Source organism: Euleptes europaea, chromosome 2 (genome assembly GCF_029931775.1).
Source record: "Euleptes europaea isolate rEulEur1 chromosome 2, rEulEur1.hap1, whole genome shotgun sequence".
In the NCBI taxonomy this organism is placed as follows: domain Eukaryota; kingdom Metazoa; phylum Chordata; class Lepidosauria; order Squamata; family Sphaerodactylidae; genus Euleptes; species Euleptes europaea.
Window position 1 is genome coordinate 7641 of NC_079313.1, and position 109750 is coordinate 117390.

Here is a 109750-nt window from a genome sequence, read left to right on the forward strand (position 1 = left end):
TCCCAACCCTCACCCTAACCCCCAGACCCCCAAAACTTTGAGGGAGAGGCGATCAGGGAAGTCTTGAGCATCTTTACCAGAAAAAAATGAAAGTGGTGAAGTGCACGAGGGGGTTTCTTACCTATGGCAGTAGATGATGCAGCGAAGAGAGACCGCGCTGCATATCAGGACTCCAAGCACTGTGCCGATGAGCACCACTTACCATTCCCACTCCTGTCAGCAGGCACACAGCTCTTGCCCTCCATAATGCCACAGTCGCTCACACCCGCACGCAAGGCCTCAAGATATGGAGAGGTTGGCACACATGGGCCCCCCCTACTAACCTGGGATTTAGCAGGCTACGATGCTTCTAACGTCGAGACGGTCTATGGAATTTAGAAGTCTTGCAGATATGCAAGCTTTCTCCCACCATAAATTATTGTCAAAGGCTTTCACGGTCAGAGTGTGTAGGAAGAGAAATATGTCGTCAGAAAGGGGTTGGGTTTGAGCAGAATCATTGTCCTGCAAAAAGATTCAGCTCAACCCAACCCCTTTCTGACTCTATGTTACTCTTCCTACACACTTGACACTGAGAGACACCGTCCTTCAGTGTTACTCCTCTGAAGATGCCTGCCACAGCTGCTGGCGAAACATCAGGCAAGAAAATACCAAGACCACGGTCACACAGCCCGGATAACCTACAAGAACCGATGATTTCCCCCAACACAGTTAATTACCTTTGATTTGGCCAGTCAGACTCAACTTCCCTTTTCTCTCCCCAATACTCAGCCCAAACTTTTTTGACAGTGGAAGGAAGCGCTTCCCTGACCCACCACCACCAGTGTGCCTCAGCTCCAAGCTCCCCACCTCCACAAATTGGGGGTGGATATGGTAGTCAAGCACTGTCGCCCCTTGTCAGTAACAGTGTGATGAAGAAAGAAGGTGGGTGAACAGGGTGACCAGTTCCTGAGGAGCCACGACAGGCCATCCAAAGAGATGTGCAGTCTCAGGAAATTCTGGCGCCATGGGAAAAGAAACTGAATTTTTGGGCATTCTTTTCTGTAAAAACAAAAACAAAAAAAACAGAAACTTGTTGAAGTTAACATGAAAGCAACATCGCTTTTTAATTTTTCTTTTTTAACCAAGCAACTGAATTACAGGAAGGGCATCATTTAGGTGCTAAGTATGACAGAAAATTGGGGGGGGGGCATAAATCCTAACAGGCAGATTGGGGAATGAGCCTGAACCGCTTGGGGGGGGGGACTGTGGCTGGAGCATGGCTAAGGCAGTTTTTCAGAGAGAAAACTAGGAGGGGAGGCATGAAGCCCAATAAACAGACTGCCTGGAGGAAAATGCCACAGGGGAGATTGCCAAAGAATGGCAGGCCCCCATGCAAAGAGTATGGGGAGACAGGCAGAAAGAACAAGGAGCGAGAAGGAGGGAGAGGCTCTCAGGGCAGCCCTGACCATCTTTACCAGAAGGAAGTCAAAGTGGTGGCATGGAAGAGGGGTTTTTCTAACCTCTGGCAGTAGATGAGGCAGCAAAGAGAGACCAGGCTGCAGGATCCGTACTCCAAGCATTGCCCAGCAGAGGCCTATCTGCCATTTTCTCTCTCGTCAGCAGGCACGGGGCTCCAGCCCCCCATAATGCCACACGCTGCTCTCCCTTCCAGTCCTTCTCCACCTGGGATTGGGCTGGCTGCTGCAGCAAAAGAAAGAGACTCAGAATCATGCAGCACCTCGAACACTAAGAGAGGGGTCGTCGAATTCAGAAGCTTTCAAGACAGACAATCCATTCCCCACCACATTGAATTACCTAAATTTTGGGCAGTCAGCCTCATGATCTCAGTTCTCTCCCCAATACTCAGCCCTAACTCCTCCAACAGAAGATAGAAGCCCCCCCACAGAAACACACACACAGACCCCCCACTGTTCCTCAGCTCCAAGCTCCCCACCTCCACAAATCGGGGGTGGATTTGGAAGTCAACCACTGTCTCCACTTGTCACCAACAGTACCATGAGGCAAGAAGAGGGGGTGAAGAGGGCGACAGGCTCCTCAGGTGGGCCAGAAGACACTGTGTTTTTTGGCCTTCTTTCCTGGGAAAAGAACAGAAACTTGTAAAAAATTGCCGGTAAGTAGAAGCATGTTGTATTTTTTACAAAGCAAGTGAAATATGGGCAGAGCATCACTAAGGGGCTTGTTGGGGGGGGGAATTGGGGGGCTATAAACCCCAATAGGCACAAAAAAGAAGGGGCTTTGCTCAGGTAGATATTCTGAGAGAAAACAGGGGGGCTATAAACTCCAATAGGCACAAAAGGGAAGAGGCTTCGCTGAGGTAGATATTCTGAGAGAAAATGGAGGGCTATAAAACTCACTAGAAACAAAAGGGAGAGGTAAATATTCTGAGAGAAAACAGGAAAAGGGGGACAGAGACCCCACACAGGGCCAATTGGGAAGGGGCTTCACTCACATAGGTCTTCTGAGAGAAAATGGGGAAGGGGCTTCACGCAGATAGGTATTCTGAGAAAAAATGGGGGAAAGGGGGCAGAGACCCTCCCACACACAAGCCCAAAGGGGAAGGGGCTTTACTCAGATTTTCTGAGAGAAAATGGAGGGCTATAAACCTCAATGGACACAAAAGGGAGAGGTTAATATTCTGAGAGAAAACAGGAAAAGGGGGACAGAGACCCCACACAGGGCCAATGGGGAAGGGGCTTCACTCACATCGGTCTTCTGAGAGAAAATGGGGAAGGGGCTTCACGCAGATTGGTATTCTGAGAGAAAATGGGGGAAAGGGGGCAGAGACACCCACCCACAAGCTCAAAGGGGAAGGGGCTTTACTCAGAAAGTATTCTGAGAGGAAAGGGGGGGCAGAGATACCCCCCAACAATCCTAAAGGGGAAGGGGCTTCACTCAGGTAGATATTCTGTGAGAAAAGAGGGAAAGGGGGTCTGAGCTCATGGACCAATCGGATCTGTGGCTGGTGGCCTCAGTTACTGAAGGAAACCTGTTGCTGACCAGGTGACCACAGTGGTGGAAGAAGGACAAACAAGGAGGGCGGGGCTGCAGTCCAAGACCTCCCATTTCTCACAGGTGGCCCCCTCCCTCAGCATTTACAGCTCATTGAATGCAAGGTGGTTAATTGCCTGGCGCCGCGATTCTGGCCTTGGGATGGGGGCGAGATTGGAATTCCCCCTGAAATCTCAACCCCAAAAGGTCCCACAGCTTTGCTGAATCTCAAGCACAGCAGCCGTTTCCCATCTCAACTTATTCTGCAGGCCCTTTGCAGACCCCAGGCTGGGCCAAAGCCTGAAGGCAAGAATACTCAAGCAAAACCAGCAGAGGAATTTCATCACACAGATTTCCCCCCCACACACACACACAGCACATGAAGAGTGTGGGGGAGAGGCGAGGGCAGCCTGCTTTTGCCCAGCCTCTTCATAAACTGCGGCCTGGATTTGTACCAGGTTTGTAATGCTGAGTTCCGGAAATTAAAACCCAATTGTGTCTCCAGAATGCCTGCAGTGTCAGCCACTGTACTAAATTTAGGAATTCTTTGTTTTCATTTTTGAGCGTGAAAACCTTTTCCTCAAGAAGCACAACACTCATTCTAAATGCACTGCATGAAAAACAGGATTTTCTCAACTGCAAACATTGCGAAATCTGGAAAGCGCTAAAACAAAAAAGACCCTCTTGCGCTGTTAGGTGCCTTTACAGCAGTTTCAAGATTGTTTTTGGTTAATGCAAATAGTTTAATGTGCTTGATAAGAGATTATTAAACTACTTAGTATTTTCAGTGTGATACAGTTGAGCTCAATATGCCAAACGGGTAGCACCTGTGGGTCAATAGGGAGCTTCTGTACAAATGCACTTTTTTCCTTTACTACAGAATTTATTTTCTACCTTCGCTTTTCCTATTTCCCACCTCTCCAAAGGCAAACTTTAAAGGAAACCTGCCACAGTGTATCTATATAGAGGATGCAATGGTTTGCAACTCTTTACTCCAGCCATTTCTCTTACAGAAAATTAAGACACAACAGGCACGTCCGAAAACCAGTTACAATACGTTACATGTTAACTAAATTTGATTTGGTTGCATCGCTAAAAGCAATTTAGGTCTTAAAGGAAAACAAATACTGCATATCTTTCAAATTTCCCCCAAACGTCCATATTTCCCCGCGCCCCCCCAAAAAAAACCAGCTCGCAAGCCCGTAACTTTTTTTTTTAACTTCCCCCCACCCCAAGTTCGAGCCTTGCAAGACCACCTCGGGCCTCGTGCTGCGTCATAAAACCCGCTATACGCCCCCTCCCCCCTGGACATTTCGCGCCAGACCCAAAGACTCCCCCCCCCCCTCCGGTGCACCGGGCGCCTTACCGGGCGGGCCGCGGAGTCCGCTTCGCCGCTGCACGTGCCGCCGCCTCCCGCGCGCCCGTGCCGTCCCGCGCCTGCGCACACACCCCAACCCACGGCGGGGCTGAGTGCACTACTTGGAGCATGCGCAGAGAGCCCCCGTGGGGTAGCGGCGGGCAGACTGGCAGCCGGGCATCGGGTGACGTCAGAGTAGCTCTGCATCTCTCCCCGGTGGACTGCCTCTGTAGCTGGAGGTTCCACACTGCTGCCGCGACGCTTCTATTAAGAACGAGCCCGGGGCGGCCCTCGTGCAGGGGCTGAGTTCCCACCAGGCAGGGCAAAAGGCGGCCTCTCGGCGGCAGCTTATTCCCTTGACCACCGGATGGCGGCATCTCCTCTCCCTGTCTTAGCCCCTGTGGAAGCCACTGGGAGGCGGGGCGTCGAGGTCGCACCCCCCCACCCCCCCACCGTGCCTTCTTTGGCCCAGGAAACCGCGCACGCACACCGGGGGAAGGGGGCTGGACCGGGCGGCCGAGCCAGGCCTGGGGGGGGGGGGTCACTTGGCCTCTCGGCTGCAGTGCACCGGTTTGGCCACGGGAGGGCAGCACGCTCCTCCCCCACGGCTCGGGCGCTCCCCCCCCATTTTATTACATTTTAGTTTATTCGATTTTATTTTATTAAGTTTTATCTGACCTGTTCTTAAAAACCTCCAGGGAAGATTTTATCTTACCGCCTCCTGAGGAAGCCTGTTCCATGGAGCGGTTCCTGGGTGGGCAGGCTTCCTCGGGGGGGGGGGTGAGCTCTCCTTCCCTGGAGGTTTTTAAGCAGAGGCTAGATGGCCACCTGTCAGCCATGCTGATTCTATGACCTTAGGCAGATGATGAGAGGGAGGGCATCTTGGTCATCTTCTGGCCATGGAGTAGGGGTCACTGGGGGTGGGAGGGGGAGGTAGTTGTGAATTTCCTGCATTGTGCAGGGGGTTGGACTAGATGACCCTGGAGGTCCCTTCCCACTCTATGATTTATGACCGTCCCTTTGGAGATGCCACTGGGGATTGAACCTGGGACCTTCTGCGTGCCACTGATAGATCGGAAACATAGAAAATCATTTTCATGTCCTCCCCAGAAGGGGGAAACCTTAAAGCAGAAGCTGGACGGCCATCTGTCAGCAATGCTGGTTCTGTGACCTTGGGCAGATGATGAGAGGGAGGGCACCTTGGCCATCTTCCGGGCATGGAGCAGGGGGTCACTGGGATGTGTGGGGGGGAGGGAGTTGTGAATTTCCTGCATTGTGCAGGGGGTTGGACTAGATGACCCTGGAGGTCCCTTCCCACTCTATGGTTGAAGTGGCAGTATGTCCAGGGTCTGACGTGCCGTGAGGCTGCTTTTTATTTGCTGCCGCAGCATAAGACTTGCGCTGAGGTTTCAGGGGGAACAGAACCGAAGTGTAAGGACAATTGCTGCCCCCGTTTTGTAATAATAAATAAAAAAATAAAAATAAAGTCTGATTAAAATCAAATAACATAAAGTGTTATAAAATAATGAAAAAAGAGGGCTAAGCTGGTATTGCGCACGTATCATTACAGCTTTTCGGGAAGAAGAAAGGCCTCCGAAACGCTTGGGGGGGGGGAAACAACCTAGTAACACTTCCGGTATTTGTGACGCGGGGAATTTGAGTGGCTGTAACGCTTCCGGGCCCCGGAAGCGGCGGGGACTACAAAACGGGGGCAGCGGTACTAGTGACACTTCCGGTTCTTGTGGGCAAGTTCCGGGCACCTAATGCGGTTGCGCACTGCAGAACAGGGGGCGGGGATTCCATGTGCGCTTCCGGGGGGCTGGTTTGGCTGTGACGCTTTTGAGCACGGTTGCCATGGAAACAGGCTGGCGACGCGGCCGTCGGGCGCGCCCGTGACCCCGCTGCGCAAGCGCCGCAGCCGTGCGGAGGGAGGGGCGCTGCTGCCACCCCGCGGCCAAACCCACGCACTGCAGCCCAGGGACCCCGCGGGGCACGCCTGGCCCGGCCGCGGAGCCTCCGCCGCCCGCCCGCCCGGGGCTCCCGGGGGGCATCCCGGGCCTCCGCCGCAGAGTGGGTGTGTTGGGGGGGGGTGGGGGGGAGACCGCACACCCCATGGCCATGGAAACTCGTTGTATGCGCAGAGGCACAGCCCTGGCCTGATCAGAGACCCGGGGCAGGGGATGATGCCGCCGCCGCCTTGTGGCGCAATGGAGGAACTGCCCCCACCCCACCCCACTTAACCCATTTAATGTGCAGCCCCTCCCTCATTCCCAGCACGAGAGGAGGAAGCAGCTGGTGTTGACAGGCCGACCTTCTCCACCATTTCAGGAGGAGTCCGAGCGGCTCCCAGTCCCCTTTCCCCCTCCCCACAGCAGGCACCCCTGGGCACGGTCACTGGGTGTCACTGGGGGTGTGGGGAGGGGGAGGCGGTTGTGAATTCCCTGCATTGTGCAGGGGGGGTTGGACTAGCTGACCCTGGCGGTCCCCCTTCCAACTCAGTGATTCTAGGTAGGTGGGGCAGAGAGAGCGCTAAGAGAGCTGTGACTAGCCCAAGGTCGCCCAGCTGGCTTTGTGTGGAGGAGCGGGGAAACCGACCCGGTTCCCCAGATTAGCCTCCGTCGCTCCTGTAGAGGAGCAGTGGGGGATCAGACCCGGTTCTCCAGAGTCCGCCGCTCCAGACCAAACCCCTCCAAACAGGCGCTCTTGCAGGTCTCCGCTCTGGGCTCTGAGCTGCTCTGCTAGGGCCGCTGTGTCCTGGGGAAAGAGCGCCTTTTCGCCTTGGCTTCTGCCAGTCTGAGCGCCCAGATCAGAGTCCACTGCTCCAAACCACCAGTCTTAACCACTGCACAGAAGAGGCCACTCCGCAGGCACTGCGCTGGGGAAGATCCCGCTCAAAGGCTTCTAGATCTGCAGGAAGGCGTCCAGGGCCTGGCCCCACCTTCCCAATAGGCTCACCCACTTCCCTGAATGAATGGTAAACATAAGAGGCGGGGGATACCCCTCCAGGGGTCCTGGCAGCCCCCGGTAACGCTCCTTGGGAAGACTTTGCTAGCCCCCACCCCACCCCCGACGTCCCACTTTATTTAAATAATGGAGGCCACACACTCAGCTTTTTTCTTTTAAATAGAAGCAAAGTTCTTTACAGCACCACGAAAAGCCATCAAATATTGTTTTTTTCATAATAACAACAATACAGGTAGGTGGGGATGTTGGAGGGAAGAGGAGGCTGGGATCAGGATGCATAGCTCTGACAGAATGGACAGACGATACAAGTTCCATAACTTAATAAAAAAATGTGTTTCATATATATATTACACATATATATCCAGCATAAGAATCTTCGAATTCTTTTAAGATACAGCTTGTTTTTCTTTTTTTGTAATCTCTCTTTACAACAGATATATTCACGTGGTCGTTTCATTTTTTGTTCTTTTAAAGTATTTTTTAATTTAATAAAGAAATTTCATAGTTGTGCCAGACGTTTTTTGGAGATCAGTACTTGGAGAAAAGAGGGGTCACCAGATGACACCCGCAACCCCACCCCACCCGTGGCCACCCAGTTCTCATTTAAAAAAAAAAAAACACAGACCTGAAGAATAAACCAGAATTGCATTCCCAATGTAAAAGCCATTTGTTGCCCTGACAGATCCTTGTGTGTACATCAGTATACAGCTGCACGTGTGTCAAAATTACATCCACACACACACGCACAAACAAATTAAAAAAAACAAAAACAGAAAATACACTGGTAGGAGATGAGATTGTATAGTACCAAATAATCCATAAAAGAAGGCACATCCTTTACTTTTGGCTAAAATGGTGTAAAAAGAACATGGCAAAGAAAATCAAAGCCCGTGTAACAGAAACTTAATTTCACACGCCCTGAAAACAAAAGTAATGGTATCTTTTACACCTTGTGCTACTCCTTAAGATGATCTCGCCACAAGTCAGAGGTTAGGGCAGAGGTTAGGATCCCAGCTGCACTCTAGTTCTTTCAATTAAATCTCTTTAAAACAGTTTAATTTACAACTGATAATATTAACTCTTCATATATATATATATATATATATATATATATATGTATATATATATATGTATGTATATATATGTATATATATATATATTACTTTCCTTTATTCTATCGGGGGGGGGTTGAATCAATATAATCATCTCAAATAATTTAATACGTTATAGCTTATTTCCCTCAACCCTTTACACCCTCCAAAGAGAAAGTGTGGATTTTGTTTTCCATATCTGCTACCTAGAGGAAGGGCCTTTGCCCACTTAGCATTATTAATAACCCCGGGTGTCTGCCACCGAGTGCCTGAAGGAGCCAGACGTAGACAGTAGCCCAGGGGAAGAAGGGAACTTGAAGCAAAGGGGGGTTTCCTGAGCTTTTGATCTTCAGCTGGTACTTTCGAGCTGTCCAAACTAAGGCAGGGTCTGTTATCAGCACTTCTAACTTTCTGGCTTCTAGACTTTGTTTTTCTCGTGGGAGAAGATGGATGGTGAAAGGAAGAGGGAGAAAGACCCCAGAGGCTTAAAAGAGGCCCCAAGTTGCAAGTTGGAAGGGGGAGTGACAACAGTCCCACATCTGCAAAGTGAGACAACGGCTCTAAAGGGAGACGCACCTATGGAAGCTCAGGATAGAATCCGGCCTCTTGGCCTAAAAGCAGCAAATGCCCGAGTAAACGCTGGTTTGTGAAGGCCGCCTCACCCACTGGTCAAGGGTGCGAGACGCTCATACGGGTGGAACTTTGAGGCATACGAGGCCTGAACTCTGGAAGTTCAGCCTTCCCATCCTGAAATGTGGGAGCTCTTCTCGTTCCTTGACCTCCGAACGATCTCGGGTGCTTGTACTGTTCTGGATCTAGAGGAAGATGGGACACGAGGAAGAGAGCAAAGAACCATGAGCGGTGGCTTCCGTTATTACTGAAACATCTGACGGGCTAAAGCCAACAAGGAACCCCAAGGGTTAAGGTGGCTCTCGGAAAAGTGATGCTTGTGGGGGAAATGCCACCTCAGATAGGCGCATGTAGGAGGTCAGAACTCTTCCGTTTGGCATCGTTAGCCGAGAAGACGGCATTCTGAGGCCCATCTGTCCCTTCGGATGGCAAATAATAGCTAGGAAACGGGAAGATGATCTGCAAAACATCTAAGTGGTGATGGCAGGCCTGTTAGGACACAGTGATGTGATGTGACCTCTGACCTCATGGAGGTTTAAAACCACCGTAACAAAACATGTGAGATCTATCAGAGGAAGGACGCTAAGGCTTACCCCTAACGTAGCCTCTCTGGAAGCAAATCCTGATTGTGAAAATAGCACAAGCCTCTGCAAATCTGTTAAAATATTTCTCCGAGGACTCCCAAGGGCAGCTGGCCCACAAACTACAAACCTCGGGGGACCCTGCCGCGGGTCCACGGCCAAGGTGGCTGCAGGCCTGAGGGGGCAGAATAGAAGCGATTACAAAAATTCAGAATGCACTTCAAGGATCGATGCATAAGGAGGCGAATCAAGTTCTGTGCTGTGAATGACTCCTTGATCTGAATGCTGGCTCCAGGAAGGCTATGAGCTCTCCTGTGGCAAAAAGATGCTGATTCTCACCAAGATGGGAATAATTTTGTTTAACACTGACAGGGAAAAGGAGGGGCCTCTCATTGCCAAGAAATTCCAGCAGGAAGAGAGTGGCCGATCAATGCTTTGACAACTCGGAGTTGCCGCATCGCCGTAGGGATGGGTAATGCGTTATTGGGATTCCTGGATTGTGCTTGTCTAAGATAAGATGTGCCCATTGAGAAGTGACCACAAGGCCTCAAGGGTTAAGAGGGAATCCCCGTGGATCCACCCAAAGAGGTTGTGTCTCCCATCATCCTTTGGCTATTCAGATGCTCAATCGCTTACTTGTCACTGCAACTGAGAGACAAGGTGATTTGCTGGGTCCATCAGCATGACAGTGGGGACCATCATGACACACTCAAGACTTCTGCAGAAATGTCGGTTCCTGGGCCAACGTCTTTCAATAGCAGCCTCTCTCCTTGAACTCCATAGCAATGGAGAATCTCAACCTTACAAGCACCACCTTACCAAGAAAACGTCCAGTCCTGGCTGGCCAGCTCGGCCCCACTACCATTCCCCCTCTCCAGCAACCGACCATGGCTGGTTCCCTTTGAGACACAAGGGCGCACGTTCCGAAGCAATCGCTCCTCGGGCACACAGAGCCCAGCACTGCAGGGCTTCCACGAGGTTGGGTCTTTCTTACCTCACACCACCCCACGTCAACGTTGTAGGCCGAGTACCCATGCTGGACGACAGCAATACCAGCCAAGGAGGTCTCTGGAGTCTGAGTTATGTCATAGGTGAAGAGGTTCCGGTGTGCTCGTCTTGGCAGATGACGGACTGTATTTGGAGTATGCGGACACAGAGAGGTCTCCAAGCCCCAAATCCCTAGAGGAAGAGTCTCTACTGCCAAACACCTCTGGCCCCTCCCCGGCGGTGCCGCTTTGTGACCAAACATACCGCAAATCTGGACAGGATAAATAGCCCATGCCAGCCCACTGTCTACTTCGCTCTCCTCCCCACATCTGCGTGCACCCTCCCAGAAAGAAGTCTGGTACGGAAGGCTTCATTGTCTAATCAGGTGACAAGCTCTTTGGGAACAAAGAGAAAGTGCAATCAAAGTCCCTCATGCTCAGAACCACAACCATTGTTTACCCAGAGATATATTTTAACCTTTCTCCCCACCCTCCCCCCCAAAAGACCCCAGGAATAAATATTTTTCTGTGGCAGCTGCAACGGCGGCCAGGGGGGTATTTACAGGTGGGCTTCTGCAAGAATTTCTTCTTTTTTCCTTTTTTTTCTCTTTTCAAGTTTCAACACCGTATCAATCATGCAAACATACCAAAGCTTTTTCACGGCACCTGCCAGGAACGAGGCAAACAAACAAACAAACAGAAAAGGAGCTTATTTGTCAAATGGGACTCGTTAACAGAACAAAACTCCCCACAGTTACAAGCTTCATCGTCACCAGGAGAAGACTAACACCTTCGGGACAAAGAAACGAAGCATGCAGCCCACCAAAAGCCCCACCCCCTCGCCCTGGGCTGACGGCTTCCCTTGGGCATCTCCCCACCCCCGCCTCTTCCAGCGCTCCCCCACCCCACCCCACCCAACAATGGCAGACAGGGGCAGGAACCGAGACAGCAGGGCACAGCGAGAAGGGCGGCGCTCAGTCTTGGGACGAGACCGACACAAAAGGCAAGAGGGTCACCGGGATAGAACGGCCAACCCAAGTGGAAAACGAGAACAGAAAGCAGCAAAGACTGAAGACTTATTTGTGCCACATTCTGATCGCTTGTAGGGACTGTCATACAAGGTGGGGGGGGAAGGACTTCAATCTTGGAGAGAGGTCAGGGACGCCTTCCCGGTTCATCAAGAAAGAGACGCATGGCAGGCTGAGCCGGAGCAGATCGCGCGGCTGCCGTCGGGCCCGGAGAAAGTCGCCAGATGACGTTCAGCCCGCAGACCAGGATCCTCCTGGCCAGAACGAGGCACGGCGGCCTTCCGCCTCGTTTGGGGGAGAATTCCAGCTGTCCTTTATTCCCCAGGGTCAGCAGGTGGTTAAGCTAGAAAAACAGGGGCAACACAGCGGAGGGAATTCCCTTTCATTTGTTGTGTTTTGCTTTGGCAAAACTGGTCCCAAGGAAAGCCTTTCCCAAGCACCTCCCATTTGTTTCAGCACAATCCTGAGGTAATCTTATCTTCTTTGTGCAAACCCTAAAAAGACGGCGGGTGAGGGGGGAGTTTGGGGGGATGGGACGATACTCGTGGAGGCGACCTGTGCCCTTGGTGCCCTTGGCAGATCCTGAGGTTGGCCCGGGGGGTTCTCCGGCTCTCATTCCAACATGGCATCCAGCTGGTCCGCGAGGTCGTCGAACATGCTGCCAATGTCGTCCAGGATGCTGACTGTGCTCTTGGATTCCACGGCGGAGCTGAAGGGGGACAGAGGCCGGAGGGGGAGTGATGAGACGGATGCCGACTCTGCCCTCCCTCTCCCCCCACCCCACTATTCCTCTGAGACCACGTTGGCATATGCCTTCCCCTAACCCTAACCCTAACCCCTAACCCTACCCCAACCCGACCCTAACCCTAACCCAAAACCAAAACCTAACCCTAAACCTTACACTAACACTAACCCCAACGCAACCATAACCCTAACCCTGACCCTAACCCTAATCCTACCCAAATTCCTAACCCTAACCCAAATCCTAATCCTAATCCTAACTCTAATCCTAATTCTAATTCTAATCCTAACCCTAACCCTAATCCTTACCCTAATCCTTACCCTAATCCCAACCCTAATCCTAACCCTAACCCTACCCCAACCCCAACCCTACAACCCCAACCCTACCCCTACCCCAACCCCAACCTCTAACCCCTAACCCTAAACCAACCCTAATCCTAAACCTAACCCTAACCTTAACCCGAAGCCAAACCCTAACCCACCCTAACCCTAACCCTAACCCAACCCTAACCGTAACCCAACCCTAAACCAACCCAACCCTAACCCGAATCGTAACCCTAATCCTACTCCTAACCCCAACCCCAATCTGAACCCCCACCGTAACCCTAACCCCCACCCTAACCCTACCCCTACCACTAACCCTAACCCCCCTAACCCTAATCCTAACCCTAATCCAAACCCTAATCCTAACCCTAACCCTAACGATAATCCTAATCCTAACCCTAACCCCCACCCTAACCCTACCCCAACCACTAACCCTAACCCCCCAAACCCTAAAACTAACCCTAATTATAATCCTAACACAACCCTAACCCTAACCTTAACCCAACCCTAACCCTAACCCTAACCCTAACCCCAACCCTAACCCAACCCTAACTCAACCCTAACCCTAACCCCCTAACCCTAACCCTCAACCCAACCCCCTAACCCTAACCCCCCTAACCCAACCCTAACCATAACCCCAACCCCAAACCTAACACTAACCCTAACCCCAACCCCTAACCCTAACCCCCCTAACCCTAACCCTAACCCTAACCGCCCCAAACCCTAACCCTAATACTTACCCTAATTCTAACCCTAACCCCTAGCCCTACCCCTACCACCAACCCCAACCCCTAACACTAACCCAACCCTAACCCAACCCTAACCCTAACCCAACCCTAACCCTAACCCCCCCAACCCCAACCTCAACCTAACCCTACCCCTAACCCCAACACCAACCCCTAACTCTAACCCAACCCAACCCCAACCCCAACCCTAACCCAACCGTAACCCTAACGCCTAACCCAAACCCTTAGCCTAACCCTTACCCCCTAACCCTAACCCCCTAACCCTAACCCCTACCCCTAAACCTAACCCTACCCCTAACCCCGAAACCCTAACCCCTCACCCTAACCGTAACCCCTAACCCTGACCCTGACACTGCCCCTAACCCTAACCGTAATCCTATCCCTAATCCTAATCCTAACCCAACCCAACCCTAACCCCTAACCCCTAACCTAACCCTAACCCACCCTAACCCTAACCCAACCCTAACCCTAACAACCCTAACCCTAACAACCCTAACCCTAACCCTAAAAACCCTAACCCTAACCCTAACCCCTAACCCCAACCCCTAACGCTAACTCCTAACCCTAACCCTAACAACCCTAACCCTAACCCTAACAACCCTAACCCTAACAACCCTAACCCTAACCCCTAACCCTAACCCCCTAACCCTAACCCCCTAACCATAACCCCTAACCCCTAACTCCTAACCCTAACCCCCTAACCCTAACCCCCTAACCCTAACCCCCTAACCCCAACCCTAACCCTAACCCCCTAACCCCCTAACCCCCTAACCCTAACACCTAACCCTAACCCCTAACCCAACCCCTCACCCCTCACCCTCACCCTACCCCCTAACCCTCACCCTACCCCCTAACCCTAACCCTAAAAACCCTAACCCTAACCCTAACAACCCTAACCCTAACCCTAACAACCCTAACCCTAACAACCCTAACCCTAACAACCCTAACCCTAACCCTAACAACCCTAACAACCCTAACCCTAACGTGCCCCCTAACCCTAACCCTAAACCCTAAACCCTCACCCCTAACCCTACCCCTACCCCTAAACCCTTAACCCTTAACCCTAACCACCCTAACCCTAACCCCAACCCCTACCCCAACCCCTAACCTTACCCAAACCCTAACCCTAACAACCCTAACAACCCTAACCCTAACAACCTCAACCCCAACCCTAACCCTAACCCCCACCCTAACCCCAACCCCAACCCCTAACCCTAACCCCCTAACCCCCACCCTAACCCCCACCCTAACCCCCACCCTAACCCCTAACCCTCTAACCCTAACCCTAACCAGACCCCAACCCCAACCCTAACCCTAACCCCAACCCCAACCCCTAACCCCAACCCCTAACCCTAACACCCTAACCCTAACCCCTCACCCTCACCCTAAACCCTAAACCCTAAACCCTAACCCAACCCTAACACTAACCCTAACCCCTAACCCTAACCCCCTAACCCTAATCCCCTAACCCTAACCCCCTAACCCTCACCCTCACCCTCACCCTACCCCTAACCCAACCCTAACCATAACCCCCTAACCCCCTAACCCTAACCCCCTAACCCTAACCCCTAACCCCTAACCCTAACCTCTAACCCCTAACTCCTAACCCTAACCCCCTAACCCTAACCCTAACCCCCTAACCCTAACACCTAACCCAAACCCTAACCCTAAACCCAATCCTAAACCCTTAACCCTAAACCCTAAACCCTAACCCTAACCCCTACCCCCAACCCTAACCCCAACCCCTACCCCAACCCCTAACCCTAACCCAAACCCTAACCCTAACAACCCTAACAACCCTAACCCTAACAACCCGAACAACCCTAACAACCCCAACCCTAACCCTAACCCCACCCTAACCCCCACCCTAACCCTAACCCCAACCCCAACCCTAACCCTAACCCTACCCCTACCACTAACCCTAACCCCCCTAACCCTAACCCTAATCCTAACCCTAATCCAAACCCTAATCCTAACCCTAACGATAATCCTAATCCTAACCCTAACCCTACCCCAACCACTAACCCTAACCCCCCAAACCCTAAAACTAACCCTAATTATAATCCTAACACAACCCTAACCCTAACCTTAACCCAACCCTAACCCTAACCCTAACCCCAACCCTAACCCAACCCTAACTCAACCCTAACCCTAACCCCCTAACCCTAACCCTCAACCCAACCCCCTAACCCTAACCCCCCTAACCCAACCCTAACCATAACCCCAACCCCAAACCTAACACTAACCCTAACCCCAACCCCTAACCCTAACCCCCCTAACCCTAACCCTAACCCTAACCGCCCCAAACCCTAACCCTAATACTTACCCTAATTCTAACCCTAACCCCTAGCCCTACCCCTACCACCAACCCCAACCCCTAACACTAACCCAACCCTAACCCAACCCCAACCCTAACCCTAACCCAACCCTAACCCCCCCAACCCCAACCTCAACCTAACCCTACCCCTAACCCCAACACCAACCCCTAACTCTAACCCAACCCAACCCCAACCCCTAACCCTAACCCCAACCCTAACCCAACCGTAACCCTAACGCCTAACCCAAACCCTTAGCCTAACCCTTACCCCCTAACCCTAACCCCCTAACCCTAACCCCTACCCCTAAACCTAAACCTAACCCTACCCCTAACCCCGAAACCCTAACCCCTCACCCTAACCGTAACCCTAACCCCTAACCCTGACACTGCCCCTAACCCTAACCGTAATCCTATCCCTAATCCTAATCCTAACCCAACCCAACCCTAACCCCTAACCCCTAACCTAACCCTAACCCCTAACCTAACCCTAACCCACCCTAACCCTAACCCAACCCTAACCCTAACAACCCTAACCCTAACCCTAAAAACCCTAACCCTAACCCCTAACCCCAACCCCTAACGCTAACCCCTAACCCTAACCCTAACAACCCTAACCCTAACCCTAACAACCCTAACCCTAACAACCCTAACCCTAACCCCTAACCCTAACCCCCTAACCCTAACCCCCTAACCCTAACCCCCTAACCCTAACCCCTAACCCCTAACTCCTAACCCTAACCCCCTAACCCTAACCCCCTAACCCTAACCCCCTAACCCCCTAACCCCAACCCTAACCCCCTAACCCTAACACCTAACCCTAACCCCTAACCCAACCCCTCACCCTCACCCTACCCCCTAACCCTCACCCTACCCCCTAACCCTAACCCTAACAACCCTAACCCTAACCCTAACCCTAACAACCCTAACCCTAACAACCCTAACCCTAACCCTAACAACCCTAACAACCCTAACCCTAACGTGCCCCCTAACCCTAACCCCTAACAGTAAACCCTAAACCCTCACCCCTAACCCTACCCCTACCCCTAAACCCTTAACCCTTAACCCTAACCACCCTAACCCTAACCCCAACCCCTACCCCAACCCCTACCCCAACCCCTAACCTTACCCAAACCCTAACCCTAACAACCCTAACAACCCTAACCCTAACAACCCCAACCCTAACCCTAACCCCCACCCTAACCCCAACCCCAACCCCTAACCCTAACCCCCTAACCCCCACCCTAACCCCCACCCTAACCCCCACCCTAACCCCTAACCCTCTAACCCTAACCCTAACCAGACCCCAACCCCAACCCTAACCCTAACCCCAACCCCTAACCCTAACACCCTAACCCTAACCCTAACCCCTCACCCTCACCCTAAACCCTAAACCCTAACCCAACCCTAACACTAACCCTAACCCCTAACCCTAACCCCCTAACCCTAATCCCCTAACCCTAACCCCCTAACCCTCACCCTCACCCTCACCCTACCCCTAACCCAACCCTAACCATAACCCCCTAACCCCCTAACCCTAACCCCCTAACCCCCTAACCCTAACCCCTAACCCTAACCTCTAACCCCTAACTCCTAACCCTAACCCCCTAACCCTAACCCCCTAACCCTAACCCTAACCCCCTAACCCTAACACCTAACCCAAACCCTAACCCTAACCCCAACCCTAAACCCTTAACCCTAAACCCTAACCCTAACCCCTACCCCCAACCCTAACCCCAACCCCTACCCCAACCCCTAACCCTAACCCAAACCCTAACCCTAACCACCCTAACAACCCTAACCCGAACAACCCTAACAACCCCAACCCTAACCCTAACCCCCACCCTAACCCCCACCCTAACCCTAACCCCAACCCCAACCCCAACCCTAACCCCCTAACCCCCACCCTAACCCTAACCCCAACCCCAACCCCTAACCCTAACCCCTAACCCTCTAACCCCAACCCTAACCCAACCCCAACCCCAACCCTAACCCAACCCTAACCCCAACCCCTAACCCCTAACCCCAACCCCTAACACCAACCCTAACCCCTAACCCTAACCCCTCACCCTCACCCCTAACCCTCACCCTAAACCCTAACCCAACCCTAACCCTAACCCCCTAACCCTAACACCCTAACCCTAACCCTAACCCCTAACCCAACCCCAACCCCTAACCCCAACCCTAACCCCCTAACCCTAACCCCCTAACCCAACCCTAACCCTAACCCAACCCTAACCCCAACCCCTAACCCCAACCCCTAACCCTAACCCTACCCCTAACCCCAACCCTAACTCTTACCCCTAACACTAATCCCTAACCCTCAAACCCTAACCCCTAACCCTAACCCCAACACCTAAACCCTAACCCCTAACCCTAATCCCAAACCCCTACCCCCAACCCTAACCCCTAACCCTAACCCCAACCCCTAACCCTAACCATAACCTTAAACCTAACCCTACCCCTAACCCCAACCCTAACTCTTACCCCTAACACTAACCCCTAACCACAAACCCTAACCCCTAACCCTAACCCCAACACCTAAACCCTAACCCCTAACCCCAAACCCCTAACCCTAATCCCAAACCCCTACCCTAACCCTAACCCAAGCCCTAGCCCTAACCCTAACCCCTACCCCCTAACCCTTACGTCCCTAACCCTAACGTCCCTAACCCTAACGTCCCTAAGCCCTAAATCTAACCCCTAACCCTAACGTCCCTAACCCTAACGTTCCTAACCCTAACGTCCCTAAACCTCTAACCCTAACCCCTACCCCTAACCCAACCCTAACCCCTAACCCTAACGTCCCTAGCCCTAACCCTAACGTCCCTAACCCTAACCCCTAACCCTAACGTCCCTAACCCTAACCCTAACGTCCCTAACCCCCTAACCCTAACGTCCCTAACCCCCTAACCCTAACAATAACCCTAACCCCTAACCCAACCCCTCACCCTCACCCTACCCCCTAACCCTCACCCTACCCCCTAACCCTAACCCTAAAAACCCTAACCCTAACCCTAACAACCCTAACCCTAACCCTAACAACCCTAACCCTAACAACCCTAACCCTAACAACCCTAACAACCCTAACAACCCTAACAACCCTAACCCTAACGTGCCCCCTAACCCTAACCCTAACCCCTAACAGTAAACCCTAAACCCTCACCCCTAACCCTACCCCTACCCCTAAACCCTTAACCCTTAACCCTAACCACCCTAACCCTAACCCCAACCCCTACCCCAACCCCTACCCCAACCCCTAACCTTACCCAAACCCTAACCCTAACAACCCTAACAACCCTAACCCTAACAACCCCAACCCTAACCCTAACCCCCACCCTAACCCCAACCCCAACCCCTAACCCTAACCCCCTAACCCCCACCCTAACCCCCACCCTAACCCCCACCCTAACCCCTAACCCTCTAACCCTAACCCTAACCAGACCCCAACCCCAACCCTAACCCTAACCCCAACCCCTAACCCCAACCCCTAACCCTAACACCCTAACCCTAACCCTAACCCCTCACCCTCACCCTAAACCCTAACCCAACCCTAACACTAACCCTAACCCCTAACCCTAACCCCCTAACCCTAATCCCCTAACCCTAACCCCCTAACCCTCACCCTCACCCTACCCCTAACCCAACCCTAACCATAACCCCCTAACCCCCTAACCCTAACCCCCTAACCCTAACCCCCTAACCCTAACCCCTAACCCTAACCTCTAACCCCTAACTCCTAACCCTAACCCCCTAACCCTAACCCCCTAACCCTAACCCTAACCCCCTAACCCTAACCCTAACACCTAACCCAAACCCTAACCCTAACCCCAACCCTAAACCCTTAACCCTAAACCCTAACCCTAACCCCTAACCCCTACCCCCAACCCCAACCCCTACCCCAACCCCTAACCCTAACCCAAACCCTAACAACCCTAACAACCCTAACCCGAACAACCCTAACAACCCCAACCCTAACCCTAACCCCCACCCTAACCCCCACCCTAACCCTAACCCCAACCCCAACCCTAACCCTAACCCCCTAACCCCCACCCTAACCCTAACCCCAACCCCAACCCCTAACCCTAACCCCTAACCCTCTAACCCCAACCCTAACCCAACCCCAACCCCAACCCTAACCCAACCCTAACCCCAACCCCTAACCCCTAACCCCAACCCCTAACACCAACCCTAACCCCTAACCCTAACCCCTCACCCTCACCCCTAACCCTCACCCTAAACCCTAACCCAACCCTAACCCTAACCCCCTAACCCTAACACCCTAACCCTAACCCTAACCCCTAACCCAACCCCAACCCCTAACCCCAACCCTAACCCCCTAACCCTAACCCCCTAACCCAACCCTAACCCTAACCCAACCCTAACCCCAACCCCTAACCCCAACCCCTAACCCTAACCCTACCCCTAACCCCAACCCTAACTCTTACCCCTAACACTAATCCCTAACCCTCAAACCCTAACCCCTAACCCTAACCCCAACACCTAAACCCTAACCCCTAACCCTAATCCCAAACCCCTACCCCCAACCCTAACCCCTAACCCTAACCCCAACCCCTAACCCTAACCATAACCTTAAACCTAACCCTACCCCTAACCCCAACCCTAACTCTTACCCCTAACACTAACCCCTAACCACAAACCCTAACCCCTAACCCTAACCCCAACACCTAAACCCTAACCCCTAACCCCAAACCCCTAACCCTAATCCCAAACCCCTACCCTAACCCTAACCCAAGCCCTAGCCCTAACCCTAACCCCTACCCCCTAACCCTAACGTCCCTAACCCTAACGTCCCTAACCCTAACGTCCCTAACCCTAAGCCCTAAATCTAACCCCTAACCCTAACGTCCCTAACCCTAACGTTCCTAACCCTAACGTCCCTAAACCTCTAACCCTAACCCCTACCCCTAACCCAACCCTAACCCCTAACCCTAACGTCCCTAGCCCTAACCCTAACGTCCCTAACCCTAACCCCTAACCCTAACGTCCCTAACCCTAACCCTAACGTCCCTAACCCCCTAACCCTAACGTCCCTAACCCCCTAACCCTAACAATAACCCTAACCCCTAACCCAACCCTAACCCTAACCTTTACCCTAACCCCAAACCCCTACCCCTAACCCCAACCCATAACCCTAATGTCCCTAACCCTAACCCTAACGTCCCTAACCCTAACGTCCCTAACCCCTAACCCTAACGTCCCTAACCCTAACGTCCCTAACCCTAACCCTACCCCCTAACCCCAACCCCTAACCCCAACCCCTAACCCCCAAACCCTAACCCCTAACCCCTACCCCTAACTCTAACCCCCTAAACCCCAAACCCTAACCCCTACCCCAACCCCTAACCCTAACGTCCCTAACCGTAACCCCTAACCCCTAACCCTAATGTCCCTAACCCTAACGTCCCTAACCCTAACCCTCTACCCTAACCCCCTAACCCTAACCCCTAATCCTAATCTACCGCTACCCCCTACCCCTAACCCAACCCTAACCCCTAACCAGAACGTCCCTAACCCTAACCCTAACCCCAAACCCTAATCCCTACCCCTAACCCAACCCTAACCTTAACCCTAACCCCAAACCCCTACCCCTAACCCCAACTCATAACCCTAACCCTAACCCCTAACCCTAACGTCCCTAACCCTAACCCTAACCCTAACGTCCCTAACCCCTAACCCTAACGTCCCTAACCCTAACGTCCCTAACCCTAACCCTACCCCCTAACCCCAGCCCTACCCCTAACTCCAACCCCTAACCCCAACCCCTAACCCTAACCCCCTAAACCCCAAACCCTAACCCCTACCCCAACTCCTAACCCCTAACCCTAACGTCCCTAACCCTAACGTCCCTAACCCTAAGCCTAAGCCCTAAGCCTAACCCCTAACCCTAACGTCCCTAACCCTAACCCTAACCCCTAAGCCTAACCCTTAACCCTAACGTCCCTAACCCTAACGTCCCTAACCCTAACGTCCCTAACCCTAACCCTAACCCCCTAACCCTAACCCCCTAACCCCTAATCCTAACCTACCCCTACCCCCTAACCCAACCCTAACCCCTAACCCTAACATCCCTAACCCTAACCCCAACGTCCCTAACCCCTAACCCCAACGTCCCTAACCCTAACGTCCCTAACCTTAACCCTAACGTCCCTAACCCTACCCCCTAACCCCAACCCTACCCCTAACCCCTATTCCCTAACCCCTAACCCCCAAACCCTAACCCCTAACCCTAACCCCTAACCCCTAAACCCCAACCCCTAACCCCCTACACCTACCCCCAACCCCCAACCCCTAACCCTAACGTCCCTAATCCTAACCCTAACGTCCCTAACCCTACCCCCTAACCCCAGCCCCTAACCCCAACCCCTAACCCCAACCCCTAACCCCTAACCCCCTAAACCCTAACCCCTACACCAACCCCTAACGTCCCTAACCCTAACCCTAACCTCCCTAACCCTAACCCCTAACCCCCACGTCCCTTTCCCTAACGTCCCTAACCCTAACCCAACCCCCTAACGCTAACCCCTAACCCCTAATCCTAACCTACCCCTACACCTAACCCCTAACCCAACCCTAACCCTAACGTCCCTAACCCTAACGTCCCTAACCCTAACGTCCCTAACCCCAAACCCTAACCCTAACGTCCCTAACCCTAACCCTAACGTCCCTAACCCTAACCCCTAACCCTAACATCCCTAACCTTAACCCTAACGTCCCTAACCCTACCCCCTAACCCCAACCCTACCCCTAACCCCTATTCCCTAACCCCCAAACCCTAACCCCTAACCCTAACCCCTAACCCCAACCCCTAAACCGCAAACCCTAACCCCCTACACCTACCCCCAACCCTAACGTCCCTAACCCTAACCCTAACGTCCCTAACCCTAACCCTAACGTCCCTAACCCTAACCCCTAAACCCCTACCCCCAACCCTAACCCCTACCCCCAACCCTAACCCTAAGCCTAACGTCCCTAACCCTAACCCTAACGTCCCTAACCCTAACGTCCCTAACCCCTAAACCAGTGGTTCTCAACCTTCCTAATGCCGCGACCCTTTAATACAGTTCCTCATATTTTCGTTGCTACTTCATACCTGTAATTTTACAGGTACACTGTTTATTAACTTACTAAACTTAATAATACACACGCTGACTTGGATCATTCATCCCCCCCCTTTCCTCAACTCCTTTTAACAACCATTCATGCACGGGAGGTTTTGCCTTGGATTTGCCGCTCTCTAGATGCACATTTTCCCCATCTGCATTCTCAAAACTCTGCAGGGGGGCTTATTGTTAAGTTTTGAGATCTGGGTGGGGAAAATGTGCATCTGAGCGGCAAATCCAAGGCAAAACCTCCCATTCATAAATGGCCAATAACCATCCCCATGCAGGATGGGGAAAATGTGCATCTGAGCGGCAAATCCAAGGCAAAACCTCCCATTCATAAATGGCCAATAACCATCCCCATGCAGGATGGGGAAAATGTGCATCTGAGTGGCAAATCCAAGGCAAAACCTCCCATTCATAAATGGCCAATAACCCCCCCATGCAGAGTTTGGAGAATTGGCTGGGGAAAATGTGCATCTGGGTGGCAAATCCAAGGCAAAACCTCCCATTCATAAATGGCCAATAACCCCCCCATGCAGAGTTTGGAGAATTTGGTTGGGGAAAATGTGCATCTGAGTGGCAAATCCAAGGCAAAACCTCCCATTCATAAATGGCCAATAACCCCCTGTCCCGGGTCACCCTCCCGCCTGGGCTCCCGGGCCCAGGACCAACCCCGACCCCAGCGCCCCAGGCAGGGGAAGAGGAAACAGCCCTCGAGCCTCCACTCACCGGGAGAGCAGTCGGGAGAGGCGGCGAACGGCAGCCGGCTAGATCCTCCTCCCAGCATCCGGGGGGGCGGGCCAGAAGCCCCCACAACCAACAGGCGAGCGGGAGAACCGGCCAGGGCGGACCACGCCCGGCCGACAGGGCACCGCAGCAGCCGCGACGTTCCCCGGCCCCCAGGCTGGCCAGGCAGCCGGGTCCCCGGGGAGAGGCAAAACAGCCCGCCCATCAGCTGGCCGGTGGAGGGGGGAGCACGCTGGGAGAGGGAAGCGCCAGAGCGGCGGGCAGTTCAGTGCAGCTCCAGCTCTGGCGCTCCCCAAAGCAGGCCCGCCAGCATCAGCAGCACGCGGTTGCTCCTTCGACACGCTAGCGCCTCCTGCGCAGACTCTCTCCCGCCCCCTTTCGGAAACCTTTTGGTACTGCCTTGCTGGTATTCGTCTCGTCCCCATGTCTCGACCGGCATTCGTCTCGAGTCGACCGACACCCCCGCGCGTGCCTGCACTCAAGGGGCCAAAGAGCGGTTTGCCGACCCCTGGTCTTAGGCGACCCCTGTGAAATGGTCATTCGACCCCCAAAGGGGTCGCGACCCACAGGTTGAGAACCGCTGGCCTAGAGGGATGACCCTGCCAGCAAGCGTGCCCCAGTCAGCAAGTGTGCCCGTGTCACAGGGCATCAACATGCAGGCAGAGGAGGGTCCCTGCAAGACTGAACTCCACACATGTAAACTTTGCCATGCTTGTATTACATTCAGATTTCATTTCAAACTATGTCACTCCAAAGGCATATTTGATATCACAAAAGAAGCTAGATGTCAGGCTGTTATCTCGGTTTCTCTGTTGCCTCTGTTCCTTTGCTGAACCGTCCAGACTTCAAGGACAGCTTCACATACCAAAGCCTGGGAACGCTACCCCTGGGAAAGTGTGCTCTGTTTATGCTTTGTGTGTTCTGTAATCTCCCGCCTTTTTCAAGCTTTATATTGCCAACTAACGAGCAAGACCCTCATAGCTGTCATCTTATCCTATATGCACTGTATTGCCTATTTGACCAGTAAAAGCCATCTGCTTGGATTCTAACTGTCTCTGTGGTGATTTCTGGTTCTTTGGGTCAAGAGCTGACATTATGACAGCTATCACTACAACTCTTCTTCAACGATCCCCTAGTCAGGCTAGAGCCCTGGAGGGTTCGCCTGCCACTCGGATAGGAGCTAGGAGGTCGCTCTCCGAGTGAACCGGGACTACTACTTCCTGGAACCCTGGAGTCCTCATGTGGAGATCCTACCCTTCTACAGGACATAGTCGCTGAACTTTTTAGGACTACTCTAGAGGCTTGCCGCTTGGAGGGACTAGTACAGACACAGTGGCAATCTCTAGTGAAAGTTCTCTGGATGTTAACCTCGGATGATACTAATACTCGTTTAGATCTCCAGGATTTTGATCGGTTGCTGGATGATGCCCGGCTGGCAACTGAGGACTTACAGGTACTAACCGGATTATTGGATGAACTTATTGCCCGTGAGTCTCTCCCATTCACGGCCCCTACTACCCTGGGAAAAGGTACCATGGCAGGAGCCTCAGGTCTTTCCCTGATACCCGATGCAGCTAGTTGTCAAGCTGAAGCCAAGCGGGTCGCTGTCCATACGGCCCTCCTCTTTGCGGATTGTACAAAGGATACTACGGTAGCCACCTTGGCCCAACGTTTGGCCTTGACGTTTGGGGCCGACGCACCCGCTATCGCGGTTCGGATACAACCATTGCTGGGCGGGGAACCCGACCCCATACTCTCACTCCTGGAAACAGAACTTTTACCGCACGTTACCGCAACTGAAGCTCTGAAACTCGAAGCCCGAAAGGTTCTCGAGGATAAAGAAGCTGCTGAAGCGGCTAAGGCGGCGGCCGAAGCCCAAGCCGCAAGGGATAAGGAGTTACAATTGGCTGCGGATCGTGCGCGGACCGGCGGTCGCCCTAAGGACACTGTAAAGAGCGGCCCTCCGTTAGGTCTGTCTTTTTCCCCGGTGTTTGTCCCGTCGCGCACGACCCAACGCGCATGCCGCCTTGCAGACAGACGCCAAGACTCCGGAGAGTCTGCTGACGAGGAACTATATGGGGACAGTTCTCAATGGGCCACGAGTTACCGGACAAGTAAACCTCATCGTACCGGCGGCCCAGGAGAGGATGTTCACCTGTTACGAGCCCAAAATCGAGAGTTATCCGACCGTGTCGATCAACTCCAAGAGCTAATGGAACAAATGCTGCAGGACAACAGGCAGTTGCAGCAAGCCCTGATAGCCCAAGCACAGCCCGTCCCAATACCGGGTCAGGGGGGACCAGTCCAACCTCCTGCACCACCTCCACCTCCCGGAGCTCCCGTTCTACCTGCACCCGGAGCACCTGTGCCACCGGGTCAGCCTGTGCAACCGGGTCAACCCATACCCGGTCCTTGGAAACAGCTCAAGTTGAAAACTACGTATGATGGATCTCTTGAAGCCCTACCCTGTTTCTTGCATCAGGTGGACAGTTATATGCGAGAACAGGGACAATTGTTCCCTACCGAGGACAGCCGGGTGCGCTACGTAGCTTCCCTCCTGACAGGCAAAGCGGCCGACTGGATGGTCCTCCAATTCGACACCCGATCCCGCTCTATCCGTTCCCTCAACAATTTCATTACTGCTTTACGTAGGAGGTTTGAGGACCCCTTTCTGGGGGAATGGGCCAAAGCGGAGCTGCTACAACTAAGACAGGGCTCTACTCCAGTCCGAGAGTTTGCCGATGAATTCCAAAGACTGGCGAGCAAAATTGTGGGCTGGCCCGAGGCCACCCTAATTCACCATTTCAGGGAAGCCTTACACCCTGACGTCCTGAACTGGTCGTACATGCGGGGCGATCCCGACACTCTCGAGGATTGGATTCTATTAGCCGAAGAAGTAGAAAGCCGCCGGCGCTTTATTTCCCTTGTCCGCCAAAAACACAAGGAGAAAAGCGCCCAAAAGCCCCAGCCCAAGGCACCACCCCCCGCTATACGGAAGCCGACGCGTCCACCCCAGGATCGCGAAACCCGATTTCAAAGGGGTGCCTGCCTCATTTGTGGGGAACAGGGCCACTTTGCAGCGGTCTGCCCGTACCGCCCTGAACCCTTTCGTCCCAGCACGGCAACTCGAGCTAGGGGACGACCGCAACGCAGAGGCACCGCGGCCACCCGCAGCGCAGCGCCGGGAAGACCCACACCCTCTGCACTTCACGCTGGAGACTCATCCGTCCTGCCTGCATCAACTGACCCAGCCGGGTCTCGGATTACAAGTGCCCCATTGGGGGACAACTTTCCCTCTTCGGACGAAGAGAACCCATGGACTTCTCCGGCTTTAAACCTGGAATCTCCCCTTGATTTGTCAAAAAACGGCTCCAGTCTGTGGTGAGTGGAGCGTCTCCACAGACCTCTGCAGATTCTCCTGCTAAACCGACAGCTCCCACCAAAGTAAAGGAAGTAGAAACCACCGTTTATGTAGACGCCATTCTACAACATCACGAAGGTGGCCCCCAACTACCCGTTAAAGCACTTATTGACTCTGGTTGCAGTCGCACTCTCATAAGCGCAGCCACATTCGCAGCACTCAAAGTCGAGTCCGAGGCTTTACCAGCCCCCGTCCAATTTGCCCAAATGGATGGGAGCCATTTCAAAGGGGGTCCAGTTGATCATCGCACTATAGGGGTGGCGATGGGAATTGGCTCCCACTGGGAACAAATCGACTTTACCATAGCCCCTATTCGATTCGAGGTGGTCCTGGGAATTAACTGGATTAAAGGTCATTGTCCCAGTATCAATTGGGACACGAACACAATCTCCTTTGACAACCCTAAATGCGATCAGCACCGACAGCAAGTTGCGGTGCTGTCTCCACCCACTTCGGCATTACTCTCCGAGGTCCCATCAACACCAGCCCTCCCTGAAATATACCAAGACTTTGCGGATGTCTTTAACATTACAGAATGTGATGCCTTACCCCCTCACCGGGCTACTGACTGTGCAATTGAAGTGGTGAAGGACTGCACATTAACCAAAAGTAAAATCTACCCAATGAGCACTTCCGAGCGCACTGTGCTTCGGGACTTTTTGGACAAAAACCTTGCCAGAGGGTTCATTCGCCCATCGAATGCTCCCAACTCAGCCCCCGCGTTTTTTGTCCGAAAAAAGGAGGGCGACCTACGCCTCTGCATTGACTTCCGAAAACTCAATGCAGTTACTCAAACCAACGCCTATCCTATACCACTAATTTCAGATATCTTGGGACAACTACAAGAAGGACGTATTTTTTCTAAATTGGACCTGGTAGAAGCCTACTACCGCGTCCGCATCCGAGAGGGGGACAAACCCCTCACTGCCTTCTCTAGCTGCTTTGGAATGTTTGAATTCCTTGTGATGCCCTTCGGGTTAAAAGGGGCCCCGGGGGTCTTCATGCAACTCATCAATGAAATCCTTCATGATTTGCTATACCGCGGAGTAGTGGTTTATTTAGACGACATTCTCATTTATTCAAAAACCATGGACGAGCATGTCGCATTGGTCCGAGAAGTTCTGCGCCGCCTACGCAACCACCAACTCTTCGCAAAGCTGGCTAAATGCGAATTTCACCAGAGCAAAATAACTTTCTTGGGATACATAATCTCCCACCATGGCCTTAGCATGGACCCGGACAAGGTCCGTTCCGTCCTCGAATGGGCACCTCCCTCCAACCGCAAGCAAGTACAACAATTCCTGGGCTTTGCTAATTTCTACCGCGGATTTATTCCAAACTTCGCCCAAATAGCACTGCCCATCACCGACCTTCTAAAAACCAAAGGTAAAGAAAACTCTGCCACATTGCCCTCCGCTAAAATACTGTGGACTGATCAATGCCAAGCCGCCTTTGTAGCTCTCAAACGCCTTTTCACATCAGAACCGGTGCTTTGGCACCCAGACCCTAATCGAATGTTCATTGTGCAAGTCGATGCCTCCGACGTAGCTATGGGGGGTCACCTGCCAGATGACCACTGAGCACTCATGTCAAGTCACACTTTAGAGGACCTCCCCACCGCCCAAGCTACAAATTCCTGCAGGCATGATCAGGAGGGCAACCAAGATTTTGAGGAGTCTGGAGACCAAGTCCTATGAGGAAAGGTTGAAGGAGCTGGGTATGTTTAGCCTGCAGAGGAGAAGTCTGAGAGGGGATAGGATGACCATCTTCAAGTACCTGAAGGGCTGTCATGTAGAGGAGGGTGCCAAGATGTTTTCTGTTGCCCCAGAAGGTCGGACCAGAACCAACGGGTTGAAATTAAATCAAAAGACTTTCCGTCTAGACATTAGGAAGAATTTTCTAACAGTCAGAGCGGTTCCTCAGTGGAACGAGCTTCCTCGGGAGGTGGTGGTGAGCTTTCCTTCCCTGGAGGTTTTGAAGCAGAGGTTAGATGGCCATCTGTCAGCAATGCTGATTCTATGACCTTGGGCAGATGAGAGGGAAGGCATCTTGGCCGTCTTTTGGGCATGGAGTGGGGGGTCACGGGGGGGGAAAGTAGTTGTGAATTCCCTGCATTGTGCAGGAGGTTGGACTAGATTACCCTGGTGGTCCCTTCCAACTCTATGATTCTAAACAGCAGCAGCATCACTAACAATACTGACCAAGACAGTTCAGTTTATTTCAACAGACTTTTAGGCAACAAATACAATGACCTTTTCCAAACATGATGCATGATTGATAGTGTGTCTTACATGGAGAAACAATGTTCTGATGTCAAAGAACCGGTTCTTGAGGAACGGAAATGAACCCCTTCACTGCCACCCCCCATCCCTCTTGAAGAAGCTGCATTTCTTCCCATCAAATATTTTAAGTGCAGCTCCAGGAAACCCCCAGCACTCACACACCAGGGAGCCCCACCAGAGCCCCAGCGACTGCGCCGCTTCCCCTGCTTTGGAGTAAGTTCCTGAGCTTCCCTTTGGTCTGCACTTCTTGGGACAAAATCTATAGTATCCCAAACTTTCTGGTTTAACATCTCAAGCATCAAGTTCTTAAATTCATTTTTAAATCTGTTTTTTTAAAGCAAACACTGATGTAGCCCTTGTAAACATGTGATGAAATTGAAAGCCACAGTTCTGCAGGGAAAAAGAAAACACGTGAAACACAGGTGGCAACTCAAGACCAATGGGCAGCACATGTAACATTTTGCCTGTTTGCCAGGAAAAGCCAGCTGGCCGCTCAGCAGAAACAAGTTGATAATCTTTCAAGAGCAAACGGAGAGAACAAGTTATGAGGAGGAGGTGGAAAGGGACAAGTAACAGGCAACCCCCAAGTAACAGGCAACCATTCTATGTTTCTCCTTAGATTTGATACAACCGCCTTCTTTGGGCATTTGGAGTTCTTGTGACTCTGGCCTACCCCTCCCAGACAGGTCATGGCCTATGAACGTGGGCTCTGTGGTGGAGAAAACCAGCCTGTCAGGAAGAAGGCTAGGCTGGACCCCACCCTCCTTCAAAACATGCTAGTTTTCTGTACATTTAGAGGAGCATTTGGTCATATAAGCATAGCCTGCAGCTTGAAGTGGTCTGCCAGATACAGGCTTGCCACATCCTTTGCTATCTGGGATAACTAGGCCTACATACACATTTTCTCTCTCAGCTCTGCAGCTGATACCACATTACATACACAACATGCCATTTTTAATTCCATGCCTTCATGTGAGAGATGTCCTATCACCACTAGCTTGTCTCAATCTCCCCCTTGAACTGGGAGGGGGGTGTCAATGAAATGGGGTAATGTTTGCAGACATGGCATCTCTGGGGACCATACAGATGATGATCGCACTAGCTCTTCATGAAAGAACTCAGCACCAACAATGCTGACTTTCAAGACGCTCCTACAGGAGAGTGAAATGACAACCCAGGATTTGGTAGAACTAAGAAATGGCAGCAGGCAATTTTCCGGCAAGTGAGGCTTGGCTTCTACTCTCAAAGCTTCAGAAAAATGGTGCAAATGCATTGGACCTTTTACAACTCAGAAATCAAAGTGGCCTGGGTCTCTCCTGAAATCGGCTCCTGGCCTCCTCGACAGAACAATTGTACTTCTAATATGATCAACACTGAACCAGGTAAAGAACAAAAATCAAACATTCACAAGGTCTGAACTAATGGTCCGAGCGCTGGGTGTGGAACACAGTCAAGGGCGGCACGAGTGATCCCTCTTCCAGCCAGCCAACAGGTTCTCACCCCCACTCCCAAGATCGTTTCCAAGACCTTCAAGCACCAGATCGAGGATCTTTTCTTGTCTTTCTTGGTCGAATGCATCTCACTGTGTTCGTAGCTGATAATCTAGAACAGAAAGTAACATTTCAACGAGTTCATTTTTTTTGAAGCCACTGTCCCTCATGCCACTATAGGGGAGGACCAAAATGGAGAATCTATCACCAGCAGCTGTGCTCTTAAGAGTCAATGTACAGAGGAAGTCACATATTTCATAGGCCTTCCTTTCCAGGCCTAAGAAGGAAGTCGCACACACTGGCAGCAGGAACTGCGATGTTCATCCAGCTACCATTTACTCCCAAGCCCCTGCCTGCTCTATCTACACGGAAATGACTCACCCAAGAAACCTACCAGGGAAGACACCCTTCCCAAGTCCACTGAGAACGAAGCAGGGAAACTGTTTTTACACATACCTCCATTCTGGGTGATATAGCGCACCCACGGCAATGCCTGGTAGCCACTCTTCTCAATTATTTTCAAATAGCGAACCTGGAAAAAGAACGTGGGCAGTGTTGTTTCCATCATCCAGGGAAGTTTACAGCTGAAAAGAAGGTGGCTGTTTTGTTTTTTCAGGAGTGGGAGAGAGGGACTGGAAGGTTGCCTTCAACCGAGCTCGAACCTAGGAATCTTAGATGCTTGGTTGCTTTCTGATTGACACACACCTGTTCCCAGGAAAAACTCGGACCCACCAAACTGAAAGAGTGACTCACCTGGATCCCAGAAGTGGTGAAATACGGGATTTCAAACTTCACACTGATGGGTGGCTTTCCCTCTTTGTCCTCTGCTTCTACACTCGGCAACCCAAAGTGGGCCCTCATGAGGTACTCCTTCCCTCCCTGCAAGTAGAGGACAGGAAATCAGAATTCCTCACACACAAGGAACCAACACAAAAGGCTGCCGTTCTGCTCAGGATCTCACATTCCCCCCACCCAACAGGATGCTATTCGCTGGCGGCCTTATCAAAGGATAACGATCACTACAGAAAGAAAAGGCAAAGCCAGCAATTGACCTTGATCCTGGTCAGCATGGGCTCCAGAGATGCTGCACAAGACAGCCAGCCACGGGCAGATTAATCCCCTCCGATACCCATGGCTGAGAAGTACCTCAGGGGTACGTTGACAAACAGACCAGCTGCCTAAAAGTGGCAAAATCCAGTTTCCTCAAGTCCCACAAAGCAATTTTTCCTGGTAGTTTGGCATTTTCAGGACAGTGATGCAGCCACATACACCAGTTCTTCTCTCCCCCCTCACCACCACCCCAAAAAAAAAAAAAACTTTTCAACCAAGCTCCCAGCTCTCTGCAGCTAAGAATGCCCATTAATTCTCAACAGCGGCATCAGCCTTGGTGAAAACCACTTCTGTCAGTTTACCGGGAAAGACTTGACAGACCACACAATTGCGCTGTTCTCAGGCACCCATTTGACACTCCCAACGGTGGTCTTGAATTTTGGCGAGTCGGCGTCATTCGGAACAGGAATGTGAATCTCCACATTGTTGGCCGTGGATCTGCGCTTAAACTGGCTCTTGGCCTAAAAACAGCAAAAACCGGGGGGGGGGGGGTTCCGGTTAGCTTCCTGGTCCCCTCAGTGTATGTTGAAGAGCCCCACCTAGCAGCTCTTTTCAGTTGGGGATTTAGACAATGCTCAGAAGTCCAAGAGGAAAACTGCAACCAGAGCCTCAAACAGAATTGCATCAGTGACAAAATATTACTTCAACTAACATGCTGCTTTTTCTTAAACTTATGAAGCTTCCTGAGAGCGTCATCCCAAGGGGAGTTTACCCCCTTCTAAGTCCACTTAAGTACGGTAACTCTCCTGAGGACTGCCCTGTTCAGACTGTTATGGCTGTGACTGGCAGCACTACTTCTGGGTCTCGGGCGGAGAAAGGCCTTTCGCAGCACCCGCCGCCTGGAAGTGCTCAGGGTTGAATGTGGGACGCTGCCCCTGAGCCACAGCCCCTCTCTCTGGAAGGCACCCCAACAGCTTCCGTGCAGCTCCTGAGCAGCATCGTGACCATGGTGCAGCACACACACACCCGGGGCCTCCAAGCCCCAGGACGCATCATTGTGTCCATTACAGCAGTCCTAAATATACTGAGATGGAGGAGACTCTGCTTCAGCGTGAATCCAGAGATTTACACCCTGCTTTTCTCAAAGCAGCTGACAACATTCTTCTCTGCCCCTCCATCTTCCCCTCACAAGACCTACATGCAGGTCAGGTGAAGAGTCTGTGACTGGCCCAGGCCACCCAGCAAGCCTCCACGGCAGAGCAGGGATGTAACGCTGGGTCTCCCAGATCCGAGTCGACCCCTCTAACCCCTACCCCACAGAGGCCCCACTTTCAAACCAAGGCTCCACTCAGCTTTCCTGCACCATGACCCACATCTTCCAAAACAAACAAGGATTTTGGGGAACTCTGAAGACCAACAAGATTGTTTTTTCCAGCATAAGCCCTCGCGGACCAGGTGCAAATGAAGAGATGGGTGCTAGTCCACAAAAGCTCATGCTGGAGAAGATTCTCTGACTGATACGTGCAGGAGGGGGAGAGGAGCTGCTTGACTAGCACTCTGTTCCCACTCTCTGCAAGTACAGCTTCAGAAACCTGAGCTTGCTGGAGGTGGGTGGAAGAGGTGGATTTGTAATTTTTATGGAAAATAAAAACGCCCATGAGGGAATAAAGCTGGTTGATTGTTACGGCGCCATCAGACCCCTGCTTTTTAATGCTCACACAGCATTTTTTGTGTGGCCTTTATTGGGCTCCCACAATAACGCCCCCTGAAATCTGTTCACATCTTTAAAGTGCTTTACTGTTTCTATTTCAACAAACAGCAGAAGGGCACCTTAATGCTGAGGGCCAAGAGGTTTTAAGAGAAATAAAGGAAACTGGATTTAAAGAGCATACTTGGCATGAAAAAGTCAAGAAGAGGCCAGAGAGAGATGGGAACCACCAACCTTGATCATGTACTCTATGCGGCTATGGGAGTGCTTCTCTATGACTGATTCAATCCAGATCAGTGGCTTTACCTGTGTGTAAAGAGACACAACAGACATTACATCTCACTCACTAGCTTCCAGGCTGTTCTAGGAAATAGATGAAGAGGTTCCACAAGCAGAACTTCACGAGCACCGTGACAACCAATTCTGACGTTGAGGAGACAACTGCCAGCATGCTGAACCAGACAAGTGCAAGGTGGACAATGACTCCAGGAGGTATTTGGCTAGCGGAAGGGTTCTCTAACTGGCGATGCACACGAGCCCCTCATTTCCAATCCCAAGTGGATCTCCTGCAAATGTTTAGGGGGACAAAGCTCTAGAATGGCTTGTGCTCTCTGTGGGCTCCGGCACACGCCTGTGCCCTTTCTTCTCTGAACATCTGAGAAGATTTTCTTAAGCCTTTCCATGGACTGCTCTGAATATTCCTCTACAGTGAGCTAAAACACAAAAACCCCTCACACTTTGGTGGGAAATACCATAGGAACAGAACCCCTCGCTGGCTGCAAAATGTTCAAAGAGCGTTTCAAGAGCGCTCCTGCACATGTCATCTTTCAAACCATTTGTAATGTTCTCAATTTAAATCATGAGCAGAAGATCACCAGCCACAATGGTGCTCACCTGGAACTACAACTGAGTCTTTGAACTGGAGAAACTTGTCTGTCACACCAACATTTTTTGAACTAGTTCTGGTGCACTGTGCTTTTATTGTTACTGTTCCTAGTAATAGTTCAATAGTTATGGACTTGTTGCTTTGCTGCCTACAACCCATTCTGATTTAGACAGCAATCAATTGTACTCAAAACAACCCATGAAAAATAGCTGTTCTAAAGGACTTTGATTGTTACCTAACATCCAGATGCACTCACGTGTGTATTCAGGCGGTAGGACATGAGCTCAAACTCCCCATCAGGTGGGATAAAAGAAATGGTCCGGTCGTTTTCAAAGCGAGACAGACGCACGCACTGGTGGAACTTCACATCCTCCAGTTCCACTGATTTGCTTTTTCCACCTGTCACGAAAAGATATCAACTTGCAGCAGACACAAATAAAGTAGAACTGCCTAAGACTGCCTTCCACCTACAAGTTGGCATTTGCACGAACAACACTAGTTACATCTCTATAAATCACTCAGGACTAAATGCTCACACACACATTTTATGTACCCCATTCCTTCACCACCCTTTTTCAAACTTGGGCAATCAAAGTCGGCGCACGCCAAGGCCACAAATCTAGCTGCACACCAGAAGCAAGTGCCACAAAGATTTTGTTCCCCTGTTCAACAGGAAGGAGCTGTTGTTGTTCCTCTGACAGCCACACACATGTGCCCCAGGCAAGGGACAGAAACACACAAACTTGGTTCTCTTCCCTCACATGTACAATCCTCTCTTTCCACTGGAAGCACACAAGCTGGGAGCTTCATGGGTCAGAGGCCAGCAGGAAGACGTAACTAAGCAGGCCAAGACAAGGTTACCTAACCCTTGAGGTCTCTTACAGCTGTGCTATTTTACATCCACACTCCTGTGTTGGTCTCACAAGGCCCGCGTGCTTGCTGGAACAGCTAGACATCTGTCAGGCCAAGGAAGTGGGAGATGGAGGCCATTCTTTCATCAAGATATTTAGCATCACCAGCAATGACCATCTGTTCTTCCCACCCCACTTCCCTGCAAGGAGACGAGGTCTGCCCCGCCCGATGCACTCTTCTGTCAGGTAGGACTCTTGCAGAGAGGAGGAGGCAGAGAAACATCTGAGGCAGACAAACATACTCACGGCCCGTGTTGTCAAACAGTACTTTATCATTTAAGCCAAGACGGAGTTCCGGCATTCCCGAAAGGAAGACCCTCATTTTGATGGATCCAACTATCTCACTTCGCAGAACATTTCCATTGGCGCTAACCTGTAGAAGGGGGGAGCTGCTTGTCACAAACTGAGACTGTGGTAAGAGGAGTAACATTAATTGAGATACTGGCTGGGTTATGTTATCTGTGCTGCTCACTTTGTACCAGAGCCAAGTAAACACACACACACACAAGCCCCAGTGATGGGAATCTCACTGATGTGCCCTGAAGTGCTGGGCGAACGATGCGCTGCTGGATGTGAGCATTCAGTCTTCGGCTTTGCCACCTCCTTTAGTGCTGATTTTATAACACTTTTAAATGCTACACATGGAGTCAAATGTGCAAAGCCTCTCCTAATGGTGGGAAGTTCCAGAGACTTTAATTATAAATCTTTCAATCCGGGAACGTTTACAACTATAAACATATCGTCAATATGAACAAAACACCACTTTGGAAGATCACCTTATCCTTCCACAAGTGTCTTCAGCATTACTGAATCTAGTAAATATTTCCCCTCCTCAAGGCACTCACCCTGGACCGGCTTTTTCAGTTCCCGTCTTCCCTTCCTGGCGCCATAACTGCCACCAAGTCTTTCAGCTGCCATCTGTGATAGTTTGATAAGCAAAACTTTTGCCATTTTTGCTCTATGAGTCACTGAGTCACTGACACAGTTTTCCTGAAGCAGCCACTGGACTTCCCCACAGTAAGAGAGGCTTCTTCCAATTTACTCCTTGGTCTTTAAATTGGTTATTTGAGAGGAACATTCACATTGCTAAGAACAGACAGAGCGACCCAGATTCTGAGTACCAAGCAAGCGATTCTTAAGGGAAGGCACACTCTTTTTAAAGGAGGGAGCCCCTCAAAGGACCAGGCAATGAGCACCCTTTGCTCGCCAGGGCTCCTATTAAGCCACATCTCACCAGGCAGACCCACCTGGATTTAGGCTACATCTGCCAAATTATGCCAGCATTTATATTCTAGCCACGCAAAAGGGTCTCAGCCAGCAAGGCTGAGAAAGACCCGTTGGAGTATACAGGGCTGGGCTCAATGGAGTGGAGGCCTGGCTCCATCCAAAACCGCTTCATGTGTTCACATTCACTCTTAAATGCTTGTAAATAAAGCAACTCATGACACATGAAATCTGCACCCACCAAGAGGTTTACAGATTCTATAACATCCAGGAACACCTCATTCTTCCGGTACTTGATTCCTTCAGATCGCCAAGACACGGCATTTGTGACAGTGGCAGGGGGCCGCGGTGCTCCAGTATCCAACTTGTGGCCTTCTTGAGTTATGTACCTTCACAAAACAAACACACAAAGGAGGTTCAAAATGTTAATATCCAGATATTTCAGCCCTAATTTTACTTACTGATAAGACTGGACAGGAAACAAAAAAGAGTCAATATCGAAAACAAATTTCTGGAGCAAGCAACCCTGTTACCTATTTATCATTTTACTTATGCACATGTTAATCTGTGTATTCTCAAGTAGTATCATAACCTGCAGGTTATGATACTGGTCAGGCATGAATGTGCCTAAAGTTCAAGACTGACTCTTAACGAGACGGTTCACTTGTGTAGCTGAAGAAAGAGCCAACTTATTATTACACAAACATAATTCTAGCCTTAAAACCTTGCTTTGAGAGCTTTGATAATTATCACATTGCACCCTACTTCACTTGTTGTTATTCATTTGAATTAAGTAGCTTTCAGTTCCAATTATCTTATTTAGGGGACAAGTGAGTGTCAAAGTTAGAAGGATTTATTTCTTGCTCCTTTTCTATAAAAAGTGCCATTTGTGAGTCTGAGCTGGTTGAGGGTGGCTTCTAGTCAAGAGACCGTCTATCTCGGTGAGCCTATCTGGTATGCTACCTCTGAGCTTAAAACCTGATTTGCCTTATTCTTAAAAAAAAAACTATGATCATTATGTATTTAGTTCAAGTTTAGAATGGCAGGAGATTGGATTTTTAGCTCATGTATTTTTTCTAACTCGTTCACTTACAAGAAACTTATAAGAAAGGCAAACGCGATTTTAGGGTATATCAACAGATGCATGGTGTCTAGGACACCACTTTATACTCCACCGGTCAGACTCCATCTGGAGTACTGTGCCCAGTTCTGGAGACCTTTTTACAGAAAGGACATAGTAACTTTAGAGCGAATGCACAGCAGAGCAATGAAGATGATTAGTAGTTTGGAGAGTAAGCCTTACAAGAAAAAGCTGAGGAAATTGGGAATGTTGAGACTGGAGAAGAGGAAGTTGAGAGGGGACATAATTACTCTTTTTTAAATATTTGAAGGGCTGTCATTTAGAGGACGGGGAGCTGTTTCAGTTGGTAGTGGAGGTCAGGACTCATGATAACGTTTTAAATTACATGTGGGGAGATATCTGCGGGATTCTAGGGAAAACCTTTTAACAATAAGGACAGTTCAGCAATGGAATCAGTTGCCCAGGGATGTGGTGGGTTCTCCCTCCTTGGAGGTGTTTAAGTGAGAGTTGGATGATTATTTATCAGGGGTGCTCTAGATCAGGGGTGTCAAACATAAGGCCTGGGGGCTAGATCCGACCCCTTGAGAGCTCTTATCTGGTTGTGATCCAACCGAGGCAGGCACCCTCCCCACCCTCCATCTGGGCTGGAGAGGCATGGCCCAGCCTGACCAAGTGACATTTATGTCATATCCAGCCCTGGTAATAATTGAGTTCGGCACCCCTGCTCTAGATCATCCTGCCTGGTACAGGAGGTTGGACTGGATGGTCTCTAGGCCCTCTCCAGCTTTTTAATTCTATGATTCTGTGAACCTGTATAGATACTTGCGTACAAGAACAGGGCTGTATGGGGGCCTGTAAGCTAAAGCGCTGTCCAAGTAAGAATGAAGTGCGGTTGACTGCTGCAACAGCTAACCAAGGGATGAGGATCTGGCCTGTTCTAGATGAGGTGGCACGCCTTGATGTGGTATTAGGTTTAGCTTTCCAGTTAGACATCCAAGTGTCATCGATAGCATGATGACCTTTAACTGTCAGCCACAGCTCATCCTGAAAAAGCATGAAGCGCCCAGCTATCCATGCTCTGGTCACATTCAGAGCAGATGTTACAAAACTCTAATGCACTCTATGTGGGCTGCCTCTGAAAATGGTTTCAGAACTACAGCAGATTCAAACTGAAGCAGCAAGAAGGGAACATATCTTGCCACTACTGAAAGAGCATCACTAGCTACCAATGAGTTTCCAAGCATAATTCAACGCCCTGGTCATACAGAGAGGGCGGGCACCTCAGCTTTGGCACGTGGCGTACAGAACTCCCTCCCTGAAAACATTCACCAGGCAACCACTCTTTTTATGCTGCTTTTCTTTTCCCCCGGCCATAGACAACACCTACAGTTTTCCTGCTGCTTTTGCTCCCTGACTGATGTTACTGCAACTGGGTAATTTATTTGTGAAGCGCACTGTGTTTTGAGTGTGTTTCTTATTTGGTACTTTTAGAAATGCTGAAAGCTGTACTGAGGAGACTGTGGGTGTAAACAGTTTAAACAAGCAAACTACTGAGTGTCGGGGAAACTGCACACCTACTGGAAACTGCCACCTCACGTCAGCGGCACACTCTGTAGCAGAAAAGGACCAGTCCAGGAGGGCACCTTTGTAAGGGAATAGGATTGCAGTCCGCCACAATGAAGGTATCACCAGCTTTCTCTGCATTGTCTTATGCTTTGCTACCCACTTCCTGTATTGTTTATAGCATACCTTTGCCTTATGTGGTGCGTTGTTCACATTGTTCTCTAATCCTAGTCCTACTGCATTGTTCAATGACTGTTTTATGCCGTCTGACTGCACTTCTTTATATCTTGTAATCCACCTTGAGTCACACCAATAAAGGGAGACTATAAAGAAAATTAATACTTACTCTTGTAAAATTTTACTATCAGTGGTTTGGGGGTACCCAAAATCCATGAGTTCATCCAAGAGCTCATAAATGATAACAAAATTATCTCGAATGCTCTCTTCTTCCAGTTCTTTGAAGTATTCAGAAAACACCTGAAACATCCAAACCAGATGAATGAGGTCCAAACTATTAAAGTGACACACCTAACATGAACCTGAGAGGAACTCTTCCAAAAGATGAGCCCTGTTGGAAAAATATCAGCACAACATTCCACATAATGTCTTGCACAATGCCCTGAGATTTCCCCACCCCACTGTTCAGATCCCTCTGGATTGCAGACTCTTCAGTCAGGCCTAGAGATGTAAAGGCTTTTTTGGGGGGGGGCTGTTCCCCCCCCCCCCAAGGACATTTTTCCAATGTTTCCAGCGAAGAAATTGGAAACTTTAACGGAGCACTGGGGGGGGGGAGAACTATGAAATATTTTCTGTTTTTGAATGAGTGAAATGATTGTTAAGACAAGCTTTTTTTCACTCAAAATTTATGCCCATTTTTTCTTTTCAATTTCTTCAATGAAAAAATTGGGAAATTCAGACAAACACTGAAAAAAACACATTTTTTCTCCTTTTGGAATGAGTGAAACACTTTTCAAGAGACAATTTTACTCAAAATATACACAATGAATTAATTCATGTAAGACAGTCTACATCATTAGATAACAGTAATGTGTATACTGTATACAACACATTTTCAAGAATTTTTTTTGTTTTACTGTAAGTAATTTAGGCAGTGGCTAATATGCTATAACATTGGTTCTTGTAGGTTATCCGGGCTGTGTGACCGTGGTCTTGGTATTTTCTTTCCTGACGTTTCGCCAGCAGCTGTGGCAGGCATCTTCAGAGGAGTAACACAGACCTTCAGTGTTACTCCTCTGAAGATGCCTGCCACAGCTGCTGGCGAAACGTCAGGAAAGAAAATACCAAGACCGCGGTCACACAGCCCGGATAACCTACAAGAACCAATGAACTCTGACCGTGAAAGCCTTCGACAATAATATGCTATAACGTTCTTTAAAATTCACAGTAGTCAAAAAGGGCAAGAGTCCAGTAGCACCTTAAAGACTAACAAAAATATTTTCTGGTAGGGTATGAGCTTTCGTGAGCCACAGCTCACTTCTTCAGATACAGCTAGAATGTGAATCTATCGGTCTTTAAGTAGAGGAACAGTATGTAAATGTGAATAGCAGGCTTGATTGGATTAGGTGTGATATGCAGAAGAGTCTGTGAAATAACATTATTAAATATTATTTTAAAGAGTTCTTTAAAATAACATTATTAAATATTTTGATACTGTTATTAAGTTCATGCCCCCGTGTGCCAGTGGCCCCACCTTTAGCAACCATACGGACATTTCTGTCCCAATTAAACACTTTATTTTGTTTACTGCCAAATTGGTTTTCTACCTTCAATTTGTATTTTTTCTACTGGCAAAAATAGTGATACAGGGTCCAGCAATTTACAAACATCTCTCAAGTACTGGGTTTCTTTATCATTTTTCTTTCATAAAACCAAGGCATTTATACTTTTAGATTCCATAAAGATGCCAAATAGAACAAGTTTATATCCCAAGTTATAAATAATGCATTTTAAATTCTTAAATTAAGATATGTTTAGGTTTTATAAGAAAGTACGTACTGCACATGTTCCAATTTTTCTCAAAATATTTAGGGGCTGCAGCCACATTTCCAGAAATTTAAAATTCCTAGTTAGACCCACTACAAAATTACACACACCAAAAACTGTACAAAAGACTCACACCCTCGATATCTTTCAGAGTTGGAGCAAAGACGTGAATGAACATCAGGCTTACCTGAACAACCTTGTAGAGAAAGGAGAACACCAAAGACACGCAGGCATTCTTCTTGGATGTTGCAACAACTAAGAAACCATGTTCAGGAGCTTGCAATCAAAACTAGGTCCCAACTCATTCCCCATCCCCTTACTTCCAGTCTTACTTTGTATTTAAGTATTGGAGCAGCAGCATAATAGCAGGGCTGGATGGCTCATCCACCATTATCTTCACTTTCTGTTGACTCAGGGATTACATTAAAATAGCCAAACAGCAGCATAAATCTGTGCAAGAATCCCCAAATTGCTAGCAAATGCTTCTGTCTTTCAGAGACACTTTCTTCAACAAAGACCTGTGGGGGTAAGTAGGTAAATGGTTGGATGAGAGAGGGGCAAAACAAGGGGCAATTAGACCCGACTGTAGATGGCCCACTGCCACAGCAGGGTGGTGGGTTGCCCCTTCTCTGGACTGTACTACTTGTCCGCTTCAGTAGCTCCCTCAACACTCTAGCAGAAGTTTTGGGTTGGTTGCCCAAGAAAAATCTATGGCTAAAGAGGTCCCTCAAAAATTGCTTCCTTTAAAAGGTCAGCAGGCAGAGTCTTAAAAGTCAATGTGGGGTAACAGAGCATTAGACTTTGGAGAAACACATGCTCAGACTCCTACTCTGGGTAACCTCAGGCCAGTTACTTTCTCTCAACCCAAATTACCTCACAGGAGTGTTACAAAGACAAATTGAGGGGAGAGAGCCGCACATGCTGTCCTCGACTCCGTAGGGAAAAACTGAGATAAAAGTCCAATTAATAAAATGTGTTGCAACCAAATATGTCCCCATCATCATTTTCAACCTACTTGTATTTACAGCAGCACTTCCCATGTTTTATTTTGGCAAAGGATACGGTACAAGTTGTTATGCTTAATCCACATAAAGCGCACACCTCCATGAGCAAGAATGGGAGAAAGGGTCCCTTCTTCTTCCTTCTCCATAAGGATCGGCATGAAATGCTCCACTTCGGACATGTCCACATCGCCACGATAATTTCTACAGATCAGCACCTGAAATTGAAAAAAAAGGGGGGGGGGGTTGCTACACCCAAAATAACTTGAAGCGAAAAGTTCAGACTGACCGCTCTGCTTGAGCTCTCCCGCCAGACCAAGAGTCGGGCCAGAAGACCCTTCGCTCCCGGGCCCAGGCCAGGCGAGGACGCCGCTCGATGCAGGCGGAATGGGAGGCCGGAGGCCCCGGCAGCCCGCCCACCGGTGGCCGGGGGCTGCGCGGGAGGCAAACGGGCCCCTCGCCTGGCCTAGGCCCCAGCAGCGACCAACCCTGCACCCGGCTGCCCGCAGGCAAGGGCTGCGCAGGCAAGGGCCGCCGCCCCGCGCCCAACGGCTGGAGCCGCCCCCGCAGCCAGCCAGCCAGGCAGGCAGGCAGGCAGGCAGGCCGGCCGGGGGCTGTGCGGCGGCGGCCGGCTGAGGCCGACGGGCAGCCGCCCCCTCAAGCCGCCGGGACGTCCCAAGGTAGACTGCCTCTGGACTGAGGATCTCGCTTCCCCCTCTCGCCCGCTTTAGGGAGAAGGCCGCGCCCGTTGCCATAACGGCCGCAGCCACCGGGGGGGGGGGAAGGGCGCTAACCCCGTGACCCCACCCCACCCAGCCCCAGGTGCGGCCCCCCGCGCCCCGGCCCCACCTTCCCCTTCAGGTCCAGCACGTAGACGGCGCTGGCCGACATGGCGCCGGGACCGCCCGCCCGCCCGCCCGCCGTGTGTCCGTCGGGGGGCTGAGGGGCGCGCCCGCCCGCGCTTCCGGTTCCTCCCAGCGGACACTTCCGGTAGCGGCGAGGCGGCCCGCCCTACCGGGAGGGGGGAGGGGGCGCGCCGCTGCAGCGCTGATCCTATGACCGCAGGCAGACGGGGGGGGGGGAGGGGGAGAGGGGGGCACCTGGGCCATCTCCTGGGGCATGGGGGGAGGGAGTTGTGAATTCCCTGCCTTGTGCAGGGGGGCTGGACTAGATGACCCCGGTGGTCCCCCCCAACTCTAGGATTCTGTGGAACTGGAGGCACGGGGGTTGGGCGGGGGGGGGGGGGCGCGGCGGCGGAATCTGTTCCCAGCCTTTCTCCTCCTTAGGAAAAACGAACAAACACGCAAATCCGTTTCAAGTCAAATATAAAGGATTTTTTAAAAAAAATTAAGACATTTAGAAACTCCCTGGCAACTAGAGGGGCTGTAGGTGAGAGTGGTTCACAGCGACCCTGTGGCACAGAGTCTGGTTTAGTCCATTCTTAAGCTCCTACCCTGCCAGAAATTTTGTCTTTAAGGTGCTACTGGACTCTTAGTAGCATCGAATCTGCTGTACAGCTCCAGGATGTTATATACTGGTTTAGTCAAAAAGGGCAAGAGTCCAGGAGCACCTTAAAGACTAACAAAAATATTTTCTGGTAGGGTATGAGCTTTCGTGAGCCACAGCTCACTTCTTCAGATACCTGAAGAAGTGAGCTGTGGCTCACGAAAGCTCATACCCTACCAGAAAATATTTTGTTAGTCTTTAAGGTGCTCCTGGACTCTTGCCCTTTTTGACTACTGCAAACAGACTAACACGGCTACCCACTGTGAATATACTGGTTTGAAAGGCTTCAATAGCTCCCCCCCCCCCCCGGGCACTTGTCCACCTTCCTGGACATTTTGAATTTCCTGCTCGATTTTTTTTGTTGCTGTTGCAATATCCCACCTAAAACAACCGGTAAGTTGCAGCACAGTTAATTCTAATTAAACTGCTGTTCCGTGGTCTTCCCACACAAAATGAGTGTTGATACGGTGCATGTTCTCACAGATGTACAATGACTTCTACCAGTACATGACAAAGATCTGGGGTAACCACGTCCTAGCATGTTTGAGCCTGCAAAAGATCAATTATACAACGGCAAGTGAAGCACGGGGGCCTGCTCCAGAGTGGTAGCAATCACCACAAACATAGAAAATGGCAGTTTTATTTCTTGTGGGGCCATACCTGTCACGAGTCATTCATGTGTGTAACAGAAAACAACTGCTGAGTTGGTCAGGGATCACTTTTTAAAAGGCTGCTTCAAACAGCAGGGCCACAACAGATGCGTCACGATGGGTAGCCGGGGCTTAGTCTGTCACTAGCAGTAGAAAAGAGTAGGAAGTCCAGTAGCACCTTAAAGACAAATGAAATTTCTGGCAGGGTTATGAGCTTTCGTGAGCCACAGCTTACAAAAACAGGCACAGGCATTCACTGCTGGGTGAGGATGTTTGGTGCCTTGTGTGGCTGAGGGGCTTTCTGCTCAAAAGAGGCATAAACTACTGCCATAGGACTGCAGTAGCCTCCCACATTGCTGTGAAGCGGGGGGTGGGGGGTGGGGGGTGGGCAAGCACTGGACTTGAGGATGTCCATAATTGTTGTCAAAAAGTGATAGGTAAATCCATCCATGGGGTCTTTATTCTATTAGGATTTTGATTAAAATAATAGATACATTAGCAGAATCCTTATCATGCTTTTCTTTTTCTCGGATTGCAAAAGCTTGCTGTTCTTGCAGATTATAAAGAACTTATTGCAGATTGTACAGTATGAAAGGATGGAGTGGCTGAGCGCAAGCAGCTTAGCCACCTGAAAAGCAGCAGCAGCGGATACGTCTACCAGGAAAACGCTAACCACAAGACCTTGGATTCATGTCAGTTGAGGATTATGAAATACGTGTCACAAACCAATGGTGCTGCTTTAGCAAAAGCACCATTGATTATAAATCAATCAGCTTGCCCAGGAAGGTGGCCAAGCTTGGGAAAAAAGGACCTGGGTGGGGTACTTGGGATCCAATCATGAATGGCCACCACTGGTTAGGTCAGGACAAGGGGAAATTGGCACTTTTTGTTAATGTGGAACCAGCCCAAGGATGGAAGCCCCGAGGGACAAAAAAGAGGCCATTAAGAGACACACAGAGAAGTAGGGCATAAGGGAATGGGTATCAGCAGCATCCGGGGGTGGGGGGAAAGAGAAGAACAGTGTCCTGTAATCCAAGGGGTAGAGGATGATTCACCCCAACAGGACACAAGGTCCGAACCACAAGTTTCCCATGACTGCCCAATGGGGCAATCATGCCTAAGTCAGTCACAAGGAAAAAGGGTATAAAGATCAGGGATCTCCAAACGAAGGACAGAAATCTCCTTTGCTAGATTTCTCCTGCCCGGTCAGTGTTCTATTCCCAAGCTTGGCAACCCCTGTACAGGTGAGTGTGTGTGTGCGTGTAAATATATATCGGGGGATCATTTACAATACACTGTGTTCAATAAAAGCTGCAACAATGTTTTCTTAAATGCTGGATCTCTGGACTCTTGTCCTCCCAGCAGACCTGACACTCGATACAAATAACCCTGTGGTGAATTAAGCTGGAATATCAGGAGGGGAGCCTGATCAACTTCCTTCCTGATCTCCGGAACACTTGGAATTTATTTCTAACAGAGGTGTTGTTGCGTGAGTTTCCATTTGCTGAAACTGTAGTGGAAGCCACTGCCAGGAAACGTTTTATTTTTATTTTTTAAACAGGCTCAGAAAATGGTACAGGGGGACAGTAATGTCATGCCTTACCAAAAAAATGATACCCAAACCACTGGAACTCACACTATTCAAAGACACATTCCATATAAGAAGTATTCTCTGGAAGCTCTACATTACCTCTGCTAGAGACACTTCTTGTAAAACTTCCAAACAGAAGGAAAGCCTTGAGGAAGACAACCCAGCTGTACAAGAAACATGTCTCATGCAGGTTACTAGTTTGAAGCAATGTCCTGCTACCAGAAGAAAATGCATTTACCTGGAAATAAGAAACAGCCCAGAATGGCTTTATATGTCAGCAAAGGAAGTCTGTGCAAACTGCATGAATTATACCGAAACAGTTACCCTGAGGAAGAGAAAACAACAAAAGTGCCATGCAGCAAATGGGCTGAAGTTGAGACAAAGAACATTTATTTAATCTTCTCAAATTGCTCCCAAAAGCAGAATCTTTCAGCAAAAGCCAAACATTTTGCAGTTGGATACATTAAGAATGTAGCTACGAAGAGAGGGTTTGCTTCAGACGTATAAGTTACGCCATAGACTTTCCCACGTAGACCATAGCGGTTGTCTCTTTAAATATGAGATTATGCCATATAATCCAGAGCATGTGCAGCCAAAGAGAACATCCAGCCACAAACACATCAGCTGTCTTTTCTGAATCCTTTTACAACCTCCAGAAACCAGACAATGAAAGATCCTCATTTAGTCCAGCTGACTTTGGGGATGTCGTAATGCTCTGTCAGAGTGTCCAGATGCCTGTTAAAGTCCTACAATAGGGGAGAACACAAGAAGGAAAAACGAAGAGTAAAGAAGAACTGAGGGCCAGAGGATTTACTTTTCTAATAGACAGACCCCTTACTTTCCCAAGGGCACAGGGCTACTCTGCTTCAAATGCAGACTCTGCACTCGGCTGGCTCGTGCTGGCCACCTCCACCCTACTGTCCGGTTTGTTTCCAAATGCTACACTTCAGAAATTAATAACTTTAAAATGTAATTTTGAACAGGAAAGAAACTCATCCTGCAGAGTCCTAAACATCCTGGTGATGTAGAGTATGTTCCAACTTGCATTTCAGACCAGTGGCCAATCCAATCCAGCATCTTGTTTCACAAGGCAGCCAATCAGGTGCTGCTGGAAGGCCACATGAAGAGGAGTGACTGCTGGAAGGCCACATGAAGGGGAGTGGAAGCCAAAGGCCCCCTTTGTTTTGGTCCCCCAACACTGGCATTTACATGGCTTCTGCTTTTAATCATGGCGGTTCTATTTAGTTATTATGCCTAACAGCTATTGATGGATGCCTTTCAAGAATTTGTCTAATTCCCCTTTACAAGTTCACAAGGTTGGAAGAGACCACAAGGGCCATCCAGTCCAACCCTCTGCCATGCAGGATCCCACAATCAAAGCACTCCCGACAGATGGCCATCCAGCCTCTGCTTAAAGACCTCCAAAGACGGGGACTCCACCACCCTCCGAGGCAGCGCATTCCACCGCCGAACAGCCCTCACCGTCAGAAAGTTCTTCCTAATGTTTAGGTGGAATCGTTTTTCTCTTAGTTTAAATCCATTACTCCATGTCCTAGTCTCTGGAGCAACAGAGAACAAGCTAGTTCCCTCATCAACATGACATCCCTTCAAATATTTAAACATGGCTATCATGTCACCCCTTAACTTTCTCTTCACCAGACTAAACAAATCCAGCTCCTTAAGTCTCTCCTCATAGGGCATGTATTCCAGACCTTTGACCATTCTGGTCGCCCTCCTCTGGACACACTCCAACTTGTCAACATCCTTCTTAAATTGTGGAGCCCAAAACTGGACACAGTATTCCAAGTGAGGTCTGGCCAATGCAGAATACAGTGGTAGTATTACTTCCTTTGATCTAGACACAATACTCCTATTGATGCAGCCCAGAATTGCATTGGCCTTCTTAGCCGCCATATCACACTGTTGATTCATGTTCAGTTTGTGGTCCACTAAGACTCCCAGATCTCTTTCACATGTACTGTTGTCAAGCCAACTATCTCCCATCCTGTACCTGTGCCTTATGTTGTTTCTGCCTAGGTGAAGTACCTTGCACTTAAATTCATTAAGAGTAGCCAGGTATTCCCGTACTATCCCAGTGTCTATACTATGCTGTAATCGCTCTACTGCATCCTTTATTCCCAGGTTGAGCACTATTTCCCTTTTGGGAGAAGACTGAGTCAAAGAAGGTGTTAAGTAATTCTGCCTTTTCTACCTCCCCTGTTAATAATTCACTGTCCTCTCCAGGCAATGACCCCATCATTACCTTGATCTTCCTTTTGCTCTGGACATAACCCAAAAACCTTTTTTTATTGTTTTTAACTTCCCTGGCAAGCCGGAGCTCATTCTGCGCTTTAGCCTTCCTGACTTTCTCCCTGCATGTGCTGGCTACTTGTTTGAATTCCTCTTTGTTGATTTCCCCCTTTTTCCATTTTTTGTACATACCCTTTTTAAATCCTATCTCAACCAAAAGTTCTTTAGGCATCCACCCTGGTTTCTTCAAACCTCTACCATTTTTTCTCCTGATTGAAATTGCACCTTCAATATCTCACTTTTTAAAAATTCCCATCCTTCATTCACTCCCTTCTCTTTCAGTATTCTTACCCATGGGATCACACCCAGTAGTTCCTTAAATTTATTGAAATCAGCTTTCTTAAAGTCTAGAATGCGTGTCTGACTACTCCTTGCTTCTCCTTTCTGCTGTATAACAAACTCCAGGAGAATATGGTCACTCCCACCTAAGGATCCCACTCCTTCCACCCCATAAACTAGGTCATCATTATTGGTTAAGATCAGATCCAAAATGGCTGTTCCCCTTGTTGCTTCTTCCACTTTTTGGACAGTGAAGTTGTCTGCAAGGGAAGTGAGGAATTTGTTGGACCTTTTTGTCTTGGCAGAGTTTGTCTTCCAGCAGATGTCAGGATAATTGAAATCTCCCATTACTACTACATCTCTCTTTTTTGAATGCTTGGACTTCTGTTCCAGGAAGGCATCATCTAACTCTTCAGTCTGGCTTGGGGATCTATAATAGACCCCCACGATGACATCACTATTTTTCTCCCCCGTAATTTTTTCCCACATGCTTTCAAGCTGGCTTCCAGTGTTTAAGTCCTGGACCTCCTCACAGGTGTAGTCATCCCTAACGTATAATGCTACTCCTCCCCCCTTCCGATTTGGTCTATTTCTCCGAAATAGGTTATACCCTTCAAGTAATACATTCCAATCATAAGACTAGGTTTCCGTAATGCCTATTATATCATATTTGCTTTGTTCTGTTAAGAGTTCTAGTTCATCTTGCTTATTTCCCATGCTCCGTGCATTAGCGTAGAGACATCTTAGACCACGGGTCCTTCTTTTTGGCAGCTTGTTTAAAATTGTTTCCCTCCCATTGTTGAGTTTTTGAACTGTCTTTCCTTGCGTATGTACTACCCTCCTCAAATCCTTCATATCTATTTCTGCAGGTATTGTCCTCACGTGAGGCTTTAAATTTACGTCTCGCTCCCCCGGAAGATTTAAAGCCCTCATCAGGCTTGCAAGGCTCTGACACCAAACACAACCTGTGCTCCCAGTTCCTTCACCTTTTTACCCAGAACTGTATAATCCCTTTTAATACTTTCTGGGCTGGGCAGTATCGTTTGTTCCCACATGGATAAGCAGGAACAGATAATGATCTGTGGGCCTAACAAGTCTATCCAGACTTTCCGTCACATCCTGGATGCATGCTCCCGGCAGACAGCACACCTCTCGAGATGACAAGTCTGGTCGACACACTTTACCCTCTCCCCTTCTCAATAGGGAATCCCCATTAACTAACACGCACCTACTCCTACACCGGGGAGCAAAGGTTTGAGTCCTGTCATCCACGAGGACCTGAAAGATCAGACAGGACTAGGCGCTTAACCTTTGTTCCAATGGTCCACACTCAGCATGGGGAGGTTTTTAAACTGATTGCTAAGCAGCAGAGAAACAGAATGTCTCCTGACTTTCCTATTCCTATGGGTAACATTCTTCCACATGTTCTCCTCCTGAGGTGGGTCCCCCTCCCTACTCTGAGTTATATGGCCCTCCTCCTCCTCTTGCCCTTTCAAGAGGATTTCAAGAGTTCGGTCCATGAACTCCTCACCATCTTTTAAAATTTGCAGTGTGGATAAGCGTCCCTTTACTTTCTCCTCCAGCAGAGCCACCAACTTACTGCATGTGTAGTTGCAGTTACCCTCAGGTAGGAAAACAAACATTCCACAGACCTTGCACGTCACTGCCTCCGCTCCCTCATCAGCCATTCCACTTTGATTCATTGCAGACATGGTATGGTTTCTTGTACACTCCCCCAAAGATGACCCTACCAAAAGCCTCCCCAAACTCACTCTTAGGACAGTGATGGCGAACCTTTTAGAGACCGAGTGCCCAAACTGCAACCCAAAACCCACTTATTTATTGCAAAGTGCCAACACGGCAATTTAACCTGAATACTGAGGTTTTAGTTTAGAAAAAACAACTTCCCTGGACTCCCTGCTGGGCAGCGAGGAGTCCAGGGAAGGGGGCAGGGCCTTTGAACTGCTCCATGCTGCCTGCAAAAACTGCATTAGAACAAAAACTGCATTAGACCTAATATAGCTGGGAACCAGACATCCATAGTGGTACCTTCACATTCAGAGGCAGTCTACCAGTTGTGGGAGGGCTGTATTCTCCATTCTTGAGGAAGTCCTGGAGAGACCTAGCAGGCATTTGCTGGAATCAGGAAAGTTTTCAGGGAGGGACGGGAGGGAGGAAAAGGAAAGGAAGAAAGGAAGGAAGAGCTTTCTGGCCAGGGAAGGAAGGGGGCTTCTGGGCTGGTGAGTAGGGCGGCAGCCACCTCGTGCGCCAAGGAAAGGGGTTTTTGGTGGGGAAGGGGGCTTCTGGGCCAGCATGAGAGGCAGCTGCAGCCTCGCAAGCTGAGGAAAGGGGCTTCAGGCGGGGGGGGGAGAATGAGGCTTCTGGGCCAGCGCGCTGCCACCTTGCGCGCCCAGGAAAGGGGTTTTGAAGGGAGAGGGAAAAGGGGGCTGCAGGGCAGCTGCCTTGCGACCCAGGAAAAGGGTTTTTGCCCATGGAAGGCACCGAGGGAGAAAAGGAAGGGGGCTGGAGGGCCGGCTCGCGAGGCTGCAGCCGCCTCGTGCGCTCTTCAAAGGGTTTTTTGGCCGGGGAGGGGGGGAGGGAAAGGGAGAAGGGGGCTGGAGGGCGGCAGCCGCCTCGTGCGCCCTGCAAAGGGGTTTTGGCTGGGAGAGGGAGAAGGGGGCTGGAGGGCGGCAGCCGCTTCGTGCGCCCTGCAAAAGGGGTTTTGGCTGGGGGAGGGAGAGGGAGAAGGGGGCTGGAGGGCGGCAGCCGCCTCGTGCGCCCTGCAAAGGGGTTTTGGCCAGGGAGGGGGGGAGGGCGGGACGGAGGGAGAGAAGGGGGCTGGAGGACGGCAGCCACCTCGTGCGCCCTGCAAAGGGGTTTTGGCCAGGGAGGGGGGGAGGGCGGGACGGAGGGAGAGAAGGGGGCTGGAGGACGGCAGCCGCCTCGTGCGCCCTGCAAAAGGGTTTTTGGCTGGGGGAGGGGGAGGGAGGGGGCTGGAGGGCGGCAGCTGCCTCGTGCGCCCTGCACGGGGGTTTTTGGCTGGGGGAGGGGGAGGGAGGCTGGAAGACGGCAGCCGCCTCGTGCGCCCTGCAAAGGGGTTTTGGCCAGGGAGGGGGGGAGGGCGAGAGGGAGAGAAGGGGGCTGGAGGACGGCAGCCACCTCGTGTGCCCTGCAAAGGGTTTTTTGGCAGGGGGAGGGGGAGGCAGAAGGGGGCTGGAGGGCGGCAGCCGCCTCGTGCACCCCGCAAACGGGTTTTTGGCCGGGGAGGGGGGGAGGGGAAAGGCTGGGCGGTGGAGAGTGCAGGGAGGGGGCCCCGCCGCCCAGAAGAGCCTGCGTGCCAGCAGAGAGGGCGACGCGTGCCGGAGTCGGCACGCATGCCATAGGTTCGCCAACACGGTCTTAGGAACTCTGGGTCCTGCAAACTCTAGCCCAGGTGCCTCAGGTTCTGTCCCTGGCGAGAGAAGCCTTTTAATGAAGAGCTCTCAGTCCTACCCCAACTCAGTCCTACCCCTTTAAGCTAGTGGTCCTCAAATGGGTTTGTAGCAATGAATTCCAGTTACATTTTGAATGAAGAAAGACTTGCATTTGTCTAATCTGAATCTATTGCCCATCAACTTAGCTTGATACCCACAAGTTCTAGTATTATGGGAAGGAAGAAAAGTACTTGTATACTACAATGATCTCCAACACCATGGTCATTATGATCATCCTTCCCAAATTAACCAGCACCACAATATCGAGAGATATGGTGACTAATTCCATATGTAAAAAACGCCTGCACCATAGAACTCTACAAAGGCCTTACAACAGTGGTGTTCTTTTTTTCTCAGTCCTTAGCACATAATTTGCTTTCATTTCCACCATGACCTCTTTGCTGGACAGTCCAAGCTGGTTCAGACCCCATCAAAATATATTTAAAGTTATAATTTTTCCCTCCTAATGTGCAGTGTTACACTCACAGCGAATCTTGCTGGTCACCATGTTGCCCACTGACCCAGTCTGCAGAGATCTTTCTGGAGCCCTTCATAATCCACTGTATAGTTTGCACAATCTTAAAGAATCTGATGTAATCTATGCTGACAAACAGAACAGCACAACAACAGCACTGGGAGCTCCCTTAGACCTGCTGCCAGGTTGCCCCTCCCGTACCCAGATGTGGTCAGGCTGTTCCTCTCCTTGTGCTTTACAAGCAGCAACTCACCTCTACTCTCTGTTTGTGGGTTTTGGAGGCTTTCTTCAAAATCCGTTCCATTTGCTACAGGACAAAAAAGATTTCCAGTTACGTCTATTTCTTCAAGGCCTGTGCTGACCAAAGCTCACATTCCACACCTCCAGGCCAAAAGAGGCGTGGAACGGTCTTGTTAGTTCCATCCACCACCCCACCTGGCCACTGCCACCTCTTCCCAAAAACCTCTCCATACCTACCCGCTTCTCCTGCATCTTCTCATAGGCCAGCTGTGCTGGAGTCCGCTTGTCCAGAGTTCGCTTCTTCTCCTCCTCCTGGTTTTTGCTGCTCACAGTCTGGTCCACGATTTTGCTTTTATCTTTGTCTTTTTTCTTCTTCCTGCAAAAGGAGAGGCATGATTACATCCGCTAGGCAAATCAAACCCTGTGCCATTTGTGCTCCAGCCTGCAGAAACAGAAAGCCAGGAACAAATGGCCCCCTGCTTTTCTCTAAAAAGCACAAGTCATTTCATCGGATGCTGGATCTGGGCTGGGGAGAGATGAGTGATGGCAGTTTGACTGATCACAGCTAAAGCCAGACTACTGTAAGGCTGCCTTTGAAAACAGTTCAGAAACTACCATGGGTCCAGAATGAGGTAGCCAGCCTACCTACAGGGGTTGGTTACAGAGATGGCATCACACCTGTGCTGAAAGATCTGAACTGCATCTATTTCCAACCACAATTCAAAGTGCAATTCCTTACCTTTATGGCCCTAAACACCTTGGAGCCAGGGTAGAATCATAGAGTTGGAAGGGACCACCAGGGTCATGAAGTCCAACCCCCTGCAGAATTCAGGAAATTCACAACTACCTCCCCCCACACCCCTAGTGACCAGAAGATGGCCAAGATGCTAGGGTACCTGAAGGACGGCCTCCTCCCATACTATCCAGCCAGGCAGTTAGGATCTGCCTCCCTAGCCCTGCTCTCTGTGCCCTCCCCTTCAGAGGTGAGACAGGTGTCAACTAGAGACCGAGCATTTTCAGCAAGGCGGCAGCTGCTGCTCGGGGAGGGGCGGGGCGGGGGGCACACGGAGGCCGCCGCCGATATCCAGCCCCCCATTCCCCCCTCCTTCTTACGGGGTTCGTTGTCCGTCTGCGCCGTCTCAGCCCGCCGCGCGCGCGCCCGCTCTCTCTCTCTCGCCTCCCCCCTCCCTCCAGCCCGCGGCACGGGGGGGGGGGAAGAGGAGGAGGAGCCGGGGCTGCTGCCGCTGCTGCCAGGGCCGAGCGTGGCCAGGCCCGGGTCCCAGCCTCGGCTCCGGAGCCCCTTCTGCCCGGCCCTGCAGGCGGGGCGAGGCCGCCCCAAAGACGCCGGGGGGGGGAGGGGGGCCGCGGCGGCCGCACCACCCACCCACCCACCCACCTCTTTCCTGCCGCGGCCACGCCGGCGCCGCTCTTCAGGCGCAGGGGGCCTTTCTGCACCGCCTCGTACTCCGCCATGGCCGCACTTCCGCTTCCCTCCCGCTATGCAAGTGCTTCCAGGTCGGCGCAGGGGGGTGACCAATAGGAGCCACGAAGCAAAGCAAGAACCGGAAGGAGGGGCAAAGGCACCCACAAAGACTTCCGGGCGCGAAAGCAGACGGGCCCCGCTAGGGTTGCCGGGCCCCTCTTCGCCACCGGCGGGAGGTTTTTGGGGCGGAGTCTGAGGGGGGCGGGGCTTCAGCGCCATAGAGTCTAATTGCCCGAGAGGCCCTTTTCTCCAGGTGGGCTTGATCTCTATCGGCTGGAGATCCGTTGTAATAGCAGGAGATTTCCAGCCACCACCTGGAGGTTGGCAACCCGAGGCCCCGCTGGCGAACGACTTGGGCCGGTGCAGCCGGGGGGGGGGGGAGGCCGGTCTGCCCCAGGCGGGGCCCGTTGGGCGGGGCTGCGCCGGCGACCGGGGTGGGTGGGAGAGCGTCCCGCGAGAGGACGGCCGGGCCGGGCCGAAGCGTCGCTGGGCGGCGGCAGCCTGCGGGAGTCGTGGTTCTGCAGCCGCCCCCCGCCCCCCCCCGGGCCAGCCTCTGGATCCGGCAGTGGGGGGGGCGGGGGCGCGAGATCTATTTTCCCTCCAGGGGAGAGGGCGGGGGGGCGGGGGGGGGCTGGCTGGCAGAGTCGGGCCCCGTCCGGTTCAGTTCAGCGCTTGGGCAGAACAGGCGGAAGGGGCAGCCGGGAGGCCCTCCTGTCCTTTACACCTGGTTGGGAGACCGGCCCCGTCTGGGATCCAGCACACCTGGGGATCTAGGTCCTCTGCCCCCCCCCCCAGCTGCTCCTTTAGGGCCATTTGGATGCAGCGGTCCGCAAATGAGATGGGGCAGGATGCCAAGCGTTTGAGAACTCTTATGCTGGTTGCCTGTAGATCGTGGTGGGCGGCCGTGTTAGTCTGTCAATAGCAGTTGAGACAGCAGGGTAGACTTCCCCTGACTATGGAAGATCCACTGATTTAGCAATTTGCAATAATCTCTTTTCCTTTCTGTAAAATGTATTGAAATGTATTAGGGCAGCCAGGGAATAGCTTGTTGCTGGGCAGAATATCTCTGTATGTCTGTGTGCTAAGGAATTGGGGCAAGAGTCATGGAGGGTTACAGTAAACCATAACAAGAACTGGGTGAAACTGTTACTCTACTGCCGCCTCGATGTCTGGAGTGCTATCAGATTTACCCTGAATGTTGATGGGTTGTCATATCTTGAATTTGGATAAATATCCCTTCCTCAGTACAATCGGGGCTCAGAGATTTTTACTCGGTACAGTGCTCTGGGTAGCAGCTGCTCCAAATAAATAACTGTTTTCTTGTAAACAACGGTTTTGGGTCTCCTCCTCCTCCACGAACCATTTTACCATATCACAGTAGTCAAGAGCAAGAGTCCAGGAGCACCTTCAAGACTAGCAAAATTTCTGGCAGGGTAGGAGCTTTCACGAGCCACAGTATCTGGAGAGGTGAGCTGTGGCTCACGGAAGTTCATACCTTGCCAGACGTTTTGTTAGTCTTTAAGGTGCTCCTGGACTCTTGCTCTTTTCTGCCGGTTGCCAGTGTTTTGATGTTGTTCAAATTGTTGCTCGCTAGCTGATGAGCTTTGTCTTGTCAGCTTCCCCCTTTTCTGGATCCAACCCAAATCCCCAGTTTGACACATGGGTGCCTTTCCCTAGTAAGCTCTTGAGGAGCTACAGAAATACTTTTCACACGTGGTTCCTTGTTGTTGCACCATTGACTAGCAAAAGACTGGTGCTTCTCAAACCCTCCCCCAGATCTGAACACTTGTGTGGAAGAGACCTTTGGTCCTCTGGCTATGTTGCCTCTGCTGAGCACTGTGTCTAGATTGATTGCAGGCAAGAACTCAAGACCTGCACATGAAGATCTTCCTGGAGAACCTTCATTCCACAAGTCCCTCCTGGTCACACCCTGGTGCTCCTTCCCACAAAGCTGCTGTGTTCTCTCACTAGATGTGTTTCATGTACAGGCAGAGGCAGTGTGATGTGTGTACTTTAACATGTGCTGGTTAGCTGTCTCTGCCTGTCTTGGGGCCATCAGCAGAATGCTCTTCTGTAATTGGTAGCTTGTGGGGGAGACTCTGGTATAATTGCTATGTCCTCTGCACCTTATTGGGGGGTGTTTCTGTTGCAAATTTCCCCTCTACAAAGCAGGCATGGGATAGTGACTAGGAGCGCTGCTGCCACACCAAGGCCTTACAATTGGGCCGCTTGTTTGTTACCGTGAAATTGTTCAGTGGGTTTGAGTTTGTTTTGGTAAACAAGGGGAACAGTGAACTAGAATCCATACGCAAGAGCAGACAAGAGCTGACAAAAACCTAGATTCTGAGTGCTTTTAAATTTCAACTGTTGGGTGGTTCAGAGAATTCCAGCCACTGGGGACATATTTTAACATCTCTTGCCTAGTCAAGTCTCAAAATTGGTAGGCTTTGGAAAGACAACCTCTCATGTTGATCAGAACATCTCATCAGGCAGAGAAGGCAAACTCACGAGATGCAAGCCCAGCAAGAGAGACTGTCGTCTCTATTTAGTACATAAGGCCAGGGCCATACAAATGTTCACGGCATGCAAGCAAACAACAAGAAAAGTCACCAGCTCTAAGCCCACACACTCTTTAGTTCCAGCAATATCCACCCAAACAAGAGGCTTTTCCATTATAAGGTGCTAAAGCAACTCATCCGCTGAGCACATGACAGCACACTTAAGTTTCTCTAAAAAAATAGATTTATTTCTGTATTGAGGCATTGTGCAACTTCTATCACGGGAATGTCTAGAAGAACTGGCAAGAGCACACCAGGAGTAGACAAAGGTGCCTTTTTTGTGCAAGGGAAAAGTGAGCCTTGTGGCCCCCTGAAATGAAGGCTATTTTTTAAAAAAAAAAAAACTGCTTGTAGCTGACTGTACAATTAAGCTCCGTAAACCGAGTGACCCACACCCTTAGAACAGCCTGGGAGTTCTGGGGAAAATCATTTAGAATTATCTTGATCATAACTTACTATTTCTAGTAGGCTCAATAGAGTTAACAGAACATGTCCCCAAGAGAGAGAGAGAGAGAACCCTATCAAGAAACTTCCTTGCAGTGATATTTTGCTATACATCTCTTTCCCCAAGCCCCAGCACGTTTTCCACCAGTCAGAAGCAATGAGAAGACAGCCCACTTCTCTAGCACACAAGAGTCAGTCATGAAAGGAAACTGCTTTCTCAGTCTCCTCCTAATAGGCACAGGGTGGGTTGCAGGGGGTCAGATCCAGAGACAGAGAGAAAGAGGAAGCCCCTGCAAGCAAGAACAGTCCAGGTAGTCGAGTCAGTCCAGGTAGCCATGCTATGGCTGCACCCCTCAGAGTAGGGCACATCGGAAAATGCTGCTTTTCTTCTGTAGCTCCGGGCTGATCTTTACACCCTGGCTGCAGCCTTGGGGGCTGTTGCCTTCCTAAACAGGCAAACAAATGACTGAAATTAGGGAAGGGACTGTGGCTCAGTGGTAGAGCATCTGCTTGGCATGTGGAAGATCCCAGGTTCAATCCCCAGCATCTCCAGTGGAAAGGATCAGGCGGTAGGCGATGTGAAAGACCTGTGCCTGAGACCCCGGAGAACCGCTGCCTGTCTAAGTAGACAATAGTGAGCAGGATGGACTAAGGTTCTGATTCAGTATGAGGTGGCTTCATGTGTTACTGGAAAGTACACACAAGAATCTCATCTTGTTTTTCCCTGCAGCATATGGCTTAGCTTGCTTCCTCAAGTCAGCCTATTGTCTTACTGCAACATACTGTGCTCTGGATTTTGGGTGCACATATGCACCCTAACCAACTCCACAATTTATCACATATTCAGAGCTGCTCCAGCCAACTTCTGCTAGTGAATCCACCTATTGTTGTGCCTTGGAAGAGGTCAAGGGACCTGCTTCTCACTTCTAAACTGGACTCCTGCAAGGCATTCAAGGAGTCTCTTACTTCTCAGAACTGCATAAGTTCCCAGGCTCAGTTCCCTGCATCTTTAGTTGAAAGGTCTCAAGCAGCAGGTGCAGGGAAAGAACCTGCTCAGCCCGAGACCCTACAGAGTCGTCAGTCAGAGCTGGCAGTACTGGCCTACACAGGCCAAGCGTCTGACCTGGTATAAGGCAACTTCACATGTTCATGTGGGGCAAGGATAATCTTTCTGTAAAAGGGGGCTTCACTGCAGGTAGCAAACTCACCAGTTTCTTGTCCATCTTTGCTTTGATGTCTCTTGCAAGAGTAAAAAATGCCTAAAATTAAAAAAAAAACATTAACATGCTAAGAGGATAGAAAAATGCTCTTCTGCTAAGGGCTCTCTCCCCCATTCCTGCAGACCTATCCCGTATCTTCTGCAAGCTGGCCTAGGGCACGTGCACAAACAAATCAAGAAGCAAGGTCCTTTTGTCAGTCCCCAAATGGATCTGCTGTCATGCCAATACACAACCCTTATCTGTAGGGCAGATCCACAGACCTCTGAAGATCATAGAAGCGCAAGAGCAGGCGATCAGTAAAGGATGTTGGTACCACACTGGGTACAACTTTCCTTGCTGCACACTAAGGATCTGAGCAGGTTTTGGATCACTGAAGAAGTGAGCTGTGACTCAAGAAAGTTCATACCCTGCCAGAAATTCTGCTTGTTTTTAAGGTGCTGGTGGACTCTTGCTCTTTTCTACTGCTAGACAGACAGACTAACACGGCTACCCATCGCGAACTTCCACTATTACACAGAGAAGAATTCTGGGTTTATACTTTGAATGCTACTCAGCCATTGGGATTGAATGACAAGGTCGGCTATGAATGGCTTTGCAACCTCACTATTCATTTTTAAGAGGTCACCTGCCTTGATAAAGGACATATCTTTAAAAAAAAATTGTCAGAACTCGACACCATCATAGTGGGAACAAATGTGCTGTCAATCATCCACAAGTTTCCAAAGCCGACTAAGTGTTGGTTTTGATAGACCATGAGTCCCTCTAGCTATTACTCTTCTGACTTGCATCAGCTCTCTTGGGCAGAAGAAGGATGTTGCCAATGCCCTGCCCTCTGAGATCCTTTACATGGAGATGCCAAGGACTGAACCTGTGTCCATCTGCATGCCTAGCAGATGCTCTGAGCCAAACACTGAGGCTCTCTAGGTTCTGAAATACTGATGAATCTCTGGCTGCATACACACACACTTCTAAATATCAGTCTTTCAAATATTTAGATGAACATGACTTATTCTTCAATTGCCTTAGCAATGTACACAACCCACTACCCCGGGGAATCCAAGGAGAAGCCCTAGTAGAAGCTGCCCATTACAGTCCTCAGGGTCCAAAAACAATTGATCACAATGAACTTGCCAGTTCCCGCTTTTAAATAGATCCCACATTCCCACGTGCAATGCTCAGCCAGCATCGGGATGTTCAAGCACTTTTATATGTTGTAGGGACTGGAGAAGCTTGGTATCTACATTGGCTTTTGGCAAAGGTCTTCTGAGCGCAGTCAAATGACTACTCTCCAGTTATGAAGCTCAAAGACATGGGACGGAAGACACCTGGATGTGACAGGGAGCCTCCAACCACTCGTTGCCAGAAAACATACAAAGGTGATACCCATCTTAGGCAAATAAGCAGGGAAGTGAGGTTACCCCTAACCATCTGTCCCCCAACCCATCTGCTGGCCAATGGTGCCCTCAGGGGCAGTCCCCACACTGCCCTTCCATGCCGCACTTAGTGCCCTGGGGTACAGAGAGTACAAACCAAAGAGAAGGAACATTGAACATGAGGCTGCAGGATGGTGCAAGCAGCACGGTCTCAACACTGACCTGCACTAGGGTGAGAACGGCATTTTTTTAAATGACTGGTAACCTCCAGGCACCAATGAAGAAAGGCTAGCAAACAAAGCTGCCCAAATACACAGATTTGCTTGTCAAATTGGGGGAGGGGGTCTCTGCTTCCCTTCCAAGCAGCTAGACATTCACACACTGCTCTCTGTGCTAATGGGCTGGACCCAACTGTTCTAGTCTGCTGGGGATGACCCCCTCCTCTGGCCATGGGCAAGAGCCTCCCACTTCAGGGGAAGATTCCTCGCTCCAGAGGAAAGCACCGCTGTCAGTGGAGTCGGCCTGTGGGAGCCCAACCCGCTGCCCAGAAAGCTGACATGAGCTGGATGTCAAACGTGTGGTTGGGCCTCCTTTTGGCAAGAAAAGACCGGTGGTTCACTGTCGGAGGACGCCTCAGCACGAGGACAAGAGGTCAACACTTACGTTCTCTATATTAATGTTTGCCTTTGCGCTGGTCTCCATGAACTTAATTCCAAAACTAAGGGCCAGCTGAACAAAAAGAAGGAGAGATCACAGGTCAATTACACAGCCACAGTTGGGGGGAGGGGGCCTGGTCACAAACGTGGAGATGCCCTGCCCTGCCATGGTCTTTGGCAAAGCAGCTGCCCACCGAGGGAGAAACTCTGACTCCGCAGCAATTCAAAGCCACGCCCACGTCCCAATCTTCTGAATGGGCGTCCTGAGAAAAGGTATGATGTGGGCTGTGTTTCGTTTTAGGATTGTCCTAATTATGCCCCATAATTAGACTCTGTGAAGAAAAATGCCTTTCACAGAAGTTGCTCCTGCGCTTGTAGCAAAGCCCACATTTCTACAAAGGCCTCCGAGGAGCAGAAGGAACAAATTAAGCCTGATTCTGGGAATGTGCCCCCGAGTATCTTTTTCTTTTTCCTTACAAAGGCCTTAATTCAGAAGGGGGGATAGAGGCGACATGGTATCAGATCTCAGAAGATAAGCAGGGTCAGTCCTTGGAAGGGAGACCACCAAGGCAGACTTTGCAGAGGAAGGCAATGGCAAACCTCCTCTGATTAATCCCTTGCCTTAAAAAGCCCCTTGATGGGGCTGCCGTAAGTCATCTGCAACCTGACGGCACTTGACATACACAATTCAGAGGGGGGCTGATTGAAAACAGCTTGAAAATGCAAGCGAGTCAGTTTGTTGTAGTGGCTAGAGGGATGGACTAGGATCTGGGAGAGCCAGGTTCGAATCCCCACTCGGCCATGGAAGCTGGCTTGGTGACCTTGGCCCAGTTGTACTCTCTCAGTCTAAACTACTTCACAGAGTTGTTGTGAGGATAAAATCAAAGAGAGGAGAATTATTTCAGCTGCCCCAGGGTCTCAATCTGATCCACCTGCTTTTAAAAAAGATGCCCCTTCAAGAAACTCCTGGCGTCATAGCTGGTTTAGGCATAACAAACAGAAGAAAAGAAATCCATTTCGGTCTCCTAAAGAGTGGCCAGACCAGGCAACTTTTTCCCCCTGCCCCGGGAAAGATTTCTTGCTCTATCTTGCTGGATGATCTCTTCTCCCCCACCCACACACACACTGGGATCTCTTACTAGTGCACGCACATCGGAGATGCCCTCACATAGCCAGGCCCTCAAAAGACAAGAAAACATACCAGAGGCACCAGCAATGATGGTTCCTTTTCTCACTGCTCATGCACCACAGAAAGCAAGGAAACAGGGTTGCTCCCACCATCCCCTCCTCAAAGACAAACAGGACAAGCAGTGCCACAGAGGTCTAGGTGATCAGTCGGTTTATTGCATGTGACGTGACCACCCCAGTCTCCAAATGCCACCGAAGATCAGCCCCCCAGGTCACCCTCACCTTCTCTCCTTGCTCCCTGGACACTTGCCGCTTCTGGTTCATATCGCATTTGTTTCCAAGGATCATTTTTTCTACATCTGGGGAAGCGTGCTAGGAAGAAAAAGAAGACACGTACATGATGAGAAAGCAACCCAGGCTGCAGCCTGTACTCAGTTTGGCTTCTCAAGCAGGAACTCTTGTTGTTTGCCAGCCAAGAAAAATCACATATAACCTCTGGCTGCCCCAAGACTTTGCAGGAATGCCCAATAAGGGAAATGTCCACTGCATTTCAATCAAATAATGGCACCAATTCAGAATTTATTTAAAACATTTATTAGCCACCTTTCTTCCTTCAAGAATTCAAGGCGGCTTACATTATAAATAAAACAATTATTAAAACTCAATCAAAACAATATAAATAAAACCACAATGATAAAAATCCATAAAGTCACAAAAACTCCTGTTAGGACTGCCAATTGAAAAATGTCAATTAGGACTGCCGATAAATCAAAATTAAATCAGTCAAACCCAGTTCTAAATAAAACTGTCTTCATCTGCCTCCTGAAGATCAACAAGCCAGGGAACCCTTCCTGGGGAGTTTGTTCCATAATTGTGGGGGGGCTGGCACAACAGCCACTCCCTCCATTCTGAGACACTCGGAACAGTAAAGGCAGGGAGAAGTCTCATCTACAACGCGTGCATGGTTTAACATACGCACATCAGAAGAGCCCTGCTGGATCCAACCAGAGAGCATCATCCAGCCCTCCAGCATCCAACCAGTTTCCCCGGAAGGCCACACAAACAGGGCACACAGAGGCTGAGGCCCTTTCCCCCCCCCCCCGATGCTGCCTCCCAGCTAGGGTTGCCAGAGTACAGATAGGGCCTGGAGTTCTCCTGGAATTACAACTGCTCTCCAGGCTACAGAAATCAGTTACCTTGGAGAAAATGAACATCAGAAGAGCCCTGCTGAATCAGACTACTAAGAGTCCATCTAGTCCAGCTTCCTGTCTCACAGAGCGGCCAATCAGTGGCCCTGGAGGGCCAAAGAAATACTGCACAGAGGCTGACCCCTTCCCCGGTGTTGCCTCCGAGCACTGGTATTCAGACGTTTACTGCCTCTGAACATGGACGTTCCCTTTAGTCACCATGGCTAGTAGCTACGAATAGTCCTATCCTCCATGTATCTGTATAACCCCCTTTTATTAGGTAAAACGTTTAAAGCAACAGAAGCTAGAGGGAAGGGGTCCTCAGCTAGATCGCACAGAGTCTAGGCATGATGGAGGGATGCCTGATGCCCGTTCCCACGTCTCCCATGGCCTCAGCAATCCAGGCCCCCACATTCTGTCTGGGGGGACTGAGTGAGAGTGTGAATGGCAAACCGGGCGTTTTAAAAACAGAGGACACTGTATGGGAACTTACCTCTTCAATATTCCTGACCCAGTTACGAATATTTTCAAAGGATTTCTCATTAGTGATATCATATACCAGCATGATACCCTAAAAAGAAGAGAAACAAACAAAAAAGGCCAAATTCAGAGTTGCTTTTCCAATTCTTTAAGGATCTGATAAAGGATGTCCATGTGGCAATAGAGATGGCTTAACAAAAAGGAGCAGGGAAACTTTCTTCAGCAGCAGCAGCACTGCAGAGAGGAAGGAAATCTAGCTGACAGAGCAAGGAAGCCCCGAGTTGTACTAGGATAATTTAACATACGTTGCATGGAACTGGCTTCAAAGGAGACTCAGAAACGCCATGTGGTTCAGAATGCAGTGCTTGTTGTTGTTGTTGTTGTTGTTGTCCAGGCCAATCACAGGAACGTGCCATAGTGAACACACGTGACCCGCCTGTGTCGAACGGTCCTCACTGGCTGTTGCCTTCTTCCTGGCAGTTTGGGTCACGGGTTCCAATTTTATGGGGCCCCATTTCCCCCCCACTGAAAACAATGAAGAATGGGTGGGGCACCTTCTTTGAGGGCCCATAACATTGGACCAGACCCAACCTTCACCAAACTTGGGGGGTTATTCTAAGGAGAGTCACCTGAAGCTACACTGCAAACGTAGTGGCTCTGTCTTAACAAAACTGCCCCCCAGAGCCCCACAAAGGTTTCCTACAGGGTTTAATAGGGTATTCAGAAAAATGGGGATTTGGCTTTTTTTCAGATTTTGTGGAAAATTTCGTAACTATTAAAACCGAACCTGAAAAATACCGGGGGGGGGGAGGGGAGGGAATTTGGCACACACCCCTGGCTGCCAGTCCCCAGGCGGGGCTTGGAGATGTGGCAGGGCCGCTCATCTCCAGGCCACAGAGCTCAGCTGCCCCGGAGAGAACGGCCGCTTGGGGGGCGGGGAGGGCTCTATGGCGCCCCTCGCCCTCCCCTCTGCCCCCAAACCCCTGGACCCCACCCCCCCAGCAGAGACCCTCCAGGGGCGTCCCCTCTCCCCCCCCCTCCTGCTCAGGGCCGCCCCCTCCGCCGCCCAGCAGCTGAGGAGGCTCCGGGCGGGCTGGAGGGTGGTCCGGGCGAGCCCCGGCCCGGCTCACCATGGCCCCTCGGTAGTAGGCCGTCGTGATGGTCCGGAAGCGCTCCTGCCCGGCCGTGTCCCTGCAAGGAAGAGGTCGCGCGTCAGGCGGCCGTCCGCAGGCTGCCCCGTGGGGGGGGGCGGTGGGGGGGGGACGGCGGGAGCCCCCCTCCCTCTCCCTCCCCCCCTCCCTCTCCCCCTCCCTCCCCCCCTCCCTCTCCCCCTCCCTCTCCCCCTCCCTCCTTGCCAGATCTGCAGCTTGATCTTCTTGCCGTCCAGCTCGACGGTGCGGATCTTGAAGTCGATGCCTGCAGAAGGAAAGGGAAAGGGAGGCCGGCCTCAGCCCGGGAGCTCCACCGGTTGGGCCGCCGCCTGCCCGGGCTGAGCCGAAGAGATCCCGCCCCTCCCCCCTCCCCCCCACGGAGCGGGGAGGGGGCGCGGTCGCCATGGCGACGGGAGGGGGGTCGGGGGGGCGCGCGCGCGCGCACCGATGGTGGAGATGAAGGTGGCGTTGAAGGCGTCCTCGCTGAAGCGGAAGAGCGCGCACGTCTTGCCCACCCCGGAGTCGCCGATCAGCAGCAGCTTGAACAGGTAGTCGTAGCTCTTCGCCATGTTCCCCCCTCGCCGCCGGGCCCGCCTCCGCCCGCCTCCCACGGGCCCGCGCGCCCGTCCGTCCCCGCGGCGCCGCGCCCGGATTGGGCCGCCACGCCCCGCGGCCACGCCCCCGCCGCCAAGCAGGAAGCGCCAGCCCCGGAAGCCCCCATTGGCTGGCGGCCGCCCAGGGGGCGTGGCGCCGCGCCTCGCGATTGGCCGGCTTCGGAGAGCGGGCGCGGCAGGGAGGGAAACGTCACCGCGCCCGGCGGGAAAAGCCTCCCTGGCCGGGCGGGCCTCCTGCCCCACGCGGTTGTGCGGAGGGGCAGCGGAGGAAGCGCCTGGAGCAGGGCCGCCGCCGCCACGAGGGGAACCGGGCGGCCGCCTCGGGCGCAGCGCTGGCCGGCGGGGGCCCCCGTTTTCAACAGATTCGTTGCTTGGAAAAAAATGCAGCTGACAGACAACCCCCCCCTCTCTCTCTATATATATGTGTGTGTGTGTGTATAGATATGTATTTATTTATTTATTTTAAAATAAGTACAACAAGTGCTACGGAATATAATTAATTGTAACGTCTTATAAAAACTTTTCCAGGAAGGACGGCATCCGGCTTCTGCTTTTTCGACATCTGCTTTTTGAAAATGGGTTCGCAATGGCGGGGGGGGGAAGGGGGCACAAGTGGGCTAAGCCCCCTGCCTGGGGGCACAGACAAGACTTTGGCCCCCGGGCCCTGAGCCTTTTGAGCAGATCGCCTGTGCGGGACGACCCCCCCCCTCCCCCGGCAGCTGGACTCCGTGGGTGGGCTGCGGCAAAGCTCTCCCTCTAGCCCCCCCCCCCCAGCATCCGAAGGGGACAGAGGCTGCAGCAGCAGCTGGTGCTGCTGCCAGGCCGGACCAGAACACCCCCCGACTGGCCCCACCCTTTTGAAAAACAACTGGCGACAACACTGGGACTCGATGGCGGGGTGAGGCGACCGGCCAACAGAAGCTACTGGGAAGGGACACCAAACAGGCAAAAGGTCCGAGCCTTCAGAAAGCGTGACTGGCAGCTGCGGGCACTTGGGGGGGAGGGGGGTCCCCCAGTGCTGATCATTCTGTTCTCTGAAGACAGGGTGTCCTGGTTGCTTTTGGCTTCGTTTTCTTCACAATTTGGGGTGGGGGGAGACGAGGCTGGGCACTGTGGTTGGGCAACACATACCCACCCTCAACAACATCCAAAGAGTGAAAACAGACCGTGTGTTTTCTAACTCGGTGCTTACTGATGTACAAAATGCTAACATGTTCTTAAGTGTCTGAAAATAATTTTCTGCATATATGGTCCATCTTTATCAGCAACATTTGTGCAAATAATATATATGATCTGGCCCTGAGTTAAGGTGGACCAAGTGAGCTTTTGGGGATCTGGTCTTCCTCTCTTCATTCTGGAGGTCAGAGGCAAGAGAGTGGTCCCAAAGCCAATAGAAGATGATCCCATATTAAGAACAGCTGTGGCATCATAGACAGAAAGGGGCAGCTAGCTGTTAAGACTGCTTTACAATGCTGTAACGGCAAGAACAGCCCCATCCTACCTGCAATTGTATGTAGAACTGCCAGTAAAACAAGAATCCAGCTTTTTCCTGCCTGTGGTTACACATGCGTAGTACTAGCCATCAGAATAGTAGTAGCTATGTTCACCTGAATCCCACCACTGACACTAATTATTGTATTTGGACCAGGGTGTAAATATAAAGATGGGAGTCACACCACAGAGTCCTGATCTCCCCCCCCCCTCCTTCCACCTGCTGTTCTGGCCACTCTTCAGAAGCAGAGCACCAGCCTGCTCAGTTTTAGGCCAGAACTACCACACGGGGATCATACTAGTACATGACATGTTAAGAAGAGGTATCATTCAATTTGGGCCTCAGAACCAGAACAATTTAAGTAGGGGGGAGAGCACAAGAAAGAAATATTTGGTCCCTTATTTGCTCTTTCCATGATTTAAAGAGAGAGAGAGAGAGAGAAAGGAGGCAGGAACAAAGAGGAAACGGCCGTTCCAAGCATGTCTTTTCAGGGTTATCAGAAATCAGGATACTTTCCAACCCATTATATGCTGCCAAGCTCACGTAAGGTTTGATCCAATGTTCGATGCAAGCTCAAATTCTCTTCTTTTGCCTGGGCAACTTTTTCTGGTGGAAATTAATGAGAAATCATTTAAGTGTTACAGAACAACCATATCTGTCTATGACCTGTACATTCCTCATCCCAATTCTAGCCACGAAATACTATCGTCCTACTCCACATTTTCTAAGTGCAAACTGTTCTCCTCAGGTTACTTGATGTGGATCACACTGAGGAAATATTTCCTCCAAGAGTCGGAAGAGGTTACCACATTCAATTTGTGCCCCCAAGGCTCTGCTGGGCCGGGGCGCAAACAGGGAAGTATTTGGTTTCTTATTTGTTCTTTGTAGGATTGAAAAGGTCACCGGAATCATTGGGGAAGTAGCACACTCTGGAATCTGATTAGAGAAAGTAGACGGGCAGATAAGCAGATTTCTGTGTCATATTCACACTGAGGGGCCAGACTGGTGTGCAAAATCTATGATTTGGAAATGTGCTCTCATCTCTGTTACCAAAGTCATCTTGCCTAGCTGCAGAAGCAGCTAAGATAAAAATAAACAGGCATCAACTTCAAGAACCCTCACATCTGTCAAGTTACATCTCCCCACCTGAAGAACATTTGCTAAAACTGTATTTTCTGGTGATCAAGCAAGTGAGGGCAATCTTTTCCTACACATCACACAAAGTGAAAAATGGCAAAAGCAGAAAGAAATCCAAGCAGAAAGGTGTTTTTAATGTACGCCAGTTTTTAAAAGAAAGAGGAAAAACCCAGGCAACTCCAGAAGTACACAAAGAAAAAGGAAGCATCGAATTCTTGCAGGAAAGAACAGCCAGGAAGAGCCGCCCCGCCCTCTCTACAAGGACGTCATGTCATTGAGAGCATGGTCCAGCTCCTCACTGATGGCTTTGTACTTCAACTTCTGCGCATACAGCTCATCTGCAGCCCAAAGAAGAGGAGGACACGCAGCATGGAAGACCCCAGCGACAGGAGCAGGGCAAAGGACACAGACGCCACCAAGAGAGGGAAGAGACAGGAAAAGGAAAGAGAGAAAGGGAGAGTGAATACCACCACCACTCATTTCGAAAATCAGCCCAGATTTCTCAAAGGTTTGATCAAGCACTCTGAAAACTTCCCTTCCCTTTGTGCAGTGATCCCTACAACCACCCTTCAGATCTACAGGGTCTAGCCCCATATTCCAAAAGGGGGGGAAGAGTGAAGGAGGAGACATTGCAATGGAAGGCCAATGCTGGACTTCAGGTGTGAGAACCAGGAATTTCCTCCATCCCCTTTCCTAGACAACTCTCAATACAAGCAGCAAAATTCCTGCCTCATTCCTTTATGGCAGACAAAAAAGTCTGCTAGACATACTGGCCTCGATTTGTTGTCCTACAAGAGCTTCCGTGGCTACATCTTTTCCGAGCCAAAAATCTGGCAAGATTTGACCGACTGTACTCAGAGACCATCCTTCTGGTTCCACATACCTTCTAGATCATCAACCGTCTTTTCCAGTTTCGCAACAGTTCTTTCTGCAAACTCGGCCCGGGTTTCAGCCTAAAGCAAAGGGGGGGAAAGCTGTTAGTGCTGATCAGACAAAAGCCCTAAAATGAGCACCCGAACTGGCACACCCAAACTGCCTCACCTCCTTCAATTTGTCAGTGAGAAGCTTGATTTCCTCCTCATATTTGTCCTCTTTTTCAGAGTACTGTGAAGAGAGATGGAAAGAAGGTGTGAAATCAGGAGCCAGGCATCCACCAGCCGTTCTACACCAAAGGACATCTTAACCTTGCCTGGAGAGCTGATCGGAGGGTTTCCCCATCCACTAGTAAAGCCATTGGGGTGGGGTGGGGGCATAAGTTGCCTCGGGCCTTTTGGAGAAGACCCAAAAGCCAGGCCAGCGAGATCTCTGGTCTTTATCCACCACAGCCACCAACCTTATCCGACTGAGCTTCAAGAGACTTCAGGTTATTGGTAACATTCTTCAGCTCCTCTTCCAGGTCGCTGCATTTCCTGCTCCGAGACAAAGGCCAGAGAGTCACGCTTCATCCTTCAGGGTGGCGTCACCATTTCACACAACAGCCTTGACAAGAGAGGCCTTTGCTGCTGCCACCACTCTCCGGTAATTCGGTCCAGCAAATGTTCCAGACGTCATGACTGAAGGCACTGGGACCGCCTTCCCCTGGCTTAAGCTGATGTGCCACAAGGAGGCCCTTCGGAATCCAGCCAAGCGAGGCCGTGTTTGCAGCAAAGAGGGAGCCCACAACAGATATCTAAGGTGGCGACCCTCACTGGGGCCCACTTCTACAGCGACACGGGTTTTTCACCCCTCTCCAGAGAGGACCTGACCAAAAAAGACCAGCAGCAGGAAGATGCGGCCAAGCCCCGCCCAGCCCCACTTCCTAAAGGGCTGTACTCAGAGCGGGCCGCAGAAGACCCCAGCAGCCTCCCTGTCTTTTGGAAAACGTTCCAGGAACACTCACGCCTCAGACACCTCGGCTCGTTCTTCAGCTCTTTCCAGTTCTCCCTCCAGAATGACCAGTTTACGGGCAACCTGAGCATGGAGAGCAAAGGATGGTTCACTCCCAGTAGCCCAGGCCTGGCCTGTGGTTTGGACATGTTCCCAGGCGCATACAGCGTGAGGGGCCACTGGGGCTTTTACCTAAGGCCGAAGGGATCGTACTGTTTGCAAAGGGAGACTAGACGCTCACCCCCCACAAGGAACCCTTGACTAGCGCTGGGTGGAAATAAGGGAGAAAACCAGATCAAGAAGAGGAAAGACAAGCTCTTGAGTGCAGAACAAAGAAACGGGAACTTGTCGTTTCCAACCAGTACCCACCCCGAACCGAAGGGCCTCCGCAGGAACTGGCACGGCCTTTGGCACCAGCGCTTAAGCACGGCTCCCTGCATCCTGTTTGGGCAGGCAGAAGACCGAGCCAGAGAGATCCTGGAGGGAATGCCCTCTGCCCGCCTGCCCCGCCAGGTCGCCGCCCTACCTCCTCGTATTTGCGGTCGGCCTCCTCGGCGATGTGCTTGGCCTCCTTCAGCTGCATCTCCTGGATCTCCATTTTCTCCTCGTCCTTCATCGCCCTGTTTTCAATCACCTTCATGCCCCTGCGGCGGGACAAAGAGGCGCGCGTCTCTCCGGCCCCCGCGCGCGGCCAGCCGGCCCCCCCCCCACCCACCCAGCCGGCCCCCGGGGACGCTGCGGCTCGCTGGCCCGGCGGCCCGGCGGCCGCCCCCCTCCCCCCGCGGCGCGCCCTGCGGCCGGCCCGGCTCTCGCGGCCGGGGCGCCCGAGCCGAGACCCACCTCTCGCTCTCGTCGGCCGCCTTCTCGGCCTCCTCCAGCTTGTGCAGGGCGGTGGCCAGGCGCTCCTGGGCGCGGTCCAGTTCCTCCTCCACCAGCTGGATGCGGCGGTTCAGCGCGGCCACCTCCCCTTCGGACTGCGCACAGCGGGGGGCGGCGGGTCAGGGCCAGCCACAGCGGCCCGCAGGCAGCCCACCCGGCCGGGGGCCCTCGCCCACCCGCCGCCGCCGCCGCCGCCGCCTGCCCAGCCTTATTGCCCTGGCACAGCCCCGCCCGCCTGGGAGCCCCCCGCTCGCGCAGAAAGAGCCCCGCACACGAGGAGGGGGGGGCGGAGAGGGAGTGCGGGGCGGCGGCGGCGGGGCGGCTGGCCATGGCCACCTGCGGGGGGAGGAGAGGCGCTGGAAGGCCGCGCAGGACCGGCGCGAGGAGCCAGGGAAGGCGGCGGGGCCACCACCACCACCACCACCACCACCACCACCAGCAGCAGCAGCAGCAGCAGCGCGCCGGACCGCCGAAGCCAGCCGAGACCCCCCGCCGCCAGCCCCGCCCCGCGCCGCGCGCGCCCAACCGGGGAAGGGCGGGCGGCCGCGCCGGGCTCTGGCGCTGCGCCGCCGCCAAGGAGCCGCTGACGCCGGGCTGCGGGCGGCCGGGGCCGGGCTGCACGTGGCGCTCATGAAGGGCGAGGGCGGGACCGGGACGTCGGCGCCGCTGGAGCCGGGGTGAACCCGCCGGCGGGGCGGGGCGGGAGGGGGGCTCCCGGGTCTGGGCGCCGCCCTCCCGGGCCTGGAGCAGCGGCCGCCTCTGGCGCGCCCGGACCCGGACCCTGCTGGCCCCCGGAGCCCGCCACGGGGCCGGGACTGGGCCGCTCCCGCAGGACCCCGGCCGCGAGTGCCAGGCGGAGGGGGGGGCTGGCAGCCGCTTCCGTGCTGGACCCCCCCGCTGAGGCCGGCGTGGGGCGGGCAGCGCGGCGCGTCCTCCAGCGGGGAGCCGCCCCCCTGCCTCCCTCCCTCCCTCCGTCCTCCCGCTGTGCCCGGCGGCCCCGCGGCGGGTGGGAGCGGCCCAGCGCAGCCCCCCCCTCCCGCAGGCAGGCCGGCCGGCCCCGCCCCAGCGCAGCTGCCCCGGGCGGGCGAAGACCCCCTCGGAGGGGGCGCGGGGCTTGCTGGCCCCCCGGAGCCCTCGGGCAGGAGCCCCGAGCAGGCGGCCCCACACCTGCTGTCGAGGCGCGGGGCGTCTCCAAGGGGGGGGCGGCCTGGGAGGCGACCCTTTCTCCCGCGGCCCGCGGTGCGCGCAGCCACCCCCCAGGGCCAGGGGGAAAGAAGGGCCGGGGGCGGCGGCGGCGGCGGGAGGGGGGGCTCCCTGTCGGAGGCCGGCCACCCGCCCGCCGCGGCAGTGGCCAGAGGGGATCTCGCCGCCCCACCCGCCCGCCCGCCTCCTAGGGGGCCCCACCGCCCTGGCCGTGGGGGTGCCTTTCGTGATCGTGCAGGCGGCGGGGGGGGCGGTTTGGAAAGGTTGGGCTCTGCGCGGCTGCTGCGCGGCTGCTGCGGGGCCCTCCGGGAGGGGATCCTGCGCCCCTCGCCTTACGCAGCTGCCCTCTGCCTTGGGGGCCTCCCTGCTGAGTCCATGCTTCAAGCCCCCCACCCCCGGGCCGGGCTCCTATCACTTCACTGCTTCCAGAACACCCTCCTCGGCTCTTTAGGCAATTCTTGGCTCATGAAAGGGGGGGCACGCAAGGTCGCAGCTGTAAGGCCTGCCCCTCCCCCACTGCATGCCCCTCCCCTGGAGCACCTGGGGGAGAGAACGGAGCCCTGGGAGTAACTGCATGCGAAGCTGCCCTTGTAGGGGGTGGGTCTGTCCTCGGATCTAAGAACAAACACAGAGCCCCTGGCCCAGCCGGGGGTCCTGCCTCCCCTACAGCCCCCTCCCCCTTTGCAAGAGAAAAGGCAAAACGGAGAGGGTGGTGACTTTCCCACCTTGTGAAAACTTGCACACAGATCAACATAAATTCAGATTAGTTTTCCCCCCTCTTCCTTGCCCCTCTTGAAAATTACCCCCCCACACACACACACACACAATCTTTCTCCCCCACCTCACCCATGATGTTTTGTTGTTTTAAATAGAAAATACTTTCCAGTTTTTAAGTTTGGACCTGGAGCATTTACAGTGGCATCGGCAGCCATGGGGTGGAGCTGTGCCCCCCACCCCTTGTCATTTGGCCCTGACTGTCGGACCAGCCCCACCTCTGAATGGTGGTGGACGAGCAGCACAGGGGGGCAGAGGGCGACAGGCCGTGCTTGTGGGTGGAGGGGTCTGGCTGGCCGCTCGGGGCCCGGGGCCTGATCCCGCTGGGCTCTTCAGACAGCCTGCTAGGCTGGTCAGTCTCATTATCCCTCCCGTCTGGCGAGAGTGGCGTCCCTCTAGCGAGCCAGGGGCTGATTCCAAGGGGTGGCCGTCCGGTCAGTCTGCCAGCCTCTCTGCTGGAACAGCACACCATGTGCCCAAGTGCCCCAAAGCAGGCGAGGGGGGCTGAACTTTCCTTTGTCTTGGAGATGCCCCCATTTTGGGTTCATACCTCATTCCAAGGAACTCTGTACGTGGTTAGGAACTCTAAAGTTCATGTGTTGCTGCGTCCTCTTACGGGGGCGCATGACTGGGCCCCTGCACTTCAGCATGGCCCTATGCTGCCTTGCCCTAGTGTGGGCGGGGGGAGCCCTGGAAAGCTTTGGGGGCCACACTGATGGCCGTGTGTCCCCACACATACACTATAGAGCCCACCGGGTCCCCCCCTCCAGCCACCCCTTCTCGCGTGCACCCACATCCGTCGCCTTCTTCTCTGCCTGTTCCAGCTTCTCCTGGGCGTCCTTCAGGGCTTCTGAGTACTTGTCCAGCTCATCCTCGGTGCCTTTCAGCTTCTTCTGCAGAGCTGCCAGCTCATCCTCCACCTGTCCAGAGAGGAAACACAGCCAGGTAAGAAGGATCACTGTGGGAAGAAATGGCTGGGAATGTCCCCCCGTGACCCAGATCTTCCCCTCCAAGATACCCTGGGGGGGGGTGCACCACCACCACCATACCACCACCACCCCCATTCCCCTTTTCTTTTTTGGATCCTTGGTGCTCACGGCACTTCGTACCTCCTCCCTCATGAGGTGCTGGGTGGTGCACTTCTGTTTCAAGTTATAGACTCTGTATATTTTCATGCCTACCTGGGGGATCCACCAAGGGACCTGTGTCTGAGAGCGGCCCTGTTTCAGCGCCCTGCTGAGAGGAACTCAAGTATGAAATCCTTCACTGAAGGGAATGACCGGGGGTGGGTTGGGGGGGAGGTCAACAGGGAACTCTCCCCCACCCCCGTGCACGGAGTGTCATCTGTGTGCTTTTGCCTGGCTTTGGGGACAGAGAAGCCGCAACCTGCTCTCCTTGCCTGGGCACCTCAGCGGTTGAGGCCGGGAGCAGGATTGCCCGCTCTGCTCACCCTAGCCCTGAACCTGCATGGGATCTTGGCCGGACAGCGATCTGTACATTCGCCTCTTCTTCTCTGTGCTGCATGAGAGAATGGTGGTGGTGGTGGTGGTCCTGCCTCCCACAACCCAGATTTCCCTCCGTTTGAGGACATTCTGATCTACCAGGGACTGGGGGCTCCCGGCACAGCATCAGTTCCAGAGGGCGGTGATGTGTTTGGATCAAAAGAGCTGCATTCCCTGCAACCCAGTTTTTGCTCCATACGCAAACCCACACACACAGCAGTATAGCATCCTGGACTGATGGGGGTACATTATTTATTTATTTGATTTGTACCCCGCCTTTATTCCAAATGGGGACTCAAAGCAGCTTACATCATTCTTTCATCCTCACGACAACCCTGTGAAGTAGGCATGGTTGCATGTGCATGACTAGCCCAAAGTCATCCAGTGAGCTGCTGTGGTAGAATGGGGATTCAGACCTGGTTCTCCCAGATCCTAATCTGACACTCTTAACCATTATACGACAGCGAGGGACTAAGTGCTGTGCCCACATATCTCCAAGTCACAGCAGCCTATCCAGAGTGGTGGCGGCAGCAAGCCGTGGCAGCAGCCCCATGACCGTGTGGGCACGGGCTTGGGCAACAACGGGGCAGAACTGGAGGCTTAGTCCGCTTCCCAAGCCACTCCAACCCTGGATGCTTCTTCCCCAAGGCACACACCGCGTGCCACCATCCAAAACTCTGGGGTAGCCCAAAGGCATCTCATACGGACCACAAGCAAGGCAAAACAACAACAACGCCAAGGGGGGGCCCCTCCCCACACTTCCCCCCCTCCCCCTAAGTACTGGCCCAGCTGAAGGGACTGGCTCAGCCAGCTGCCAGGTAGAGCCCTCCAAAGCTGTGTGCCATATTGTTGTTGTTTTTTACGTCTTATTCCAATAAAAATAATATCTACTTACAGCTTTGAATTTGAATTTGTTTGAATTTAACATTCGAACTATACCTTATTCATTCTTCCCACTCAAATAATTCAGATCAAGTTTTGTTTCTGTTTTTACGATGGGGACATAAATTAACACGGGGTACTTTCCCAATTTTGTTTGCTATAAATGTCAAAATAACATTCCCATGCTCTGTTTAGGGCACTGGTAAAAGTTTCCAGTGCACAATTTCCCCTGAAAAGCCAGATCAACATTGTTAATCAAAGCGGGTGAGCTCCTGCATCAGGACGCTGGAAGGAAGAGGCGGCAGATCCCTTTGTCTCTCTGCCCTTCTCACGTATCACCTGCCCTTCCTCCAAAAGGTTTGGGGCAGCACCCCTGCTGGGAAAGAGCTGCCCTTGAAATCCACTTCTTCAGCAGCAGCCTCTGAAGCTGGGGCAGCGAACATCTGCCGTGGGGACTGAACACACGTGAACACGTGAAGCTGCCTTCTACTGAATCAGCCCCCCCCCTTGGTCCATCAAAGTCAGTATTGTCTACTCAGACCGGCAGCAGCTCTCCAGGGTCTCAGGGAGAGAAAGGTCTTTCACATCACCTGCTTCCCTAGTCCCTTGAACTGGAGATTCCATTGGGGATTGAACCTGGGACCTTCTGCACTGCCAAGCAGATGCTCTGCCACTGAGCCACAGCTCTCCAGGGTCTCAGGCAGAGGTCTTTCGCATCACCTACTTGCCTGGTCCCTTTAGCTGGAGATGCCACTGGGGACTGAACCTGGGACCTTCTGCATGCCAAGCAGATGCTCTGCCACTGAGCCATGGCCCCTCCCGGTGGCCCCTCTGAGGCAGAGTAGTTGCCTGTGGGACTCCAGCTACTTGGATGGGCAGGACTGACGGCCGACTTCACCGCTCTTCCTGTTCTGTCCTTGGCTGCCTCCACGTGCCGCCTTCTTATCGCAGGGCTGGGACGCTGCCTTCCCTATCAATCCAGGCTCACTTTGGAAAAGCTGCTATTTATATCCTGTTGAGCGAGAGCAGGGTGGCTGTTTGCCTCTCCCCCCCCCCCCGGCAAAGAAGCCCCACTATCTTGGGGCTGGGTTGGACATGCTAAGTGTCACATAGGGTTGCCAACTCCAGGCTGAGAGGTTCCTGGAGATTTGGGGGTAGAACCTAGGGAGAGCAGAGACCTCAGCAGGGCATAATGCCCTCCAAAACAGCCATTTTCTCCAGAGGAACTCCTTTCTATCATATGGAGATCAGTTGTAATCCGGGGAGATTGCCAGGTCCCACCTGGAGGTTGGCAACTCTAGTGCCACTGGCCATGCTGTAGGGGCTCCTTGTGCTTTATACCACCACCACCACCCCTTTCCCGTTCTGTGCTGGTAACAGGTGGAAGGGGGCTGGCACCCCTCTGTAGCAGCATGCTCAACTCGGTTATGGTCAGGCAGGGGCTGCGGTGGGTCTGTTCTGTGCCTTCAGGCCAGCCCTCCCCCTCTGCAGGACAAAAAGCCCCTTGTCAAGGGTCCTTCCTGTCCTGCCGGGACAGAACCTCTTCCTTCCCTAGAAACCCCCACCAGAAGGGATGCCTGCATCAGCTCAAGGCAAAGTTTCAATTAGGGACTGGGCCAGGACCTGTGTGGTGCTTTTTCTCCTGGGGGCTCTGTAATCCTAACCACAACAAGGAGGGGGGCTGAGGGGTCTCCTTCACTCCATGGGACTTGCCTGAGATCACAGATGAACCAAGATCTGGGACCCCCCCACACACCACCACAGCCCCCACCCTTTGTTGTGCAATACTTGATTTCCAACTGGATGTTTTTGCATGCCTATGTCACCTGCCCTGAGTGGCAAGAATGAGGCAAGCTGGAAGGATGAATCATGAAAGGAATTAGATGATGAACAAAAGAAAAACTAGTTATTGGTGTGTGTGTGTTTGGGGGGAGGAGGATACCATATTTCCACCCCCAATCTCTGTGCCGGCAAGACCTTAGAAGGTGTGCGTGTTGCCCAGGCTCAGTTCTTGAGTCAGCCTTTCTTGTCTGTTTGGGCACCATTTTGTACCAGCGGGTCACCTCTTTGAGAGGACCTCTGCTAGAAGCCCGGGAATGGGAAGGGAGAGCTGGGGCCCTGCAGTCCCACAGAGGGTGGGCAGCGGAGCCCAGTCTTGGATCCCATCCCCAGCGGCCAACTTGTCCAGTGTCCTCAAGGTGCCTCAAGGTTAGCCCCCCACCCCCGCTGCTGCCAGCCCACCAGACCTACTGGGCTCGGACTCAGCCAGCAGCAGCAGCAGCATGAGCCCCAGAGGGGACGGTGGTAACCTCCTCCAGGGCCCTGGGGACCATTGGCACCCGCTTCACTGTCCTGCCCGAAGCGGACACTTGAGCAGCTTGTCTGCAGAACCATTTGGCACGATTGCCCCAGCCCCTCCTTCCCAATCTGGATTGCGGGTACACCATGACAACTGATCTCTTCACAGACTTCTGTGCAAAAATTGGGCTTCCAGCTCTCTAGCAATGAACTACAGGAGTTCTTTGTCCAGCAGGAACATCCGTGCCGCCCCCCGCTCACCTGCTTATACTTGTCCTCAGCGGCTTTCTTGTCCGCCTCTGCCTGCTCGGCCCTGTCGATGGCGTTCTCCTTGTCCAGCTTCAGCATCTGCATCTTCTTCTTGATGGCCTCCATCCTGGCAGAGTGTCTCTTCAAGCGAACAAGTGTGGTTTGAGGTCCTTCGTGAGGGGGCAGAGGAGTGGGGAGCCTGGGTGGTCTGCAGTCGTTTTAAACTCTGGCCGAGCCTCCCTGGACGCTCCTGCGGCTGCCCCGTCCCTTGTGGCCCCCTAGAACTATCGCAGGCAACCTTTCTCAGAGATAAGTTGGAACAGGCTCAGTGGCGGACTCTTTAGCACTTGGTCATCACCTTATTTGGGGCTTGGCTTCTTTAAAGAAAGAAAAGAGCCGTTTCCATTTATAACTTGCCAGCAGAAGCGACAGCCTGGGCAGAAGGCAAAACCCCACAGCCAATGTTGAGCAATGCAATTGTTGAGCCATGGCAGCAGGAAAGGACCCCGCTCTTCTTCCAAAGCCCGGTGGAACAAGCACCACCAGGCAGAGGCAAAGGAGGTCTGCTCCGGCGGAGCCAAAGAGGAGCCAACAGCCACTTTTGCCCTTTTAACAAAGTAAAATGGAAGGGAGCAGATAGCCAGACCGTTTATGTTGGGGCCCGTTATTATTATTATTATTATTATTGATGATGATAAACAAGAATAAGCTTGGATATTTTAAATGTTTGAGTATTTTTGAGCTGCCCCTTGAGGATTCCCAATTAAAGGGCAACTTTCCAGTGGCCTCTGTTCATTTTGGAAGCCCTCCAGAAACAGAGCAAGTAGCATAAAGTACAACTAGTTCCTGACACCCGCCATCAGCCGGCCGAGAACCGGTTTAATTCACAACCGCAAATGGGAAGTGGCTTTTGTCCCCACCACGTTGCAGTGTTGTGGGTCTTGCTCTGCTGCCTGTTGGTTTTGTGTGTGTGTTGAGACCAATGTTACCCTTTTCCTCTGCCAGGACATCCTCCTAGCGCTATGCTGGACATGTAGGGAGCATCCAGCAGGTCGCAGCTAGACCCTGATCTGGATGGAACTTTGGTCCAGCCCAGCAGGTTGCTCCAATGTCTCTGCTGCCTTTAAGCTGTCTTCTGTGTCAGGGGAGGAGAGGGGCTTCCCAGTAGAGCCTGGAGCAAGGCGAGTGCATATGGCTCATCCTCTTCCTGCCCCCCCCCTCCCCAGCAGCCTTCCAGGGCAGCAGCTCACTTTCCCAGTAAGTTGGGGGCCAGTCCACCCCGACTTAGTTCTGTTGTGGACAGGAGCAGCGGTGGCAGCAGGCGCTAGGTGGGATCTTGACCCCTCAGTGGCGAAATCTCCAGCTCATTTCTAGCAGGCCAACAGAGGCGGCCTTTCCATGCCTGGGGAGGAGACTTGCCATGGAGTTTCCCCCCTCCCAGAGAATCAGAGCTCCGGTTCCCCCCAGGTAGCTGCTTGGCAGAAGATTCCAGGCAGGCCAAAGGAAGGATGGCTTCACACAAAGAGCAAGCAGCCGGTGGGCCTTGGCGCCGTGAGACACTGGGCCAATTCACGGAGGATGGCTCTATGGCTACTTCTGAGCAGTGACAAACCGACGGGGACCTCCAGGGTTGGCAGCAGAATGCCTCCAGCAACCAGGTGCAGGGGAGCAGCCAGCCAGGGAGGGCAGCTGGTTGCCAGCCCTGTTTATGGGCTTCCTCGTGGCATCTGACTGGCCACTCTTGGAAACAGGGTGCTGGGCCAGATGGAGCTGTGGTCTGGCCCAGCGGGACAACTCTTGCAGTCTTCATCTTTTCCCTCACAGAGTATATAAAATGTTGCAGAACCGTTTTCAAAAGTCCAGCTACAGCCTATTCTCAATACTAGGCTGAGACCTGTGAGGTAGAAAATTGTTGCTGCGAGCAAGAGTTCCTTTGAGCATATGTCCAGAGAGTAAACAGCCAAAAGCCGCTTTAAAGACAAAGGCCTTGCAAGCCCCAGCATGAAGCTCTTTGCAAAAAGGACCCCTGGGCGGTCTTTAGGAGGCTCTGATATTATAAGCTTGTGTCTGTCGTCACCCCTGCTGACTCTTGCCCCTCACAGAGAATGGCACCTTTCTCAGCCACTCCAAAGGAGTGGCGATTCCTCCAAAATCTCTGCACCGGGACACCTGCGCTGTGCTGCAGCTGGTCACACCACTCTGCTTGCGACAGGTGCCAGCAGGCCAGGCCACAGGACTGGAGCTTGGGAGGGAAGCCTGCTGGAAATCGGATCCGTCCCCCAGGAAAGGGGGAGATGGTGGCCCATAGCCTTGTATGGCGAAGTCAGCACCAACAACAAGGGAATTGTGTGAGGCCGCCCTGGCGGGCCCAGCGCTGGGGAAGTGGCAGCAAGCAGGAGATAAAGAGTGTCGGCTGCTAGAAACCAGGTCTGGGGGTTGGGGAGGAGGACTGGCCAGCGTGCTCAGCTGGAGCAGACCCCGTTCAGGGCCACGGCAGCTTCTGGATCTCTGGGAAGTTCTTGGAAGTGACAGTCTTGCCTTGTTGTTCCTCCTCAGTATGTGAACATAAGAACAGGCCCTCCTGGATCAGACCAAGGCCCATCAAGTCCAGCCGTCTGCTCACACAGTGGCCAACCAGGTGCTCAGAGAGACATGGGTGTTCCATTTAGGTACCACTTCAGAGTCCTTGAGGAGTCCTTGATGTGTCTGTTTTGGGTGTCGAGTGATATATGGCGTGCCAGAGAAGCGTCTCTGCTGGGATCTTGCCTCCACCTGGGCTAGCCTTTCTCCCTTGACTCCAACTTCCTCCCTCTGCACGATGGCAATAATCCCATGCTGTAAAGCCCTTCTACAGATGTATGGCAGTAATGCCACCCTGTGAAACCATTAGACAGGATAGTGTTTTCCTAATGTGCTTTGCACCCTCAAAAAAAAAACTAGTTCAAGTAGAGTTGATTGTAAGCTCCTTGGGGCAGGGACTGTATTTTGCCCTGTGTTGTTCGGCAAAGTGCCACTTATATTCAATAATAAATAACAAGCAGCTATAATAGCATTATTAGGTTCAGGCATTCCTTTCTTTGGCATCCAGGTGTGAGCAATGTGTGTGTGTGTTAAGTGCCATTGAGTCACTTCTGAGTTATGGAGACCCTATGAATTAATGTCATCCAAAACATACTGTCCATAACAACTTTGCTCAGGTCTTGCAAACTGAGGGCCGTGGCTTCCTTTCCTGAGTCAATCCATCTCATATTGGGACTTGCTCTTTTCCTGCTGCCTTCCACTTTTCCTAGCATTATTGTCTTTTCCAGTGACTCTCTTCTCATGATGTGACCAAAGCACAACAGCCTCAGTTTAGTCATTTTAGCTTCTAGGGAGAGTTCAGGCTTGATTTGATCTAGAACCCACTGATTTGTCTTTTTGGCAGTCCAGGGTATCCGTAACCCTCTCCTCCAACACCACATTTCAAAGGAATCTACTTTCTTCCTATCAGCTTTCTTCATTGTCCAACTTCCACACCCATACATAGTAACGGGGAATACAATGGCACGAGTTAACTTGATCTTGGTGGCCAGTGACACATCCTTTCCCTTAAAGAATCCTTTCCCGGCTCCTTCACGGCTGCCCCTTCCCCTTTATACCAGGGCAGCCCTTAAGGGCTGCCTGAGCCACAACCGGCTGCCGGTATAACCGCGGCACAACTAGTCAGTTCCCTGAAGTGTTTCGTTAGGGACCAGGTAGCAGGGGGAAAGAGCATGTAGCTGGGTATCTGAGGCCGCAGTCTCACACGTGTCCCCAGCAATCGCACTGTAGCATCCCATTCGAGTGTTTTGCTGCGACGGCTGGCCCGTGATGGGCAGGGCAGGCAGAGCCAGTCAGGGACCAGCAGGTTCTGGTTCCCTGCACTGGTCACAGGTGAGGAGTGGGAAGGGGCGTGGCCAAGGATGGAGCCTCCGTGTCTGCAGCACGCCCACCCTTCTTTGCAAGGGCCCCAAGCCATCCCACAAAGACCCCAGGTGGCTTCCTGGATGCCATGGTGGGCCACTTCCAGGGGAGGCGGAGCTGGCACCCATCCAGGCAGGGTTCGCTGCTGTCGCAGGCTTTCCGGACATTGTGGATGCTGTGGACTGCACCCACGTTGCCCTCATCGCTTCCCCCCCCCCCGAGGAGCCAGAGGTGTGCGGCAGCTGGCTTTGCCGCTATAGTCTCAACATCCAGGTGAACTGCAACCACCAGGGCATTTTCATGGACCTCATAGCCAAGTTCCTGGGCAGTATGCATGATGCACAGATCTGTGCAACATCAGGCCTCAGCCACCGTTTGGCCACATGGCCTGAGGGCAACGGATGGCTGCTGGGTCAGTAGCATGGGCGGCGGTGGGGGGGGGAGAGCGCACAGAACACTGAAAAGAGTTTCCGTCTAGACATTAGGAAGAATTTTCTGACAGATTGGTTCCTCAGTGGAACAGGCTTCCTCGGGAGGTGGTGAGCTCTCCTTCCTTCCCTGGAGGTTTTCAAGCAGAGGCTAGATGGCCATCTGTCAGCAATGCTGATTCTATGACCTTGGGCAGATGATGAGAGGGAGGGCACCTTGGCCATCTTCTGGGCATGGAGTGGGGGTCACTTGGGGTTGGTGGGGGAGATAGTTTTGAATTTCCTGCATTGTGCAGGGGGTTGGACTAGATGACCCTGGTGGTCCCTTCCAACTCTGTGATTCTAGGATCTCGCAGTGCTGACAGCTGTCGTCCCACCCATGGCAGGTGACCATGGATACCCTCTCTTCCCTTATCGGTTGATGCCATACCCTGAGGACAAACCACCAGACAGCATCACCTACAACCACGTATCAATCGAGCAGCGTTTGGCCAGCTGAAGATGCTGTTCCATTGCCTCCACCCTGCAGGAGGGTGCCGTGCAGCCCCCCCCCCCCCGCCGCCGCCGGCAGTCGCCAAGCTCTTTCCTGGGTGTGCCATGCTTCACAACATGACCATCCGGCAATGTCTGATGGAGCCCTCCCCCACCCCAGGAGGGTGACAGAGGAATCCTGGGCTGTGGCTCAGAGATAGAGCATCTGCTTGGCATGCAGAAGGTCCCAGCTTCAATCCCCGGCATCTCCAGTTAAAGGGACCAGGCAATGAGGTGATGTGAAAGACCTTTCTCTGCCTGAGACCCTGGAGAGCCGCTGCCGGGCTAAGTAGGCAATACTGACTTTGATGGACCAAGGGGGGTCTGACTCAGTATAAAGCAGCTGTCATGTGACAGGCACAGGGAGGAGGCAGTGGTGAGGCACAAATTGAACGTTACTACTCTGGAAAAGCCAACTTTTACTTTCAAAAATCCTGGCCCTCTGAGCAAGCACAGAGTGCCTTCCCCATGGGCTGCAGGCCCCATCCGTGTCCGAGGAGCTGTTCTCCCAGGGCGAATGGCTTGGCAGGGGGCTGACTGTGCCCCACGTTTGCCGCCTGCTGGGCAAAAACGTACTTACAGCTCCTGGATCTGTGCTGGTCCCCTCAAGCCAGGTAAGCCTCCAAGATGCATCACGACTCCCCCCTCCCCCCCCCCCGCTGGGAAATATCGATAATGGCCCACTCCTGAAGCTTTGCCATACAAATCTCCCCTTCCATGAGATGTTCAGGCCTCCAAAGCCAGGCTCCTTGCAGAGAGGACGGTGTGCAGAGGAGCTGACGCCCCCCCCCAAGCCTCACTCTTGGAGTTCCAGAGTGGTGTAGTGGTTAAGAGCGGTGGACTCTAATCTGGGGAATTGGATTTGATTCCCCACTCCTCCACATGAGCAGCTGACTCTGATCTGGTGAACCAGGTTGGTTTTGTTGAGGCTTGTGTGTCTACTCTATTCTCATATGCATCTGAATGGTGCCAGTATGATTACCTGGGCACAACAGTTTCCCCATTCCTACACATGAAGCCAGCTGGGTAACCTTGGGCTAGTCACAGTTCTCTGAATTCTCTCAGCCCTACCTACCTCACAGGGTGAGGCCTCCGCTCTACCACACACACCCCCTCAAGGTTCTGGCCAATTAGCAGAGCCTGAGGAGAGCCTTGGCCTCCCCTTCTCCAAAGCAAGGCATTGCTAGCTCCTACAATGGCTGCCAAGGCAAATGTAGCCAGGATGGAATCAGAGCAGACAGCTAGGGTTGCCAGATGGCTTGCAATGGCGGGCAACAGCCCACCAATCCATCGGCCAGCAAGGATTGCATGCACACGCGGCCACGAGCAACGCCATCCCAACACTGCCAGTTTACTTCCAGAAGCGCCACAGCACAACAGGACGGTTTAGCCCTAGAATGTGGGGGTTGAGTGGTAAATCGTCCTTTCCCTCCCTCTCCTCTCCAGCCTTTCACGTGATGTGGAGTCGGGCTGCTGCTGCTGCTATACCCTCCCCTCAATATTAAACCCCTCCTCACACACATCCTAAGTTAAAGGTAAGTAACGGTTATTTTTTTTTCTTCAAAGACGACCTTCCTTCCATAAAGGCAGGCACACTCTCTTCTCCCTCAAGCTCAGTGACAAGGGAAGAGATCTCCAACCTCCCCCCTCTCTCAGGATTAGGGGCCTTCAAATAAAAACACCCCCAAAAGAGGGCAGGAATGAGACCTGACCCTCTCCCCAGTGCACAACTCGAGTGTTTTTCCCATCTCATCTCTGGCCAGCCTTCACCCCTCAGTACGTCTCCATGCCTGCCCCCCCCCTCTCAGCACCGCCTTTCTCTCTCACTTGTCTCCCCCCCACTTGAAGCTGCTGCTGGGAAGAAGCATCTGCAACTAGGCCTGTACTCATGTCAGGAGCCTAACCGCTTGTACAGGCCGGCCCCAGCATGAAACACAGGTTAAGGAAGGACGGACACCTCTGACACCCCCCCCCCACCGCCTACAAGGCCCCTCTCTTCCTTTCTACTTTCTCAGTATTTCCGCTGCCACTGGCTAGCCAGACTGTCTCCGGCCAAAGGACGGACACTCCAGCGCTCTTTGCTTCGGCTCATGCCGGTGTCTCCTGATTCACTTTTGCTAGCTCTTGAGGGGACCCACTCACTCTGGGGGTGAAAGAATCAACTGCAGCCCCCTCCCCTTTCCGTGTCCTCAATCAGAGGGACGGAAGGGGCTGAGTGTGGGGACAGAGGTCAGACTACCAGCCTTCAATATATAAGGAGGGTCAATAGGAAATGTTAAAAAGCACAGGTGGACCCGAAAGACAGCTGCCCCAAACAAAAGTGACGTCACTGCAGTCCTCCGACCATCACTCTTATGTGTACCTTAAATGCTGGCCACCGGAGGAGAGGCTGTTTATTCCTGGGGTTGCAGGCAGACAGAAATGCCCCATTAGCCAAGCTTCTTAGTGTGGGGATGCTCCTCTTTGTCCAGTGACACGTATTCATGGCTTCCATTGTGATGGGAGCGCACTGGAAGAAGGCAAGTGGGCTAAGAGAGCCTCTTCCTCGTGGCCAGGGGTTTTTCTCTTCTCCCCTCCATGTTGTCCTGGTATCCCCAGGTCTGTGTGTCTGGGGTGTCTCTGTGTGGAGGTGCAGCACCTGTCAGGGGTCTGAGCAGAGACGTATGAGACGTAAACAGATGGTGTTCTCACCTTTATCTGTCTGTGCCAAGCGAGTGCCGTCCCCCCCCTTCCCCGGGTGATGTGGCCCCATGTGGCACCCCTCTCCTTTGAGCTAGGCCCTGCCAGAGCTTTGGGCGGCCGCAACTGGCCACGGGGGGTTGACTTGGTCTCCTCCTGAGCTGGGACGACACTGGGGGCCAGCAGAAGGTGGGGCGAGGGTCTTGGGGTTCCCCTTGCCATGTTCTTGAGCTTTAGTGGTGTCACGTCGCCCCAGCAGCCCGCCCCTGGATTTTGTCCGGGGGTCCGGCCCGCTCGGCCCCTTGTGGACTAGGAACTGGTTGGCGGGACATTGGCCACCAGGGGGCAGCACACACAACTCTCTGAAGCCTCCGCCTGGGCAACCAGCAGAAGTCTTAACGGGGCAGCGGCCGCCCGAAGCCCCCTCTTGCCCAGGGACGCCTCCGTCCCTCTCTTTTGCCATCAAGACACAGGTGACTGAAGACAACCCCATAGGTTTTTCAAGGCAAGAGACATTCAGAGGTGTTTTGCCACCGCCTGCCTCTGCGTAGCGACCCTGGTAGGCTTGCCAGGTCCCTCTTCGCCACCGGTGGGAGGTTTTGGGGCGGAGCCTGAGGAGGGTGGGGTTTGGGGAGGGACTTCAATGCCATAGAGTCCAATGGCCAAAGTGGCCATTTTCTCCAGATGAACTGATCTCTATTGGCTGGAGATCAGTTGTAACAGCAGGAGATCTCCAGCCACCACCTGGAGGTTGGCAACCCTAGGCCCTGGCAGTCCTTGGTGGTCTCCCATCCAAATACTAACCTGGGCCCACCTGCTTAGCTTCTGATATCTGACGAGATGGGGCTTCTCGGGATCATTTTAAATCTTTAAAGCATTCTAGCAGCTTACACCCCTGACTCCACGGAGGGAGGGAGGGATGGGCAGAGACTGGCTTGGCTCAGACAGGGCCAACTGGGCCTCATAGGGCCACTGGGGATCCAGAGCCCCTAAAGCAATGCCTGGATTGTTATCCAGCAAGACACCCTTTCAAACACAAGGGCTGAAACCAAGTGGTTGGGTTGGGTTGGGTTAGGGCATCTGTCTCAGCCCCTGATCAACTTTGTTCCGCCACAGGGAGCCTTTGTGGCCCTTCAGGGTCCGCCTCACTCAAGAGCTGGTCGGCAAAGCCTGTGGGCTGGGGGGGGGGGTCCTGCCAGGTTTCATGCCAGCAGCTGGCCTTGGTGGAGGGCGCCCTTTCTGCGCCTCAGTTCCCCCATCTGCAAAATGGGAATCCTGGTGAACTCCTCAGGTTGCCAGGTCCCTCTTTGCCATTGGCGGGAGGTTTTTGGGGCGGAGCCCGAGGAGGGTGGGGTTTGGGGAGGGGCGGGACTTCAATGCCATAGAATCCAGTTGCCAAAGTGGCCATTTTCTCCAGGGGAGCTGATCTCTATCGTCTGGAGCTCAACTGTAATGGCAGGAGACCTCCAGCTAGTCCCTGGAGGTTGGCAACTTGATGAACTCCCCCAAGGCAAGGCAAGGCAAGGGGCTGGCCAGGTGGCACACTGCTCCTGGGCAGTCAATGGACTTTGCTTCCAAGTGAAGCAGATCCGCACCAGGCGCCATCTTGCAAAATGGGAGAGTGGTTGGAATGGCGTGGCAGGATTTTGTCCCGGTCCAAGAGCGAGCCCCCCTGCTGCAGGAGGGGACGGGGGTCTCTCCCCCTCTCATCAAAACCAGAGGAGGACGGGGGGGAGGGGCCCCTCGTAGCCGTGAGCGTCATGGGCTCTGCAATTGTTCCAGCTCCTGGGAGGTCGCAGAGGTCCTCGCTTGCTTGCACAGGCAGCCAAAAGTGGCCTCACTGTCCTTCTTGCACTATCAACAGGAAACATCTTTACAGTTGGAGGAAGTGGAGCTTTGTCATTGGCCTGGTGCAAGAATATGACGGGATTTTCTCATCCTATGAGGACTGAGATATTTTAAGAGCTGGTATATAAAGCCCCGAATGCGCACAGAAACAACTGGAGCAGGATCCCGGCGGTGGGTGAGAACGGGGAACAGCTCTGCTCTCTTGGGCAATGTGGCGACACGAGCCATGCGCTCTTCTAAGAGCCAGAGAAGAGGTGGTCCCCGCTCAGCGGAGCCCTTCTGGCACTGAGATGGGCAGCTGGCTGCCAAAACTGGCTGAAAGTTGACGATTTGTTATCAGTGCCCTGACAATATTCTTAATGTATCAATTGTGTGTAGGTTTTTTTTTGGGGGGGGGTGCTTATTAATGAGAAAATCGCATTCTGCACATGATCAGAAGCACTCTTCATTATGACTTTCAGATCTAATCCTCTGGCATTGGGGAAAGCATGACATTCTGGGGTAGTCTCGGTTCAGGTCAAGCTATGATTTGCTTCCGGGAACTTCTGACTGTTCACTGGGGCTGGTAGCTCGCCCTCAAGCCAGAGGTTGGCAGAACCTGTCCTCATCATGTGTGGAAAGCATTTTTATTTAAAAAGCAAGTTTCTCTCTCCTGTTCTTGGGCAAATTCTTGGACAGCCTTCACAGAGCGCCTGCAAAGGGCACTGGTGGTCAGAGAAGGTGACCCCTGTCTGCCTTCTCATGGCCTCCAGGCTCCGACCCCCAGTCACGATATCCCTCACCAGGCCCTTGGGCAGGACAGCCACCATGAGAAATGACAGGTACCATGGAAAAAATATCTGAGGCCAGGACGGCTCCCACACTTCTGTCATCCTGCAAACTGCTTAAAACAGAAATTGTTCAGGAGGGCATTTTTATAAAAGGGAACAGGACTGTAGTAGAACGGAATGGCTCGGGAAATGCTTTTATAGAGGGGACCAGACTCCAGTCTGTACCACAGTTGATGACATCTCTTGTCCTGCCCTTACCGCACTGTTTTCTACTTTAATATTCCTTTTTTTTTTTTTTTGGCACTGCCTGACATACTATGTCTGATGCTTCTTTTTTGCACTATTTTATGTGACCCAACTCCTGGTTGCGTTGTTTGTTGGATGTCTCATGCTATTTGTTTGCATTGTTTCACACCACAGAATCCCCCCTGAGTCTCACTGAGAAAGGTGAGCTAAAAATAAAGAAAATACAATTAACAGCTGCCTCTGCATAGATTTCATTTATTTTAACCATCTGAGTTTTCCTGAGTGTAGATAACATTTCCATTGTGTAGAATACTCTCTGCTTAAATTAAGAAAAAAGTTAAAACTCTAGTACTGTAATCATTTCAAATGTATTACATTTTAAAATTGTTTTTATTGTATGCAAACTGCACTGGAAACATTTGCAATAAAAGGTACTGTGGAATTGTTGTAAATCAAATTAAGTAAAAATTACACGTCTCAAATTCTTTCCATATTTGTGCAATTTGTCTACAACAGAAAAATAAAAAATGATATACATATTCTTTATATGGATAATTTCAAATGTGAAGAGTCAGAAAACTCTTTATTATTCCGTTGCTAGCTGCATGTTTGGGACAAGTGCGTGCAAAGTATACTGGCAGCCAGCCGCTTAGTATACTACTGTTAACAATTACGAACAAAGACTGTGGGGGGGGGGGCATTCTGACAGGTTTTCTTGCTCTGAGCTGCTGCCCTGCCCAAACTGCTAGATGTTGGGCCTCTGCTCCTGGGGAGGAATGGCTGCTTCTAACACTTGGAGAAAACAAAGCCACGGGCAAGCCAGCCCCATTGGCTTTGACCTTGCAAGCATCACTCGCACAGGGTTGCACCATAGCTTTGGTCTGAAGAAACCACACCCGTTTTGCCTTTGCTATCTCGTATCAGCGGTGGGAAACTCTTGCACATGCGGTTACTGTGTGTACCGCTCCTCAGTTCTCAGAAGAAGAGCCCCTTGCATGTGCCAGTTGGTGCAAACAGGTTGTTTTTGAGTGAAATGTTTTTTTCAAAAAACCCTTTATCTTCCCCAACAATCAAGATGGGCGTGATAGAGACACTTCAGTAGTGAAACATCAGTTACAGTAAATGGCAGAGCCCAGTTAAAAGGCTCTTTCACCTGCCTGCAGTGCTCTCTCTCCTCTGTCAATTTGGCCATGGGGCACAGACTGTCCCCCAAGGGCAGAGCTTCACATTTCAAGGTCATTAGTGTGTATGGGGAGGGGGGAATCTTTTAAATTTACATCCTTTTGAATTTGTGAAGAACTGGAAATAAGTCTTTTTTTAAAATAAATATTATTGGTTTTTTAAAATATAAGTTTTCCATCATTTTAACAACATTTTAAAAAGTAATGTCAAAGTCACAATCATATCAAATGTTGTCTTAATTGTAAATAAATGTAAAAAATAATTTGACTTCCCCACCACCTCCGTCTACCTCTTAATAAAGTGATTATAATCCTTCGTTAATATGTTCTGACCCTAATAACAATCCCATTTCAAAACTTCACATCATATAAAATATTACATTCTGGATCAGAGTAAAGAGTAACCTTCCATTTTCCCCAAACCTAATTCATATTCACAGTAGTTCATCCAAGCCTCCCATTCACCCATAAATTGTTCATTGTCTCTTTGGTTTAAAGTAGCTGTTAATTTCACCATCTCCACCAGCTCTAACATTTTAAGAATCCAGTCCTTTTTTTCTGGAACATCCGTCCCTTTCCATTTGGCTGCAAATAACAGTCTTGCAGCCGTTGTAGCATAAATTAAAAATGTCCTTTGAATTAAAATATCATTCGGGATCATACTAAGTAGCATCATCTCCGGTGTTTTAGGAATATTTTTCTGTATAATCAGTCTTATCTCATTATAAATCATATCCCAGAAATCTTTTGCCTTATCACAAGTCCACCACATATGATAAAAAGAACCAATTTCTTTATTACCTTTCCAACATTTAGGAGACATCACCTTATATATCTTTGCCATCTTCTTAGGTGTTAAATACCATCTATACATCATTTTATAATTTTTTTCTCTAATTGATTGTGCGTAAATTCCTTTTAAATCTCTTGACCACAATCTTTCCCATTTCTCTAAAATGATGTAATGTCCCAAAGTTTGCGCCCAATTAATCATTGTCGGTTTTATTGTTTCTTGTTCACAATAAATTACTAGTAAAAGATTATACATTTTAGAAATCAGTTGAGCAAGAACTGGAAATAAGCCTTGTTTGGCTTTTAAAAGAACAAATAATGTAGAGGTTTATAAAACGACAGTTAAGCAAGAGAAACTCTTCACTTGGCTCACACCCACACACACAGAAAGGACCTTCAAGTCCTTGTGCATTTAATGTAAAGAATTACAATTAAACTAATTGGGAGCTGGTGCCATACAAACAGAATTAAGTACTGTTTCGTACAGCACGTGGCTAATCGGTGGAGCTCATTGCCACGGGCTTTTGCAATGGCAAAAACAGGTGTTTTTTTTTAAGGGATTAATTCTGGAAGGATGGGCCTATCAACGGCGTTTTGAGGCAGTTCAGTTGTTCTGCCGCCAACCAGTGGGAACATTTATCACTCAGCAAAACAGACGCGCCCCCCACCCAAGGCCTCTGCATGATTCAGTCGCACTTTGGTGGGAGCAAAGGGGGGTGGCTGGTCAGTGGGTTGAGTCAGTTTGTGCCCACATATGAGGCACTAAGGGGTCTTCACCAGCCACCCCAATTTTATAGAGAAGCCCTTCTGGCTTGAAGGATTGGTCAGATACATTGGGGAACCTCGGCCTTCCCTTGACTTACAGTCTGTGAGCAATCTCAGTTTGGGGTTTGCCATTCCTGCCAGGCTCAAACCATGCCCAAGAAGATGTCTGGAGTGGAATCTCCAGCCACCACCTGGTACATGGCATGCCAGCATCGAAGGACTTGCAAACTGATAAGGCTCCAGAGAAGAGCTCTCACGTTGCCAAAACACGTGGTCAACATAATCTGTTCCAGGGCCGGCAAAAGATGCTGCTGGGTGCACGTTGACAAAGAGTCTATACACCCTTCAACAATCCACAGATAAAAACAGAGACACCTGTAGGGTTGCCAGGGGTCCCTCTTCACCACCGGCAGGAGGTTTTTGGGGTGGAGCCTGAGAAGGGCGGGGTTTGGGGAGGGACCAATGTCATAGAGTCCAATTGCCAAAGCGGCCATTTTTTCCAGGTGAACTGATCTCTATCGGCTGGAGATCCGTTGTAATAGCAGCTAGTACCTGGAGGCTGGCAACCCTAGACACCTGTAATTTTGTGCCGAGGGTCCCTGTCTGACTCTGATCTCTCCGCACGTTGCAGTTGCTCACCGCTGATGCTTCTGTTGCTTTTGCTGTGTGATGCACTCCTTTACCCTGCAATAATCTGTCCTACAATCAGGATTTCCCCCACACACACACACACACACACACTTAATATATTATCTCATGCTCCCGTTCATGGAGCTTCAGGGTAGGGTTGCCAACCTCCAGGTACCAGCTGGCGATCTCCTGCTATTACAACTGATCTTTAGCCGTTAGGGATCAGTTCACCTGGAGAAAATGGCCGCTTTGGCAATTGGACTGTATGGCATCGAAGTCCCTCCCCTCCCCAAATCCCGCCCTCCTCAGGCTCTGCCCCAAAAATCTCCCACTGGTGGCGAAGAGGGATCCCTGGCAACCCTACCTCCAGGGGGGATACTTGGAAGTCCAGTTTCCCATCTGCCCAACTTTTGGAAAGTCTCCTGCAGGTTGTGACATTGCGATCGCACCAGGAGAACCCCAACTCCTCCACATCTATTTCCTGTTGGGGGGGGGGTCTCACCAGTGTGCGCAGTCTCTCTGCCCCTCACGCGCACAAGAAAACTTGAACCTATTTGCACATCAACAGATTAGCGACTGGAGTGCACATAAAATAAAAAAATGTTTTCTGTCTAAAGGGCCGAACCCCTCTGAAAGGACCACACTTCATTGCCAGAATCCTTGGGAAGCAGCTTCCCCATGGCTCTAACCCAGGCAAAGGTCAAAGCCAGAGAAGATGGGAACAGGCCAGAGGCCCACGTTTTCCGCATGTGGCCTCACTTTCAAAACCACTCAAGAGCTTGGTTATGAGAACTGCGGCTCTCCACAGCCATTTGAGGTTTACTGATCTTCTGTTATGCTAATAACAACACTTCAAGAAGATAAACCACCGAGAGCAATGAGGCTGTTTCAGAGCAGCACCAGCACAGGTAGCTGACCACGCTCTGGTTAAGCATCAGGGCTCTAACTGGCAGCAGCCAACTGTAAACTTCAAGCAGCAAAACATCACGTTTCTGCACCTCAAGGACAAAGTAGAGGCAGCAGCCACAGAACAAGGCTGGCTCTCCGGCTGGCTCTAGTGCCTCGCTGCTGAACGACCGGCCGCTTCAGGCAGTGCGGATCGCCTGTCTTGCTGGAGGTTTTGGCGAGTGCGCCATTGATGCTTTCATGCTGCTAAATACAAGCATTACTGACCCTCGTGCCCAGCAGTTGTCTCTGTGGCAAGGCACGTGGTGCCTGAAAAGAGGAGAGCAGCTTCCTGGGGGCCACAGTCAGATCCGGCAGTAGAGCAGCGTAGAAAAGTGCAACAGGATCCCAGCTGAAAGGCTGGAGGCTGCCTCCGACTCTGGATGCCTGCAGGTCTCCCCCTAGTCTTCACCCAGACTCTGCTCTCCGCTGGCGCCTCACTCATTCGACTCTTTGTGGGTGGCCAGTTGCCCCAGACTGTACACATGGCCATGCCTTCTGCTGCGGCAGACCCCCTTGGTCCAGCCAGGTCAGTCTTGTCTACTTGGACTGAGAACGCCTCTCTAGGGCGGGAGGTGGGGGGCTTTTCCATCGGCTGCTGCTGATGGTCCTGGAGAGCGGCCCCCTAAGTGAGACCGGCGTGCGTCTTCCCTGACATTTCAATGCCTGTTGGGACCTTGATGGCCAAGGAGGAGGAAATCAGTCGGAAAATCAGTACACTTAATGAGTGATGATTGTAAAATTATTTTTATATAATGTGTTTTGTGTGAGATGTTGGCGTGACTCTATGGTCACTAAGCTCCAGGTGGTGGCTGGAGATCTCCTGCTATTACAACTGATGTCCAGGTAATAGGCATCAGTTCCCCTGGAGAAAATGGCTGCCTTTGGAGGGTGGGACCCCCTATGTCATGGCACCCTGCCAAGGACCCTCCCCGCCCCAAGCTCCACTGCCAGGCTCCGCCCTCCAAATCTCCAGGTATTTCACAACCCATACCTGAAGGACGGCTTCTTTTGAGACGACCTGGGCAGCGGTTACACCACAGGGTCTCCTAACAGTCCCCTCCCTCTCAAGGATATGGTCTGTGTGGCTACCTGACTCTTTTCTGGTGTTTCCCTGTTATTGTCGAAGAGCCTCCTGGAACAGCCAGCGCTGCAGAGCCTCCCGGTGGCCAGGTGGCCGCCAGAGACCTTTATTGAGATGAGCTTAGGGGCAGCATGGAGGGGTTCAGGATTAACTGTTTTGAATTTGTATCTGTTTTAGATATTTTAATTACCTGTTTTAACAGTGTTTTAATTAATATTAATATGTTTGTATTTCATTTATTCATTGTTGTCAGCTGCAATTGTTTCCTGTGTCAGGAGAAAGGAGGCATATACCTGCCTCTGTGCCTGTTTCCTACACGCATGCCCCCATCTCCCAGGTTCCGAGAGAGATCGTCTGTCCTCTTGTGGCGTTTCTTTTTGCCGGCAGCATCTCAAGAATTATTCCATGTGGCAAACGCTGATGGAATTTGCTTTGCACTCTACAACTGTTTGTGCTTTTGTGACCTGGAAGAGGAAAGCCAGGGTACAGGAGGAGGGAAGCAGCCGGGCTCTGGGCCTTCCCCCAGGCTGTCAGGACGGCTTCTCTACTGCACCAAGAATGTTTTTGCCAAACATGGCAGATTCTTCCCGTTGTACAAATCAACAGAGAAATCTTGAATCCACTCAGGCTCTCTTCTCTTTCCAAAATATGCAGCTCCCCCCACCCCCAGGTCCAAGTTCCACAGAGAAGGATTTCTTCCTGCCCCATAAACTCTCCTACAGGAAGGGATCATTTGCTCCAGGGTGCTGCTTCCTGACAGGCCTTTTGTTCCCTGACGAGGAGGAAGGGAAATTGTGTACCTTTTATTCTGGTTTGCATTCGTTAAAAAATGACGGGCTCGTTACGAGAAAGGAGGCTGGACTACTTAAAGCACATACAGCAGGGCCAAAAGCCACAGTGAAAGAAGGGCCTTCAGGACCTCCTCTGTACCTGGATAAGCAGACCTCTGCATCCATCTGCAGCCATGCCCCGCTGCTGCCGCCGCCACGCCCATGGGGTTGTGCTGCCAGCCCCAACTGTCCTGTGTGCAGATTGGCAATTGGATCACAGCCTGCCAGATTCCAGCCCCGGGGCCCAAGACCAAAGAAAGCAAGGCCCCATTTGCTCTGCAATGCTAAAATAATCATCATGCAGCAAAGCAAATATTATGCCCAATAACTCTGGGTAAAACAGATCCATGATAAAATAATGCCCTCTTGCAGTCTGTTGCTCCACAAAGACCTCAAAGGATGCTGCAAGCGGGAGCGCAGAGCGCAGGAGAAAAGCTCCCCGGCTGCAGAGAAAGAGGGCCCTGAGCTTAGAAGTCTGGGCCAAGTATTGACCCAGCTGGCACCGTTTAGCCCCGGGTGCGCTGCGCAGGAGGGGGCGCTTGTGGTCGCCGTTGTGTTTAAAAATACGGCACCGGGCTTCTGCCTCTCTGGCTCCCAGCGGGCTCCCTCTGTCATTCTGGTTCCAGATCAAAGGACCAACTATTTCTGGCTCAGCTGAGCATTTCGGTGGCTTTTCAGGCAGTGATGAGGAGAGAGGGTGGAATGCTAAAAACCGACCTGGCCGGGAGGGACCGGCCCCACGGTTGCTGCTGCTGCTGCTGCTGCTGCTGCTGCTGCTGGAGTCTCTTCTTGCACGGCGTTCAAATGAAAGCGGCAGAGAAAATTCAAGGCGGCGGGGGGGGGGGATTTCCATGCTAGCGAGTTATTTGGTTTCCTTGGGCCAATTTCGTGGCGCGTGTGGAAATGCTGGCGCACGTGTGAATGTGTTCTGGACACCACCGACCCAAAGACGGATGCCGACATAACTGAAATGCTGCCAGGTTTGGTCCACAGCGGAGCCCGCCTGCCTTTGATGAAATCGAGGGGTGGGGGAGTGGGGGGGTGTTCCCTCCCCCCCTAGAGCCGCTCCTCTGCATCCAGGCTTGGGTCGGGGCCGGAGGGGGCCTCCTGGGTGTGCGGCGGCCGGGGCCAGAGGCAGGCCTTGGGGGCCTGGGGGCCGGGAAAGGAAAGCCGTGGCTGCGAGGCCCCCCGGCCTGGCCCCGGACCCCCGCCTGGAGGGACGCCGCGGGGGAGGGGGCGCCTTCCATGCAGGCCCGAAGGAGCCGCGGCCAATGAAGCCCCCCCCCCTCCAGTGGCGGGAGGGGCCCCCGAGCCGGGGACTGGCGCCCCCCGCCCCCCTCTCCCGGGCCGGCCGGCCTGCCTCGCAGGGCTGCGGGGAGGATGGCGGGGCTGGTCCTCCCCGCCCCGGCCAAGCAGCAGCCCTCCCTCGGCCAGAGGCCAGCCGGGAGGGAGGGAGGGAGGGAGGGAGGGCCGCCCGCCCGCCCCCCGCCCGGGGGGGCTTCCTGAGCCCTAGGAAACGGCGGGCGGGGAGGGAGGGAGGGAGGGAGGCGGGCAGGGGGCGGTTAAAAATAACGCCGCTATATAAGGGGCGCGGCGGAGGAGCCCCGGGTCGGCCGGCCGGCCGGCGGGCGGGCGGAGCGGAGCGGGCTGGGCTGGGCGGGCCGTGGGGGTCTGGCGGCGGCGCCCCCCCTCCGCCGGAGCCCGCGAGCGCCTCTGGGCGGCCCGGCCGGGAGCAGCGCCGGTGCCCCCGCCGGACGCGCCTCTGGCCTCCGGCCGGCCGGCCGACCAGGGGCTCCTCCGCCGCGCTGGGCCCGCCCTGGTCGGTATTTGGATGGGAGACCTCCGAGGCAGCTTCACCTGTGGCCCCGCACCTTTCAGCCACGGTTTCCTGATGAACTCCTACATTCAGACATGATGCCAGCTTCACAAACCCTGCCTAGTGGGATGCCTGAACTGTGCCAGCGAGCACTACTGCACTGGCGCATGCCGCTGCATGAGTGAGGATCACGGTGTTTTCCTGTGGCCATCCAGCAAGCATGCTCCTCATCCAGAAAGGGGAGGCTTCCACACAGGGCTGAGTCACACATACACAACAGCAGGAGCCGCAGGGGAGACAGAGGGGAGCTTTCACTGACCGAGACAGCCAGAGTGACGTTGCATGGGCCAGACTCGCCCTGTTTTGTGGACTGGGTTACCAGGCAGGCATGCTTGCATGAAAGGAGTCATCGGCTGCTCCAGTTGCTCAGCTGGTGAACTTTCCCAGTCAAACCTCCAACATTGCATAGTTATTTATCTAGAGCTCACCTTTCTCTCTGAGACTCAAGGCAGATTACAGAATAAAAAATAGTGCCTCCGTACAGCATGATGCAATGGGACGATGCCATGGGGCCAGGAGTACAGAGCAAGGAAACCATGTGAACAACAAGCAAGGTATACGATAGACAATGTAGTCAGGTAGAAAACCGGACAGCTGCATTAACTTGCTTCTCCAGCAGGAAGCTTTGATCCAGCATCACCCTAAGGCTCTTGACGGAGCCCATGAGAGTCTGCTGAACCCCATCAAAAGAGAGGATCGTGTCCATTAAGACCTCAGCTTTCCCAACCAGAAAATTACCTCTGTCTTGTCAGGGTTCAGTTTCAACTTACGCCCTCTTAGCCATTTAGCCACAGCAGTCAGGCGCTGGCTCAGGACCTCTACTGTCTCACCAGGAGACTTGGAGGAAGGAATATAGACCTGGGTGTCTCACCAGCAGATTCATGATTTCTTATGTTCTTATGATAGCTAATTCCAAAAACCACAAATGCTTTCTCCTAAGGGCTTTATGTAATAGAGACTGAATAGCATGGGGCTAGTAGCACCACACCGATGGCATCAGAGCTCCTCCAGTAGCAACTTTTTCGGACTAGTCTGCAAGGAACAGTTTAAACCGGTTCAAAGCACATCTCCTGACAACTGCTTCTTCCTTCAAACCTCTCCATAAGGTGTATGATCCACGGCATCGAAGGCTGCAGCTACGTCTGGTACTAGCCGGGAACCACAAAGAGGCCTGGCCTTTGTCTCCGTTCCGACAGAGGTCATCAGCCGAAGCCCCCACATTTGTCTCTGCCCCATGGCTCAGCCTGAAGACAGACTGAAAAGGGCCCGGAGCAGATGAATTGTCCAAAAAGACTCAGAGTCCGCTGACTGCTCTCTCAATCATTTTGCCCAGAAAGGGCAGGATGGAAACTGGGCAATCCCTGCCCACATCATTTTACTCCAGCAATGGTTTTTGAAGTCATGGACAGATAAACACCTGTTTTGTGTGACCAAGAAAAGGTGTCCTGAGTCAGTGATTGAATTGTGATGGGCATCAGGCTCTTTACATGATTTCAGTAACCAGGACAGACAAGGATTCAGAGTAGAAGTGGTAGCCTTCAGATCCCAGGATCCTTTTGACATCCATTGAGGTAATTGGATCAAAATGATCCACAAAGACTCACAATAATGGGTATAAATTATAGGTGGAAAGGTGTGTGTGTAAAGTGCCATCAAGCCATCAATGGTGACCCCTTTTTGGGGTTTTCATGGCAAGAGACTAACAGAGGTGGTTTGCCAGTGCCTTCCTCTGCACAACAACCCTGGTAGTCCCATCCAAATACTAACCAGGGCTGACCCTGCTTAGCTTCTGAGATCTGACGAGATCAGGCTAGCCTGGGCCATCCAGGTTAGGGCAGGTAGAGAGGTACCAGCTGGATATTAGGGTTTTGTTTTTTACAGTCAGAGCAGTTCATCAGTGGAATCGGCTGCCTAGGGAAGTGGTGAGCCCCCCCTCTCCCACTGGCAGCGGCTGGACAAGCACTTGTCAGGGACGCTCTAGGCTGATCCTGCATTGAACAGGGGGTTGGACTAGATGGCCTGCATGGCCCCTTCTAACACTATGATTCTATGATAAATGTACCAGACAGTGAACTGGGCATTTGTCTCAGCTATATTGCAACCAGCATTCTGACTGTACTCCAGAAAGGGCAGGGTATAAATCTAATAAAATAAATTAAAAATCCAAATCAAAATGTATTTGAGATTCTTTCTTAACAAGACATTTGCTGAAGCATCACAACCTATCATCAGTTCCTGGGAATTTAAAGACACAGACTTGGAAATCCACAAGTGGTGAACTATTTTAAACAATCGAGGGTGTGAACTAGCAGATGCAACGGCCCGCAGCAGAGTAGGATTTCTTTGCCCCTGGCCCCACCATTTTAAAGGTCCTCCAATTAGCTCTATGGCACAATCTATACCACAATCCGGCTCCAGTTTCCCACCAGCGGCATTCTAGACATCTCCCAGGTCTCTTTGGGTCACCCAGCTCCTCCATAAACCAAGGCACCAGATTCTGCCTGGAAGGGGAAAGAGGTCGCCACAGGGGCAGCCCATCTTGATAGCTTCCAGGAGCTTCTAATTCCAGGTTCCTCAACAGAGCTGTCAGCTGGGATCTCTGAAATCCCTGAGGGCATTCTGGAAGCCTGTTGGATCCATTCATCTCTGTGGGTGGGCCACCATTTTAACTGACCCCCCCCCCATACCCTTACAGAGCATGGGTGCAACTTTCACCCTGTGCTTTCAGGAGGTCAGATCAAGACACAGGCTGAACCTTCAGCCTTCAGACCCCAGATCTTGCCCCAGAGATTTAGCGCAAAAACAAAAGGCCTACGGTATGTCTTTTGTTAGTGCCTGTCACGGCCTGAGAGAGAACTCCAGTGAAATCCTGGACCAGCCCTGACATGGTGTGGCCAGCATGAGTTCCAGAGAGGCGTGAAGCTCCCTCCCCTGGCCTCCCTCCCTTGCCCTCGGAGAGCCCTTTCCTGCTCATTTGAGCTCTGAGGCACGCTGGCCAGTGCCGCCATGTCCTGCCTGTAGCTCTTGGCCAGCGTCCCCTGCTTTCCAACCCATCTGGCCCCTGTGAGACAGGATGCTGGACTAGATGGACCTTTGTTCTGATCCAGCAGGACTCTTCTGATGTGCTTAGTTTGGCCCCCGCTTCCAAGTAAACTTGCATGAGTGTGAACGAGGAGCCAGGGTTCGAATTCCATCCCAGTCACAGACTCACCAGGTGGCTTTGGGGCCCAAAAGTACCTTTGCAGAACAAGCCAAAGCCAGTCTGAATTCCTTCCGTGTGCCAAGCCTATATCAAATCTATGTTGTGTTTCAGTCCAATAAACATCATTGATTGACCACTGTGTGCGCTGCCTCAAGGAGGTCTCTGAAGAAGCCGTGTAGAAATGTTCTGAATAATAAGAAAAAAGGCCGGCCTCGCTGTGCCAGAATGTTGCAGGTTGCTCTTCCCAATTAATTTTCGTTCTTTTTGTGCGAACATGTCTTTATTGAAAGGCTTATTTCTTATCCTTCAGAGATTTTTAAGCCCCTCAATCGTCACATATTGTGCCCTTCAGGAAATCTGGTCCAGGTGATTGTAGACAAACCGGGCAGGAGGAGGTCAATGACGTGGACCTACCTGGTAGTGAACATTGTGAGGGGACGGCCTGGTTGGCTTATCCCCCAGAAGGAGACCCCTCTGGCGAAGGAGCCTTTGTTGGGTGAAGGTGGGCAGGACAACCCAGAAGCACCAGCAAAGATACAAGAAGGCCAGCCCTCCAGACTCCTGGTGCCTGTGCATATGGCCCCCCAGGCAGGACTGCGGGGAAGTTGCCCACCTTGCTGGGTTTTGCCTTTTGCCCCTTGTGGCACAAAGGCTGGAACCCTCCTGCACAGTGTGAGGCGACGGAGCTGCCAAAGCACAGACTTGGGCTGCAGGATTTCAAACTAATCAAAGTGAGGAGTTAACTCTCTCTGCCCCCCCCCTTTTGCAGGAAAAAGTGTGTGTGGGGTGTGTGTGGAGGCACCGGTTAGAAGAATTAGGTCATGCTTTCAGCAAATAGCTGCTGGGCCCTGACTGGCCACCAAGCTCTGCTCCAACCCCAGATGCACGAGAATTGGTCTCATAAACTCAGCAGACAGGAAAAGGCCCTCTGTACATCCTCAGAGGCATGAGTGTCCCCCCTATGCCTCACACAGCATAAGGCAGAGCACAAGCCTTGGCACCCATCTCTCCCAACTTCAGTTGCTGCCAAATTCTGGGATGCAAAACATGGGCACCAGAGGAACCCTTCAGCGTTGCCCCGGAGGACCAACAGGCAGGGCGCAGAGGGCTGCGACCTGCTCGGATGTCGCCTCCTCGCACTGGTTTCAGAGACCGATTGCCACCGGACACGGAGGTTCCCTTTACCCGCCACGGCTGGCTGCCATTGACAGACCTCTCCTTGTCGATGAATCTGCCTCATCGCCTTGTAAAACACAGAAGAGGGCTGCAGAAAAGACAGAGGGGAAAAAGAAACGAGCAGTGGTGCAGTGGGAAGGGAAATGATCTCATTCAGGTGTGGAGCCTCTACGTGTTTCACATATGCATCTTCAGGGGATCTGTAAGCATGTAAATAAAAAACAGAAAAAAATTACCATTAAAGCCGAGAATTAAGAAACGAAGTAAAATGACTGTAATTGCTGAGCATGTGAAATTGCTGAGCAGGTGAAAAGTGGGTAAATGTATCCAGAGCCACAAATCTGTGCACGGTCCAGATATTATACAAGTGCAGTAAAAGAACATTCTTATGGGTGGAAACATACACATGACCAACTTCTTCGGTTATCCAATGTCACGGGTTTATTTCTCTCCCTTCTAAAACATGTAGAAGGTATCTGTTTCGTTCTGAGATGGACCTTTCCCTCCGCCTCCAGTCCGTGTCCGGGGCCTTTATTGAGCCCATGTGTGCTAGCTGAAAGCCGCTCCCGCACCGTCGGGCTTCTGGTCGCCGCCTGGACGGCTGGCCTTTCACCGGCGGAGCGGCCGCGGGGTTTCGAGGCCCGCAGCTCGGGATTCGGTCCTGGGATGGCGGTTGTGCTCTTCGCCGACGCTCAGGGCCGCCGGCCCGCCCCCCGCGCCCTCCAGCGGAGGCGAGTTCCCCAGTTACTCCCGGGGGGGGGGAGAGGGGGGCTCTTTCGTTTGGCCCGCGCCAGCTCCCCGGGGGGCTCCTGGGCCCGGGGTGGGGGTGGGGGGGGCGCGGGACTGGGCGGTCCGGCCGCTGCTGCTGCTGCTGCTGCTGCTGGCGCTTCTCCTGCTCCTGCTCGGGCGCGTCCTTTTATAGCGGGGCTAAATTTAGGCCGGGCCCCGGCGGGCGGGCGGGCTCTGGGGCTGCCCCCGCCTCCCCTGCGGCCCTCCCCGCCGGCCAGCCGGCCGGCCAGCCAGCCAGTCCGTCGGCGGGACGCGTTTCCTGCGCGGCGGCAATTGGCTGCGGGCGCGCGGCGGGCCCGGCTTAAAAGCGGCGCCGGCGGCCGCGGGCCGGCAGACCGAGCCGGAGCCCCCCAGCCAGCCCGCCCCGGGCCTCGCCATGGCGCTGCTCAGCGGGCCCCCCGCCGCCCCCCTGCCCTCCTTCGCCTCCTTCTGCAGCCGCGACGCGCCCCACCTCCAGCAAGTAAGTGCCGGCCGGAGCGGAGCGGGGGTGGTGGTGGTGGAGGGCGGCCCTGCACTCTGCACTCTGCACGTGCTCAGAGGGAGGGAGGGAAGCCAGCCAGCCCGCCCGCCAGCGGGGGAGGGGGCGACGTCCTGACCTGCCCTTCGCAGCCCCCGGCTCGAGATCGCGGCCGAAGGGGCCGAGCGCCCCCCCCCCGGGTCGAAGCCGCGGCCCCGCTTGGGGAGATAGCGGGGAGGGCAGGCCCCCCGCCCTGGCCGCCGACCCCCCCCCGGCCGCCCGCCCTCCTTCCCGGCCGGAGCCTCACGCGCCGCCGCCTTCTTCTCCCTCCCCCCGCAGAGGTGGCCCTGCAGCCTGCAGGCCCAGCTGCCCCCCTGCCCCCTGCCGGCCTCGGAGCCCCCCAAGGACGACGAGGACCTCAACACCGTCTTGGACCTGATCCTGGCCCTGGGCAGCGAGGGGCCCCCCTTCGGCCACGACTCTTCCCCGGCGGATTACGGCTCGGGCCCCATGGCAGGCGGACCCCCCTTCTACGAGACCCGCCCCCCGCCCGGACGCTACAGCCCCGGGGAGCCGGGCAGCCCCCCGCCCTACGGCGCCGGGCTCTCGGCCCACCTGGACCCAAACGACGGCCTCCCGGGGCCGGTGCAGGGGCGCTTCTTGGTGGCCTCTGCCTTCGCGGGACGCCGTTTGATGGAGGCGCTCAAACCCGAGCCGGAGATGGAGGGCTACGGGCCGCTGGCCGGCCTGGCCCCCCAGCCCGGCCCCCGGATCAAGCAGGAAGGCAGCCCGCCCTGCATGCTGGCCGGCTCTCCCCGGATCCCTGGGGCCGAGACCCCTCCCTTGAGCCCCGATGACCTCATGGCAGCAGAGTGCCAAGGACGGGGGCCCCTCACGCTGCCCCGCGGCTACCACCCCGCCGCCGCCAGCTACGCGCACCCACAGAGCCACCTTCAGTACCCGAGCAGCTCTCCCTTTGGCCTGTTTGAAGACAGCCTGCCCTGCCAGCCCTCGGCCCCAAGGGGCGTGCTCACCCCTCCGTCCTCCCCCCTGGAGCTGCTGGACGCCAAGCCCAAGAGGGGCCGCCGCTCCTGGCCACGCAAGCGGACTGCCACCCACACCTGCACCTACGCTGGCTGTGGGAAGACATACACCAAGAGCTCACACCTGAAAGCGCACCTGCGGACACACACAGGTAATTGTCCCACAGCGGAAAGGATGGCAGTTGCCCTCTAGGCCGATGAGTGGGTGGGGCAGCAGAACGAGCAGAGACCCCTGAGAGGGACAATGCCTGGACTAACTCGGCCCGGGCCCAGCCTCTTGCCCAGTAGCTGCACAAAACGATGCCAAGGGAGAATCCCCCGGGGGCCCTTTTCATGGGGGAGGCAGGAAGTGTTTCAAATGAAGATTCATTCGAGCATTTTGCATTCCTCCTGGGCGAGGGTGGGATGCAGCCAGCACCTCCGGAGTTTCCCCTTCCAGTTTCTTGGTGCGCTGACGCCCCTTCCTACAGCGTCCCCCTCCGAGGAGGCGGCGGCCACGGCCTTCCCACAGAGGCCGCTCCAGTCTGTTGCGGGCAGGGGAGGGGTCCCGGTGTGAGGTGTGGTGCCAACTCCTGTGTATTTTTCCCCCAACAGGCGAGAAGCCCTACCATTGCAACTGGGATGGATGCGGCTGGAAATTTGCTCGCTCCGATGAACTCACGCGCCATTACCGCAAGCACACTGGGCACCGCCCCTTCCAGTGCCACCTGTGCGACCGAGCCTTCTCCCGCTCCGACCACCTGGCTCTGCACATGAAGAGGCACATGTAGCAGGGCCGGCCGGACAAAAGGGACGCACCAGAACTTTGGAGTAGTGCGTCACTGGTACTATGGCCCATGGGGAGAGGCTGAAGTGGGCACCGGCTGGAGGCAGCAGCGGGGCTCGGCCTGCTCCCTGGTGCCAGTTCTCCGTGGCACAAGCGAATGGAGCTTGTTTATGGGCCTGCTGGGCCCTGGGAAAGTGACCAAGGGCTGTAGAGACTGCAGCTGACAACGATGGTCTAGAGACCAGAAGCTGGAAGAACTGCTCTGAAGACTACTGGGGAGACGACTCAAGGCTCCCCCACCCTGGTGCCAAACTTTTCAATGGGGCCAGCAGCTCTCAGAGGGACCATGGTGGTGGTGGTGGTGGGGCGGGGGAGGGCTTAGACCGTGCATCCCAAGAAGCACGCACTCCCTGGTCTGCCGTGACCGACACTAGAAACACAGGGCTTGATGTCCTGCTAAAAATTTTTTTTAAATAATATAAATATTGTAAATATTTTTATACAGAAGTACTGGACTATACACGTAATCGACAAATGGGTATTTTGCCTGCTCTTTTTTTTTTTTTAAACCTTTAAAATATTTTAACATTACAGAATTTTATAAAATAAAGCAATCTTGAGCTGATGTGTGTTTCTCTTCTTAAACTGCTGTAATGGCTCATAATTGCCTGAAAGGAGAACCTAGACTGCCCAAAACTGTGATCTGGCTGCTTCCCCACCCCCCACTTGCAGCTCCATCACATCCCAACTACGGCAGGCAAGAAACAGACCCACAGACCACAGAGCCAGACGTGACACCAAAACAACAGGCTCTTTAGTTTAAAAATAATCACAACTGTAATTTTAGTCTCATTTTTAGATTACTTTGTGAACTCTTTGGGTAGCAGCACCCTGAAATGTTTTCCAGCTGCAGTTGTGGCCGTGCCAGCGTCAGCCTGCGGACTTGCTCCTTTACTCTCAGATGTAAACACTCAAAGCCTGTAATTATGGAACCTGATTGAGAGAGATCCCAGCCTGTTGCAACAGCTCTGTGTAGAGTAGGGATGTGTGTGTTTGCGTGTCTCAGTAGTACTTTGCAGGGACTTGGCCATCAAGCCCTCCTCTCCGCCCACACTGGACATGAGGTAGGCCAATTTCCACAGTCAGAACGGTTCCAATAAGGCAGGCAGGCGTGTGTCACCCCCTCAGCCTCTGTCCAGGGTTCACTCTGTCCTTTGCAGAAATAAACATGGGGATGAATGCACTGTATTGTTGAGTTGAAGAGTTGGGTTTTTTTTATATGCCAACTTTCTCTACCACTTAAGGGAGAATAAAACCGGCTTATAATCACCTTCCCTTCCCCTCTCTACAACATACACCCTATGAGGTAGGTGGGGCTGAGAGAGTGTGACTTGCCCAAGGTCACCCAGCTGGCTTTTATGTGTAGGAGTGGGGAAACCAAGCCAGTTCACCAGATTAGCCTCCGCCGCTCATGTGGGGGAGGAGTGGGGAATCAAACCCGGTTCTCCAGATCAGACTGCTGCTCCAAACCACAGATCTTAACCACTACACGACACTGTAAAGCAAGCATAACCAGGGAAGTTCAGACCTTGAATGATTGGTTGGGGTAGTAGGAGAAAAGTGGTGTGCATGGGGGACCCTGCAGAGAGGGAGGCTGGGCTGGAGGAGACGCAACGAGGACTGCTGCCAATTTCCCCCTCACCAGTGATTGTGCTGGCAAAAACAAACAAAAAGCAACTCTTAAATGGGTTTAAATTGGCAAATGCAGAAAAGGAAATCACACCTAAAATTTGCATGAAAGGGTCTGCTGCTGTACACTTTGTTGCCAAAATTAGTGCCTCTGTTAAATACTTGACGAAAATGACTTGGGGTCTATTTAAAGTAGCAACCAAAGTAAGTGTTCTTCTGTGAAGAAAAAAAAAATCCTGCCCCTTCTCAAGTCCAGAACCCTCCAGAGGGCGGAAGCACAAGGGAGCACAGGAGCAGCGGAGCATCTTTCTACTGTTTCCACAGTGCAGAGATGACTTACCGACCTGAAACAGTTGCACAATATAACTTCAGAAAGAAAGTTGAAGATGTGCCAAAATAACTGGCTTGATTGCTGCAACAATTTCAGCCATTTCCTCTTCTTTCCCCAACCACAGGGCCCAAATGCATAGAAGAGGTCAGGTAAACCCTGCGGTATCATCACCAGCTGAGAGCATCTACAATCACTTCACACTGTTCGAAAGGGTGGTGGTGTTGGGGCACGCTTCCTGGAATGGAAGGAACTCCACACTCCCAAGATCTGAGCTGGGAGGTGTGAAATTCCCTCCCCCCCACGCTCCACCCCAAGCCCAGAGAACGCAACTAGAGAACTCCCACTTTTCAGCCCTCCATGCACCACAGGCTCCAGGAAACTGCTGAGGGCAAGCCAAGGGGAGGGGCTGTGGCTCAGTGGCAGAGCCTCTGCTTGGCATGCCGAAGGTCCCAGGTTCCATCCCCAGTGGCATCTCCAGTTAAAGGGACCAGGCAAGTAGGGGATGTGAAAGACCTCCACCTGAGACCCTGGAGAGCTGCTGCCGGTCTGAGTAGACAGTACTGATTTTGATGGACCAGGGTGGTGGTGGTGGTCTGGTTCAGTATAAGGGGCAGCTTCATGTGTTCAAACTGTGCAGAACATCCCCTTCACCAGTGGAGTGAAAACAGCCCACCTAAGGATTCAGTTACTCCCCTAAGAGCATCTGAGAAGTTTGTCTGGCCACCATCTCCCCCCCTTGGTCCAAAACCAGTTCCACCATATCGAACTGTAGCCCCACAAAGCAGGGCCCTGTTTCTGATTCAGAAAAGGGAAGAAAAGCTAATGCAGGACAGAAGTGGGCGGTTTCCAGGAAGAAGGGCCATATCCAGTGCCCCAAGCTCCCTGCAGAGAGCATCCAGTGGGGAGATGTAGCCCCATGGGCCAGGGGAAAGCAGGCAGTGCAAGCCGGCATGACCCAGAAAAGATCAGGCCTCCAGTCTCAAAAGCTCCAAAATAAGTAACTTTCATTTATTATATTAAAACAATAACATTTCTCTTATATTAAACAATAAACACAGAGCATAGGTTAAAATAAAACAACACAACCCCCTCCTTGCAATTTGTTAATATATTTCAAGGATATACAGTCATTTACATATTTGGCTAACGTCGGTCAGCATCTTGTCTTCCGCCAGCCCTGTGACGTCAGGAGGGGCACAAGACCAGGACGGAAAGCAAGTGCCCCGAGGGTCTTCTTCCCTTCGAAGGGCAGGCGCCTCCCTGACCCTCCTCCCCACGCCAAGTCATGTCACAAATTGGCTCCTCGTGGAACTCCCCGGGTTCCCAAAGTCCCTTTCTCTGAAACACAGACCCACGGTTTCTTTGGGTGTATGGAACTGATCTGCAGCTCTTTGTATTCTGGCCAAACGTGAGGCACGGCTGCTTCCCTTTGCCACGAAATCACCTTTAATTGTCACTGGGGAGAGCCTGAATTGAGGTGAAAACATAGAATAGCGACAAAAAGTGTGTGTGTGTTTGCAGAAACTCCATTTTTGATGACAGAAGCAGTGGTAGGAATCCAGCCATTTACTGAGGGCTCTTTGCAGCCAGGACAACCCCATGAATTCACATCTTTCTTATCAGAAGCAAGCAACCCACAAATCCCTGAAGCCCAGAAGAGGACTGGAGGCAGCCTCTCCCTAAGCAGAGCAGTCAGAGGATCTGTGGAAGGGAGGCAGGGGGAAAGGAGGTCGGCTTCAAGGTACGAAAGGACAGGGGCAGGATCAGAAGGCTGGCTCCTACAGGCAAGCTATTTTAGCACAGATTCAACGGACCACACAGAGCTGTTAGGAAGAGAAGGGTGGGCACACAAGAAAAGATCTTGCTGGAGCAATCCGACAGACTGAGCCCTTGAGCAAGACCAGGGAAGCGTTGCTTTCCGGCAGACTGCAGGGTGCGAGCAGGTGAAAGAGAAGCGTGCTCCGTTCACACCAGGTGATGGTGAAGACCACCCCCCCCCCGCTTGCGAGCAAGGGGCTGTGCAAACAGGGGTCAGAGGCGGTCCAAAATGAGCCAGAGGGACAGGGTTGGCAGGCCTCCATCCCAAGGAAGGCCTTGCAACCCAAAGGAGGGGTCTGCACATACTGAGGGAGAGAGAATCCCCGAAACAGGTCCTGTGAAACCAGAGGCAACCGGGGAAGGGGGGGGGAACGCTGCCTGGGCAGCCCAGCCCTCCAGAGCCCCGGCTTCTAAGAGGTTTTGCCAAAGGTGTGGGAAGAAGCCCACGATTTTCTATCCAGAGGAGTCATTTTCAGATCTACGTACTTACCACACACACCACCATTTCTTTATGTACAAGAGGTCCTTACAATCTGTAAAGCCAGCAAGCGGCAGGCACCCACAACAAGACAGGAAGCAAACAGCTCCGAAGATACACGGGCACACACATGCCAGGGGCTGGCAGGCAACAGAGAGGAGGGGCACCATTGTGGCATGTGCCCACATTAAAAAACAGCAGCAACTAACAGCGAGGAGCCCGGCACCCGTGCTTTTCAGCCCAGCCTGACCAGGATCCGTGGTGAGAGTCTGAGCGACCCTGAGGCAGAAGGGGAGGCTGCCGGGGGGGGGGGGGGAGGAGGAGGAACTCCTCCTTAGGTTCTCTTAACTCAACAGCTCCCAGGCTGAAATTCCTTCCAGTTACGTCCATCAGCCTGGCTGGCCAAGCCCCTCTCCTCCAACCCCAGCCCTCTGGCCTCAACGGCAGGACAGGCTTGGCTCTTATGGCTTCATCAAGGGGCTGAAACCCCTTGCCCTCAAATGCCCCCCCCCCCACAAGAAACCAGCCAGCCAGCACAGGATTCCTTTCAAGACAGCTTGGAAAACCTGCACTGGCTCGTCTGGAAGGTGAGGGCAGCCCAGCATTTTCACTCCCTCGGCTGCTAGGAGGGGCGGCCTCTCTCCAGAGGGCCCGGCTGGCCTACAGGAAGGGGCGCAGCCCTGCAGCCAGAGCCATCAAGGCCGGGCTCACTGCAGGTCTTGCCAGACCGTCAGAGGCCGGGCAGAAATGCAAGGGAGATTCACAGCCATGTGACTCGCCAGCAGGTGGGGTCGCAAATCAGCAGGAGGGCCTACCCCCCCCAGTGCCAAGCCCCCCCCCCCCCCGCTGGGAGGCAGCCTCCGTCCCAGTGAGCCAGAGAGATGCCCCGAGACAAACAGAAAACACGAGAGAAGGAAGAGGGCCCCCCAAACACACCTGGGAAAAGCAGCGGCACTGAAGGGCCCTCCTGCTCCTATTGATCTCCCACAGCAGGGGGGGGGCACATGGTGGCCAAGCTGGCATGCGCACAGAGCGGAGGTGCGGACAACGGGGAATGAAGGAACGCCACAGAAGTATGTAAAGGGCAACGGACGGTGGGGGGTTCAGTGGCTTTTAGTGGAACCCCACAGCAGCATTTTGGAAGCAGGTGAGGTCAACAGAAGCCCCTCTCTAGCTTGTCTTGGCAGCAACAGAAAGAGGTGCTCCACACGGACATCTGGAGAACAGCGCCCCCCCCCCAAAGCATCTCACAGGATCTGGACTCAGAATCAGAATCGGAGGCCCCAAACAGGTCTGGCCCTGTTCCTGCAGCGTGGAGTCAGCGGGTGCGAAGAGTTTCGTGCGGAACTGCTGCGTGAGCAGGTCACAGCAAGGGCGGCCAGAGAGTCTGCGAATGACCAAGCGCTGGTGGGACTGGCAGGATTCCTCCAACTGAGGGACAGCCCATCTGCTTGCCAAGGAGAGTCCCTGGTGGCCCAGAAGGTGGCATCCCGTGGGGGCTCACTTGTGGCATTGGCATGGCAGACCCTGCCACTCACGAGGTGGGGGAGAGGCCCAGGCACCCCAGGAGGCTTTTCAGGAGGCGTTCAGCTGTGCTCGGTGCTGAGTTTTTGTGTGTGTGGGGGGGTGTTTTCAGCAACGTTCACTCAGCCCTGCCCTCGACAGCAACCGACACCGTTTCCTCCTCCGTTTCGCTATGAATCACCTCTGGTTTACAAGGTCCTCTGCTTTTCACCATACAATGCCCCACATATTGACTCGTTTTCTGGGGCAACCAGCAACAGCCTCACAATTAACATACAGAAGAGGGACATTCCTTCTCTGAGGCTGTGACAGTGGAGTGTTATTCCATACAATTCATTACAAAAGGCCTGACTTTACTGGCAGCTCTGGAGGGTGTCCATGGACTCGGCTGGAACCCTTCGCCCTCACAGCGGACTCCAGACAATGCCTGTTGGAAGAAACGGGTGAGCTCCCACCTGCAGTCTAACGGGGTCAGTCCAGCGACAACCAGGCCACGTTTCTGTAACTGTCCGAGGGGCTCCATGTGGGAAAGGACTGACCCCACCCCCACCCAGAGCAGCGGCACGTCTGACTCGCTGACTCAAA

The 109750-nt window shown here is 52.6% G+C and overlaps 5 protein-coding genes across 6 annotated transcripts; 1 reads left to right on the forward strand and 4 right to left on the reverse strand.

Moving 5' to 3' along the window:
- Positions 1–30884: 30884 nt before the first annotated feature.
- AP1M1 (adaptor related protein complex 1 subunit mu 1) lies at positions 30885–43136 on the reverse strand. The gene is made up of 12 exons (XM_056844106.1): positions 43095–43136; positions 42307–42463; positions 41432–41499; positions 39587–39717; positions 36838–36985; positions 35619–35745; positions 34718–34860; positions 33810–33881; positions 32230–32388; positions 31571–31696; positions 31274–31349; positions 30885–30929 (listed from the first exon to the last, which is right to left on the reverse strand). The coding sequence occupies exons 1-12, from the start codon at positions 43134–43136 to the stop codon at positions 30907–30909; spliced, it is 1272 nt and encodes a 423-aa protein (XP_056700084.1). The 3' UTR covers positions 30885–30906.
- A 3450-nt stretch (positions 43137–46586) lies between these two features.
- Positions 46587–54242, reverse strand: FAM32A (family with sequence similarity 32 member A). The gene is made up of 4 exons (XM_056843990.1): positions 54166–54242; positions 53007–53145; positions 52783–52836; positions 46587–46738 (listed from the first exon to the last, which is right to left on the reverse strand). Exons 1-4 carry the CDS (start codon positions 54240–54242, stop codon positions 46670–46672), a joined length of 339 nt encoding a protein of 112 aa, XP_056699968.1. The 3' UTR covers positions 46587–46669.
- Positions 54243–57531: 3289 nt separating this feature from the next.
- On the reverse strand, positions 57532–65019 carry RAB8A (RAB8A, member RAS oncogene family). Its single transcript, XM_056843988.1, has 8 exons — positions 64895–65019; positions 64654–64714; positions 64429–64489; positions 63312–63389; positions 61914–62003; positions 60511–60576; positions 58463–58513; positions 57532–57700 (listed from the first exon to the last, which is right to left on the reverse strand). Exons 1-8 carry the CDS (start codon positions 65016–65018, stop codon positions 57608–57610), a joined length of 624 nt encoding a protein of 207 aa, XP_056699966.1. The 5' UTR covers position 65019; the 3' UTR covers positions 57532–57607.
- Positions 65020–67027: 2008 nt separating this feature from the next.
- Positions 67028–77495, reverse strand: TPM4 (tropomyosin 4). Of its 2 annotated transcripts, none has more exons than XM_056844132.1 (9): positions 77358–77495; positions 73209–73334; positions 70399–70532; positions 70085–70202; positions 69572–69642; positions 69026–69101; positions 68734–68796; positions 68576–68645; positions 67028–67161 (listed from the first exon to the last, which is right to left on the reverse strand). In XM_056844132.1, exons 1-9 carry the CDS (start codon positions 77469–77471, stop codon positions 67079–67081), a joined length of 855 nt encoding a protein of 284 aa, XP_056700110.1. In that variant the 5' UTR covers positions 77472–77495; the 3' UTR covers positions 67028–67078. The 2 variants fall into 2 exon arrangements, with proteins under 2 accessions (XP_056700110.1, XP_056700111.1); XM_056844133.1 differs by lacking the exon at positions 67028–67161 and adding an exon at positions 67929–68030.
- A 23940-nt stretch (positions 77496–101435) lies between these two features.
- KLF2 (KLF transcription factor 2) lies at positions 101436–103329 on the forward strand. The gene is made up of 3 exons (XM_056867526.1): positions 101436–101519; positions 101856–102711; positions 103154–103329. Exons 1-3 carry the CDS (start codon positions 101436–101438, stop codon positions 103327–103329), a joined length of 1116 nt encoding a protein of 371 aa, XP_056723504.1.
- The last annotated feature ends 6421 nt before the right edge of the window (positions 103330–109750 follow it).

What these genes read in the sequence shown, in the direction of transcription:
- AP1M1 (XM_056844106.1), bottom strand. Translation starts at nt 43,136, where the DNA reads ATGTCGGCCAGCGCCGTCTACGTGCTGGACCTGAAGGGGAAG. An exon ending in TGCTGGACCTGAAGGGGAAG is followed by an intron (nt 42,464 to 43,094) that starts GTGGGGCCGGGG and finishes TTTCAATTTCAG; the next exon opens with GTGCTGATCTGTAGAAATTA. An exon ending in CCTACCGCCTGAATACACAC is followed by an intron (nt 33,882 to 34,717) that starts GTGAGTGCATCT and finishes CTTTACACACAG; the next exon opens with GTAAAGCCACTGATCTGGAT.
- FAM32A (XM_056843990.1), bottom strand. Translation starts at nt 54,242, where the DNA reads ATGGCGGAGTACGAGGCGGTGCAGAAAGGCCCCCTGCGCCTGAAGAGC. An exon ending in AGAAGATGCAGGAGAAGCGG is followed by an intron (nt 52,837 to 53,006) that starts GTAGGTATGGAG and finishes TTTGTCCTGTAG; the next exon opens with CAAATGGAACGGATTTTGAA. An exon ending in CCCACAAACAGAGAGTAGAG is followed by an intron (nt 46,739 to 52,782) that starts GTGAGTTGCTGC and finishes CCCCTATTGTAG; the next exon opens with GACTTTAACAGGCATCTGGA.
- RAB8A (XM_056843988.1), bottom strand. Translation starts at nt 65,018, where the DNA reads ATGGCGAAGAGCTACGACTACCTGTTCAAGCTGCTGCTGATCGGCGAC. An exon ending in CACCTTCATCTCCACCATCG is followed by an intron (nt 64,715 to 64,894) that starts GTGCGCGCGCGC and finishes TTCCTTCTGCAG; the next exon opens with GCATCGACTTCAAGATCCGC. An exon ending in CCAGGGAGCAAGGAGAGAAG is followed by an intron (nt 60,577 to 61,913) that starts GTGAGGGTGACC and finishes CTTTTTGTTCAG; the next exon opens with CTGGCCCTTAGTTTTGGAAT.
- TPM4 (XM_056844132.1), bottom strand. Translation starts at nt 77,471, where the DNA reads ATGGAGGCCATCAAGAAGAAGATGCAGATGCTGAAGCTGGACAAGGAG. An exon ending in CCGACCGCAAATACGAGGAG is followed by an intron (nt 69,643 to 70,084) that starts GTAGGGCGGCGA and finishes CTCCATGCTCAG; the next exon opens with GTTGCCCGTAAACTGGTCAT. An exon ending in TCACTGACAAATTGAAGGAG is followed by an intron (nt 68,646 to 68,733) that starts GTGAGGCAGTTT and finishes CCTTTGCTTTAG; the next exon opens with GCTGAAACCCGGGCCGAGTT.
- KLF2 (XM_056867526.1), top strand. Translation starts at nt 101,436, where the DNA reads ATGGCGCTGCTCAGCGGGCCCCCCGCCGCCCCCCTGCCCTCCTTCGCC. An exon ending in ACGCGCCCCACCTCCAGCAA is followed by an intron (nt 101,520 to 101,855) that starts GTAAGTGCCGGC and finishes CTCCCCCCGCAG; the next exon opens with AGGTGGCCCTGCAGCCTGCA. An exon ending in GCACCTGCGGACACACACAG is followed by an intron (nt 102,712 to 103,153) that starts GTAATTGTCCCA and finishes TTCCCCCAACAG; the next exon opens with GCGAGAAGCCCTACCATTGC.